Source organism: Lycium ferocissimum, chromosome 6 (genome assembly GCF_029784015.1).
Source record: "Lycium ferocissimum isolate CSIRO_LF1 chromosome 6, AGI_CSIRO_Lferr_CH_V1, whole genome shotgun sequence".
NCBI classification, from domain to species: domain Eukaryota; kingdom Viridiplantae; phylum Streptophyta; class Magnoliopsida; order Solanales; family Solanaceae; genus Lycium; species Lycium ferocissimum.
In genome coordinates this window covers 5,153,413-5,273,938 of record NC_081347.1, presented here as the reverse complement: position 1 = coordinate 5,273,938, position 120,526 = coordinate 5,153,413, and the positions used below count along the sequence as shown (strand labels likewise).

General features: G+C 33.9%; 10 protein-coding genes and 1 long non-coding RNA gene across 16 annotated transcripts; 4 read left to right on the top strand and 7 right to left on the bottom strand.

Annotated features, from left to right (window-relative positions):
- Positions 1-21,542: 21,542 nt before the first annotated feature.
- On the top strand, positions 21,543-30,065 carry LOC132059043 (beta-hexosaminidase 3). 2 transcript variants are annotated; one of them, XM_059451512.1, is made up of 15 exons: positions 21,543-21,861; positions 22,557-22,896; positions 23,552-23,626; positions 24,519-24,554; positions 24,657-24,768; positions 24,898-24,968; positions 25,753-25,875; positions 25,973-26,046; positions 26,439-26,539; positions 26,626-26,685; positions 27,106-27,139; positions 27,280-27,378; positions 27,453-27,512; positions 28,276-28,526; positions 29,688-30,065. In XM_059451512.1, the coding sequence occupies exons 2-15, from the start codon at positions 22,567-22,569 to the stop codon at positions 29,852-29,854; spliced, it is 1,593 nt and encodes a 530-aa protein (XP_059307495.1). In that variant the 5' UTR covers positions 21,543-21,861; positions 22,557-22,566; the 3' UTR covers positions 29,855-30,065. The 2 variants fall into 2 exon arrangements, with proteins under 2 accessions (XP_059307495.1, XP_059307496.1); XM_059451513.1 differs by lacking the exon at positions 21,543-21,861 and adding an exon at positions 22,120-22,227.
- Positions 30,066-30,844: 779 nt separating this feature from the next.
- LOC132059041 (endoglucanase 12) lies at positions 30,845-40,181 on the bottom strand. Of its 3 annotated transcripts, XM_059451509.1 has the most exons (8): positions 40,050-40,181; positions 39,444-39,525; positions 39,142-39,354; positions 38,237-38,461; positions 33,718-34,025; positions 32,535-33,132; positions 32,150-32,322; positions 30,845-31,385 (listed from the first exon to the last, which is right to left on the bottom strand). In XM_059451509.1, the coding sequence occupies exons 3-8, from the start codon at positions 39,314-39,316 to the stop codon at positions 30,984-30,986; spliced, it is 1,881 nt and encodes a 626-aa protein (XP_059307492.1). In that variant the 5' UTR covers positions 39,317-39,354; positions 39,444-39,525; positions 40,050-40,181; the 3' UTR covers positions 30,845-30,983. The 3 variants fall into 3 exon arrangements, with proteins under 3 accessions (XP_059307492.1, XP_059307493.1, XP_059307494.1); XM_059451510.1 differs by lacking the exon at positions 39,444-39,525 and having other exon boundaries at positions 40,050-40,126; XM_059451511.1 differs by lacking the exons at positions 39,444-39,525; positions 40,050-40,181 and adding an exon at positions 39,908-39,928.
- Positions 40,182-43,799: 3,618 nt separating this feature from the next.
- On the bottom strand, positions 43,800-47,639 carry LOC132060577 (uncharacterized). Its single transcript, XR_009415953.1, has 3 exons — positions 46,660-47,639; positions 45,205-45,252; positions 43,800-44,262 (listed from the first exon to the last, which is right to left on the bottom strand). It is a non-coding gene; the product is annotated as an uncharacterized LOC132060577 (long non-coding RNA).
- A 2,788-nt stretch (positions 47,640-50,427) lies between these two features.
- LOC132059040 (protein ASYMMETRIC LEAVES 2) lies at positions 50,428-54,770 on the top strand. 3 transcript variants are annotated; one of them, XM_059451507.1, is made up of 4 exons: positions 50,428-50,960; positions 52,292-52,435; positions 53,153-53,563; positions 54,227-54,770. In XM_059451507.1, the coding sequence occupies exons 3-4, from the start codon at positions 53,206-53,208 to the stop codon at positions 54,556-54,558; spliced, it is 690 nt and encodes a 229-aa protein (XP_059307490.1). In that variant the 5' UTR covers positions 50,428-50,960; positions 52,292-52,435; positions 53,153-53,205; the 3' UTR covers positions 54,559-54,770. The 3 variants fall into 3 exon arrangements, with proteins under 3 accessions (XP_059307490.1, XP_059307491.1, XP_059307489.1); XM_059451508.1 differs by having other exon boundaries at positions 50,429-50,960; positions 52,292-52,428; positions 53,121-53,563; XM_059451506.1 differs by having other exon boundaries at positions 50,432-50,960; positions 52,292-52,428; positions 53,136-53,563.
- An 8,406-nt stretch (positions 54,771-63,176) lies between these two features.
- Positions 63,177-67,654, bottom strand: LOC132060576 (uncharacterized). The gene is made up of 2 exons (XM_059453577.1): positions 66,694-67,654; positions 63,177-63,462 (listed from the first exon to the last, which is right to left on the bottom strand). Exons 1-2 carry the CDS (start codon positions 67,519-67,521, stop codon positions 63,367-63,369), a joined length of 924 nt encoding a protein of 307 aa, XP_059309560.1. The 5' UTR covers positions 67,522-67,654; the 3' UTR covers positions 63,177-63,366.
- Positions 67,655-67,783: 129 nt separating this feature from the next.
- LOC132060575 (uncharacterized) lies at positions 67,784-68,734 on the bottom strand. Its single transcript, XM_059453576.1, has 3 exons — positions 68,422-68,734; positions 68,153-68,249; positions 67,784-67,986 (listed from the first exon to the last, which is right to left on the bottom strand). The coding sequence occupies exons 1-3, from the start codon at positions 68,525-68,527 to the stop codon at positions 67,827-67,829; spliced, it is 363 nt and encodes a 120-aa protein (XP_059309559.1). The 5' UTR covers positions 68,528-68,734; the 3' UTR covers positions 67,784-67,826.
- A 1,131-nt stretch (positions 68,735-69,865) lies between these two features.
- On the top strand, positions 69,866-76,471 carry LOC132059039 (protease Do-like 10, mitochondrial). The gene is made up of 8 exons (XM_059451505.1): positions 69,866-70,415; positions 71,987-72,232; positions 73,192-73,387; positions 74,361-74,620; positions 75,229-75,356; positions 75,439-75,642; positions 75,900-75,950; positions 76,066-76,471. Exons 1-8 carry the CDS (start codon positions 70,013-70,015, stop codon positions 76,306-76,308), a joined length of 1,731 nt encoding a protein of 576 aa, XP_059307488.1. The 5' UTR covers positions 69,866-70,012; the 3' UTR covers positions 76,309-76,471.
- A 1,108-nt stretch (positions 76,472-77,579) lies between these two features.
- On the top strand, positions 77,580-80,245 carry LOC132059038 (L-ascorbate oxidase homolog). Its single transcript, XM_059451504.1, has 2 exons — positions 77,580-79,097; positions 79,668-80,245. The coding sequence occupies exons 1-2, from the start codon at positions 77,725-77,727 to the stop codon at positions 79,969-79,971; spliced, it is 1,677 nt and encodes a 558-aa protein (XP_059307487.1). The 5' UTR covers positions 77,580-77,724; the 3' UTR covers positions 79,972-80,245.
- Positions 80,246-82,066: 1,821 nt separating this feature from the next.
- On the bottom strand, positions 82,067-88,596 carry LOC132059037 (probable methylenetetrahydrofolate reductase (NADH)). The gene is made up of 11 exons (XM_059451503.1): positions 88,101-88,596; positions 86,703-86,763; positions 86,478-86,560; positions 86,203-86,376; positions 85,943-86,116; positions 85,756-85,856; positions 85,561-85,672; positions 84,794-84,874; positions 84,528-84,705; positions 82,804-83,138; positions 82,067-82,360 (listed from the first exon to the last, which is right to left on the bottom strand). The coding sequence occupies exons 1-11, from the start codon at positions 88,500-88,502 to the stop codon at positions 82,277-82,279; spliced, it is 1,785 nt and encodes a 594-aa protein (XP_059307486.1). The 5' UTR covers positions 88,503-88,596; the 3' UTR covers positions 82,067-82,276.
- Positions 88,597-103,924: 15,328 nt separating this feature from the next.
- LOC132060573 (CRIB domain-containing protein RIC4-like) lies at positions 103,925-106,932 on the bottom strand. The gene is made up of 3 exons (XM_059453574.1): positions 106,660-106,932; positions 105,882-106,022; positions 103,925-104,360 (listed from the first exon to the last, which is right to left on the bottom strand). Exons 1-3 carry the CDS (start codon positions 106,790-106,792, stop codon positions 104,086-104,088), a joined length of 549 nt encoding a protein of 182 aa, XP_059309557.1. The 5' UTR covers positions 106,793-106,932; the 3' UTR covers positions 103,925-104,085.
- A 3,424-nt stretch (positions 106,933-110,356) lies between these two features.
- Positions 110,357-115,926, bottom strand: LOC132059036 (GDT1-like protein 3). The gene is made up of 9 exons (XM_059451501.1): positions 115,355-115,926; positions 115,196-115,249; positions 113,596-113,733; positions 112,822-112,920; positions 112,617-112,689; positions 112,165-112,253; positions 111,938-112,021; positions 111,403-111,462; positions 110,357-110,734 (listed from the first exon to the last, which is right to left on the bottom strand). The coding sequence occupies exons 1-9, from the start codon at positions 115,427-115,429 to the stop codon at positions 110,546-110,548; spliced, it is 861 nt and encodes a 286-aa protein (XP_059307484.1). The 5' UTR covers positions 115,430-115,926; the 3' UTR covers positions 110,357-110,545.
- Positions 115,927-120,526: the final 4,600 nt, after the last annotated feature.

Sequence of the window (120,526 nt, the reverse complement as noted above, 5' to 3'; positions counted from 1 at the left end):
AATTAAACATTATCTTTTCTTTTTGTTCTTGGAAATTTACCTGGTATTGGATTGTGAATTGAATAGTATATGGAAGCAATAACATTTCTTAGTAAAACTTAATTGAAATTCTAGATAATTATGAATAGCAATATAATTGGATCTGTATCAAGACCATGCATATATATATATATATATATATGTTTTCCTTGTTCTTGATGCTACTGTAATTTTTTTTTATTTTTTTTTGTTGAAAAAGAATAGGAATGTTTCTATGTACTACTTTTATAAAACAAATTCTGATTTTACTTATGTTTATTTCAAATATAAGATTACCGTTGAAAAATAAGGGAAATGACTAATCACATTTAGTCCCTCAATAATTGGTAAATGCTAATTTTAGTCCTTGTATAATTTGACTACCCACATTTAATCTTGAATTACTTGAAATGTGCATTTTTGATGGCTTTGATAGCTTGAGAGTGTTCACAAATTTTGATAATTATTAACTATTTCATTATTTAATTACTCTTATGTTAATGTTGTATTGTTATATCATATTTTAGGATAATAAACTTTTGAAAATAGACCAAATATCATGCATAAAGTGATCTAAAGCACACGTCTTAATTAATTGAAGGTTGAATGTGTTGAAGCACTTAAGTGCTGAATTTTAGGCGGTGAAGTTTTTCTAAAGAAAAAAGTCATCAAAATTGTTACCAACGAGCCAAATTCTGACGGATTTTATCGAAAATTTCCATAGAAAACTAAAGATTTTCCGATAGTGATTATAAACTCGGAATGATTTCTCATTTAAGTATGTTGAAATGAAGATGAGTGCGTGAAAGAAATTTTCCGAAACAGTGAGCAGAATGAAGTTCAAGATCTTTCTCCACCTATAAGTATCAATTATTGAAATTGCTCAACAATATAAAATTTCTGTTATTCAAAAGAGATGTTGTAACTTGTTGGTACCTCAATAAGTTAGTTAGTGTGGTAACCATAGTAGTTGTCGTTTAACAATTGAAAGAAAATATATTCTAAGTGACCACTTTCTTTCTTCTTCTATTTTTGTGATGATGGAAATTTAATTAATGATCATGATGAAGATGGAAGAATCATGGAAATTTGGAGGATATCATAATTTAGAGAATACATCATGAATTTTAGAATAAGGTTTCCAAGTCAAACTCCATTTAATTTCCAAATATAGGTGAGAGGTCGGCAAAAAAAATATTCTATCATGAAGAAGAGTTTGCCTATTAAATTGCTACGTGGAACGTGTATTTTCAGATTCTGTATGTTAAAACAGGATCAATCTAATGGAATAAGTTAATTGACACAATTATTGTGGATGACGTGATACTTTTTAATAAATTTCAATTCATCCCTCCTTGCACATTTAAGTCATTCAAGCAAACAAAGAAGAATGTATTATTGGGTCAAAGTGGCGATCCAAATAAGAACAATCATCAAAATGAGTTGCAAATTTTTGTTTTGCTAAATTAGATAGGGTTGTATACGGCAAAATTTTAATGTAGATGCCAAGGGACCGGTCTTAAATGTATTATACCCTTCATTGGATGACATGTTACCTTTGGCAATGGTGATGAAGAGTGGTGGATCATGCACCCCATAGATTATATAAAGAGATGTGCTCAATTGTAAGGATCATACGAAAATATATCACAATTAACTTCTATTTTGTATGGATGAATAACAGACTCTAACCTCAAAAGTTTCTCAAGGCTCGTGAGCTTGCTTTAAATTCCTTTAATAATTTAAATTTTACAATCATCAAAATGAGTTGCAATTTTTGTTTTGCTAAATTAGATGGATTCATTTTTTTGGTTAACTTGATAGGTAATATTTGTATAAATATAGACAAAATCTACATGCTAATAGGGGAACTTATGTTCCGCGGTAATTCAAAAATTTCATCTACCAAAATTACTTTTATAACTCGGTATTTGACGTTCAAAAGTAATTTTTCTAATGTCTACTATACTATTTTATTGGGGTGTCAATAGTACAATTCAAGGGTTATTTTATAAAATTTATACAATACAAATTTTTCGGTTATTTTATTTTGTAAAATTAAAATTAGACTTTTCGAAACCACCCATCATCCCGGTTTTTCTTCAGTATCGGTACGGTTCGGTTAATTTTCGTTTTTTTTTTTAAATAAAAAAACACCATCATATCATAGTCACTACTAAAAGTTAAAGACATGATATCATGCATACTTTTATAGGACTTTGGCAAAAAACTCTCTAGACATTTTTACTTTTTAAAGGTGATGAATCAAGAAAACATGAAAGACGACAAGAATAAAGATTGATCTCACTTTTTACGGTAGTGTAAAATAATGTTAAGCAAAGACAAAAAATATAATTTAAATCGCACGAGGGGGCAAAAAGCAATCAAGATGGACCAAGAACTGAATCATATGAGAGAAATTATATACAATGCTTTGTAGCTTTCTATCCAAGATCGTTGGAATACCTTGTAGCTTACAAGCTAGTTACTACTCGAGATGCCAGAAATAACTTAATTTCAATAGGAGTCGTATAATATGTTTCAAAGTTGGAACTTTAGGTGTTAATTATGTTGCCCGCTTGTAGTCGTTTTCATCATCCCAACCCAAAACCAAAATTTTAATATTTTATTATATTTAAATCTAATATATAGAATATATTTTACACATATAAACTTATTCGGTACGGTTCGATTTTTTTCGGTTTATTTTTATAAAATTTAAAACCAACCTAATTATTCGGTATGGTTATTAATTTTTATAAAAACCGTCGGTTTTATTAAAAAAACCTAAAAATCGATTGGATACGATACATTTCGGTCGGTTAAGTCGGTGTTTTGAAAACCATTGACACGTATTTTATTTACAAATATTGAAGAAACTACTAAAAGTCTAATACGGTTAAATTTCTTTGTAACTCCTTCCTTAGCGAGTAAATCCAATACAACATTGTTTTTCTTCCGCTAACTATGTTTTGACTTGGGGTGACCTAACCATTACATCAATGACAACCTACACTCACAGATGATAATAATGTAAGGAGTATGTGCGTTCATTTTTATTATCTTGTTACCAGCTCTAAAAAAGAGTATAGCTTTCCAAAGGAGACGAGGTCATGTGTTCCTTTGAATAATTATTATTCCTAGCAAGTTAAATATGCCAAAAACAGAATGGGGTGAAGTTATTCTAGATGGTGATATTGTTAAACCGTTAATTTTTAATCTTATTGGTTTGATTATAGAAATAATGTTGCGTGAGAATATTTAAATTGTGTAATAATTATAAAGATGTATTGTGATTCGTATTGTTCCTATCAATCAACAAACTATACTGAAAGTGTTTCTGTGTATCCATATCGCTGAATGTCTGAACCTGAATATATCAAAATATATAAATTTTGAAGGTTAAAAGCAGACGTTATTTTTAAAGTAAAGGGGTAAAAATTTAATCTTTTCCCCGTAATTTTATGGATTTTTAATAGAATAAGATCTACAAGTATATAGCTTTAGCCAGTAATGTTTTTTTTTTTTTTTTTTAAATGAAGTGGTTATATAATCAATAAGACTTTTGCTAAAGCGGTAAATTTGATCACGCTCATTGTTGTTTTGGGCTTTAAAGTATTTAAGGTCGGTCCATCCAAAAAGTAGAGCAACTTTACTTGTACTTCACTCTTTATCCTCATGCAACTTTAGAAAAAAAAGGTCTGCATAAATTATGTCAAAATCTATTTGGGGAAAAGGATCTAGAATTGCAGGAGAATTCAACTATAGGGTATTTCATTTTTTGATAATTTTTTGGTTTTCTAATTGATGTTTGGTGCCTGAATTCATTAAATTTAAATTTGCGTCGAGGAGTCCTATATTTAGACCTGACTAAGTCCGAATTTGCATCAGGAAGTCTCACATATTGGAGGTTAAAGTGCTCTCTAACAAACACGACTTCATATCCAAGGTTCAAATTTGAAATCTTCGATTAAGGATGAAGAAACGTACTTGCAAATTCACCATAACACTTGTTGGTTTATTTCTTGATATTTTGTACTTATAATAATAATGTGAAGCACTTGGAAGTTTTCTTTCATTTACCACAATCGTAATTGGGAAGTACGTAATAGTCAAATTCAAATTCACTAATCTTAATTATATATGCATTGGGAGTATTTTAGTATGTTTCCAAATTAAAAAAAAAAAATGCTCTTCTTATAAATGAAACTTAACGAGATAATAATAACAAATACGCATTGTTTCCATCTCCAAATAAAAATAAATTAATAATCACTTTAATATAACGAGTATTCAAAGATGCCGAATATAAATCCATGATACCAAATCAGATCGACCATATTTACTAAAGTTAATAATGAGTTTGAAATAATTAATCGAAATGGATAGTGCCCTCTTTTTTTTTTCTTTTTTTAAAAAAAAAAAAAAAAACATATTTGAAAAGTCAAAGTAACAAGTAATATTACTTAAATATGTCGGTAACAGAACCTTCTTCAAAAAGGCCTTAAGGGTAAGTTACATAAGTAATATATTGATCTTTTTCTCCAACAACACGCTCGATGCAGTAGCATCGCCCTTTGTAATGATCAAGGCCTTGGTGGATTAACGTAAATAAGAAAAAAGTTACTGCATATTTTTGTTAAATATATTACAGCAAAAAGAGGAGAACTAAAAGAGAAAAAAGAAGGGACAGTAATAGGGAGATCTTTTGTCCATTGATTGTTTAGAGTAAGAAATAACCGTATAAGCTAAAAAAACAATTTCGGTGAAGTTGATGTGGCACAACTCTTGATTTATTGTTATAAACAAATAATTAATGTGTGTTCCACTAATTCGGTCGTGTTAGATCTAAGATTGGTCTAATATTTATTATGAATTGTCTGGCAAAGATGAATTAAAGTCAGATTCATTTGCATACGTGGCACTTATTAAGCCAAATGATCGAGAAAGAAAGTTCGAAGGGCTACCCGCTTGAACATTGATTATTTGATTGATTTAGTTTATTGTGATAGCAGCTGCATATTTTCGTATAGTGATAATGCTTTCTCTTTCTTAACATTTTGCCCCTTATATAGCTAATCGATTAATGAATCTTAGACAAATTCAATTTTAAAGTACGATATCTCAAGCTTTTCTTTTATTACTTCTTTCGCGACGAGAGAATATCGTTGGGCTCAGTCAAAGTGGTGGAAGGCTTGAGTCAAAGCGAGAGCTTATGCATCACTAATTAAGTTGGTAAAAATTGTGATGATGAATCTTCTAAATAAAATAATGTTTTTACAATCAATATTAGAATGTGAGATTTTGGCTTAATTAATCATGTAGATGTGAGGCCCATACAAATTAGGGAGTTTATTCTGATTTCTGATCACGATTTTCTTTATATTGTCTATCAGCCACTATGAACTTAATTGGCATTCTCATTGGCGCGTAGCGTATATATAAAATATAAATATATAATTTATAGCTTTTTGGTCTCATTCTTTGGATAAATTAATATTTGATTATAGAATGGGGTTGACAGAAAAGTGAAAACTGAAAAGGTAATGAATAAAGAACATGGGCCGGTGAACTAATAATTTGCATAAAATGACAAAATGAAAAAGAAACAAACCAACAAACGAAATGGATAAAGAAGCCAACATGCATAGTAGATGCATGCCGCTCCTGATTTATTCTACACAAATAAAAACTTATGCACCTTTAACAGTGGCGGACCCAGGGTTTAAGGGTCGTGAGTCTTTCCATTTTAAAAGCTAAAGATCCATATTTTATTGATTTCGGGCTTTTTAATATTTATAACCAAATTTCATATATTTCTTATATAACTATACCTAATCTACGTCGGGTTTAATGGGTGCTTGAGCACCACCAAAATGCACATAGGTCCGCCCCTGACCTTTAATATTTATATTAAATTATATTAATATATTATAATTCGTCCATAGTTCATGAACACCCGTGCTTTGCATTTTATGGGTTTTTAAATGTAAGATATGAACCATTATGCTTATTTTCATGAAATACATGCTTTCATGTTTTCATACAAGTTATATATATCATATATCTATATCCATGTTATATCACATTTACGAATCATGTTTACAATCATATTTATGTAATTCATGGGCTTCTAAGCCAATTATATGCATGTTCATATGTTTTGGGAGTTGCATAAATTACCGAAAAGGCTCAAACAGCCTAAAACTACCTATGTCAACGTAGGATAAGGATCTGCCTGCCCTGTTAGGACGATTCATTCATGTTTACCCATTGTGGGTTATTGGATCCATTCATGTCATGTTCATGTCTCGTACCCCGGCAAGGTATGAGATGGCTTAGGCGATCGAGGCGAGATCGGATGCTACGTCACTACTAAAAAACGTTTAGTGACGGACGTACTCCGTCGCTAATCAAGATATATCTCGTTGCTAAACATGTGTTGCGACGGATTAGCGACGGAATGGCGTACGTACGATTTTGCGCGTTGCTAACCTATTAGCGACGGAAAATTGAAATCCGTTGCAAACTTAGCGACGAGTAGCGACGTATGAGATCCGTTGCACATTATAGCAACGGATTATTTTTGTTGCTATTGTTATAAATTCGTGACTAATTTCATATTTCATTTCGTCGTTTTAGTAAATTAACGACGAAAACCATTATCGCTATTCCGTCGCAAAATATTGAATTATTTGTGCTACATTTAGCGACAATAGAATATTTGTCCCTCTAGCAACGACCAAAATCCGTCGCAAATCACAAATATTTTTCTTCTCGTTTTTTTTTAAATACGCTTTGTTGAAACATACTAAATACAAATTAATAAATACCCTTAAAAATAACCGACATTCACATAAAATAATATTTATAAAAAAAGTTCAAAATAGATAGCGAAATCTCAATCGTTAAGTCCAAAACACCGACAACACCAAGCTATCAACTACCAAAAGAACCCACACACATCCATCAAGTATTGTTAGTGCATAAGTTTGTTCTTTCCAACAAAAGCGGATAACATAAAAAACTAATGCATGGGTGAAGGACTACGATCACCATTAGAAACTAAAGGATCAACATCGTCAACGTTGGCAGTAGTAGGAGGAGGCACTATGGGTGTCCAACCGACGGTTTGTCGACGGGAGTATTTGGATGATGTGATGGTGAAGAAATCACTCCGCGTGCCTTCTCAATAAATAAAGGAAGCAAGCGATCGGTCGGTAGGAATCAATCGCATCACTAACTCCTCCATATTTTTTAGGTGGTCTTGATTGAGAAGTTGAAGGTCTTCTTGACGTCTTTGAAGCATTAAAGGCAAAATTGACGCAAAGATTTGGCCCATAATAACTTTGTGCTTGAGATCCAAGACCATATATTCTTCTCTTCCTTGTTCCCCAGCCTTCGTAATATGCTTCACATTGATCAATATCGACCGTAGACTGTGATTTTTTCCGTAATATTTCTTGATATCTTTCACCGTAATAATTAGTTAAATTAAAACATCAAGAATACTAACCATTCAATTTTACCAAATAAAAGAGAAATGAATTCCAAAGATAAAAAAGCGAGATATTTATCCATTTTTCGTTGGTGTACAAGTAATACGGACTAACGGGCACAAGGTTGCATAAATGCGGCCACTTGTTCTTCCATGAGTCACAGGGAACGACGAACATCAATTAACAGCACAATTATGCTAAACACGGTCTTTATGCTCATGGTTCATCGATCTTAACAACATCCTAAACGATTTCTATTCATTTATATCAGATTTCTTTCACAAGTTAAGCAAAGGATCATGCTTCATGGTTCACATGCTTCGGGTAAGAAAAAAGAAGTCAAAGCTTGCAAAAAGAAAAGGAGCATGCTAAGAAGTTTGGTAGCCATCGATGAGCTCAAGAAAAAGAGAGAAGAAATGAAAATTCAATTGGCAAATAAGGAATTTTCGGAGGAAAGGAAGAGACTTTCGAGAAAATTGACCGAGAAGTATCAAAGTGAAGTTGAGTTCGGTCCATTTTTCGGAACTACCAAGTACTTGGAAGAAGGCTTATCAACATGGATAAGTTTCATATTCCCAACCTTAGCCATATTCCCAACCAAGTAATCGCTATTGTATGGTTTTTAATGGGCGATATTAGCTATGCTCATTCCTATTGAAAACTTGCAATATGCGGCTAAGTTTGACACATATAGTAATACAAAACTACATAGCATTACAACTACGAGAGGAACAAGAAGCACTTACATATTGGTAGCTGGTTGATGACACTTTGGTTTGTGGTTAACGAAAACAAATGCATGGAAGCAAACCAAGTTCATATAGTGATAGGTCGGGCAATGATTCATAGCATAGAATTTGTTTATTGTTGTGCTTTTATTTTTGACGAAAGTTACTTGCAACTGATTGGTTTCGTTTGATATATAATAATAACCACTAAGCAACTTAGTCGTATATTTGACCGGAGAACACCGAGACTATCTAACGATTCATAATGTATGCTTCACATCTTAATATAGGATCCTACATTGCTTTACAAACATATCACAACCATCATACCGGTCTTTATGCTAAACACAAATTTAGTTATCATTAACCACACCTTTACGAGACGTCGGCAAAACACCGTCACTGATGTTTACGGCCTAGGTCCATTAATTCCGAAATTAAAATTAGTTTACCACACACTTTACGAGTCATTAGTTTAATTAAAATTATAAAATTTTGAACTTACATGGACAGCTCGGCACGCTCATCAACAAAAGATTCTCCATCATGATCATGTGTATGGACATGCAAATGTACCTCACTTTGGTGTTGGATCTCGACCCTTTGTAACAGCTTATGCAAAAGTTACTCATTTCGAAAATTACACCAAGAACAATAGCAGATATAACCGGAATAGAAAAATCTAAATAATTCAAGAAAGACAATAACATAGTAATCGAAAAATAGGGGCGAATTCGCGAATTGCCCTTCGTTAAATGGGGTGGTCTTTAAATTTTGCCCCTCATATTTGAAATCTTTAAATTTAGCCCTTCGGCTAAAACTCATGGGTTCTAGGTTCGAACCCACACGCGATCAAAAATTTGAAAAAAAATTCGCAAGGCGAGTTAAATTTCGCTATGCCCCACGGCATACACTTGTGAAGGAATTACCAAAGTTATGGGACCGGCATACTTATGCCTTATGGGCGAGACTTGGCATAAGTATGCGGGTCCCGTATAACTTTGATAATTCCTTCTGGGGTTATGCCGGTCCGATAAAAGTTTGCCCATTAAATTTTGCCTTATAAGGCAAACTTTTGTTATACCTTAAGGAAAACTTACGCCTTATGGGGCATACTTTTAGTTATGTTTTATGGGACACACTTTTAGCTAAGGCATTACTAAAAGTTTCCCTTGAAAAGTTAAAAAAAAATATATATATGCTTTGAGGGAAAGTCGCCCTCCGTGGGACTTTTAGTTGTGTTGACTAAAAGTACGCGGAGGGGCGAGACTTTTTTAGTTGTGTTTAAGTAAAAGTCTGCCGGAGGGCGGACTTTTAGTTGTGTTTAAGTAAAAAGTCTCTATCGGAGGGCGGACTTTTTAGTTGTGTTTAAGTAAAAGTCTGCCGGAGGGGGCAGACTTTGCCTTATATATATATATATATTTAAGTAAAAATCTGCAGCTTGTTACACAAGCAAACCTACAATTTATAGTTTCTATTATGAGAGGCGTAATAAACGGACACAGGCTTGAGCCGGTGGCGTACGTAAAGTTTGAACTTGGTTTATAGGATGCGGCCCACTATGGAACTCCTACCACCTTGTTGAGGACTACCTCGACCTTTGACGTAAGGAAATTAAAGCAACCATCAGTAAAGAGGTTTTTATACAAGCTGTTTGCAAGTCTACAAATATGACTAATCATGATTTACAAAATCTGCAGCTTGTTACACAAGCAAACCTACAATTTATAGTTTCTATTATGAGAGGTAATAAACGGACGATGCTTGAACCGGTGGCGTACGTAAAGTTTGAACTTGGTTTATAGGATACGGCCCACCTATGGAACTCCTACCACCTTGTTGAGGACTAAGCATGTGGTGGGAATGGGAATGGTAGGCATGTTTGCACGACCGGTAGAATCACGCCTTAATGAGGACTTTCTACACGACCTCCGCTACCTCGACCTCTCGCCTCGAGCCATATCTACAAAAAAAAAATGTGGACATGGTTAAATCAAAGCATATTTGTCAAAATATCCAAAGCGGATGTCACGATCCTGACGGTTTAGCATGCTTTGGGTGTTTTGCAAAATTTAAACAACGAATAAGGATGTTTCAAACAGTCATGATGAAACAGTCATCCTTAAATAAATCCGGACAGTCATGATGCTACCCACTCAAACAAGTCACTTGCATTGAGATCAATCTTCAAACAGACACGGAAAACACACACACCGTATATACCTATTATGCACACATTCGACAAACGAAGAAAAAATTTTAAATAGCCAAATAACAACACTAAGTTGCGGTTTAAATCACAATCTATAGAGATCAACTTTTGTGAATGTAGCACGATTACGAGAAAGCCTAATTTCGTACCAACTTCAACAAAGACAAGAACATAGATCCAAAGAATGACTTAACAAAGCGTAGCAAAAAAACTAACACCGGCTTACAAGACCGGCAAAATTGTTGCAAACTTGAGCACAATCAATTCAGGCTAGTGACATTAAATTCACGATTCTACTCGTATAGGACATGATGTGGTGCGGTTATTCAAAGTGAGAGATTTGGCACAAAGATCATGTACTGTTCTTTGGAAGCAGGATCAAGGGTATTATTGAAAACTTGGTGCAAAGGTGTTTGCTGCAGGTTTCTATTTGGTTTGCAGGCTAATTTTTGGGTTGAATGAAGCCTGTGGTACATGGAAACATAAGCATACCGGTAGTCTTGTTTGGTTCTTTGTGTTGCCTTGACATGCCTCAACAAGCGGACGGGATGTGATGCAAAAATGGTAAAGATCATCACTTCTAACATTAAGCAAGGTTTCGATTTTTCAATAGGTGTCGGCGAGAAGCCACGGTTCTCTACGGCCTAGAAATACCGGAAAACGACACAAGCTCACGGTGTAAGGCTATGCGGTAGGAGATGGCAGGACAAAGTCTGCCCCCTCGGCATAACTTCCATAAGAAAAACTAAAGTTATGCCGGAGGGGGCATAATTTAGTTTTGCCTTATGGGGCAAAACTTTTCCTTAAGGAATTATGCCTTATGGGGCAGACTTTTAATTAAGGCATAACCAAAAGTATGCCTTAACTAAAAGTTAAAAAAAAAAAAAAAAAAAAAAATGTCTCAAGGCAAAGTCTGCCCCCTCCGGCATAACTTCCTTAAGGAAAAACTAAAGTTATGCCGGAGGGGGCATAACTTTTCCTCAAGGTATAATTTAGTTTTGCCTTATGGGGCAAAATTTTCCTTAAGGAACTATGCCTTATGGGGCATACTTTTAATTAAGGCATAACCAAAAGTATGCCTTAACTAAAAGTGTGCCTTTAAAAGTTTTTTAAAAAAAAAAAAAAATGTCTCAAGGCAAAGTCTGCCCCCCTCCGCATAACTTCCTTAAGGAAAAACTAAAGTTATCTTGGAGGGGGCATAACTTTGCGGCAATGCACAATTGACATCGAATTCATGGAGAAATTCACCGAAGTTGTGGCTTAACACGATTAACATGATTTGGTGCATGCTTTTCGATTTGTTATTTGACTTTGGTGTGATGGCAAGGAGATTGCGAGGATTCCTTGGCATAACTCATGAAACTTAATTATGAAACAAGGAGATTGCGGGTTTGACTCAAAAGAACAAATCACAAGAACAAAATTCTTTGGGTGTGAATCGGAATCGGGGAGAAAAAAAAAAAAAAGGGAGAAATTTGCAATAAAATGTGCGGCAAAGCGCAGAATCAATGCGGTAGGGAGATACAACTTGCTTGCATATCCTTAGCCGCATACTAAGAGACCATGAAGGGAGTATCATTGCTCTAATGCAACTATAAGAATCGGCTATGGAGAGATGCGAGTTTCTTGCTACGATTTGGTTTGGGACTATGTTTATGCAAAGAAGGCCGATGTTTGGTCTTGGATTGGAAAGAATACATTATCATCATGTTCAAATCCTTTTGGAGGAGGAGAACATGGTGATATATTTTTTCACTAACATTTTTTCTTTTTTGCAGGGCTAAGGTCTGTATGGACATTCAATTTCTTCTGTAAAGTAGGAAATGATGTGGTACAGGCTGGAGCAGTCTCTCTTTCCATTGATCCTACATCTATAGGAAGGGATATGGGAAGTGATGTTATGATAGCACAAGGGGAACAAAGAGCTATGCGAGATGTCTTTCAACAAATAAGTCATAGGGGCACAAATTGTTAACTCGGGGCAAGCTTGAAACGAACAAATGTCACAATCTCAAAGGCTACGATTAGCAAATCTCTTGAAGAACCTGGGCTCACCGGTTTTTACTAATCTTGTTAAGCAAGTTTAAGACTAGTAGCCGCGGATGCGAGATTTTTCTACTACGAAGTCACATCGCAATTTGATACATTGATGAGAATCTAGAAGCCATTACGACTTCCAAGAAGATATTAACACCACAACGAGAATCATGACAACGAGAATCACATGGTATGACACACATGATGAGTTAACGGTTGCGAAATTTCGAGAAAATGCGAGAATACATGACAACACAAGCCGGTAGTTTTCATCAAATTCAATTTTGGCCATACTTGCTCATCGAGTTGTAGAAAAAATGTGCGCAGCTTTGTCATCAACAAGCTGCTATTTATCATTTTATACAAATCAATAGTCAAGTTCTTGTACGAGAGAGAGAGAGATAAATAAACTTAAGTGAGAAGAACTTCAATACGAGGCAACAATACCTCGACAACAACGGTAAAATGCGGAACCTTGATGAGTAGCACGTCGATGAATTCGACCGGTACATCCACTACGTATACGTAATATAAATAACATCAGGAGGATTCTATCAAATGTTGTGACATTTTTTACATGGACATCTAACCTTGTTACCGCTCATGTAATTTCGTTGAGAAAGTGCAAATTGGATAAAATTATCTACACCGGTTACAAAGCTAGAATTTATACCCCCTCGGCCATCCAACCTATTGTACATCCAATCACGCTCTAGATTATTCATGTTCCTATTAATGTTGACATAAACGAGCAATCAAATTAATGTTAAATCTTCATATCATTAATACAACCGAATGACCTCTAAATGGAAGAACAAATTTGAAATAACTTAGTGAAACGGACCATATCATTCACCTTTTAGTTAAAAAAAAAATGACAAACCGAAATTAACAAAGCTGGCGAAACAAAAAAAAATCGAGTAAGAAACCCGGTTCACTAACAACGATTTCAAATCACGGATTATATAAAGAATGTTGAGTTCTTCAAGCTTTTTCTCGACATGCAATAAATTAAAACAAACTTTAACCACCAAATAATATTATCCTACAAGATTTAGCACAAACAAAGGTCGAATTTCCATTTTCATCGATTTTCGCCCAAATAGAGATTCCCAATACTTAACCTCCAAATAAATTATAAACCCAACGTTTTTCAACACACCCAACTTCGATTTTAGCCAAAAAAAACACTTAAAACACTTTCTGTCATTTAGATAATAAGCAAGAAAACACAGATATCTTAATTTCGTTTTAGATTTAATGTCGAAGAAAACACAAAGAAGGAGGTAAAGAAGAAAAGCGCCCATAACACATACAAAAATCAAAACATACCTTTCCTTTAGATAAAAATTGCGGTAGAAGAAGAAAAAACACAATGTAAACCCTAGATTCACATTATTTTGATCTATGTTGTGCTCTCTCTCTCTATGTTACCAATTTCGCACAGTCTATCTCTCTATCCGTGTTGGCTACTGTGTTGGAAATGAAAGAATGCGTAACCTAGCTAGGAGATATCTTTTGTTTTTTACATTTAACGACGGAATAGCGACGGATTTTACAATCCGTCGCTAAATAATACATTGATTTCTTTTAATAGTTAATATTGCGACAAAATTTTCCGTTCTTTAAATATATATTTTTTTCTAGAAAAATTAAAGGCCTAGCGACGGATATTTCGTTGCGAATCCGTCGCTAATTAAAAATAAAATTTGTCGCGCCTCTTACATTGCTAAATGTAGTAAATTTAAGGCGCCAAAAATTCGCGCTAATTATTAGTAACGAAACTCATTTTTTTCGTTGCTAATCCGTCGCTATATAATGAGATAAAATTTTAGTTTCTTTTTTTGTGACAAAATGAGGTATCCGTAGCTAATCCGTCGTTAATTAGCGACAGAATATGGTCTGTCGCTAATATTCCGTCACTAAACGCTGATTTTTTAGTAGTGCGTGCTCATGTGATGGTTACGTATCGGTTATACTAAGACTCTCCCACTTAAAATATTTTACTCATGTTATATATACATTCATGTCAGATGATGCTCATGTTCGTGTTCAGCTTACAGTTTCAGTTTCAGTTCTATTATTTCATGTGCCATGTTTATTTCATTTAGTTGCTTTACATATTAATATAATTCAAATGTACTGACGTCCCCTTTTATTGCCTGGGGCTTACATTTCACGATGCAGGTATTGATTTACAGGATGACAGATCAGCTCGTTAGGACATTGGTCATATCAGCTTTTGATGAGCCCCATCTCATTCGGGGTGTTATCTTTATTTACTTCACGTCAGTTATGCAGTTAAGGTATGCTGGGGTCTTGTCCCAGTAAATAGTTTAGCAGTCAGAGTCATGTCAGAGGTTTCATAGACTAGTCAATTATGTTATGTCAAATGTTCAAATTTCCAATTGAGTTAGCCTCGTTGGCTACTTACTATATTTCCGCATTCATGACATAATGGTATTTTCAGAACTTATGATTATTCAATCCCATGTTTTACTCACACCGTGCATTTTTACATTATATTCCAAACCAGTTCATGTCCCATGTTGACTCAGCAAGGCTTGTGGTTCGCTCGGTCACATGTAGCAAGGCATCGAGTGCCATATTACGCTCAGGCCATGGTTCGAGGCGTGACAGTTCATTGAGTTGATATAAACATGAAAAATAATTTATTTTTTTTATCCTATCTCTCGTTGCTACAGAAAGGCCAATTGAAATGTTAGGGGCGGACCTAAACTAACCCTAGTTTTCTGTTGAAGCACTCATTATTTTATAGGGAAAAGGACACTATGTGGCAATTAGAAATTTTAATGGCCCAAGTTTTACCTTAATATCGCGAAATGGACTTTCGGCCCAAACTATTGAATCGAGATAGCCCAACGGCCCAATCACTATAAGAAATCAGACGTTTTTGTGGCGACCAAAGTTGCTGCAAAAGATCACAAAGTCACTGCTAAAGGTCACTGCATATACTGCTGCTGCTAAAGATTTTTTGTGATGATTCCAAACAGTCGCCACAAAAACTACATAGTTTATGGCGACTAAGCTTGCCACAAAAAGGAAACAAATATGCGACAAATTTTTTTTACAAACGAGGGAAATGAAGAAGAAAGAATAAGAAGTGGAGAAGGAAATTGAACCTTCAAGAAATATCTCAAAACATGTATAATATGTGCATAATATATGTATACTTAGTAAGTATATGTTGATTATACCATTATTGATTATTATACACAAATTATACAACAATCATATATTTTCTAAACACATACGGTTGGGATGCATATTCTATACAATCTCGATACACTTTTTATACATATGATACATTTTCTATACATATACAGTAGTGATAGATATTTTATACAATAATGATACAGTTCATACACATATGCTGGAATTAGTTGAAAAAAAAGGCTATGAAATGAAATTATTTTTAAAAAGGCTAAAAAAGATCTTTCAAGCTTCTTGGGCCATCCGGTTGTCAATAGTTTAGCCGGATGGCTACTTGTATCATTTTCCCTCTTTTGTATTCATACACAATATAGAAAATCAATTTCTTGCTGAGCACCCAATCTCATGAAATGATACCCCACCCATCACAATCTTTAGTGATATTTTTTTACGCAAAAATAATAATAATAATAATAATAATAATAATAATAATAATAATAATAATAACAATTCAACTATTAGAGGTAGTTGAAAACCTATTATATTAAAATGTAAAAATAACGTCAATTGATCATTTTTTGACTGGGTTAAAATAAGTTTAAGTAAAACATATTAATCATAATCCATTGTGATGTGGTTTCGGTCAATTATAAATTGAGTAAACTAGTCATAAACATAATCTAGTTCTGTACAATTTACAACTACTCCTCAAAATAAATCCTTTTGTGATTGATCAAAAGAATTCTTACCCATCAATAATTATGCTATTTTATTACGAACTGTCTGACAAAAATGAATTAAAGTCAGATTCATTTGCATTCACGTGGCACTTATTAAGACAAATGATCGAGAAAGAAAGGTTGAAGTGCTACGCGTTCGAACATTTGTTGATCTTAGCTTATCGTGATAGCAACCGCTTCGTTTCGTACAGTGATAATGCTTTTCCTTTTTTAATGTTTCGTCCCTTATATAAAAACAACAGCTAATCGATTAATGAGTCTTAGAAGAATTCAATTTTAAAGCACGATATCCTGAGTTTTTCTCTTATTACTTCTTTCACGGCGAGAGAATATTGTTATAAGAAAACGTGAAGCGTTCTCTTGCTTTTCTGGCCAACCTATTGTTTCTAAAGACTGCCCTCTCTCGGCTGGATATTAATATCCAATATTGGTCTAGCTAGTTGAAGCATGACAAAGGGAGAATATTTTGAATGAATGTTGAATTGGAACTAGAATAGAAATTGCTACTGGCGGATACTTGCCTAGAAGCGAAACGTTGCTATTACGGAACTTCCTTCTCATATCAACAAATTAAACCATCACCCGTTAATATAACGAAGAGTCATTCATGTTTTGTTCTATGCCATGCCACAAATTCCGCATACTAGTATTAGCGAATCAGATTCTTCCAAAGAAGAGGGCCTCAGCCAATGTGGTGGAAAGGCTTCAGAGTCAAAGGGAAAGCTTATGCATCAGTAACTAAGTTAGTAAAAATTATGACGATGAATCTACTAATAACGTTTTTATACAATCAATATTAAAATGTGAGATTTTGGCTCAATTTAATCATGTAAATATGAGGCCTATACGGCTATACAATTTATGGAGTTTATTCTGATTTCTGAACACGATATTCTTTATATTCACTATCAGCCAGTATGAACTTGGCATTCTCATTGGCACATAGACTATATAAACTATAAATATATATTTAATTTGAAACTTGTTGGTCTCATTCTTTGGATAAACTAATACTCCCTCCGGATAAAAAAAAGTGTTCACTTAGCCTTTTTTCTTGGGTCAAAAAGAGTGTTCACTTATTAAGAAAGAATTAATCTTATTTTTTCAGATTTGCTCCTATTAAGTGTTATGTGATCAAATCCCAATGCCTATTTAATTAGGGATAGTTTAGTAAAATTACTTATTTTTATCTAGGAGTTAGTATTTTCTTAAGGGTTAAATGGGCACTCTTTTTTATCACTTGATTATGGAATTGGGTTGACAGAAGAAAAGGTAATGAATAAAGAAGAACATGGGCCGGTGACCTAATAATTTGCATAAAATGACAAAATGAAAAAGAAACAAACCAACAAATGAAATGGATAAAGAAGCCAACATGCGTGGTAGATGCATGCCGCTCCTGGTTTATTCTACACAAAAAGAAACTTACGTACATTTATTATAATTGATGATAAAAGTGAGATGAAAATGTGTACCAATTAATTATGGTAATTAATACAATAACAATTTGTATAATGATAAATAGCATGTATTGATTGAGTTGATATAAATTATTAGGGGTGTACATGGGCCGGGTTAGTTCGGATTTTTTAAACACCAAACCAAACCAATTGCTTCGGGTTTTTAAATTTATACACCAAACCAAACCAATAAAATTCGGATTTTTCAACCTAGGGTTTTCTCGGGTCATTCGATTTTCTCGAGTTATTCGGGTTTTTTTATTCGGAATAGTTTTGATACAAAACATATAACTTTTACTTCAAATATTTCTTTAGTCCTAGTACGATACAACTAAGTAATTAAGGTGTTTCATAACAAAATAACACAAAATGTGAGAAGAGTGATGACATTGTATTAAAATATTCAACAAAAGATAATAAAATCGGTTAAAATAAATATTGCTAATTAATAAGCCATAAAGAAAATGACCATAATCTAAAAATACTAAGTCATGCTAAAATAAGTACGGCTAATAAGTATTAATTACATGACAAGAAAAAAAACTTAATTTATGTATTTTCACTCTCTAAACCAATTATGCAAAACTAAAGAATAGATATCCAACATTATTGTCATTTCTAGGGGTAGATTGAAATTCTTTTGTTAGTATTAGCGTTGAGTTGGTTTTGGTTTGGACTTTATATGAGTTACTAACATCCATAGGATATAAAACTTATTCACATTCAAAATCCTAAGTTCAAGCTTGAATAATATGATAATAGATGAAAAACTACGAAAAAAAATTAAGAAATATTTATAAATTACATTACAAATAAATATTTTTATGTATAAAATATTTTAAAGATTGAATACATGTAATGTCGGGTTGGTTTGGTTTGGTTTGACTTTTCTTAGCTAAAACCAAACCAAACCAATTATGGTCGGATTTTTTTTTTCCAACACCAAACCAAGTCAAACCAAACTACTAGTCGGGTTTTTTTCTCGATTTTACTCGGTTTATCGATTTGGTGCGTTTTGTCGGTTTACTTTGTACACCCCTATAAATCATTATATAGAAAGGCCAACTGAAATGTCTGGGACGGACCTAAACTAACACTAGTGACCGCTCAAGCACTCAATATTTTTGGCTTAGCACCTAATCTCATGAAATGATAATAGCAATTCCACTATTAAAGGGTAATTGAAAACCTATTATATTAAGGTTTTGGTCAAATATAAGTAGGCAAGTAATAGATATAATCTAATTATGTACAATTTACAACCACTCTTCAAAATATTTTCTTTTTGTGATTGGTCAAGAGAGTTATTACCCATCAACATTATTACCCATCAACAGTTATGCTATTTTACTAACATATCAAAGTTTAGACGAATTAAACATGTTATATAAACTCGCGCTTAATTTGATATTCCTAAATAAATTCATGTGTTCTGGTAAAAAACTAATTCCTATGAGTAAATTTACGTGTAAATTTGTTCGATTTAAAAAACCACCCGGTAAAGATTCAATGGACAAATGAATGATAGTTAGTAAATAAGGACAATATTAAAAAAAAAAGGAAAAATACATAAAAAAAAAAAAAAACCCCAACGTATCTTCGGATTAATTATATTTAATGCACCCAACCTTTGAGAAGCGACCTGCTTGCACGGCCTTATTTTTCTGTATTTTTGTACCTTTTTTGACTGACGTGGCACTAAAAAAAATTATAAGCGAGTGAAAGCAGTAAAAATAGTTTTGTATTTTAATAAAAATTAATTTTTAAAAATTTATTTATATTTTATCCTCTCACCCACCCCACCCTCCCTTTCTTCCACATTTCAATTGTTAAAGCTACTAATTGCAATTTATTTTTCTCTTTCTTTTTCTTTCTCCTTTTTCTCTTTCTTCTTCTTTCTCCTCAAACACCCCACTGCCACCGCCACACCGCCGCCGCCGCCATGATTGAACATAGCCCAGTTCGTGAAATCATGGGCAGTTCGTGCAATTTCTACATTGTTGTTAAATTTCATTCCCCATGGATTTCCATGAAATTTAACAAATGGTAAGAGGAGCGAGTTGGATAATTTCCATGAAATTTAACAAACAACAATTTCCATTGTTGTTAAATTCTAGTCCATGATTGAACATAGCCCAGAAAGGAAGAAATTGCATAGTTTATCCTTCAAATGGCAATTTCTTCAAATGGGTGGGGCAAGAGGAGCGGGTTGTTGGGGGGGGGGGGCGACGATTGATGATTAAATGAAGAAATTGTACAATCTCGAGTTTGGGGGGTGGGGGTGGGGGTATGGGGCCCGAAACGAAATGAAGAAGAAAAAGGCGGGTTTATGATGAAATTGAATGTGTATGTTAATGGAGGAAGAAAATGGGTTGAATGTTTTTCTTGAAAATAAGCTCTTTATGATTGATGATTAAATTGAATGTGTGTGTTAATGGAGGAAGAAAATGGGTTGAATGTGTGTGTGTTAATGGAGGGAGAAAATGGGTTGAATGTGTGTTGTTAATGAAGGAAGAAAATTGGTTGAATGTGTGTGTGTGTGTTAATGGAGGAAGAAAATAGGTTGAATGTGTGTGTGTTAATGGAGGAAGAAAATGGGTTGTTGGATTTCTTGAAATGAAGAAGAAGAAGAAGAAGAAGAAGGATTTAGTGATTAAGAAGACAAAATTAATGGTTTAATGGTTAATTAGAGGTTAATTAGTGTAAATATATTTAATAAAAGAAAAATCAAATGAAAAATAGAAAGGAAAAGTGGCAGTGACGTGGCACCAATGTGGCGGAGAGTGTGCAACACTCTCCACTGTGCAACTGGACATTAATTTTTTTTTTGGTGCCACGTCAGCCAAAAAAGGTACAAAAATACGAGAAAAATAAGCGGAGGGTAATAGGTCGTCCACAAAGGTTGGGTGCGTCATAATTAATCCGAGTATACGTTGGGGTTTTTTTTATGTATTTTCCCAAAAAAAAATGACAAATCGGATAATTTGTACTGATGTGGTTTGTTTTTTCCTTAAAAAGCTAAATAAAAGATCTATTTTCGCAATAAATCCTCCAATAGTATGATATTCACGTGTCGCACGTTTCTTTCCTTATTTTATTTCTCCAAAGAAAGCAAGTACTTTTGTATTTTCTCCAAAGCAGTAGTACTTTTTAATCATAAAAACAGCCCGTGAAGAGGGAATCGGATCTTTCAGAAAGGCTACTTTATTTCCTATTTTATCTTTAACGACAATATACTAATTTAAATGGATTAATAGTCCTTGTTTATGATAAATTAAAATAGTAATTTTTATAATATTTAGCTAAACATATTTAACTTTTTATTAATTGAAAAGTATATTTTTTATTTGTGATTGAATACTCACAAATTTACTATGGTTACTAATTCAACTACGTAATTGTCCATATGTCATGTTACTCCATATTTAACAGTAATAGTTGAAATAGATATTTCTTACATAAGGAGTCCATAAATACATATTTCAATTTTTAAAATCAAAATTATCAATAATCGAAGGACCAAAAGTGCTATTATTCCAATTTAGAATGTTTTGTAAGAAAAAGACGGCGACAAGACTTGTGCAGAACACAGAATCTCAAACGACCAATGTCTTTTTCTTACAGGACAAATGGTTACCATTTCATGCATTCATAATAATAATAATAATAATATTAATAATAATAATACCATTAAAATCTAATCAAGATTAATTAAAACTCATGTTCAAAGATTACCCATGAATGTGAAATAAATGATTAATAATTACCTACTCCATCTGTTTCCCACTTGCTCTCTTTAGTTGTTCAACTAATAAATGCACCTTTGTTTCTTATCCCATTTTTTGGTTCTTTAATATTTTTATTATTAGTTCTTGGATGATTTTTCATGCTAATCCAAGATTTGCAGACTTGGGGTTCCAAGATTTTTGATTTTGAAGCTATCTGAAGATCCACATTTCATATTTCTTGATATACATTTTGGTTTTAGTATCTGTAAGTATGTTAGATTGGTATAAAGATTGTTCTTTTTTTGCCTTGAAAGAATTGGTTACTTAGTTTAAGCTTGTTTTTTACTTTTATATGTGAAGGAAGTGTAAAGATTGTTCTTTTCTTTGATTTGAAAGAATGGGTTTTTTCTTTTGCTTCACTTTGTAATTAATGCTGAGTTTTTTTTAAATCAAAGTTTAGTAGATTTTCCCATTTGGGGTGGGACAGAAGCTGATAATTTGCATTTCCCTGATAGATATTTATTTCTTTTTCCATATAAATGTGGTGGGATTGGTGTTGGTCTGTTCTTAACTCATCGATTTTTATTCTTCTTGCATTTTATCAGTTTATTTATACAATGCTTTACTAAAGGTATGATAATTTTGGTTTATCTTGTAAGCTAAGGTTTTAATAGCCTGTTTGGCAAAAAGTGTTTTTTCTTTTTGAAAGTTGAGATGTTTGACCAAGCACCAATTACTGATCTAATATTTATAAAAGTGGTTTTCAAAACTGATTAGCCAAACACATACTGCTAGTCTCCAAAAACACTTTTCAAAACAAGCAGATTTTTGAAGCTTAACCAAACTGGCTATAAGTTTCAAATGTCTTCCCTTTTCCTTATAGCTAATATCACCATTTTTTTTTTAACCTTTGTTGTATAGTTGAATTTCTGAATTTGTTCATTCAACTTGTGTTGCTAGAGTATAAGTGATGGGGAAGTTAGGATTGCGGAGCGTATTATTCACGGTCGTTGTTCACATTCTAGTAATATCAGCTGCTGCTAACATTAAGAATTTGAAGATATGGCCAATGCCGTTATCGGTTAGCTATGGACATGGGATTCTCCAACTTAGTAATGAGTTTGTGCTCAAGACTGAAGGCAGCAAGTACCCTGATGCCTCTGGAATTTTAAAGGAAGGGTTTTCAAGGTTACTTGATGTTATTAAGGTATCTCATGTTGTTGACGCCAACTCTTCATATGTCGGCCCTTCTCCGGTGCTAAAGGGAATTCAAGTGGTTGTCCTTTCTCCAAGCGATGAGGTAATCTCCAGGATAAGCTCAAAAATAATCTCGTTGCATCTCATTTGCTTTAAGCTTTGTCGCGTCGTTGTTATACGATCATTTAACTGGTAATTGGTTCTGCATCTCATTGAACTATGGCTTTGTCAAAGGAAAAAAGAACTAGTACTTTGGGAAGAGCTTTGTGACTCTGCCCATGATAGACAAGCTTCTAATCATGTTTTGCTTATTCCATTAAAGATCCTCAGTAAAAGATAATTGTTTCTCTACTTCATGATAACTATTCTTCTTTGATACATAACTTAGCTTTTAGTTTTTGCCTTCTAAGAGCTATGGGAACATAGTTTCATGTAGACAGTTGAATCAAATTTTTGAGAAGGCATTTTCAAACAGGACTGATACTGATCAATTTCTTGGCGTTTGCTATACCAATAGAACCTTAAGCTTTCTGGTTAAAAAAGAAAGGATTGTATAATTATGCACATGGCTCCTGAAGAAGGAATAGTCTATTTCTTAAAATAGCTTATGAGACAGTTCTATCTATTTTTTGTGGTTCATTTTTGACTGGCTTATGGAGTTAATTTTGCTTTTATTCTGTTCAATTCTATTGATTGTAGATTTTTTTTCCTTGACTTGCATTTTCTAAACCACCTGAATAATACCTTGTGAAATGCAGCTGCAGTACGGTGTTGATGAGTCCTACAATTTAACCATACCAGAAAAAGGAAACCCAGCCTATGCATATCTAACGGTAGGTATTTTTCTGTGTTGATAATGTGATGATTCTCTTTTAAATGACATATTTGTCCAATCAAATGCATTTCCCTGTAGCTGTACTGCAGTATCCGTTTGCTCTACTCTATGATACCAGTTAAGTAATAGTCAATAATTATTCTTTCATAACTGAAACATTTTGAAAGCTAGACTTTGTTAGCTTTTAAGGCTTCAGCTAAAACACTCAAAAAAGCTATAAGCCAATCCAAACGGGCTTTGTTAGCTTTGCTACCTAGTATTATAGCGCATGACAATGTATGCATCCTATTCCTTCACACATTTTGTGTTTAGTCATTGAATTAGAAACTCATTTACTAACCAAACTAATTTAGGTTGCCACTTGGGGATTTTTTCATTTTTGGCCAGTCAGCCAAAAATAATTACGTGTGCTAGCCAAAATGTACAAAACCTATAAACTGATTATGTATATTACATGTATATTTATGTATATCATATGTATATTATATGTATATTTGTACTGTATATACAAAAAATATACATTTACCAGCTATTATGTTTTAGAGAGGTCCAAAATGTAATTATCCCTTTCATTAAATTCCATTTGTTATAAAATAATGAAGAGGCAGCTACTGTTAATATATTAATTTTTATATATTATATTTCTCTCCTTCGTTGCATGATCTGTTTAGAAGATGACTGTATATGAACTCTCTCTCCTTGCATCTGTGCTCATGTGATTCTATTTTCTTCTTCGACCTTTATTCTTCCTGAAGTCGCATGCAGTGTTTGAAAAACAGCTGCCGCTGCAATCTGTTTGCTTGCTTCTGTGCGTATATGGTTGAATAGTGAGAGATTTTTTTATGCTCGTCACACTCTTGGATCTTAATAGAAGTCACAATTGAATGCAGGCAAAAACAGTTTATGGGGCTTTGCATGGTTTGCAGGTTTGATGCTTCCACTCAAGCTAAATAGCTGCTAGTACTTAGTCAAGTATATTTTGCTTTAACTTAATTAGATATTTTTATGTTTGTTTTGGCATAAGGCAGACATTTAGTCAAGCATGCCATTTTAACTTTACAACCAGAACGATTGAAGTTCATCAAGTTCCATGGACCATTGTTGATAAACCAAGATTTTCTTATCGAGGGCTTTTAATTGGTGAGAAACTTCTCTAATAATTATAGGAGGGCTACGTTTACTTATTTAATCTTGCTTTTGCAGTTCAACACACCGAATACTATCCAAGTACGAAATTTTAATATGCTGATATCCTTAATTGTCTTACAGATACTTCCCGTCACTATCTGCCATTGCCTGTTATATTGAAGGTTATTGATTCGATGGCTTATGCAAAACTGGTATAGTAACTCCCCGGCTCAAAACTATGTACTACTTTCTAGACCGCTTAATACTTTTACTTAATGTCTACCTAAATCTTCCTGACGAAAAGCACCTATTATTTGATGTGGAGTTCTTTGCATCCTCACCTTGGGAACTTGCAAGTCCTGTGCACCCTGGGAAAAGTGGATAGAATTAAACCTTCTTAGACTTGTCTCATGATTATAACTTTCTGAAAGTTTTCTTTTTTATAAGCTTTTCAAGCAAGGCTGAGTAGCTTATAGAGCGCACGTATGAGTGAGGAAGGACCGATAATCTAACTGTTGGACAAGTTAAAATATTTACCACTTCTATTTACGAGTCAATTTTAGTTAATAAAAATTAATTTGGATACATTGTGCATTTGCTATTTTTTTTTCACAAGAAAAACACTTCTTTCACTTCAGAAAAGCTCTTATTTTATGCCTTGTGAAGTGACTGGTGCTTGCCCTAAATCTTGTTTGGAAGGTTACCCAGTAAAACTTACTAAAAATGAAGAAAGCTAATAATATGGATACATTTCAAAGTCAGTTATTTGAATAAGGTGTCTCGCTTAACTTTGTGAGGACTATGGAAGTTTCTTAGGCAAAGGACTTACATGATGTCTTTTCTGGTCGTTTATTCAAGTTCTTATTGAGTTAGCAATTTGATGATGTCACTAGAAGCATTCCAATGCCTGTCGTCAGCACTTTGTGGAATGAAATGCATACATCTTACTTCTTGTTGATTACGAATACTCTGATTCCCAAAATTTGCTGTATGCAGAATGTGCTGCACTGGCACATAGTAGATACACAATCATTCCCACTTGAGATACCTTCATATCCGAAACTGTGGAATGGTGCTTACTCAAGTTCAGAGCGGTATACTGTAGCTGATGCTTCTGAGGTTGTGAGGCAAGTTATTTCTTTCATGCTTCTTTATTCTTCTTTCCTTGGCTTTTGATGTGCAAATGACGTTTTCCTGATCCATGTAACATTTTAAGAGTTGCAGATATGCGGAAAGACGTGGAATTAATGTATTAGCTGAATTAGACGTTCCGGGAAATGCTCAATCTTGGTATGGGGTGATAAATAGCCTGTTTGGCCAAGCTTTTGGGAAGCCAAAAGTGCCTATTTTAGAAAGTTGACATGTTTGGCCAAGTTTTCAGGGAAAAAATAAGTGCTTTTGAGTAGTGGCAGAAGCTGGAAAAAGTAACTTTTCCCCAAAAGCACTTTTGGAACATTAGCCGAGCACAAAGTATTTTCAAATTGATTAGCCAAACACAAACTGCTCCTCGACTTTCTTGAAAAATGCTTTTGATAGAAAGCACTTTTTTGAAAATAAGCAGATTTTGGAAGCTTGGCCAACATGCTAGAAATCACATTCAATTTGTTTAGCTGTTGTGTGAAATTTCAACAAGAATTACTTTTCATTGCTATATGACCAATCTAATAATTGTTCAATTTCAGGGGTGTTGGTTATCCTTCTTTATGGCCGTCAAAAGATTGTCAACAACCCCTTGATGTAAGCAGTGATTTCACTTTCAAAGTAATAGACGGGATTCTCTCAGGTAATGCTCAGTTGCATATCACTTCATGACCCTCACGAGTCAAAATAATTAACCGATTCATGATATGTAAACTTTCTGTATTTCAGATTTTAGCAAGATATTTAAGTACAGATTTGTTCATCTAGGAGGTGATGAAGTGGATACAAGTAAGTTTCCCTGTTCAGATCACTGTCCTGACTATCATTTTTGTTCTGATTACAAAAGTACTACTATGTTGTTGAACATTTAATTTTGAAAGGATACTAGTCAGGAAACAGAATTTTAGTAGTCCAAATTCGGTAGCTGCACGAATTTGAGGTGTAAGATGCATAAGAAATTATTACAAAAGGTACCTGTCTACAAAAGTAATAATACGTGCATGTGCCTTTGTCAATTTTCAGACTTCCAGTTTCCTTTAAGTAATTGTTTCTTTGGACCTAAATAATACCTAGACACATATATTTGTATCAGTCAATCTATCTTACTCGGGTACTACTGATCTTTTTTGCTTGTACAGTTTCTGACCTTAACTTTCAGCAACTTCAAGGTAATATTTACTAAAACACGCCATTGGATGTTTCCTGCAGGTTGCTGGACGTTAACTCCTCGTATAAACAAGTGGTAAACAATATGCGATTTTATTTTCTTTGTTCTACTAGCAATATTGCATATCTTTCACAATCATTTTTTCAAGTTAATCATCCTTTGAAGCTTTATTAATTTACTTTCCTTTAAAATAATAAACATGTTCTATTTGACAGGTTAAAGAAACACCAGTTGAATGGAACCACTGCTTATGAGTACTTCGTGTTGCAAGCACAGAAGATAGCTTTATCCCATGGATATGAAATTATCAACTGGTATAGGAAGGCCTTTCATTATGAGATTTTCCAACAGTAATTGATTTTTAGCTTTTTCATATTCAAATTTGCAGGGAAGAGACGTTCAATAATTTTGGCAATAAGTTGAGCCCAAAAACTATAGTTCACAACTGGTACGTCTTCTTGTGGTGTGGTATAAGCTGGCAACTCCATATTGGTTCATATATTTGTTGTCTTTGTTTTTCATCTTTTTCATTCTTCTCCATGTTGAGTATGAAGATTAACCCAGGTGTTCCTCCATGGATGATTAAATTAAATTGTCGCTCATAGTATTGTGAAATTCATGATGTTTTAATAGACAAGGGAAGGATAGTCTATTGGGAAAGGCCCTCTACCTCCAATTTAGAGGCAGAGCTACGGTTTTGAGTTTATGCGTTCTGAATTCTAGAGAATGCAGCTTAGTGGGTTCGAGGTAGGGTAACTGGGTAAATTATTTGTCTATAATAAATGAAATGTTTAACACAAATACAAGGTACCAAAGTTACTGGGTTCTGCCAAACCCGTAACCGAAACCGTATTCCGCCCCTGTCCAATTATAGGATCGGGTTCGAGTCACCTAGGAAGTTAAGCGGGAAAATGCAATGTTGGGCACCTGGTTGGGGCCCGAGGGCTTTGGAAGGACATGGTTTACCATATAAAAAATTAAAAAATTAAAAATCATGATGTCCTATAATCAGCCAAAGCCAAGAAATTTTGGAGGTAACAAGATCTCCTAATTAACCTGCCTTGGATGTAGGATGTTATTGTATCTTGGACATTTAAAGAACATTCATAGGTGATACAAAAAGTGAGAAAGTAGGCATCACCAAGTCAGTTGGAGAACTTTTCATAAAACCGAGTGATGGATTGACCTTGTGGTTGTATTATATCTGGCAGGCTCGGGGGAGGTGTTGCTCAGCAAGTAACTGCAGCTGGATTGCGGTGCATCGTTAGCAACCAGGACAAGTGGTATTTGGACCATATAGATACCACATGGCAAGATTTCTATTCAAATGAGCCACTAACTAATATTACAAATTCCAAGCAACAACGGCTGGTTATTGGGGGTGAAGTATGTATGTGGGGTGAGCATATTGATGGATCAAACATCGAAACAACCATATGGCCTCGTGCAGCGGCAGCTGCAGGTAGTCTTTTCTCTCTCTTATTGAATATATCTTCCTGAAATCTAGATTCTGCCTTTTTATTCTTGCATCTTTTATTTGTTTGAAAAAGTATTTGTCTTTGATATGAAATGGTCCCAAATACAAGGTGTATACAAAAGGTAAGGAATGGGAAGTAACTAAAATAGCATTCTACAAAGAGCAACCAATCATCTATGTACTTATTTGAATCTCATAAGTGCTCCAAAATATTTATATATTAAAAATGTTCGTTTATGGTCCACTGAAGTGTCAGACGAGCCACTTCTGTGTATTCATGGCCACATATGAAACAATGAAATAGCCAAGCTAGATTTGTTTGAAATAGAAGTCAAATTTTTCTAGCATGTCGAGGGAAGGATCAAAATTTTAGTCGGACCAAAATTATGGTTAAGTGAACTGACAGAATACCACTTCCACGTCCTATTTACCTGGTCAATATTTTATCCTATCCAGTTTCACGTCAATCTCCATGTTATTTAAAGGGTGATTAGGAGACTAATCGCACTGCTTAGAGAAGATTAGTCTGATGTTAAATTACGTTGTATGTTCTTTTCTCCAGCTAGAAAAATCTTTTGTTTCTGCAATTGTCAACATCCCTCCACTTGCATATGGTTGTACATGAATATAAATCATAAGCGCACAAGGTGAAGACATCCTAATCTCTCGCAAAAACTATCCGAATTGTTGTCCATCACCAGCTTTAGGCATTCTTAGAAGGCACATGATATCCTAACTTACTGGCGGAGGCAAAAACACTAGGTGATTTCTTCCATCTGTCCTAGTCTTGGTGGGCAGAATTATCCAGTACATGTGCTGGTGGGAGATAGCAGGTGTCCCGTGGAATTAGTTGAGGTGTGCACGAGCTGGCCCTGACACCACAGTTGTCAAAAAAGAAAAAGATATCCCGATTTACTGGCTTTGATATACTATTAGCTGAAATGTCAAACATTGTTAAGTAGCCCATACGACCAGATTATTAGACGAACTAAAGCTTTTTTGTCTATCCGTACTTCTTTTTCTTCTAAGACTGACCATAGTTTCTTTCATGTGTATTATGACATCTGAGCTACATGTTATATCCTATCGTCTTTCTTGTTGTAACGTTTCTTCTTTTGTTATTGCTGTTCACTTGCTGCACAAAAGAGAGGCTATGGACCGCTTATGACAACATTGCCAAGAATCCAGATCAAATTGCTCGAAGGTTGGCGCATTTTAGGTGCCTATTGAATCAAAGAGGAGTGGCTTCTGGTCCATTAACCGGAGGCGGGCGAGCTGCCCCAGAAGAGCCAGGTTCTTGCTATCAGCAATAGTTACCTGAAGTGTTCTTTTTCCTCTCATTCTTTTATCAATCCCTGTAGAATCAATTAAAATCATATATGTAGTGCTCCTGATAGCAGGAAGCACAAGTCTTTATCCATTAAAAGTTGTCGCTATCATTGTAAGGCAACGCTCTCCGTTGTAATTCTTTCTAAGGAATATGGAAGAAATATCAGCCTTATATATGAGTTCACTTGCAGTCAATTGTTGTGTCACATACCTTATTCCATGTTCTTCATCAAGGCAAAACTATTAAATTCTATGAAACTGTACCTAAACTTAGGTCTTTTCATTTTGTAAAAAGTATACAAAAATTAACTTTTGTGCTTTACGAGACGAAAATTTTGATAAAGTAAACACAGTTTCAATCAGATTTCAAGTTACAACATTATTCTTAGAAATGCAGGAGTGATGAACCCTCTAACAGAAACCTTCTCCCTTAAGGCGTTAACGCGCTACAATTCATAAGAAATATTGATTTAAGAGAGATTGATTTATAAAGGTCCACTGATTGACTGCTACATCTAGGGATAGAACAAATCTCGAAAGTCTTTATGGTTATGAAAGTGTTTGATTGAAAGTACAAAATTCAGTCTCAATTCATCCCATTTCATCATATCTGGGATGTGATATGATTCTGAATGATGAACTGGACATGGACAATTCCAATAAGATTTCCTTATCAAAAAAAAAAAAAAAAAAAAAAAAAAAGATTAAAAAAAAAAAAAAAAAGCATTATTTTTACTTATCTCATCTATTCCATGACTGTAATAAGAGAGGATAAACGCTACACTATGATTTTGAATCGGAAGAGAGATTTTAAGAAATGGTAAACCTATTCCCTCTATCGATAACCGAGCCACATCCGGTGTCATAAGATATTGGCATTTTCTATAGAATCCTGCCGATTTGATAAAAACAATTCTCGAACGAGGCCAAGAATGAACCGCAACACAAGTCGATGATGCCAAAACTCCACAAACTAAATCAATGGAAGAAGTTTATTACCGATACCTCAGAAAGATAAATAGAGTTAAAACAACTCTTTAATCTCGAATTTTTGTACAAGGATAGCCCAATAACAGGCAAAATTTAAGCTGAAGTTTTCAAGATCTCTGCACATTATGGTTTCCATGGTGGAGGTGGGGGTGGGGTCATTGGATATAAAGGTGGTACAGCTGAGAAAATAATGTTCTTGTCAACACCATAGCCACCACTACCAGTTAAAGAAACCAATGCAGCAACAAGTCCTGCATTTCCTGCAAGTGTTGGTTCTGTATAGCTGAAATTCGTGCGCGAATCTTTAAACCTGTCAAACTTATCAGGTCCTCCTACCATGGCTCCTGTTATGTTGTGAGGATTGGGATTTTTGGTATCTCTAAATTTCCAACCTCCAGTGCATGAGTACTTTGTTTTACCAGTAGGTATTGATGCACCCCTATGATGAACATGCCTTGGGAATTTGTCTCCATGCCCCACAATGTAGCTCATCTTCATGGGATTTTCACCTAAAATATAGTTCATCTGTTTTTCAATGCAAAAATGACAAAATGTTAAAGTCATGTTGGTAAATTTATTGGAGATAATTAAAATATTAGAAGTTATCAGGGATCATGTAATTAATAATGTCTTTTTTTGGGTTCAACTATCCGGTATCCGAGGTTCACTGGCCCGACTAATCCGGATTCGCACCGCACAGTGGCATACGCCGAATTTTTCACTACATTTGGAAGAAATAAACTAATTACTTGAATGACTATCAAATTTACTTTTATCAATGTTACTAGCACATACTGCCTTGTCCCATTGGTTTAGTTTAATTGTATGCTTGAAGAGGTCAAGGATCCAATTCCACTCAACCGCTTATTTTAACCAAAGAGTAAGGCTAAAAAATTTATAAAAAAAGTGTTAAAGATGAGATTCGAACCTCCAATTCCCACAAGCTACATGGGGGCGCTTAACAAGCGAACCAAGGGGCTTTCTTTCTTGGTCAAGTGTGTCATTTTTATTTCAACTATCCAAGTTCGCATAGTAATTATATATGTTTAATAAAAAAATTCGACGAAGCAATGTCACGTGACTCTACTTAGTCCTAGGTGCATCCGCCCCTAGCCTACTAAAAGAGAAAGCGTCCTACGAGGAGTTTTTCCATTCTCAACCACGAGAGATTCCAACCTATCCCACCACACTTGGTGGGGGTATGCAAGAATGTTTTGGTTGTGGCTTTCTAAGAGTTTGCTGTCTACTGAATCTGATTAAATATTGAGAGGGATTCATGATGTGCAAACCTGGGAAGTGGCGAAACTGCGAAGATTATCCAAGGAGAAAAAGTAAGGGCCACAGTTCCATCCTGGAACACCAGTGGCATTCAAGTAATCAACAAAGAGTGATGCCAAAAAGGCTGCATTTGCCACATACTGCAACGGCTGTCCTTGCCCGTGGTTCAACTGGATTAGTCCACCTAAATATAAGAATTATCAGACAGGAAATTACGTTTAAATTTTAGATTCGCCTCTTGAGTGTCATGACCACTTCGTAGAACAATTGAACAGGACTTATCCTGAAGAACTTATAATTTTCATTGAACTTCTGCCTAATCTAGCAATTAGTCCTCGATTAGGATTGTATATGACAAGTTCTAGCAAGAGGATTATAATTATTAAGGGACAGTACCTTTGGTGAAGTTGAAGACATTGAACCTCTCTAGGTAGGAACACATGGTAAGGCTAGTGACATTGTGATAGCTACTCAACATTTCCTCGTAAGGGTAACCTGGATTCAAGAATATCCTCATCCTAGTTAACAGCAGCATAGCTGCAGGCAACTTGTTATCCCAGCTCAACACACTTAAATCCGGGATCATGAAGAAGGCCTTGGAATTCTTAGGCAATCCGGGATTAGTGGCCAACGATATATAAGTTTTATTACCAGTAGCATAATATAGCCAAGCTGATCCCCACATGAACTCGTCGAAGTAGTTTGTAGAGTTGTAGAAAGGTTCAATGTATGGATTTCCACGGCAATATGAAGTCCGTTTGCCAAAGTCCCGGGCGAAGTCAAAGAGGGTCTCTGCTCCTTTAACAAGCTTTTTTGAATATTGCGTGTCATCCCGGAATACTATGGAGGCTGCAGCCAATGCTGCTGCCATTTCACCGGCTAGATCAGGCCCTGAAGTAGCTGTTTGAACAGGGCGTTCATAATTCATGTCTTCTGGCCTTTGCCAGCAGTAGTGATCATCTGGGGTTTTTGAATTATTTAAAGCACCACCAACCTGATATCAATGAAAATTGGAACCATATATAACTTAATATGGACTTAATACAAAGAGTGATGCACAGTCAAACATTAGGCTTAAAGCTTCATTTCTGTTGAGTTAAGACTTTAGAGGCGAATCTAAAATTTGAACTCTATGGATTAAACTTTTATGGTTCATAGCGTTTAACCTATTGTAATTTTAAAGGTTCAAACTTACAATTTGTTGCAATTTAGGTGGATTTTACAGTTAAATTTATGATTCGTGTTGAAAGTATTGAGTTCAGATGAACCAAATGGCGCGATGCTGCATCAAACTCCGCACTTGAGTTTCCATTTGTTATTCCACTGAATATAATGTGACCTTTTTACTTGGTATCTGGTAGCAAGAACATACTTTCCCTATTTTCTCAGCATAAGGGGGAAGTGACATCTCTCACTTTTTAGCGAAAGTCATTTTCCTTTACCATTATCTCATATTACTGCTTTAAAGAACACATAGACAATATATAAATCTTTAATACTAAAAATTTCATCAAGCACCACTCTCCAAAGACATCCTATCATTGTGTTTTTTTAACTTGATGTTAAAAGACAATATTACCTGGCTGTAAATATGGTCAATTTTAGTTGCAGTGGAGTTGAAGGTACGGAGCAAGTAATCAGTGCCCCATTTGATGAGGTCTTTGATATGTTCATATTCACCAATGGCTCTGTACTTGTGTTCATATTCAATCACACTCCAACTCAACATGGTCATTGCAAATGACATGGGAAAGTGGAATTTTGTGTTGTCTCCAGCATCATAGTATCCTCCAACCAATCCCACTTTAACATCTGTCAGTTTTGATCCATCTTTTAAACCTGAGTTTCCTCTCCATGGGATCCCATTGTTCTTTGGCAATGTACCAGCTGCATGTAAACACCAACAAATTCAGATGAATACATAATGAGCTTAAGCTCTACGCATAGATGTTGTGAAAAGATATTTACACAATTAGATTTATTTATATGGTAAATTAAGGTAAAAAAAATCATAAGCATTAACTGATGATATCATTAAATATCATCCTACCACATGATAAAATTTATATACAGACAGGGGCGGACCTAGCATATGAGTTGAGGGTTCACGTAATAATCTGGAGATAAAATATGAATAGCTAGAATATGTATACACTGATTGTGTGATAATTTTTTATATTGTCGGTATAGATAACTTAAATCTAAATAAAAGTTGCTCCAATCAACATTGATGGAAAACATTGAGTGAAGCGAAAGCGTAAGAAGGAATTAAGTGTGTTAAACTAGCACCTTGGTAACGATATAGTACTTATTTTTTGTGTGCATGTAGGTCATATTACTAGTATTATATATTCATTAATGATTATGACTATATGTGCCAATTCATGTCGATAGAGTATAAAAAAAACAGGCGTTTACTTTGTGGGGAAATAGTTCGTCTAATTCGCAAAGTCAAAACATATATTTTTCAGATGTAACCAATAAAATAGAATATCATTGACGAAATCAAAGTATCAATGTTATGGCTTCCCACTAACTGACAATTTGAATATCATTTCCTAGATCAGCAGGCTAATTCATTAGGTAGGAAGTTAGGAACTGAAAATCAATTGGATCTCTTTAATTTCTGGTATTGAAGAATGCATCAAAATTTTAGGTATGATATCAAAATGTTCTTCTTTGTAATATAATCGTGGCAATCAAGTTAGCTTGCGCACATCTCGACTTAATTTAGGAGGTACGTGTTTCCATCCATTAGTACAATACCAAGTAACCAAAAAGAAATCATCTAATGTATTTTTGTATCGCGAGTTTAAGCGCAGAGGTATTACGTGATTACCGATCCACTTCATTGATCACTTTTTTAACACACTCTTGAGTGCAATCAAAATGTTAGTGCAGTACTCTTTAGTCTTTACTATTGAAAGAAATAAAGGGAAAAATAACATTAATTCTATCGGACATTGAGGGTCATCAGTGACGACATATTAGGGCCGAGTTACACGGGAAGAAGACTTTGGTTTACTATTATTTAAATAATTAATTACAATATTTTGCTAGCCAAGGAAAATAATAATAAAAATCTCCCCACCAAACTACGAGAAAGATTTTTCTGGACCCATTTTTAGTTTGTTGGCCAAGTGCTAAGGATGTTCCAAATTACAATTCAAAACCGTGTCTAGTTCTTCTGCTCAGATGGTTGTACGTTTTCTAAATTCTTTCTTAGAAAGTTTTCTCCACACGTGATATCTACACTTCTAAGCTAAATAATTATATACTCCAGGCTCGTTAAGCAAAGACAAATACAGAATTTAAAGATTACAGATTCCTATACTATTTTTGGGTTCACGGTTAAATATTTTACATATTTGATGGACTTCTTAAAATATAAACAGAGTTTGTGCAAAAATTACGAGGTTGATGTAAACACATAGGGGAGACTCTGTATCTGCCCCTATTTTTGCAAGGAGGATTTGTCATTATTAAATTACTTCAGATAATATTTAAGCTAAATCTTTTATTACTAGTTTATATATAATTTAAGTTTTGGATCTAAAATACGTACACACTCAATTTAGGTAAACACTTACCTGCACTAGGTGTTTACGCCAAAACAAGAAAAAATAATGACAAACAAGAAAAATGAAAAACAAGGAAAATTAGTAGAATCCCTTCTTCTTGACCAAAAAAAAAAAAGCAAAGAAGAATGTGGAAGTGTGTTATCTCTCATGATTGTCGCCTAACAAAAAATAATTTCATAGTACATTGGATACATTATGATCATTTACTAATTAAGTCTAAACAAGAGCTAGCATGTCACGAAAAATATTTAAAACACTTTGCACGTAGTCTAATTTGAAAACTCGTAACGTGTCTCTTTCAACAATGACTAATAACGTTAACAAACATCACAAAGAAATAATTATAGCGAGTATGGGCAAGTAGAAAACAATGTATTTCTAACGTAAGTTTTACCAAGTCCATATCCATGCGTGTACCAAAAGTCATGAACTTTGCTATAATTCTATGAAATTCCAATAATAAACAGCATGTTTGCAAAGAGCAATTCTAGCCTATAATTATTATTTTCCCAATGGACTAACTTTATTTTTTCCTCGTTTTATGCTACTCTTTTTACTATATATCCCTTTCACACATCACCTAAGGAAAAGGACAGAGTAGAATATTCAAAGTCTTGTTCATTTCATTTTTTTAATTAAACGTATTTTTCGGGTCAGATCAAGAGATATCTACTTTTTCCCTTTAGTACATGTATATCAGATAATTCTATCCACTAAAACTTGAACAAATAAACTTTGAACCTGAGTTCTCATGATTTTGAATCCATTTCTTATGCATTTCAATTTATATAGCACACTATCTCTTATTATATGTCACAAAATGTTGATGTTATTCTATAAACACTCAAATTTCAGACTTAAAGTTAACTTTATTTACATTTATTCTATTTTTAATTTATTTTATATATGTTGGATTGGGTTGAGATTTAATAAACTGCGATAGAACGACAGGAATAGTGAGAATTCATATAGTCAAACCACTAACCAACTCCAATTTCATTAGATATATAATTTCTGACTAGTGGCTGCCAAGTATATTTTACATTGAGACTAAATAATGCTAATTTTGATATTTCAAACCAAACAAGCCTGAAATACACGGTGATACGTTTTCTTTTAAATAACTATGTTTAGAAGCATAATCAATTGAGGTTAGCACGCCTCACTTAATATGATTCATCAAAACAAGGAAAATGGTAAATTATAATACGAAATATCTTAATATTCATTTGTTTTGTTTTGAATCCCTTCATATTTTTGCAGTTAGAAAATTGTTTTATACGCCTTTAACTTTAAGGGGATTTGTGAATTCTATGTGCCAAACTACTTCAGTTGTTATGTTTGTATCGATTCATATTTTTGTCGTTAGCAAAGCATTTTATATGCCTTTTAACTTTAATGGGATTCTAATGTGGATTTTGTGAATTCTATGTGCCAAAATACTTCAAGATAAAGATCTCAATTTTCATTTTTACCGGTGATTATTGTTTAAATTATTCTCCATTATACATTCAAATTAGAGATTCACTAAAATAAAAGGACAAATACAAGACAATTTGTCCACTACTTAAAAAACGTAAATTTTTAACGGACGTTCTCGTTGGGATGCCATTTCAGTTGGACTTTACGATCGGAAACATCTCCGACTACCAATGCAGTGGAAATTGCCAATTTTTAAGTTGTGTGTGTTACAAGTAGGGGTGTCAAATTTGGCCCAAGTATAACGGGTTTAATAAAATATTGGTGCCCAAAATAAAGTGATCAATATAGGGCCCATTTTTAAGATTTACTTAAATTTGGGTTTATTATGAGATTTAGTTTATTTGTTTAATATATACACTTTTCTCATGTATCTTATAAGTTTGTGGTGTGTTCAATATGAAGGGAAATATTTTCATGTTGTTTTTCTCGAAAAATAAAACAAAAATTTTTCTTAAAAAATATTTTTGCTCAAAATCCGTAAAAATAATTTTCGGAAAATATTTTTCGCGAAAAATGTATTTCTAGAAAATATTTTCCAAAAAATATTTTTTAGAAAATAGACCCTTCAAAAAATCTCATGACCCGTTTTTCATTTCTACTTTAACCTTGAAATAGCTTTTGGGCCAATGTTAGCCCAAATTTATTCCTAGATTTTTATTGGGTCGATTTACCAACCCGTATTTAGATTTTGCGGAAAGTAAAATTAAAATATTTCATAGGGGTCATTTTCTTACCTTTTCTCCGTCAAAATAAGGAATTTATGTTGAGATAAAACAAATTTCATTTCTCATTTGCTAGAAATTAAAATCATACTCCCTCGTTTTCTTACTGTCCTTTTCAATCCGTTTAAAAAAGAATGTTCCTTTTTGGTAAGTCTTTAATTCAAACTTTCCATATGAAATGTTTAAGACTACATAAGTAAATAACATCTTTAGTTAAACAACCACTAGATTCAAAGGTCTTATTTACTATTTTAAACTTCTAATCAAGTCAGAACCAGTCAAACAAATTAAAACGGAGGAGGAGAAAACGTACATTTTTGGGAATCGAAGAAAAGGAGAGCCTTGTGAAGGGCAATAGTGTAATTATCTGGAGGAGAAGGTCGTGGTTTATGCTTTGGCAAAGACTTTACGATGATTGTCGGAAGTGCGATCACGATGAAAGCAATAATGACTCCATAAATTGTATACTTTAATGCTTTTCTGCTACAAACAACACATCCTAAATCCACATATTTCTTCTTCTTCTTCTCCTGCGGACCTGGCGAAATCAGAAATTTCGTTAAGGGTGTTCAAGATACTCACATATAGGTATAAAAAGTGATTTTTGACCTATAGAAATAACAAGTTTTTCTATATATTTAGTATGATTTCTGAGAAAGGGTGTTCAAGAATTAATATATATGCGTATAAAAAATAATTTTTGACTAACAAACACAACAAGTGTTTTTCTCTCTCTCTCTATATATAGAGACTACAATACCATTTTCCGATGAAGGGTGTTCAAGATTTCATACATATATGTATAAAAAGTGATTTTTGACTTATAGACACGATAAGTTTTTCTATATATATATACAGTACCATTTTCCGATGATGGTAATTAAGATTTAACATATATATGCATAAAAAGTGATTTTTCACTATTGACACAACAAGTTTGTTCTTTATATACAAAATGATTTTCTGATAAAGGGCATTCAAGATTTCATACATATATGTATAGAAACTGATTTTTGACTTATCAACACAACAAAGTTTTCGTGTATATACAATATAATTTTCTGAAGAAGGGTGTTCAAAATTTCATACATATATTTATGAAAAATGATTTTTGACTTATAGACACAAATAAGTTTTTTCAACATATACAGTATAATTTTCCGAAGGAAGAGTGATCAACTGATAACCTTCGTCATTCTATGCAGCTATACCACTTACCTAATAACCAACTCTGTTGTGTTTCATCCAAATTCCGATGATCGTAATTGTCTTGTTGTTGTTGATGATTTACTGATGCTCTGTCCCAATCCAAATTCCGGCTACGATTATCGTCAGAATCGCCGTTGTTCGTAGCGAGTTCTAACGAACCTCCCCAATGATTCGCCGAGTGCATTGTTTGTTACTATTCAGAGGGAGAATAAATGATATTTTCTGCACGGACATTTAATGGAAAGATTGATTTAATTTTGATTTGAGAGAGTATAAATGGAAAATTTTGCCAGCTAAATTGAGAGTTGTACCTATGCTTAATTTGTGCTTAAAGACATTTGGTTGAAAGAGATTATGAACAGTAGCCTTGGTTTCCCTCTCACGTTATAAAGCCTATTCAAACAGTTTATATAGAGGACAAGAAAAAGAATTAACCATGGTATTGTAGATATTTTATTTTTGTTAACAAGAAAACACAGTTGACTAACAAAAAAGAGTGGAAAGAGTCCTAGAGAGAAATATCCAAATTTACCCTTCTACCATACGAAATATTTTAATTATATGGTTATAGTACTTTGGGATCATTCATGTTCTCATTTTTCCCAAACCTTCTTGTACTAGCCCATGTCTTTATATTAACAAAGCACCAACATGGACGAGGTGAATTGCAGTGTTAAATATTAACAAAAAAGGTTCAAATCTAATCCTCTCACTACTGAAAAAAAAGGCTGAAAATCGATCTCATGAGGAAGTAAGGTTTTTAAAAAAAACTGACCTCAACTTGGAGGTGGTAAAAAAAAATGGGCCTAGCCAGAGGTACGTTATGTTTCTGCACGGAGATTTAATGGAAAGACAGATTTTAATTTGATTGAGAGAGTATAAATGGAAAAAGTTGCCAGCTAAATTGAAAATGGTACCTGTGCTTAATTTGTGCTTAAAGCCAAATGGTTGAAAGAGATTATGAATACTAGCTTTGGTTTCCCTCTCCTGTTTGTCTCTTACATAAGTTTGAACATAAAGCAAATTCAAACAGTTTATATATATAGAGGACATAAAATAAAAAAAATAAAAAAAAAAAAAAATTAAACGAAGGCATTTAAGATTTTTTTTTTTTGGTTAAAAAGAAAAGAAAGTTGACTAAACAAATTAAAAAAGAGTCCTATGGGAAGTGTCCAAATTTACCCCTCTACCTAGAAAATCTTTTAATTATATCGTTATACTTTGTGATCATTCATGCTCTTATCTTTAGTAAATTGTCTCGTCCTAGCCTATTGCTCTACCGAAGCTCCAACATTGACGAAGTGGATTTTACGTGTTAAGATACTTTCCAAAACTGGTTGAAAAATTCAAATTTACTCTCCATCTTCTAACTATGATTTAAAATTACTACTTCAAGTTGGGACTCAATTACGGCAAATATGAGACGATATACCGACGACGTTACAAATGGTCTCAAAGTGTATAACGTCTGACTAAATAAACATATTTTAGTAAAAGAGTATTTTTAAAAGAATTTCGAAAAACAAAACGAACAATTTTTGAAAAGCTCGAGTGCTATTTATATTGTCAGTACATGTATATACAACTATCATAGAAAAAATAAGGGACTTTATATTGAATTTGATTAAGAGATGTATGATTTGACTTTGTTGTATATTATATAGAGTTGTGATGGTTCTAAGAAAGGGACTTTGAAAGCTGTATATGATAGTGAACCCAAATAAAACCAGCTGCTAGCATCTAATTTTGATCAATGGATTCATATATAGTAGAAAAGTACTCTATAAACACGAAAATTAAGGCCTTTATTAGGGACTTTTGAATTTTTCTTCGAAAGTTGAAACACGAAACTAATTCCAATAAACATTAAATAAGAGGAACGATTTGCAAAACCAATTGGATTCATTTGCATTAATGACATTCTCATCGTTTTGTGCAGCATATTAAGTAGGAGTATTTGGTTTCATAGCCATTATTAGTATTAAACAATCCTTGAAGGGATATTTGAGTTTGTTTGGGAACTCAAAAAAGAAAAATTTAGATAACTATATGTGTGTGTAATCTAGTCAGGTCTCGAATTCAAGTCTAGGTATGTATATTTTTTTTTTTTTTTTTTTGTTACGGAGCGCTTCCTCCTTAACTAGATCTCATATAGCGCTAATTCTGACCAGTCATGACTCAAAAACCCAATACGAATATCGAATACCGGGTGAAACCAAAAAAGAAAAAGAGTGTTTTTGTAATTAACATGAGCTGGAAATAGTCAAGAAATCCCTGTTGAAAATTATGTGATGGATACCATGTAACTAACTACATGTGTGTGTAATATGTATCTAGTCAGGCCCTAATTAAGGAAAGTTTCATTTGGGTTAGAATTATGCACATTAAATAACAACCGAAATTAACAATTAATCAGCACCTTGACGTGATGGAAAATTTTATTACTCGCATTCATGTGAAACTAATAAATAAATAAATAAATAAATAACACGTGTTATTTTTTTAAGTAAGATGTAGTTTGTATATTGCAATAGAGTAATAGACTATATATAGTCTTGTCAAGGAAACAATAAGTTAAAAAGAGAAGCAAAAGACACTGGAGTTTGCGTTTAAGTTGGAAATTTAGAGGTCATAATTTTAATTTACAGCAATATAATTTTGGTATCCAAACTTTTTTTTTTTTTGTAATTATACCGTATTTTCGTGTAATCACGTCTAATTCGAATTTACATTGTATTGAAGCCCATTAAATGGGAAGGTGTTTTCTATCAAAACTTTCTCCATTCCGACCCAAGATGTGAACCGAAAATATTTGATTATAGGAACTCATAATATCTCCTTCCCAGAGAACAGAAAATTGGCACGAATGTTTTATCATGAGAATTTTACATTGTATGACCTACAGACAACGCACTTCAACATTTGTTTGTTTTCACTTCCTCCTAGTAGCCACATTTACTTTTGTATCCATCTCTACGTTTTTAAATATCATAGTGGAACACTCTATAAGATGTCTATAATTATCCCAAAATTTCACATTTTAAGGGACGTAATAATTACCTTACCTCTCTCCCCAAATTTGTTATCACCGATTTTCTCCAATTACAAGAACCCACCTTCTTCCTCATTTATTAGCGAGCACCGCCGCTTTTCTACCAAAAAAGCACACCATCTGCGGTCGAGAGACTCATGTTATGTGTTAATTGTCCTTCATTACAACATTACAATTTAGGATTTTGAATGCTTGTTCTTGGACTTAAAATTTGAAAAGAAAAAAAAAAAAAAACACATATCGGACCGAACCTTTTATCATTCAGATCTATTGTTTCTGCAGCCCAATTGAAATTGGGCTTCTGTAGCCCATTAAGCTGGTGTTGAGGGGAGAAATGGGCCAAAAGAAAAAACTCTAGGAAAAAAAAAAAACGTGAAGTTTAAATTATAAAAAAAAATTCTAAAATCCGAGTTCACTTTTATATTTAAATGGAGTCCCTAAAGTTTCACTTATCAAAAAATATTTATTGTAAGAGTTGTTGGAACGCTTTGATAAAACTTTAAACTTTCTGGACATTATCCTAGAGCTTAAAGAGAGTCACGGGTAAAATAATTCTTTTCACGTTCTCATTTCACTCATGATATATATATATATATATATATATATATATATATATATATATATATATATATATCTATTTTAACACTTTATATAATTTATTATTAATTCACTCGAGAAACTTTGAACTTCATCATTACCACATATCTATTTTAACTTTTGAATTATAAGATTTTATTTTTGCCTTAAAGCGTGCTATAAAATTACATTTGAGACTATAGGAAAACTTTGATTGCCAGCTCAAAAAGTGACAATTCCACCTAGCTCTATTGACTTTCACTATCGCCCCCCCCCCCCCAACAACACACACACATATTCCCGCAACTAGGTAAACCTTGCATAATTTTTTAAGTTTTTCTAAAAAAAATCTTCATTTTTATAAAAATATTCTTCCAAGAAATGTTTTCCTCAGTAAACGTTTTTACCTTATAAAATTATTTTCATTTTCTAATATTTTGTGTGAAATATGATACTCGTATAATTAGATAAGGAAGTCTACTAATTATCAATAAAATAAATATCGTATGACTTGGTATTGCCCATATTTCTATGAGGGAGAAACAAAGCATATTTCATAAATGATTCAAAACAATCAATTTTCTAAAGTTTGAAGGGGGAAAAAATATACGGAGAATAATTGTTTTTGTCGACTGCAAACGTCAAAGTTTTTTCGAAAACTATATTAAAATTTAAAGGCATTCCACAACTACGTACCAATTGAAAACTTTAACGTGTCTTGTTACATTGATTCTGATTTAAATAAACTGAAATTATTTATCAGTGTTACTCAGCTTGCACGAATTCATCAGATTTTACATTGTTATTTTCTTCGTCAACCGATACCCTTAACATAAATTAAAAGAAAGAAAGTCCAATAAGCACGTCTGGTCTATATATATATTATACTAGTAATGTATGCCTGTACGATGCACGGGGCCAACATGGTTATTTGATTTTTCAATGGAGGACGGAATCAATTAGCACATATAGAAGGCAATCGGGGTCACGAGAAGTTTAGTAGAAACACACCTGCTAAACTTTCCAAGTTAAGAAAAAGCCAAGGATGATTCAGAAACAGTGTATTCAACTCTAAAGATGAGATTGTCATAACCATACACACGGATCTTGTATTGTCTTCTTATGACATATTTGTTGAGAATTTCACGAAACCAAATGACCTACTAATATTTTGTCTTTCAAACTACGGCTAGACTTGGCAAACATGATTTTCCTTGAGAAGACATTTTGATGTGCAACATCGACACTCTTGGCGCCATGCTTTAACTTTGTAGAAAGACAGTTCTCTGCATGCCACAATATTCCTTTGCAATCTAGTACCATATTGTTCTTCATCAAACTTGTAATACAATGACCAAGAATCATAAATACTTCACGCATACAACAGTATGTGCCAAAACAAGTTGAGATAAGTGATAACCAGCTTCAAAAGTTGTTCCCATCATATGATGTTCGAACCTTCTGCTGTGAAATCTTTAGCTTCCTTATATATATCACTACTCCTGCATAATTTACATAATCGTCATGAACAAATTGGTCAAATTATAGTAAGCCGGGATTAGTAACTTCAAAAATCAGATAAGTAATCGATTGTCCTCCCCCCCGTCTCAAGTTATCTGTCTTGATTTCTAAAAATAATTGTCTCAAATAATTTGTTGTTTTAGATGTTCAAGATAAAATTAATTGTTTTTTCCATTTTACCCTTAGTAGTTATTGTTCCTGAAGACTACAAACACCTAAATTGTGGGGTGATGTTATGATTGTTCAATTACCAATAACAGGTAAAACAGTTAAAACTCCCACCTAATTAATGTTGTTTAAGGGCGTATAAAAGAGAATCGCAACAAATAATTTGAGACGGCGGGAGTATTGGTAAAAGCCCTTAACATAATCAAACTACTTTAAAATCTAGTCATTAGCACCAGTGGAATCAAACAATTCCTGGCTTTTCCTACTTCAAGTAATTTCCTAATTTGATCTTCAAATTTTTTCCTAAAAACAGTGTAGCAAGATTGTTATGTTTTCTCCTAAGCAATGACAAATAAGACGACACACGCTCCAAATGACTCTCTTGTTTTCCTTAGAAATACTGAAATTATCTTTCTAATGAGGGCACATCGAGCATACAAAGAGTTTCATTTCCTTCACAAAAGCAACTTTTTACATATAACATTTTCCGATAAGTATTCATAGTGACAGGATATTGTACATCCTAGCAAAAGGAATGTGCATTATATGTTACCATCAACTTACAATTTCCACATGATGCTATACAGAATGATTTATTTAGATAAGAAAAGGCTAAGTTATTCACACTCTCTGCATGAGCATCCATTGTCAAACAGAAAAGTATAGCCCACAAATTGCAGGTACAACTTCAAAATATTTAAGTGCACCAAAACATACTGATATAGATTTTCCAAAATAATGAAAAGAGAACCTACCCCAAATGACGCCGCACATCATTTGTTCCGGTGGTGGCATACTTGCAACTGCATAACAAGATAAGAATATTTGAGGTCTTAGATTGGACAATTTAAAATTAAGAAATGGGATAAGGCACCGTTACCCCACTTACTATCTCGTCGGATGCAATTTTCTGCGACACCCACGCTTCTTTCGGCCGGCGGCCGGCCCCCGGCAGGGGTCCATTACCCCCTAAACTTATTTAAAACGAAATAATTACCCCCTAAAGAGCGCTTGATGCCCACTCTCATGTGGGGAGAGTGACATGTGTGCATACTCCTTGCCACGTGTGTATTTATTTGTTTTCTTCTTTTTTTTTTTTTTAAATTTTTTAAAACTTACGTGTCAATTTTTTTTAAAATAAAAATAAAAAACTGAATTTTCATTAAAAAAAATGAGTTTTAAAACCACGTCTTTTTTTTAATTTGAAAAATTTGATTTTTTTTAAACCCATTTAAAAAAAAAAAAAGGGAGAAGAGGGTAAAAACATGGATTAAAGAAGAGAATGAATTTTCTTTTAAAAAAAGGATTTTTAAAACCCTTTTAAAAAAAAAATTGAATAATTTGTTTTTTTTTTAAATATGGAAAAATGGATTTGTTAAAAATATGGAAAACTTGATTATTTTTTGTGCAAAATGTCTTAAAAATCTTGATTTTCATGATTTCATTTGTTCTTCATCAAACTTTTATTTTTCAAATAAAATCCACAACAAGTTGAGATAAGTGAAGTGTTTTTCTGATGTTCTAACCTTCTGCTGTGAGCTTCCTTATATATATCCAAAATGTACATAATCGTCATGAAAAATTGGTCAAATTATAGTAATTTTTTCATAAAATTTTGAAAAAAATTAATTATTTTCTTAACATGTGGAAAACCCGTTTTTAAAACTAAATGTGGAAGACTAATTATTTATTTTCAAATTTTTAAGAAAATGCGAGTTTTTAATCAAAAAAAATCTAGTCAAGTAGCACCAGTGGAATCAAACAATTCCTGTTTTCCTATGATTTCAAAAATTTTCTCAAGATTGTTATGAGAGTGAATGACAAATAAGACGACACACGCTCCCCTCTCTTGTTTTCCTTATGTTTCTTTCTCTCTCTCAAAGAGAGTGAAATTTCCTTCACACTCTCTTTACATATAACATTTTCCGATAAGTATTCATAGTGACATTTAGGGGTTATATGTACCATCAACTTTTAAATAAGTTTAGGGGGTAATAGGAGCATCCATTGTCAAACAGAAAGGCCCACAAATTGCAGGTACAACTTAAAATATTTAAGTGTCGTATAGATTTTCCAAAATAATGAAAAAGAGAACCTATAGTCATTTGTTCCGGTGGGTAATGCAACTGTGCAAGATAAGAAGGTTTGATCCCAATTTAAAAAATGGAACTGTAATAGATGGTTGCAGATTTTAATTGTGACTTACATACCTTGTCCATCATTGTCTATTTTTGCACATATAACTGCATTTGAGCCTGTTTAACAGAGAGAACTCATTAATATACCTGACGTAATATATACAAATATGAATTAACCAAAAAAAACAGAGCAATAAGGGGGAAAAAATGGAAGAAGATTTCAGGCGATGTTTTGTGAGAAAAGGAATTGATTGATAAGAATGGAAGGGGGAAAAACACAAGAAAAGAAAAGCTAAGTGGCATAGTAATCTGTGTTTCTCCAATTAAAGAGGTGTTATCCATTTTCCTTTTACAATGTCCTGGCTAATGTCTATGAATGGAAGGGTTACGATGCACATTTTACACACAAATGAACAATTAAAAAGCATTGCATAGTCACAATGTCAATATCCTCTCATAAAGTTTTGCCATGGTTAATCAGAGCAAAGAACGTGGTTCTGCTTTTGCCTTAGATGAAAAAGTTTTGATTTCCTTTTTCAGGGAATTCTTCTTCTAGATGTTCTCAACTTCTAGCTAAATTCATCGAGTGTTATAGAATTGCATTTGCTCAAAATTAGACTAATAGTAAATTCCTATGTATAAGAAAGTTATTGGTTAATCATCCTCTATGAATTATCCAAAAAATTAAAAGGATAAGCACCCTTCATCTACATCAGCTAAATCATATTAAATTAAAATTAATCACCATTCGCAAACACTAATATAGAGTCCAATTTATTTTCATGTTACAAGTCTTATTAGGACTTGAGTCAAGAACATACATCAAATTACCTTAAGAGGCGTTGAAATTCAGAATCGCCACTATAAAGTCCATTTTTTCAATTCACCTGTCCTGTTTTAGGACTTAACTCAAGAACATACATTCAAAAGCGCCAAAACTGCAATATATGCAAGCATAGAGCTACACTTTTCCTTTTAGTTATTAAAAAAAAATTTAATCTAACTCTCGAAAATGCTTGAAGGCATATGCCTGGGGCAAACTTTATTTTAAAGAATCTGCCATTAATAGTCATATTTGTTTGTCAAAACCCTTAACTTTTTCTTATATAGTTTTGGCTTCTACCAAATAATTATTCCTCTGGCTCCATAAGTGCATTCTAAGTCAACAATAATGGCATGCATCTCAAATCCTGCAAAAATGATGTACATAAAGATGATTCAATGTTACAAAAAATAATGAAACAAACTTCAAATTAATACTGAAGCTACGAATCGACCTCTCTCAAGAGTAACCCTAAATTCCATAGGAATGAAAAGAATAGAGACACTCAAACAAAGAAGACAAAAAGGCTCAGTAACACTGAATAGGAATAGCACAAATTCCAAAAGCAAGGGAAATGAAAGTGATTAGAATCCAGATGTTCTAGGTAAATAAAGAGGTAAACACGTGTAAGTCAAAATAGGGCAATTGAAAGGCACACGTGGTTAAAGGAGAAGCCAAATATAGGCCCAAGTTTATTGTATAACTTATGTTGTTTTTAGTACAATCATTTGCTGCTGTGTTCGTACTCCCTTCCCGTTTATATATAATAGAAATATGGATCCACAACTTGATGAATATGAACTCAAAATCTATGAATCTTTACCAACCCACCCTAACAATTGTTAGGGTGGTCTGAATGGTGGGATGAGGGATTATATTATGTTTAACAATGTTATAATATATTTTTCAAAACTACTTGAATATGATGTGTGCTCCAAGGTCTGAGAAGTCCTACATATGATGTAATGATTATTGGGTGCACCTCTACAAGTAAAGTTAGAGATCTCAATTCTCGTGTATGTGTTGTTACTATTTTTTTTCTAGTTCTTTTTCTACAATTGAGCTAGCGGTTTCAAATCTTATGTTTGTGGGCATGTCTAAGGACACATTGAACTCTCTTCTCCTTTTGTCGGTTATCAATGCAATATTTTTTTTTCTTATGACAAGGGAAACCCGCAATCGCTACCCTTTGCCTTTCGGGCGCACAGGGTAGACCCCGCTTCTATGCAATAGTTCGCAAACCACACAACAGAAATAACCTGCACTAGGCAAGCCCCGTATGATAAGCTCGACCCAGAAGACAAATTCCCTGCTGTCGTAGGCAGGGGGTTTCGAACCCAGGACCTCAAGATTTTATATAATCAAATTATGCAATGTCTATACTAAAATTAGTAGAGAATAATAGCAAATAGTCAATTGCTTAGACGGATGATCTTAATATCTTTTACACGAAATATATACAATGCGTTATTTATAAGCCATGTTCTTGAATTTTCCATCTCTCCAGCTTGCCTAGTGACGAACAAAGTGGATGGAAAATCATGAGATTTCAGGTTTAAATCTCAATGGAGTCAAAACATTAAGGGTCTGTTTGGAAAGCCACCAAGTAATTGGAATTGTATGTAATTACACAGTTTGACCTATTTATTTGACCAAATAATTACTTGGTTAGGTGGGAATTGAGTGTAATTGAGATGGTGTAATTACACTCTCCAGTTCTCAAGCCGCCGAGGGGGGGGGGCTGAGAATTGGGTGTAATTACACCCTGTAATTATAGGGATCCTTTTTTGTTTATTTAGTTATTATTTATTTTAATTTATTTTATTTTTTAATTCATTTTTATTTCTATTATTTAATTTCTTTTTTATTTTCACTTTTTAATGATTTTTATTTTTAAAATATATTTTTATTTTTATATAATTTATCTTTCCTTTCTTCTCATTCTCAACCTTTACTTCTTGTAGTTCCATGTAATTGCTCGTATTTTTTATTTTATTTTATTCTTTTAGCATAATTGTGTTATTATTCTAATTTTGTAAACTACACCTCTTAATATTAGAAAGAAGGAATCATTAAAAAACATGGCATAATGAGTGATGTTATTAAAGTAGAATTTCGTTGTGAATGAGGTTATAGACTTATATTTTTCCTTCCTTTTGAATTATATTTACTTAAGTTACATTAGAACTTACTTATGTTATGTTAGAATTTGACATAAGAGTATTATGTTAATTTTTTTCTTTTTCTTTTGAATTTTGAATTTAGGTTATATTTTCGATTTTAATTTATTTACTTTAGTATTATTGACTTGTTATTTCACATTCCATGCTGTTTATTTTTCACTTACAATTGATATATTTTTTTGGTCAAACATTTGAATAATGTTATGGCATTATATTTATAAATATTTTTTTCTGTCAAACATCCAATCCATGATGTTCTCACAAAAAAATCTGCTTTTAAAATATTATTAATTTAAAATATATATATCAATTATATTTTACAATATTATATATATATATATATATATATTAATTAATACATTTTCAAGAAACAATGTGTTGTTAAATACCTAATTTAATATCATTTATAAAGGCACATATTTTCTCAAATATTAATTTTTAATTTTTGATAATTAAATTTTATTTTTAAATTAAACTAACTGTGTAATTACACTTGTGCAACCAAACAACACGCTTGTAATTACACTGTAATTACATTACGACAAACAAATGCGTCGTTGTAATTACAATCTTTTGTGTAATTACTAGCTTGAGTGTAATTACTACGCTATTAATTACACCAATTCCAGTTACCAGGTGGCTTTCCAAACAGACTCTAACTGATTTGTTCTCATCTGTCTAGCTGGACCTTAATATCTAAAATTATCTAAAACATGCATGTGCTGGTGAAAGATATCTATAAAATTAGTCTATATGCGCGCAATCTGATGTAACACCCCCAACCCATTTATTAAAAAGTAGAAAAAGATGGAACATTTCAACTTGATAAAAATGTACTCTCGTAAGTGTACCACAGAACAAGCTAAGTCGTCAATTTTTTTTGAACAAAGTTCCAAACCAAAAACAAACAAACAAAAAAAAAAGGACAAGAGAGAGACTGTGTGAGTGTGTGTAGAGGCGACTTAAATGTGTGTAAGGGTGCAACAAATGGAATACAAGGACAGGAAAAAGGATAAGTCACATCAATGACACAAGACAAGTCTAGAAAACACCCTTTTCCTTTCATAATAATCCCTTTCTCTTTCTTTCTTTCCTCCCCTACTAAAACCCTAAAAACCATAATTCAAACACATCAAACTCCTATACCAGAAGAATAACAAAGATCCCTCCAAAAAACCAAATATAATAATCACAACAAGTCATAATAACTCTAAACAAAAAAACTTTTTGCTTTCTCTCCGTTTCCTTAGCCTCTTCTCTTGGGCGTTTTTTTCTCCCTTTGCTCAACAAAGATAAAGGCCAAAAATATTTCAAGTTCTCTCCTTTTTCTTGTGTCTCCCCTTATATATTGTCACCATCTTTCTATGGTAATTATATTTTGACAACTTTTTTTTTTCTCTCTGTCCTCTTCATATGGAAGCTTAAATATTGCCCAAATTTTAACTTTTCTACTACTTCCTTATATTTTGCATGATTTATATATCATTCTTGTGTATAAGAAAATTACTACTATGTCATTTCAGCTTGAACATCGAGTTTCTTCTTAGTTCTTTCTCTCTGTCCCTTTCTTCATATATATAGCAGATTTTCTTGAAGATCCTCAGTCAGAAAAAAAAAAAAAAGAGCAGGCTGTTTTTAGCAAAAGGGAAAAGGATAATCATTTCATATGTTGTTATATACTAGTAGTAGAGTATACTTTTTTCCTCTTCTTGTTTTCTGTATGAAAAAGAAAGCTTTTTGCTACACAAGATCCAAGCTTGACTTTTAAGCACTACGTGCTGAAAAATAGAATAAATAAATAAAAAATTGTTTGACCGAAGAGTTCTAGGAGATTATAGTGGCACGCAAACTTTCAAAAATAATAATTTAGGTGCTACTTTTATTTTTTCTTTAATTTCTTTCTTAGTTTGTTCATTTTATTCCACCGAGTTTTCGTTTATTTACTTATCTCAAGAAAGGGAACTTCAAAGTCTTAATTTTTCTTTAATCTAAGAGTTAAGTCATACATTGTCTTTGTAAAAAAAAATAAAAAAAATTACACCTTGTTTATGTCATTTTTATAGTAAGTAATGAGTCTTATATTCCCGATAATATAAAAAGTTATTATTCACTCTGATCTTTTTTTAACTTAAGCACTTTCTCTGATGAGTTTAAGTTGTATATAACATCAATATAGTATCAGATCATCTTTACCTGTGGTAACAACTAAACTATCTTATTTTTAAGATTACAAATATCATTTTTTAAGAAAATTTACTTATAGATATGTTTTAACCGACTTGATAATGTAAGAATTTATTGTGTACACGGAAGATGCATATAGTTTAAGCACTGTGTCTAATATGAGATTTGTAAATTCTGTAGAAGAGGAGGTTCATGAATTGTGTGAATGAGTTTCCAAGCAAGATCTAACTAAGGAGACTAGAATTATGACATCGTAAAGAGAGATAATTATAGTTTAAACAAATACGAAAGCTCTTACTTTCACACTTAATTTCACGGGATCCAATCCCAAAATAAAACTCCCCAAGAAAATCTTTCTGTACTTATATTATTTCTTTCCATTCTTAAGCTGTTCATATTACACGTACACAATTTTATTTTATTTTATTTTTCTAGCTTTTACTAACACTTGGTACAAAATATGTACTTAGGTTGGTTATACCATTCTTCTTCATAAATCTTCATCTTTTGTCAGGTGTAATAGTATTACTGCCAAGATTTTTGCTGGTCTTCAGTTGCAGCAAACAGATTAAAGCAGAGGGGCTTATTTCTATTTCCTTTGGTTAATTAAACACAGCATCAAAATCGTGCCAATATTCATAATAAAAACAGGTATGTAGTACTTATATTACTGTTTCTTCAAGACCAAAAAAAAAAAAATTACTATTTCTTCTGGTAGCTTGTACATTTTCCTTTTTTATTTTATATCCTTTTTGGCCTAAGTAAATACAAAAATTAAAAGATTTTTTTGGATCTGAATTTCGATTGCAATTTTAAGAGCTAGCATTCAAGAATACTGTTTTGGTCAAAAAAAAAAATCAGTCTGGGTATTAAAGAAGCTCTTTTAAGATGTTCACACTTCATAACGCAACTTCTTTCCACATCTTCGTAAAACTTTCCAAGAAATATATACTCACTATAGCATCCCAATTGTGAACTGTTAACCACTTATCGTTATTGTTATAAATTTAATTTATGTACTATACTGATACTTTAAAGATTCTTTTTTATTATCGATCAGTGAACTCTAATTTGTAATAGCATGTCAGTTACCATTTTCACTAGATTACCAATTATGTAAGAATTATCAAAAGATTTTCCTGTAATTACCTAACTAATCTGATTGTGTAAAGAGTATAAATTATATCAATCGTCGGTGTAAGAATTTTTTACAGTATCAGAAATATTTACCCGTTTATACCATGTAACTTGTCTTATTTTCAAGTTTACAAATTCAACATTATAAGAGGGTTTATCTATAAATATATATCCTTGCATATAACTTAAACTCTGATTGATTTCAGTACCATTTTTTCTAGGCCTCAAGTGAAGCAAGGAGAGAAAAACAAGACAAAGAAGTCTTCGTTGTTGTCATCGTCATCGTCGTCAATGTCATCTTCGTCTTCATTATCGTCGAATTCACCGTGCGCGGCGTGTAAATTCCTACGTCGGAAATGCCAGCCGGAATGTGTGTTCGCCCCTTATTTCCCGCCTGACCAACCGCAGAAATTCGCGAACGTTCACAAGGTGTTTGGGGCTAGTAACGTGACCAAATTGCTCAATGAGTTACAGCCTCACCAACGTGAAGATGCTGTAAATTCATTAGCATATGAAGCTGATATGAGACTACGTGACCCTGTATATGGATGTGTTGGTGTAATTTCACTTCTTCAACACCAACTTAGGCAACTACAAATGGACCTTAGCTGTGCAAAATCTGAGCTTTCCAAGTACCAAAACTTAGGAGGTAAACAATGCACTTTTTAATTACTCCTCCTTATATATCTTTGCACATTTTTTTATGGTTCAAATACGTGAATTTTTTCTTTTTTCTTTTTTGAGTAGTTGGATGATCTTTTTCTCTAAAAGGTTGAGTAGGTATCCGGAGATGATTTCGTGGAGATTTAAAAAAAGTTGTGCGTATTTGAAGTTGACGTTGTGTTTGGACAAGAAAAACACAGTTGAAGTGTCGTGAGTGACTTGAAAAAACTTCTAAAACCTATTTTTTAAAATTCAAATTTTATATTTCAAGTTTGAAGTTGAAATAATCGGTCAATTTAATAAACAAATATATATTTGAAATAATTTTCAAATATTATTTAAAATTTTGGAATCAAAATCTTTGACAGAACGGCCTTAAAGTTTGTAGATATATTACACTTTTTAATATTGTAGCACTTAATTTTATCAGGTTTAAGTTAAATATATTGGCAGTGTGAAAAAATAACATTTCTAACAGTGAATATTTTAACATGTGATATCAGGTTAATTATCATACTTATCATATTAACAGTCGATCCTTATCAAGAAATTTACGTATAATTGAATGAAAAGTGACCTGACTATGTAAATATTTTGCACGTCTTTAAATTATAGAACTAATTAAGTTCATTATATTATGTCTTGATAGGTATTGCTAGTACTGCTACTCATGGCCTCTTGGCAGCTGCAGCAGCTGCTGCTGCCACGACCGCCCATCACCACCAGCAGTTCAACTTTATGACTGGAGGAGGTGGTGGCGGCGGTGGTGGTGGTGGAAGGGACCATCACCACCACCTTTACCACCATCATCAGTTCTTCCCTAGAGATCAACCACAACAACAACAACACCAACACATGATTCGAGCTTTCGAAGGTCATGGGAGCAATAACTTTGATGCAAGTGGCCTTCTTATAGGTCAGTTGAGCCAGTTCCAGGCTGCTGGAGCTGATGGCCGGCGAACGCCGGTGGATCCATCTTAGTTCATTTAGGTTACATATGGCAAAAACAATACTACATTAAGCATGATGACTATGATGGCTAATACTGGTTTATTAGCCCATGCACCATAGTTAATTATCTACTATAACTATTTTTGAGAGACCAAATATTGCATGAAGTTTAATCAGCTCTGTAATGTTAATGATTTTGTGAGTGTTATTAATCTAATATTTTATATCACTATACTTCTTGATCCTGCGTTGATGTTTTAATTTGTTTCCCAAAAATCTTGAGGAAACAACAAATTAGAATAAGATATTCATGTAAACATATTTTTGTTAAACTATTTTGGAGATCAACAGCTTTTAGTATGATTAAATCTCATTTTCTTGTGGATATTGTCCATATATAGTCTTATATTTTTGGTCAAGGTAGGTTTCCTCACCCTCTCAAAATGTGTGTTCACGGGATTGATGGTATTTTTGAATACTTTTTTGTATTAATTATATGTCTATATATAATATCTAACGAACTGATATTACTCTCAAAGACAAATGAGACGTCCCAAATACTCAAATAGATTATAGATGTATTTTGTATAAGTATAATATTTCACCATTTCACAAGGAAAAAATGTACAATGGCCTTGTTATAGTATATAATTTCAAATTAATGTTCAAAACATTTTTCCATATTTACTTAATAAGTATGCTTTTTGTTAAACTGAAAATTTCCAAGATAAGGCGTTGAATTTTGATAACCCAAATAATTATGTTTCTCAAGGAAATAACAAGTACGGTATATATCTTTACCAAATCAGAAGTAATCCTATGTAGGACAGCTGTAAGTCAAAAGGTAGAGTAGTATTTTAGGCCAACGTACAGAAAACAATTGCATAGGGTAGTATTTTAGGCCAACGTACAGAAAACAATTGCATAGGGTAGTATTTTAGGCCAGCGTACAGAAAACAATTGCTCTACTACTATAAGGTAAAGTATATTATAGTTGCATTGCCTTATATAGTTGGTTTAGTCAGACGTGAGATTCATGTATAGAACAGTGACACTTCGATAATTAAAGAAAAAGATAGGTCACAACTCACAACCCTATATACTTTAGGGATTGCACTCATATGAATTTTTCATATCGCATCCGATCGTTATACTAAATTACATCAATTTATCATTGATCAAATCATATATTAAAATTCATATCGCATCCGATCTTTATACTAAATTACATCAATTTATCAGTGATCAAATCATATATTATAATATAAAAGTTTTTATTAATTGACTACAGTCATGTGATAAAAGCGTATGGAGAAGACGCATATCTACTTTAGTCTACCAAGTCTAAATAAATATTTTTCTAATTTTATATTGCACCTGCTCTTTCCTTTTGATTTCCGTATTTACTAATTTCTTTGCTGAAAAAATAGATAGCTATGGTCTCATTAATTGGTCTTCAACATGAGAAAACAGAATTCGACATAAAATTCTGTATTTATAATGTAATGTTTGTTTTTCACTTCACTTTGTTTTTCATAATTCTCGTACACCTTATACATGAATTTATATGAACTATACTAGTTTGTAACGAAACAAATAATGAAATTAATGATACATCTATATATTGCTGTTTTCTAGCTAAGAGCATCTAAAAATGCCACAAAACCCCTTTAATTAATAAAACTACTAATTTAGTACTCAATTGGTAAAACCAATTCTTGATTTAAATGTCATGGCAAAACCAATTCTTGATTTAAATGTCATATTTTCTATGCAACAATACATATAGATTACATCAAAGAGATTTAGGGAGTTTCCACGGTTTAACCCGTGACCTCCTGATCACATGACAATAATTTTATCAGTTATGCCGAGACTCCCATCAAAGAGATATATTGGATTTGACATTATTATTAGATTAATTATTTCCATCTTTTTAATACGCCTAAGGTGCATGCAAAATATAAAAAAGAAATTCTATGCCTCAATAAATACAAACAGTAAAGAGAAATGGGTAGGGGCAATGATGATATTCTAGTAGTTTGTAAAGTAATGATGAACTTTTGTCCTTTAGAAACTGGCAGAGATAGTAGTAATGTATAATGCAGTAATACGTCTCCCTGACACTTTATACAGCTCCATGCGTTTTGTCTTCTTTCCCATGTTTCCCTTCACCATTATTACTCTTATATATACTTGGACGTTCGATATTCGTTTCGGTGCTCGATAAATCTGAATTCGCATAAAAAAAATTACATTGTATTTTGGGTTAGAGTGTTTCTTATTAAAAATATTCAAGCAGACGGCTCAAACTCGAAACCTTTAATTAAGAATGGAGAAATACTTATCATTCCGACAAATCTTACTCCACCCATTTTACTATAGTGTTTTACTTTCATTTTTTTTTTGTATTTAAAACTAATGTTTATTTATATAGTATCTAATAAGTGTTTAATTTTAATATTCTCATTTTACATTCATGTCTCCCTTGTAAGAATGCCATGACGTGTTTACAACCATTGGATTTAAAACGTATTTTTGGTATGTCAAACACACGTTGATTTAAGATCATAAGATCTAATTTCTTTTCACCATTCAAAATTTTATTTCTTACATTCCGTCTTCCGCACGTCTAATCAAATTAAGATACATAAAATGATAAGGTGATTATATAAAATGAAATAGAGAGAGTAATACATGAGAAATGACACCGTCAATCCTATAAGTGGACAAAGTGTTTTTTAATGGATCTTATGCAACACGAGTTTAAATTAATCGAAATCCTACAACGGATATCAAACCCATGTGCAATTGGGTTGACTAGGGTAAGAGGTTTGGGTAGGGAGGGTGCTAGGGGGGTAGGATTGTATCATGCACTTTCTTAGGCGTAAATATTGTGGCCGCAATAGCTGTATAAGTGTCATGCATGCATGTTCTACGGGAGGGAAAAAGAGTGCCCTTTAAAAACCCACTGAATTTGACTAGCTCTCTTTTGGTTTTTAAGTCCTTCTAATTAATGAGGTATAAAACAAGTTTTTGTTTATATTGACTGACTCATTAAATTACTCCATAATTTGTGATCGCATTTGATTTTTTCCATTTTTCTTGTACTGCTAATTTTGTTATTTATTCGTTTCTGTTGATAACTGTTGAGGCACAGACTGAATCACGACGACAATGATACTTTGGGACAATTATTTCCAATTGCTGCTTAAAGCCCACCCAACAACAAAACTAGTATGGACAGCTAATTTCGTCTTGATCCTCTTTTTTTTTTTTTTTTTTTTTTTTTTGGTACTCCTAGTAAAAGTTTGAAGTAAATTAATTAAAATATATTTAACAAAATAAAATTGATTAAAAATGTATTGGGTTTTAAATCCCAACGAAAGCAAGTAGGTGATTTTTTTTATCTATCTAAATCATCTTAGTTTATATAGTTACCCAAACTTATGTTGATAGGTACCTAGGGACGAAATCAGGATTTTTGACAAGGAAATTTTAAAAAGTAAAAAAAAAGAAATGTCTTGCGGGAAGACATAAATCCGCAATAATGGGCTAAACATTATGCTCTTCAACCACTATATATAAAAGAGAAAAGTGTGTGCAAAATGTGGTGGTCAAAGAAAAAGATCCAACTAAATAGTACTCCGGATTTTCATGTTACAGTTTTGTTGTCAGTCATTCTAACTTTTCATTCATACTATTTGATTGAACTTGGTATAAATAATTGTTCTCCTCTGAGCCTATATATGCTATGAAAATAAATCCATATGAACGTAGTCCTACAAGGACATTTGAAGATATATATTTGAATGTTGTGCATACAAACATAGACATAAAAACAAAGTTTAAAATGTGAAGAAGTAAGAAGTGAATAAAAATTAGGGGGATATCTCGACAGAAGCGCAGCTTACGAAGCCTACAGGGAGGGATTGGTAAAATGCATTTATTTCGGGTTGTCCCTCTGACTCTGATACTGCCCCCCCCCCCCAAGCCCACCCCACCCTACGCCACCCCCAAAACACACACACCATCCTCTCCCAATAAATATTTGTAAGAAATACATTAAAATTATGATCACAATGTGTGTATGTGTGTGTGTTTATGTGTGTGTATATATGTGAGTGTGTATAAAACACTTAATTAGTAATCATATAATGATTAATATGGAGTAAACACTAGGTGTGATTTAGTTTTTACCTTGCTTGGCCGTAATCTCAAATAAGTTATCAATCGGCAGTATCAATTTTCATTCACCATATTATTCAATTTACATAGTGAGAATTCATCATAACTTAATTAGTTTTTATGTTGGTTCTCAGTCTACTATAATCCTCGTACTTTCGAGCTTGATATTAGTAATATCAACAAGTTTACACGAACATAAAATTGGCCAATTCTTCTATATATACGGGAGGAACTACTGATGAAGTTACGGGTTAGGCGAAGTAGCGTTTCAAAAATTTTTAGCTTTCGTACTCTATATTTATATAAAGAAATTACTTAATACTATATGTATAAATAATCTATGAAGAGCTCAACAACAACAACAACATACCCAGTGAAATCCCACAATGTAGGGTCTGGAATCTATCAAGAGCTCAATAAGCAAAAAAGATTCTGATTTAAAACCTGGTCACATACTTAAAATTTTAAATTTGTCTAGGTATTATATTGAACAAATATTTTCTATATCAACCCATGCAAATAACTATGCTCTATATTTAGTTTGAAGCAATTACTACTCATTTTCCATCCACCCCACCCCACACCCCCGCGCCCCACACACACACCCCACACATATCGTATCCCTACTTCTGAATTTGCATTAATTGGACAATGCCAACGCAAACGACTCTTCATGTACCCATCTCTCCTCTCAATTGTTATAGTCAGAATTGACTAATCCTATTCTCTGCAGAAACAAACAATGAATAAATCTTTCAGAGAAGGAGGGCTATAGCTACAACTTCGCTCTATACATTGACTATTCCATTCCCCTCTTAGCTTTAATTATTCCCCTTCTATTCTCCTTCTTGGAGTTTGGTATATATTTATATATGTATATATATATATATATATATATATGTAGTACATAAATAAAGCTTATACTCCCTCCGGATATATAAAAAAAAAAAAAAAAAAAAAGTGTCCACTAAGCCATTTACACACCCCTTAAGAAAATACTAATTTCTAGACAAAAATAGATATTTTGACTAAACTACCCCTAATTAAATAGGCATTCAAATTTGATCATATAACACTTAATAAGGATAAATTTGAAGAAACAATGTTAATTCTTTTTTTATTTGATCAGTGAACACTTTTTTTGACCCAATAAAAAAAGGCTAAGTGAACATTTTTTTTTTATCAGGAGGGAGTATTATCTGGTTATTTTCACCAGTTATACTCTGCCCGTTCCAAAATAAGTGTTATCTTAGCAACAAAAAAATTATCTCAAAATAAGTGTGATGACACTTATTTTGTGACGGAGGGATCGAGTAGTAGTTTGACCGCATTTCCTCTGTGTTAGTAAGGTTCTCAATTTTTCTTTCCTTTATGACTATAATATACCAGGGGTAGGTGAATGCTAACGAGCAAAAAAAACAAATATACGCTAAGCCGCTATAACTTTCACGCAATTATTACTGTTGCTTCTGGCCTTACTTTTCACTAAGAAACTAATCTAATTAAATATAGAAGTTATAATTTCTGAAAGTTAACTTTCTTCGTCCATATATTATTTTCAACTTTTCATATTGATATTTAAAAAAAATTTACATATAAATATCATTTGAATGACCTAATATATAAAATATAAACTCTTTGTATATGTGTAATATATGCACTTTCCTAAAGGCTAAACATATAGTATGTGGAGAAAAAAATCAGTCACTCACTCACTCTCCCAAAAGGGGCTTTTAATTTGTTTCTCTGTTTCTGTGTCCATTTATCTTTGTATCTGTGTGAGAAAACAACGTATCAATCAGGCTTTTCACAAGGAACATCTCTTACACATATTTACTTCTTTCTTCTCTCTCTCTTCCTTAAATTATCAATTACTCTACATGCCTTTTGCCCCCTTAGGAGTATTTGTTTTCTCTTTCCTGATTTCGTTCTTTGGAAGAATATCATGCACCAGGCATATGTGTACCCTAAATTCAAAAGTCACTGCCCTTTTTGAACAGGGTTTATAGTACATATGGACAGTGTAATAGCAATGTTGAATCCATCGGGATAACTTGTGGTCCGCAAGATCTTTCACTTGGACATTTCAAATATATTTTGTTCCAGTTAGACACGTAGGTGGACCCTGACAGTGCCACGTCAGCAAAAAGTGTTCAATAACACATTTTACTCAAGTTCAAGTGTCTAAACGAAACAAGGCATATTTGAGGTGTCTAAGTGAAAAATTTTGCGGTCCACAAGGGGCTCCCGAAGGGTTCAGCCTAAAAGAAATTTATAGTATTACCAATGTATTTGTGGGCATGGCTTAGTGATTGATAAAGTCGGTTGAGAATTATAAGGTTTTGGATTCAGATTATAGCGAAGTAAAAAACTAGGTGCTAATATTTTTCTCAGTCATCCAAGCTTTGGTAAACAAAATTATTAGTATTTGCGCTGGTGGAAGGGAGCACTGCAAATCCATATTCTTCAAATCTTAATAGGAGGTAGCATGGATATCGTGAAATTAGTCGAGGTGTGTGCAAATTGGTCCGAGTATCCCAATTATAAATTTTTTTTGTTTTTTTTTTTGCATTATCATTATAATCTAACATGTTATAACAAGTTAAGTATTTTATTTAGATAATTAGTTCACTTATTATCAATAATTACTTGTAGTTATCATTTAGATAATAGAATAAAAATTATTTTACACCGTCACACCGACGATGCATAAACGTTAAACTCTTTTAAAAGAATTTAAGTTTTATAATCTGACATTGTAAAAGAATTTTTTTACCTTTAATTATGTTACCAAGGTTACATGTTCATTACAAGTGCGTAGAATTGGTTACCTGAAAATAAAACAAGTAACTTAGTAAAAGAAATTAAATTGCATTGATAATAACAATACTACTATTAGTACCTCAATCTCAAATAAGTTAAGAGTCAATTGTGTATATAAATCCTCACTAATAATACTTCCACAGGTAAATTATATTAAGAAATATTACCAATATGTATAGTTCGGCTAATATTATTAACCAATATGGCCTGAATATACAAAATTTATACACTGATTATGTATATTATATGTATGATATATGTATATTATATGTATAAATATTCGAAATCTATACATTTGGTCATATTTTGTTAATTAGATCACCCAAAGGCATTGAGTTGTAATTTCCCCCCATATTTATATATTAAATAACAGAAATTATTTACATTGTCAATATATGAAATTAAATTCTTTTTTACTAGCTACAATGTGTGTCGTCCAATACTATACACAAGTACACAACATGGTTTGCTGACGATAATACGATACATCCATGTTGTTTTGGAACTTTTTGCTTTGACTTTCTTACTTTTTGACCAACACTGTTAACTCCTTTAACTGTTTGACACTTCTCATTCTTCAGCTTCTATTCCTTTTTTACTTATTCCTTTTTCAGCAACTTTATTTTTTTCTCCAATATTTTCAGGAACTACTTTAGTCGAAACTCTACAGTATATATGTAAAAGCAGTTTCCTCCTCGAATAAATTTTGAAGGTTGTTTCTACTGTGGTCTAAAGATTCACGAAAAAAGAGAAATATCACTGAAACAGAAAATAGAAAAGCTGTATAGCTTCTGTCGTTAAATAATGAAGGATAGTTGCTAACTCTATCTAATGACGAATTAGTGATAGATTAATAAAAAGGGAGAATACTGTTGTTGGTCCCTCAGCTATTGGTAAATTCTTGTTATGGTGCTTGTGATATATACATGACTTAATACACTTAACCTTCGATTAATTAATATGTGTGATTTTGGTCCCTTTATGCAGAAAATATATTGTATTTGCACTACTTTTAAAAGTATTTTACCTTCAAGTATGGAGTAACAATACAAAGTTAACGTAACACATGAGTAATTAAACGATGAGATGATTAATAATTCTGAAAGTTTGTGAATATTCATAAGCAAAGGGATAAAAGTGCAAACTTCAAGTAATTGAAGGTTAAATGTGCTTAGTTAGATATCATAAGGATTAAAATTAAAATTTACCAATAACCGAGAGGCCAAAAATACAATTAACCCTATTAAAAAATATTAATTAGCTATTTAGCGATAGATTAACAACTAATTTCATAGCTAATTATCTACAGCGACTTATGTGCCATTTTCCTTCTATTCTATTCGCTTCTTTCATTTTAGTTTATTTGTCTATCTTTTGTTCTTAAATTAATAGGACAGGACATTTGTAGGTATTAAACTAAAATGTTACATATTTATACAATACAAGGTAACAAATATTTCCCTCTACAAATTAAATCTCTTTCGAAGACATACACTGTTAGCTACAAAAAATGGTTTGTCAATGAATAAAAATCTCAGCAAAATTTTGGTATAACAAGTTAAATTACACTAAATATAAAAATATTTATACTATCAGTGCATATACCTTATATCTATTACTATCAAATATCACCCAAATGTACTTTGTTTGTTACCTGGCTTTTGCCAAAAGAGAATAAAGAAAATAGAGAGAGAAGAGAGCCCAAAATCAAATGAGAAAAGGCATTTATAATCAACATTAAATGATGCAAAAGGCAAAAACAAAAAAACAACACCATCTTATTGTGGTTTTTGGTTAAATTCATACAAAAATATTATATGAGTTGCTTTATGCACTAGAGATTCTGCTGCCTCTGATGTTTGAAGATTTTCTCCCTGTGGCTGTGCCATTTTTGCCAGAATTACCCGAGTCTTGATGAGTTTCCTGTCATTTGAATAAACAAAATAAGAGAAAATTTCACCTAAACATTGAAAATGGAAATGTAGTAGCAATACAAGTGTTGTGCAACTAGGCGAATGTTGCACCCTAGATGCCAAAAGTCCAGTAGCCAAAATACCGGCCCCCAGCTAAGGCTTTGTACTAATTAATGTACACATGAGCGTGTATAACAATTTTTTCGTTTAATCATGATTAAGTGATATATATATATATATATATTCTTACTTTTATTTGTAACTCTTGATGTTATAAAATTATTTTGTTTAGTATAAACACGGAGTGAAATTCTATACACTCACAAGTCAAACTAAACTAAAATAGGCTCATGGTTTACAATCTATAAAGCTAATTAGAGGTACATTTTCTAAAAACTTTCGTGACTTATAGCAAAAAATGATAAATAACTTCCTACAAACAGTTAAACCATAGATACTTATAATTTAAACCATTCTACACGGCAAAACCAATAACCAGCCCAGTCAATTTGGTGAATTAATATGGGCCATGGGGTAGGATATGGATATTAGTTGCACCTGAGTTTAACACCATAGCCCAGCCCAAGTTAGTTCCACATTTGAAGTTTCTATTGTCTTTTTTGGTTATTTGACATCACTATATAATCAGAGGCGGTGCTACTTACGAATTTGATATAACCAAATAGCTTTGGCCCATACCATGTTTTTAAGCTTAAGAATCAATTTTTTGCGCGGAGTGCCCTTCTTTTTAATTTTTGCCCTAAAATTTAAAAAAAAATCGCAAGACAAGGGTTGAATTAATCGGACATACTTTTGTTAAGGAATTACAAATTTTATGCCGAATTCATACCTTCTAACAAAGTTATGCCCATGTGGCATTTTAAAAACTTTCTTCATCACAACACTTGCACATAACACAAATTGGTTCTAATTTTACGATCCTAAAATAAAATTCACATATATATAAATTTTCGCACATATATACCTAATAATTGCAATATAGTATTTTTATATATTGCACTAAATGATTCTCCAAGAACCAATAATTTGTCTAACCATCCTTCCGATCGTTAAATCAAATCCTACTCTTTGACATAGTAGGCAATGATCCACTTTATCCATAAACTTTTAATATAATTTTAAGGAATTGTTTAGATACTTATACCAAGTATAAGGCATAAGTATGCAAGTCCCAAAATTATAATTCCTTCACAAAGTTATGCCGGTGGGGCATACTTTTAATAAACTTTCTTCATCACAACATTGCACATAACACAAATTGGTTCTACACTCAAGCCCCATGATCCTATTAGCATGTAAGCACAATCACATTGTGAAATATATTTTCGTCGAGTGGCATGTTGAAACACCATAAATTTTCGCCGACTCTTTCAGATTACCTAATAATTGCAAGAATTTAGTTCGAATCAAGCTTTTTCCAGGTTGAGAAGAAGTACGCATGTTCTCCAAGAACCAATAATTTGTCTAACCATCTAATATTCGCCAAGCCGCATCGTTAAATTGTCAAATCCTACTCTTTGACATAGTAGGCATGATCCACTTTATCCATAAACTTTTATAGCAAAAAATGATAATTTTGTGAAGGAATTATCAAAGTTATACCGCATACTTACGGCATAGCAAGGCATAAGTAAATTTAAACTTGCCTCCGATAGCAATGAATTTAAACTCTGCGAATTTTTTTTTAAAATTTTGACTACGCGCGGGTTCGAACCTGGAACCTATGGGTTTATGCGAAGGGCAAAATTTAAAGATTTCAAATATGAGGGCAAAATTTAAAGACCACCCCAAACGAAGGGCAATTCTGCGAATTGCCCGCTTAAGAATTCCAGGACTTTTTTTTTGCGCGGATTGCCCTTCTTTTGGAGTGGTCTTTAAATTTTGCCCCAAATATTTGTGGTCTTTAAATTATGCCCCTCATATTGCTGGTCTTTAATTTTTGCCCTTTGCGTTGCAACCCTGAGCGTTCACGCAAAAATCATGAGGTTCTGGGTTCGAACCCCCACTCAAGCATAAATTAAAAAAAAAATTGCAAGGCAAGATTTGGGTCGCGTGTATTACCGCATACATTTGTTAAGGAATTACTTAAAGGGAAAACTTGGCATTACGGGCGGACTTGGCATAAGTATCTTAGGTCCCAGATAACTTTGGTAATTCCTTAACAAGTTTATGCCGGTCCCATAACTTTGATAATTCTTTAACAAGTTTATCTTGGTCACCATATTTATGGACAAACTTTTAATGGGACCTCGTACTAGTAAATCATAACAAACCAATAAAGAATGTGATGTTCGTTCTACCTAAATGTATCTTAATGCATATTCAGTCTTAAAATGTTGCAAATGTATCTCGTCATTAGTATTTGCACTTACCAAGTTGTGCAAATTGACACATCCTACAATGTACCAAGAGATAAAATATAAAAACAATATCGGCCTTTTATGAGCATCCTTTGTTTCTGTATGATATGTTTCTTTCCCAAATACATCGCTTTGGATGTTAAGTTCAATTTGAATATGCAGTCAACTAACCAAATTTGGCTTATAAAACAAAGTCTATGTCTTAAGGAAAAGTTATGCCTTATGGGGCATACTTTTAGTTACGCCTTAACTAAAAGTTGGCATAACTAGGAAAAGACTTTTAGTTAAGGCTTAACTAAAAGTTTTCCCCATAAGTATGCCGGATCCTTAAACTTGTGAAGGAATTACCAAAGTTATACCATCCGTACTTATGTCAAGTCTAAGGCATAAGATGCTCGTCCGCATAACTTTGGTAATTCCTTAACAAGTTTACCCATACTTTTAAAAACTTTTATGCCGGCATAAACTTGTGAATGAATTACCAAAGTTATCCCAGTACTTATGCAAGTCCTCGTATGCCGTCCGGTAACTTTGGTAATTCCTTCATAAGTGTATCTTAGCGGGGGCATAGCGAAATTTAAACTCGCCTTATAATTTTTTTTTAAAATTTTGACTGTGTGGGGGTTTGAACCTGGAACCCATGGGTTTTAGCCGAAGGGCAAAATTTAAAGATTTCAAATATGAGGGGCAAAATTTAAAGACCACCTGCGAATTGCCCATTCCAGGACCCATAAACCCTAAATCCCAGTTCAGCCTCGATATGTATATAGTTTGATTAATTTATACTATAATGTAGCAAGTAAATTAATTTATGTGCGACATTAAATATCCCATGAATGAGTAAAATTAGATACACTTACCATGTGCTTTTGAGTCATATTTGCTGAAATTCTTGAAATGTGCCTCCCAAAACCACAGTTCTCATTTAGGGAACCATTCAACTTTGTCTTGTTAGTTTCTTTCTCTTCATGAGCTAACTTCCTAGCACTCAAGAACTTGTCCACCATTCTGCTGCCAAGAACTTGTGTTGTGCCATTCACTTGTTGAAATTTTGTACTACTTATACTAACCTCCTGCTTTCGACCACGTGTTACACTGGGAGAACAGGATTGTCGTCTTATTGGTTTTGTAATAGGCACTGACGATGAAGAAGAAGAAGACGACGATGACGATGATCCTGGCCTTTGGTTAGTTGATTGGTTAGGCCGGCCCCTGTTGGCTGACAGAGACCGGTCTGTCCTGAGATTAGACGGAGTTTCATCAGAAAATCCTGGGAACTGAGCTCCCAGTATTTTCGGCCTCCCAGCAGGGGACACTCCCCTGCTTTTAGGCTTGGTGGTACTTGAAGACAACGACGATGATGATCCTGGCCTTTGGTTAGTTGATTGGTTTTGATGAATTGGCCGGCCCCTGTTGGCTGAGAGGGACCGGTCTGTCTTGAGATTAGGCAGAGTTTCATCAGAAAATCCTGGGAACTGAGCTCCCAGGATTTTCGGTCTGCCAGCAGGGGATACTCCCCTGCTTTTAGGCCTGGTGGTACTCGAAGACGACTCCATGCCCAATGTTTTTGATAAATTGGAAGCTAGGAAATTAAGACTTGTATCTTTTTGCTTTGTTGTTCTTGTTGTAATTGATGGCAATGTGTTTGATCTCTCTTTATGATCATTGCTAGTGTTGGATTTGATCATTGTTGTTGTTGCTGCATATGTTGTGTTCTTCTCTATTGATGAAGCACTTTGTTTTCCAATTTGTGTCGAGTTGCTTGTGGCTATTTTTGGTTTTTGATTAGGTGATGCAAATTTTATAAGAGTACTTCTTGTTTTAGCAAAGACCTGTCTTGTTTGCAAACTGTTGTAACAAACTTTAATAATAACTGGAATTTCACACAACTAGCTGGCAAAATTCACTGTTTACTTTTCCTAACCGGTATACGTAGATTATGTACTGATTATGAAGAGATAAAATTAAGGAGAAGGAATGAATTAGTCCTATTTCAAAGAAAAAATTGAAAATAAGAAAAAGTTGAAGCACACACCCTTGACACAGTAATAACTGGTTGAATAATTGGGATCTCCTTCTGAATAACTAGTTCTGGAGCATTGGCTTCCATGTCAAGAGATGGAAATAAAGGCGTAGCCGGAGGCGTTTTCAACCTTCAATTAAAAATTCAAGAATGAGTATGGAAGAAAATAACTATATCCGATCCATATTATCTATCTTTTAAGATTTTTGCACACTGAAAGGCAATAGCCTCAACACGTGTTAATTACTTAGTGCTACAACAAATCAAACAATATGATCAAAGCAAATTGAATTTACCAGTCATAATCATTCTTTCCAGTTTCAGTACTCATCATAGAATCCAATCCCACTTGACCTTTCTTGCCCGAAGCCATTCTGTATAATGCATAATTCCCTGCAAGTTCCATAACTCTCAATCACGAAAAACCATTAAAAAAAAAAAAAAAATTACGTCTCAATCCCAAACAAGTTGGGATTTGCTATATGAAATCCTTACTTCTCCATAAAGACGCGTCGAATAATTGCAAAACAAAAACAACAAATAAACAGCTAAAAAGTCATACTACCATTTGCCTCAAATTCATCAGGGACAGGGAGAAGAAGGCTGGCAAGATCTTTCTTTTCGCGCTTATACATGTCCCTAAACAAAATAAGATCTTCATCTCTATTCATGTTTCTTGATTCTCAGCACACTCTTCTCTCAATTTTTTGTTGCTTGTTTCTTGATGTGATCTTGAAAGACAATTCCAAACAGTAAAATAGTAGTACTAGAATTACTAAATGGTGGGGTGTTGCTATTTGGCCGGCTGATTGTACAAGGAAATGTTCCAAATAGAGAATGATAAGAAGAGGAAATAGTAGTACTTGTTAAGAATGTTTTTGAACATTTGGCATCAGTTTGTTTGTTGCAGGCCTTGTTGAGTTCAATACTTGGACAACCCATATTTGACCATACCGAATATTTCATTATTTATTAATAATTAAAGTTTGTTAGGAGAACAACAATTAAACCTCACTCCAAAACAAATTACGATCAGCTATATTATTCGTCACCGACCATGTTAGTATTCTGTTTAAATTGACATTGTCGATCCAAGCCCAAGTAAAGGAGGAGAATCGACATAGGTTGACAACCAAACTTAAAACTAACTCATTTTATAATCTCAATAATTCATAGAGTTCAAACCCCATGAACGAATCATGGAGTTCAAACTAATATATGTTCAAACCCCAATAAAATTCTCCTCGAATTTTTTCCTGTTTTAACTAAGGGTATTTTTGTCAAAATTTTACTTCTGCATTAAAAAGTGACTTACCACTAAATAGTTTTGAGACATTGTCTAAATTTAATTATCGATCCAAAATTAGCTATTTGTCAATTTCTCCCAATTATTAAAGGATTATAATATTTACAAGTAGCTATTTTAATAATGAATATCATCTTGGGAAAGAAGAGAAAATGTGTATATTATCTTGGGAAAGAAGACAAAATGTGTACTTTTGGTACAATGTGCTATCATCTTTTTAGGGAAAATTTCAGCTAAATATCATTCTCATCTAGCTTACAAAATATGCACGTAGTGTACAAGCAATCTATAATTTATACTAAATATACATATACTATACATACCTATAATATACATACCTATATAATCAAAGTGTATAGACAGTGTATAATTCGGCCATATTTTATAAACTAGATAGCCGAATGGTACATACAATGTACTATCATCTTTTTAGGGGAAATCAGAGTTAACTATCATCCGACCATCTAGTTTATAAATTATGTACACAGCTTATAGATAGTGTATAGTTTATACTAAATATACATATAGTATACATACATATCAACTATACAACCGAAGTGTGTAAACAATGTATACTTCGATCATGTTTTGTAGACTAGATGGCAGAAGGTTACTTTTCAATAAGTTCCATCTGTTTATTTTTAGGCTTATTTTTAAAATCAAAAAACTCAAAGTGGTGGTTAATTTTTTCCTTTTTTTTTTTTTATGTCCTCCTTGTTGAAGGGTTTTAGAATATAGAATCTCAAATTAAGCCTAAAACCCTTTCCCCTTTACGCGCACTATAACAACACCGGCGTAAATAAGCCGTTAAAGCTAATTTGCGCTCCGGTGAACTGTCACCGGAAATACAATGTTACGAATAGGTTCAACTCTCCGTACAGCACGGAAGCTCATCCACTTTCAACGCCCCACCGTCGCCGGAGATTCCACCGTCGCCGGAGATTCTTCCATCGGCGGCATAGCGCGTGTACATCACCGGAGATTCAATACGCGTGGTTCGGCTTCATTATTTTCCACTTTGAGCAACAACAACAACAACAACAATAATAGCTCAATTACTTCTCCAGCTGAGGAAAATGATAGTGTTGAATCCAATATATTGGCGAGGCGATTATCGGATGGAATGCAGGATGCGGCGTATTTAGCAATAGAGTTAGCATTGGATTCTGTAGTTAAGATATTCACTGTTTCAACTAGTCCTAGTTACTTCCTTCCTTGGCAGAACAAGTCTCAGCGCGAAACTACTGGCTCTGGTATTCTTTCTCTATCTGTGTTATGCTTCCTTTTTTAGACTTGCCATTGTATAATGTGATCACAGGGTGTGGAGGTCGAGGATCAGGGTAGAACCAGTGGCGGATTCAGGATTTTCACTCAGGTTGTTCGAAAAAATAATTGAACCTAAATATACACTGTAATATATGTTCAGGGTGTTCAAAAGTTAATATATGTACATAACACATAAAATTTACCCTAGATATACACTGTAATGTGAACACCCTGGGCTCTTGGTACATCCGCCCCTGGGTAGAACCGTACAAGGCTATTAGTAGGATTAGAATTATTTTCGTCATTTTATTATTTTAGTGTTCTCATAATCTTATTCGTAGTAGGCGTTTGGCCATGAAAACCAAATATTTTTCACTTTATTTGGTATTTTGGAGTTGGAGTTGAAGATGGAGTTGTGTTTGGTTATAGTTTTTGCAACGAATATTTGGTTGTTTGAATGTATTGAAAGTGAAAACAAGTTTTTGGTTGTTTTCCAAATTCCAAATACAACTTCAAGTTGTATTTGGAATTTTTATGGCCAAACACCATAAAGTGAAAAAGGTGAAAAAATACTCTGGAAAGAAGTGAATAATTCTCATGGCCAAACGGGTCCTTAGTTTTCTGTACTACTTGTTGTCTCTTCTGAAGAGGCGAGGGTCTATTAGAAACAACCTCCTCTCTAACTCGACGAGGTAGGGGTAAGGTCAGGGTACATTCTACCCTTCCTAGACCCACTTGTGGATTACACTGTTATTATTGTTGTTGCCATTGTATATTGTGGGATCTTTACAGATTCCTGGAAGGAAAGTTCAATTCTTGGTGACAATATTGACACTTCACCAACTAAGGAAGCCTTGTTAAAAAGGCTATCTTTTATGAAGTTCTTAGTCGTTGACATAAATAGGATGCCAAGAACTGAGATTTGTTTGCTAAGAAGAGGCATTAGTCTAGTGAAATATGGGAGAAATGTGCATGGGAATCTGGTTATTGTTTGTGAAAGGACTGAAAGAGTTCAGGGGTGGCTCTATTAAAGCCTTTGCTTTTACTGATATGCTTATAGCACAATTTTCCCCCAACCCGGCAACTGTAGTTTTAGTCCCGAAAGCACCATATGTTTACGTACCTATCCAAATGAAAAAAGAGAGAACATATATTATTTCTCGCCCGATTAATTGAAGGCCTTTCAGAGAACAGTTTATTCTAAACAGATCAAATCTTGGGCTCTCAGTGAGCAAATATATTCTTGAGGGTTGACTATTTGTTGGCCTTCGAATTACTCAGGTTGTCTCTGTCTGTGACCACTTCTGTGTTGACTGATGGTACTAACTATCTAAGAGAATACAGAGATGGGGAATCATGGTAGCCCAGTTGGTTGCCTACATTAACTTCCACCCTTGTTATTGGGGGTTCGGTTCCCATCCCACACCCCCATGTATGATAACTTCTTTTTTTTCCTTTTTAAAAAGAGAATACAAAGCTCACATCAAGTGTGCTGATCTACTATAAAGTTAAGAGCATACAAAGCTTACTTTTGAATTTTGCATTCTTAATATTACAGGTTTTGTTATTCCGGGAAAGAGAATCCTGACAAATGCTCATGTTGTGGCTGATCATACATTTGTACTTGTAAGAAAGCATGGTTCTCCAACCAAGTATATAGCAACAGTTCAGGCCGTTGGTCATGAATGTGACTTGGCTATTCTGGTAGTAGAAAGTGAAGAATTCTGGGAGGGCATGAACTCTTTAGAGCTTGGTGATGTCCCATTTCTCCAAGAAGCTGTGGCTGTTGTTGGTTATCCTCAAGGTAATTTATTTTTTGTAACTGATTCTAATTTATTTTTTGTAACTGATTCAATGTGAAATTTAGACCTCACACTTGATCAGGGCTCATTTCATTTTGAAGTTTAAATAAATGCACATGACTTCTCCTTCTGCTGAGGAAATTGGGCTCCTTTTACCTTAGTTTTGTTTCAATTCGTTAACAATTTCCTTCCATTTATCAAATCCTATAAAAAATAGGAGCCTTAGTTTTGTTTCAATTCATTAACAATTTCCTTCCATTTATCAAATCCTATAAAAAATAGGAGCCTCTTTAGTTGTGGGCTTGTGGCAAAATAACAAAATTTCTACTTAATATACACAAGAAATGAGTTTACATCACAAAGGTTGCATCTATGGCGACAATAGGCAGTATATTATAATATTTGTTGTGTTTTGTCTGGTATAACATGCAATGGAGTAAAACTTGATTGGTCCCCTTGATCTCATATTGTCAAATGAGCAAATGAGGGAGGTAATGCTTTTGGAGGAAGTAGCTAGGGATAGATATATAAACTACTTATAATGGAATCTTGAGTAACAATCTGAAAAGTCATTTTCTTTTCAACTAAGTCATTTTCTTCTCAGCTAAGTTCTCATTTTCAAAGAGTGCACCATTTTCCCGGATTCTATATCCTTCTCGAGAGCTCATACGACCAGCGAACAAAGTAGATCCAGAAGAGAGAGGGAACTTATATGATGTATTTTTGTTCTCTCTGGTGTCAACTAGGTGCAATGCTAGTTATTTGTAGCTTGCATATACTAGATTTTCCTCTTCAAGAGTACATATCCTTCTGAATCTTTAGTTGACGTCTATTTATGTTTTTGATTCCTTCACAGTACTATGTTCTCTTTTTCTTTCTTTACTTAATAATTGTATGCTGTAAATACCTGCATCTGATTCTTTCTCTAATAAATATAATTATGATTTTCGCTTTTTGCTAGGGGGAGACAATATATCTGTCACAAAAGGTGTCGTCTCAAGGGTTGAACCTACGCAATATGTACATGGTGCTAGTCAACTATTGGCAATACAAATTGATGCAGCTATAAATCCAGGGAATAGTGGAGGACCAGCAATCATGGGTGACAAAGTTGCTGGAGTTGCTTTCCAAAACCTTTCGGGTGCAGAGAATATTGGGTAAATTAGAAATTTTTTGTCGCTTTGTGTCTCTGTAACTACTATAAAGATCTTGTTCCGCTGCCTCATTTGCTGCTCGGTCTACCATATATTATTTAGTTAAATATTGATGGGGAATATACGTTAATATCCACTCGCATTGTCACATATCAAAGTAACTCTTCTTTTGGTTAAAATTACACTCACCTCCTATTAGCAATCATGCTTTGACCTTTCCTTTTGTAATTGGAACTTCTTATGATGTGCAATCACAATTTTTCATATCAGCTGGCATGTTATACATATAATGAAAAAAAAAAAAGTGGGAACAACCTTTGGCTCCCCTCCTCCCTGCTGCCCTCCTATGGAGAAAAAGAGGAAGCTGGAAGTAATCCCAACTGGGTTCTGACTTTTCTTTCCTTTGCCTGAATCTGAGTGCATGTTATTCTTCCTTATCATGTATTCTCCTGCAAATCTTCTCTCCTTCGTTTTTCATTTTTCTCAGCCGCCTGTCCTAGTTTCTCTATCATCCTACTATTCTTCGTCTTCTGATTCACTTCTTTAATTGAAAAAAAAAATCTTTCTTCAATAGGCAATTTAAGTCATTTTAAAAATTCCTTAATTTTCTGAAATTTGCAGTCTTTGTTCATGCATTTACAAATTCGAAGCTTGACCTGTAGCCCTTTTGACTTTAGCTTCATGATATTATTCTTTTTTCATCCCAAAGGATTATAGAGAATGACAGATGTTAGAATGCCTTAAAGCTTTTAATTGAGACATGCAGTTGATATGAGATTTGCCTGATGACATTTAATAGTTTTAGTCTGCATTTGTTTAGCTTATAGGTTAGTAGCTTTCATTGCTGCAACAAGTCAATCTAAACTGATCCCTCTTGATTAAACAATCTACTTTGGAGAAAAAACTTTTGTAATTAGAAAGAAAAATTAGCTTCTAGGTTGACCTTACAAGTTCCATTTCTGGTTGGATTTTGCAGCTACATTATTCCTGTTCCTGTGATAAAGCATTTTATAGGCGGCGTAGAAGAACGTGGTGAATACGTTGGGTTTTGCTCTTTGGGCTTGTCATGCCAACCTACTGAAAATGCACAAATTCGAGAGTACTTCCAAATGCAGTCCAAGTTGACAGGTGTACTCGTTAGCCGAATCAACCCACTTTCTGATGCTGCTAGAGTATTAAAGAAAGACGATATAATCCTCTCATTTGATGGTGTACCCATAGCAAATGATGGAACAGGTAAACTTTCTCTCATTGCTCATGCTCCTTTCTTTGTTGTGATTCTTAAGTGCAATAGTTAAACTAGTCTCCACACTGGAGAGCTTTCTTCTTCTTCGCAGTTACTGTAAGTTACCAGACTGGAGAGTTCTTTCTTTTTCTCACATTTTATAGCACATGCTTTTTTTCTTGCTTTAAATGTTTTTTGAGGAAAAATGATGGATTTGGATGAAACGTTTATGTGGTTCTCGCCACTGGCTCTTTTAAGCAGGGTTGCACAACTTTAATAGCATTCATCTTCTCTTAGCTTGCAACTACGAGTAGGTACTCATAGTTGCAAGCCAAGAGAAGGTGAATGCTATTAGTGACCTCCCTTTGGAAGATGGAAAGTCTAGAGTCTAGGTTCTTTTCATTCTGAGTTTTCTCTCGCACGTTAGCTGGTAATTACCAGAAACTGCATAAGTGGTTTGTAGGATATAAGAATTGTTAAGGCTGGGATAGCTTATTTTGTGCCAAAAAAGTTCTCCTCTTCTGCATTTTGACTTCCATAGTTCCATGTATGCCTAAATTAGCAACCTTAGTTTCCATCATCTTAAGTTCTGACTTCTGAGATTGCTTATGATTTGCAGTTCCTTTCCGAAATAGAGAGCGAATCACATTTGACCATCTTGTATCTATGAAGAAACCAAAGGAAACTGCTGAACTTAAAGTCCTGAGGAATGGTGAAGTGCGTGACTTCAAGATCACAACTCATCCTGTAGGTTCACTTATATTTAACCTTCAATATTAATTGTTGTTTTCAAGACCTCTGTATCTAACAACTACTAAATATTATGCAGTTGCAACCACTTGTTCCAGTTCATCAATTTGACAAGCTTCCGAGTTATTTCATTTTTGCTGGTCTCGTCTTTATTCCATTAACTCAACCATTCCTTCACGAGTATGGAGAAGAGTGGTATAATACCTCACCCCGTCGGTTGTGTGAACGAGCACTTCGGGAACTACCTAAGAAACCTGGCGAACAATTTATCATCCTTTCACAGGTATCTAGAGTTTCTTGTCCTTCTGTCAAATGGATCTTGATGTTCCTCCATAATTTCACATGCTAAATACATGTTGAAACATAATAAACTGACCTTATTAGTAGAGACGAACTCTGTTTTTGGTGCTTTCTTTAACTTTTGCTCTACAACATAATAACCTAACTTTGTACATAGAGGCGAACTCTGTTTTTCATTAAGATTGTACTCACACATCAACACGCTATATGCTGCTAATATTCCCTTTTGCAACTCATTAGGTGTTGATGGATGATATTAATGCTGGTTATGAGCGCCTTGCCGAGTTACAGGTAAAAGGCTCGTTGCTTCTATTACTTCATTCTCTTCTTAAAAAAGACAGCATAATGGCGCCTTGTAATCATTTTCCTCTTTGTTTTCGGGTAAATTTTGGACCATCTTGTACAGGTGAAGAAGGTTAATGGTGTAGAAGTTTTGAATCTTAAACATTTACGTCAGCTTGTGGAAGATGGTAACCATAAGAATGTGAGATTTGATTTGGATGATGAGAGGGTGATCGTTTTGGATTTTGAATCGGCAAGAATAGCGACATCGCGTATATTGAAACGCCATAGAATACCTCAAGCCATGTCTAGCGACCTTACTGATGATCAAGATGCAGCTGAACTTCAGTCAGCTTGCTCAACCTAATTTTTATATTACAATCAAATCTCTCTATAACGATGTCATTTGTCGGAATATTTTTTGGTTGTCACAGAGAGGCTTATTGTACTTCTCTTCACTATTCTTTCCAAAATTTTGCTATTTGTATATCTTTGTGCTTTATCAAAATAATGTATTCTTATTTATTTAATCCGTACTTCTATTGAAGAAAAAACCTGTGAACTACTTTACTTGATTTGGAGAAAAGGGGGAGGAATAGAATCAAAAATTCAACTTTCGTTACTCCTCTTAGGGGTGTTCATGTTCGATTTGGGTCGGACTTTTCCTTTAAAAAAAATCAAATCAATTAAGTTTATCTTTTAAAATGTAATTAAACTAAACCAATTAAATCGGGATTTTCATTGGCTTGGAATTTGTTGATTTTTCTGTAGTATGTGATATACACTGCCGACACATTCTATCGACTATTCTTTGGCATAATATTACCAAGCTAATTACTTTTTAAGAAAAGAAGACACTACATATGTAATCGAGTTATATATGTAGCTTTAACTGGAAAACTGCATGGATTGTCCAAAAATTTAGCTATTTTCAAGGAACTTAATATGCTTCTTACAAAGCATTTTTTGTGCAAAAAAATTGAACAGCTATAATTTACAAGATATCTTGATAACAATTGAATTAAACAATGATGAATAATTAAAAGACTCAAAAACAAATTATTTTTAACATGAATTCTTCGACTTGTCAAAATAAAGACTACAAATCAAATTAGAAGGTAAAGGCAAAGACTAGATTACTAATCAAGAGTACAAAGAATTAATATGTACAGTAAAAAATTTAAAAAATTATATAAAAATATACATACATATTTGTAGTTATAAATTTTGAAATAGGTATTATATAATCGATTCGGATCAGTTTTCCGATTAGTTTTTGCTTAAAACCAAAACCAAACTAAATTATGTCGGTTCCCAAAATTTAAAACCAAAATTAAATCAAACTAAAAAATGATGATTTTTTTGGCATTTGATTTCGATTTGGTTCAATTTTTCTATTTCCCGTGAACTTCGCTATGTAACATATTCTATGTTTTCATAAAATAAGGTACTTTTTATTACGAGCTTTGTTCGGTATAACAGAATTCTGTTTCTACACAAATATTGAAGCAGAGAGAGATTAAAGGAGAACCAAACAAACAAGAGGAGAACGGTTTTTGCGGGCAACGAAGGAAAATTTGAATGGCTATCACCCTTTGTACTTACAATTTAAATAGACCAAAATTACTCTCAAAACATCAATATCCTTTCTATGTCCTTCAAATAAGCTTGTTTCCTTTTTTTCTCTGGTTCTCTTTTTGGTTTTTTCGATTCGATCAAAACAAAGTTTTAAAGGATCGAAAAACCATAAGAAACACGAGAGAATAAGAAAAAAGAAAAAAAAATGAATAACAGGTCGAGGTGTGTGCTAGCAATTTTGCTAGCAATTACCTGCAACGTCTTCGTGAATGGAGAGGATCCTTATCTGTTTCACGAGTGGAAAGTCACTTATGGCACCCTTTCTCCTCTTGGTGTGCCCCAAAAAGTCATTTTAATCAATGGCCAATTCCCCGGACCTAGAATTAATGGCACATCCAACAACAACGTTGTTGTCAATGTGTTCAACCAATTGGACGAGCCACTCCTTTTCACCTGGAGCGGCATCCAACAAAGGAAGAACTCGTGGCAAGAAGGAACCCTTGGTACCAATTGCCCGATCCCTCCAGGTAGCAATTTCACCTATCGTTTCCAGGTCAAGGATCAAATCGGTAGCTACTACTACTACCCCACCACTAGCTTGCACCGCGCTGCTGGTGGTTACGGTGGCATTAGTGTCCTGAGCCGTGCGTTGATCCCTGTCCCATTTGACACCCCTGAGGCTGATCACATGGTCCTTGTCGGCGATTGGTACACCAAGAGCCACACTGAATTGAAAAGCTTGTTGGATAGCGGACGCGCTCTAGGAAGGCCACAAGGTGTGATTATCAATGGTAAAAGTGGAAAAGGCGATGGTAAGGATGAGCCAATGTTCACTATGACCCCTGGAAAGACCTACAGGTTCAGGTTTTGCAACGTCGGAATGAAGGATTCCATCAATGTTAGGATCCAAGGCCACACTTTGAAGCTCGTCGAGATTGAGGGTTCTCACACCGTGCAAAATGTGTACGAATCTCTAGACGTGCATTTGGGACAATGCTTCTCTGTCTTGGTCACTGCTGATCAGGAGCCCAAGGACTACTTCCTTGTGGCTTCCACGAGGTTCACTAAGGAACCACATGTTGCCACTGCTACTATCCGTTATGCCAATGGAAAAGGCCCCGCCTCACCCGTGTTGCCTAAGGCACCTGAAGGGTGGGCATGGTCCCTTAACCAGTTCCGTTCATTCCGTTGGAATCTAACAGCAAGTGCAGCTAGACCTAACCCTCAGGGATCTTATCACTATGGACAAATCAACATCACCCGAACCATCAAGCTAGTCACTTCAGCTGGCAAAGTTGACGGTAAGCTCCGTTACGCCGTTAACGGTGTCTCCCACGTGGACCCCACAACTCCAATTAAGTTGGCTGAGTACTATAAAGTTGCGGACAAGGTGTTCAAGTATGACTTGATCAAGGATGAATATGAACCCAGTACAGGGAAAGAAGGACAAGACAAAATCACTCTTGCACCTAATGTGGTCAATGCCACTTACCGCAACTTTGTGGAGATCATCTTTGAGAACCCTGGAAAGAGTGTTCAATCTTGGCATTTGGCTGGACACTCCTTCTTTGCTGTTGCGTAAGTATCTCTAATTAACATTATTAATCTCCAAATCTTTGATCAAAATTCATGCTTTTACTATGAAGATATTTTACACTGTTATATAATCTAACTTCTTATAGCCAGTGGCGGAACTAGGAATTTGCACAAAGAGAATGTCTCATTGGGATTCCAACCTAAGACCTAAAACGTTTTCTGGACCCCCTTGTCTCCCTTCTATTAAGGGGATTCAAGAGCTTAAAAAATATTCTTTTTTCTCTATTTTCACACGTCCAGAATTTAAAGTTTATATGTTCTGAACTTTACTACATGTACATGTTTAGTGGATTCTTCAACAAAAATGCAGGAGTTGGACCGAAATTACCGGGCTCTACAAAACACGTACTTTCCATGCTAGCTCCGCCCCTGACAACGAGTATAATGTCCAACGAAATGAATCCCATTGAACCCCTTTCCCTTCAACCTAGCTCCGTCCCTATCGTGATACCAACTAGTGCCTTATTATATGTATCGTAATAACAAGCGATCTGATCTTTATAAATATTTTTTACACTGTCAGTGCGTAACGTTTTGTGGTTGCATATGCAGGATTGAACCAGGGAAGTGGACACCAGAGAAGAGGAGGAACTACAACTTGCTTGATGCAGTGAGCAGGAACACAATCCAAATTTACCCAAAATCATGGGCAGCAGTAATGACTACACTTGACAATGCTGGATTATGGAATTTGAGGTCTAATGCATTGGAGAGAAGTTATTTGGGACACCAATTATATTTCAGTGTCCTTTCTCCAAATTACTCACTTAAAGATGAGTACAACATGCCTGATAATGACCTTATGTGTGGTATCATCAAGGATATGCCTAAACCTACTCCATACAAAGCTAATTAAATTTTAATTCATTCTTGTGATTTTTGTATAAAAAGAAAATTTATTCTTTGAAGTGTAATTTTTTTTACATTTTGAGCAAAGAAAAAGCATGAGTGAGAGTATAAGCAGGAGGAGGACAAGTTTTGGGAAAAATTCTCTGCAGCAAAAAGGGCCAAGCTTTTCACCAAGTGGAACAGAAGTTTTTTTTTTTTTGTTTGTGTGTGTGTGTTTGTATTTATTTATTTTTGAAAATATAAAGTTAGTCTTGAAATGAATGTATTAAAGATTTTCTTAATGCGTTCATGTATTAATAAAAAATACAGAGAGTTTTGTCTCGGTATTCTTGGGTGCATTTTTCACTCTCTCTTCTTTGTTCTCTCTATTATTTATGTTTCTCGTTCTAAATACTAATATAAAAGATTATTCAAAGGTGAAAGTTACCTAAGTTCACCCGATGTACTAGTGAAATCACAAAAGAAAAAGAAAAAATTGTATCATTAAAGTCTTTGAACTTTGCCGGTTAGTAAAGTCAAGAAACTATTTTTTGTATCATTAAAGATAGTGAACTTCATCCATTGTATCATTAAAGTCACCTCTATAATTTTTCGGAGAAAATTTTACTTTTTCGTGAATTCTATTTTTAAAGAAATCAACACATACTTTAGTGATACGCATGAAGCTCTGGCCTTCCTTCAGTTTTGTTAGTTATGTTTTTATTTGGTTAAACAATTTTTATCATTAAAATTATTGAACTTTATTAGTTGTGTTGTGCCAGTAAAGCCATGAAACTATTTTTTGTATCATTAAAGTTACTGAACTTCACTTGTTGTATGAGTAAAGTCACAAGTATAATTTAGTTATATATCAAAAAAAATCAAGAGAAAATAGAATTTAATCTTCCTTCCAAGGTCGAGGAATTAATTTTTCTTTAGCATTTTATTTATTTAATCTTACACTGTATCTTTCTAATTTTCATATCATTACAATATTTCATTTGATACTTTGATGGATGATTTTGTCTGAATATTGGCATTATACACACTATTCTAACTTTCCAATGGTCACTTTTAAATGCTTATTCTTCTACTTTGCACAAAACTTTCTTATGCTTAATAATTTTGACCACAAAATTGTCATAATGTAAAAGAGCTCTTTCCATTATTTCAAACTATTACATACATATATTGGAAACACTTTACTTTAGTAATTTTTTTGCTTCGGTTGCTAATTTAATTTTAAGGAGGTAGTTATATTCCATAATTGAATCAATTACTTTGCTATATACCTTAATTCCTATATCTTTTCAGATTTTTCATTTTCCAATTACCACATGGAAGATGGATTGATTTAGAGTCTCAAGAGTTCCTTCTGGATACAATTTTATCCTTTTTAAATTTGTCATGGGAAGGAGTTTAAGTTTTTAAAATTATATTTATTTATAGATACATTGCCCCTGGTTATTTCTACATTATATTAATTTTATCATCTAGTCTGTAGGCATTTTTAGTATCACAAAGACGATCACCGAGGAAAATAGTTGGATGGATGAGACCCTTACACCCTTCACTTGAAGTTTTGCTCATTGAGCAAACAAGGTCAAAAGTTCAAGACCGTCCAATTTCAAGGTCATTCTTGTAAACCACCTGGTCAGGAGGGTTTTCTTGGGCCCTAGGCACATTGGAGAAACCACTAACCCTAACCAACGGATTCAAAAAGCACTACACTAAAAGTTTTCTTTATATAGAAGGAATTTAACAACATAAAAGAAATATTTCACTTATATATGCCGTACTTTCTGGCGAAGGGGATTCAATTACACCATACATTAGTTCTACCACTGCCAACACGTCTAGAATCCAAATTAGTCGAACCAATGGAATTGGTTCCGAGTACAATAGGTATACACTAATATACCAAGAAAAAGAAGAGTAGCATCACCAAAAAGAATAGTAGTATCACAAAATCGGATGAAACATAAGAAACATGCATTCGTGCTAACGTACATACTAGACAAAATAATAAATAAATCACGATATAAAAGAAAGGGGCGGATGCAATTTGACTATAAAGTAACAAAAATTGTGAAAAACAGAAAGTAGTTGCACTTAGAACAAGATGCATGGAAGCACTATTTGCTTATAAATTTGCAAATATTGAAGCCAGAAGGCAACGTATATCAGATTTGCAGAGGAAAAAAATGAAGGGGTTTTCCCTTTAAATTATTCCGATTACAAGACCATAGAACAACAATTATAATAATAACATGAAAAATTCTTGGGATTAAATGGGACTATAAAGGATGAGAAGCTGAGTTTTGTTGCTTAATTCAGATATCTTTGAATATGGAAAACAAATCGCCATTGATGTAGTCGTTATCGACAAGGCTGACCAAGAAGTAACTGCTTTGAACCTGTAAAGAAATAGCAAATGCATCACACACAGGCATTTTGAAAATATTTTAAGCTAAAGTTGAAAAAAGAATATGTGATATAAATTAAAAAAAAAAAAAAAAAAAAAAAGTTAAAAGCGTTGTGAGGTGAGAACCATGTTATCACTGGAAGTACTCCTCAAGCTAATTTTTCAATATTTTACGAGTGCTTCAGATACTAAAGTTCAGTATTTGCAAATGGCCAAACATCAACTTGTAAACGATGATTTCAATATTTACAAGTGAAGTCATGTCCAGCCGTCTGGCCATGAATATGGTTGAAACTTGAAAAAGCGAGCATTTGAAAGGGAAGAAAAAATCAAATACTTGAATAAAACATGGCCAAACGCCTTACGGGAAAAAAAATTGTTAAATCGAAGACTTAAGACACAAAGAAAGTTAAGTGTATGAAAAGAAATACATACTTGTTCAAGCAATTTTCTTGATGGATCAGTCTCTGGGTACAATTGAGCCCATCCTCTTGACCAGATTTCAAATGCCTCATCCTTCCATACCATGAAGCTGGAGGGGTCCACGACTGTCGGTTGTATAATTTCCTTAGCTGGGAAAACTCCCCATGTCACCGCGTTCACGTCGGTTTGGTTGACGTTGGAGATCCAGTTTCCTTCCTTGTTTACAGCCATGTAGGTTAGGTAAGGGAAAGACTTGCATTTTTCAACGAGGGTGTTCAACTTGTCCTTAGAGCAGAAGAACTCCAAGTAAGCCTTTTGATAAACATATCCACCAGGGCCACCCCATCCTGCAGAAAAAGGTCAATAAGCCGGTCAATGAAAAGGTTGCTATAACCGGTAACAGAAAAAAAAAAATGTTATTCATCCAGAACCCCTTCAAAGTCAGCCATACATGTGCAATACTTGTTTTTCTTAGCAATAGTTGAATCTCATTTCAAGAAACTATTTTTTTTTTTCTGGACAGTTTATGGACTAGTTTATTAAATTGGAGATTTTCTCAACAAAAATAAATTTCAAAAGACGAAGCCTAGGATTTAAGTGGAAAAGAGTAGAGTGGCGGTGAGAATTCCACAGAAACATTACATTTAAAGCAGGAAATGGAACTACATGCGTCCGTTTGTACAAGCATAATGCTTATGGAACTGCAGTAGTTGTCAAAATATGCAGAGTGCACGGAGATATTTATGAAACTTGAGTACCTAGAGATATCTACAGGACTCGGACAATAAGAATTTTTCCCCATTACTCAATATGGCATAGGGCATCGAGGAAAGTTCTATTCATATATTTATGTTTATTCATTTAACTAGCAACATGCGGTTCATTCTTGACTGCTGAGATTTTGAGAAAAATAAGGGAAATCCACATTAACTGGTGCTTTATTAGGGGTAATAGGAGAGTATTAGAGACTGATTCTTTATTTTTTTTTTCACACTTTTGGAGGACCTACAATATTTCAGTTAGTATTAGTGAGTAGATGCTCTTTTTCGAGAAACATATTTTTGTCTACAACTCTATTTTTCTTCTGTATGTCATCTGTTGCTAAGGCACTATTCGAGCCTTGTAATGAAGGACAATTGTATTTGTATTGATATGGAAAAGTGTAATCACATAGATTGATATCGGAGTTCATCACATTTCTTGCACTAAAACTTAGAAACAAAAGGAAAAATAAAGAAGGGAGGGAGGTTTCGGAAATACTCTAAATAACAATTAAGAAAAACACATTAACACACTTTAGACATCTATTATCCCCAAATAATAGCCTGTTTGGCCAAGCTTCAAAAATCAGCTTATTTTGAAAAGTGTTCAATTTGTGTTTGGCTAATCAATTGGAAAAGCACGTTTTAGCAGCAATTAGTGTTCGATCAAGCTTTTTAAAAGTGCTTCTAAAAGTGTATTTTCTCAATTGTGGGATTACACTAGGTATGTTGTTGCTTTTCAAAAAATAACTTTTGAGGAGTAGCTACTTTTTTCAGCTTCTCAAAAACAGTTTCTGCTTCCACTCAAAAACTTTTTCTTCTCCTAAAAGCTTGGCCAAACACCTCAACTTTGGAAAGAAAGGAAAAAAAAAGCGCCAAACAGGCTATTACACTTCTAGGTTCCTTCATTTGAAAGTAAAAGAAGACAAATGATTGCGATTGTGTGCAGCTGGAAGGCTTAGGAACCAAACTTACCAACAGAAGGAGAGTCGGACTTCTCAGCATTAACAGCTGGTTGGCTGTTAACAGTCAGGAAACCTTTCGTGTTGACATGACCTAACTTTTCGTTTATGATCTTCGTCTCTGGCTGAAGACCATCTAGTTCAGACCACGGGCAGCTCTTCAGCTTCCCGAGACAGTAGTCCTTAAATCTCTGATGTGAAACATTTGTAAGTACCAAGCCTTCGGAATCAGCCTTTGGTTTTGATAATAAATGAACTGTATTTGAAAGTCATATATACCTCGTAGATATCTTCCACGCTATTCAAAGCCACAGCCCATTCCTCTTGAAGCTTCTTGTCTCTTGAGCGTGCGCGCATGAACTGTTGAGGTCCAAAAAAATTGTTAATATAACAAATTACTAAAGCAACTCCTCAGATAAATGACAAAAAGGCTGATGGTATCTTCGTTATGTTTTATGTATTTTTCTTCAAGGCATAACTAGACATATCTAAATAATGCCATTGACCAGCCGAATGATGAAGAAAGGAACTACCCTACCATTAAAATGGAAGCATAATTTAGGAGGACAAGAAAGCTTATTCACACGCTTGGAAAATATAAATCAAGTGTCCAGACCCAGACAGTTCCCACAGTATTTCAAAAAGAATATTAGAAGTTCAAATGAATTTATTCATAAATGATTTATCTAATTATTCCCCAGAGTAGTGTGTTTGGCCAAGCTTCAAGAACTGCTTATTTTAAAAAGCACTTCTTGTCAAAATTGCTTTTCGAAAGAATACTTTTGGAGAAAAGCAGTTTGTGTCTGGCTAATCAATTTGAAAAAACACTTTTACTACTACTCAAAAGTAACAATTTGTGCTTGGCCAAAGATCCAAAAGAGCTTCTGGGAGAAGCTACCATTTTTAGCTTATACTACTTCTCAAAAGCACTTAACACCTTAACTCCTTAAAATGGGTTTTTTTTGTAAGAAAATAAGCACTTTTGGCTTCTAAGAAGTTTGGCCAAACAAGCTATATTACATACAAACAAAACAAGTTGCAATTACCTGATAGTCGGTAAGTGCTCCATATGATGGATTATGAGCATTGCCCCATCTACCATGTGGGTATTCATCCCAACCTAAGGTCCTTGAGATGTAGCTCTTTGGACGATTTGCCCTACCATCATTGACAACAACAGATCAGATTATCATCACAATATAATAGTTGTAATTCTGACATTAATTTACGTCTCTACGTACCAGAAAATAGGACGAACATCTTCCTTAACACGGAAAATATTTGTAGGACGTCTCCAAGGCAATGGCCTAGAAATTTTGGACTCTTCTATTAATCCAAGATTCTGCATATCCAAGACATCTCACAATTAGAAATCACGACTATTTCATTAATTTCAAAGTAGAAAGTTCAAAAAGTAAGAGAATAAACCATCATAATAGCCAATGCTGATTTCTCCATGTTCAATGTATAAAGATGCAAGGTCTTAATGCCAGTGGCTAAAATCTTTTTGCACATTTCAGTTCCAAGGTGAATTCCATAGGCTTTGACAGCCTCTTCGTTGTCCTTAATAGGTTCCAAGGCAGCCATTATCTCTTCTGGAATCTACAACATAATTAAGAAAAACTGAGTGACTAACATACAAATAAACACAGAGTTAAAGCTTGTACTCCAAAAAATGGGGATAATACCTTAGTCTTGCAAAATCCAGTCATGCGCAAGAAGCCCTTATAATTGTTAATGGGCATGATACCCGGAACGATGGGACAATTAATTCCAATTTGGCGGCAATCATTGACAAATTTGAGGAAAATATCAGTATCATAAAAGAGTTGAGTTACAATAAGATCAGCTCCAGCATCAACCTGTAGAACACAAGTTAATATAAGTACCTTCAACTCATAAATGAATCAAAAGCAATCTAAAATATTCCCCTTGAACAAACATAATGCTCGGAATAGACTACCTTTCTTTTGAGATAAGCAAGGTCATTCTCATATATCTCTTTTGTAGCTATTCCATTAGCAGGAATAACATCAGGATGTGCCTCTGAGAAAGAATCAAATTAGTATTCAGTAACAGCAGAAAAAAGAACTCATTTCTGCTTCAAAACTGTAGTGGAATAAGTAAATCATGGTCCATATTTGTCCAAATAAATAACTCAAAGCCCGAGATAGTAGTAGCCACCAACCTGGATAACCTGCAACAGTTATTCCAAAGTAATCCCCATACTTGGCACGCATATGCTTCACCTAAAAACAGAAAGAAAATCAATTAATACGAACACCAATAATACACCAACCATAACATAATCTCTAAAAGCTTAAACTTTTCGAGCGGTCACACAACTTAACATGGTATCAGACTGGTCCTGTGTTCGAATCTCATCACCACCCAAAAAGCAAAAATATTCCAATAAATTGGGTCAAGAATCAGGCCAAAATGTGAAAGAACATGTTTAAACATAACATAATTGAGTAATTAAAATGTGTGTTTTCTCTAACAGCTTGAAAGTTGGGACATGTCGAGGCATAATATAATTAGGGGTCGTTTGGTTGTAGGTTAAGAAGTGAATTATTCATGTATTAAACTAGTACCATGTTCGGTAGCATTTTAGTTGTTATGTATAAAATTCAGCACACCGAATACGATGTTTGGTTACCAGTTTACAATCCCACATAACTAATAAATATATAAGTTATGAAGGAATCTATGTATTATATTTTATGTAGAATAGAAGATGAAATAACTAATACATGAATCACTAAATCATGCATAACTACCACTTGCATTACTAATACCTACATAACTATAACGAGCAACCAAACCACCCTTTAAGGTTTAAATGAGATGGGTCACATAAATCAAACAATTACAATATCTTAATGAACAACTTTACTGCTGCTCCAAGGCTCCCCTTCTTTACACCGATACTTTTAAATTTATAATTCTTTGCAAAAAATTAAATGTATTTTAGTCGTTCTAACAAAAAAACATCTTACCAATATTTTTATTATCAACCGCAACAACTGCTTATTAACAGTTTGAGCACTTCTATCAAAACACGTAACTACTTATTTATAAAATCAGTTTCAGCACTTAAAAGTGTTTTACAACACATCAGTTATTTACAATCAGCTAATCCAATCAGGCACATAATATAAACAAGCAATTAAAAGAATGCCCTCTCTAACAGCTTAAACTTTTAGATAAGCTGGGATATGTCAGAGACATAATATAATTAAGGTTTAAAAGAGATGGGTCAGCATAACTAGCACCATGTTTGATTGCATTTCGCTATGTGTAAGATTCAGCACACCAAGTAAGTGTTTGATTGCCAAATTACAATCCCGCATAACTAATACATGTTTAAGTTATGAGGGAATTGAGAAGATGGAATAACTAATACATGAATAACTAAATCCAGCATAACTAATCCTACTGCATTACTAATACCTGCATTAACTCTATCCAACAATCAAACGACCCCTTAAGGTTTAAAGGAGATAGGTCACACAATTCAAACAATTAGAATATCATATTAGGCAACTAGATCCAAGATCAAATAAGAATTAAGTAGAGTAATTACCAGATCCAGGGCACAAGCAAAACCACCTTCAACCTGAACAAACTTATCTTGACCATGTGGTGGATCACCACGAAGAGCAAGAACATTTTGAATACCATTAGTCTTAATAGTATCAAGAGCATGATCAATCTTCTCAACAGGCATATTAGTACATGTCAAATGCATCATAGTTTCAACACACACCATATTTTGCATCCTTTTAGCAATCTCAAGTGTTAGATCTGCTGTAGAACCACCAGCACCCCATGTTATATCACAAAATGATGGGTTATGTGCAACCATTCTTTCCATTCTTTCAAACAGATTTTCAACACCATCTTCAGTTTTTGGTGGAAAGAATTCAAAAGAAAATACTACCCTGTCATCTTTGGCTGCTTCTTGAATTTTCTCAATTACCTTCATTTTTATTTTTATTTTTGAGAAAATGGGGTTCAAGATTTGGCAAGAATCTTGAAAAAGATTGAAGCTTTGGTACAGAAGGGCAAGTGAAGAAGGGAGGTTAGGAGGATATAAATAGAAAGATTGAGAAAAGTTGGTGAGTGGTGGGGTTGGTCTATAACCAATAACAAGTAGACCAGAAGAAGCAGCTATCCTGGCCGTGTAAGTATGGGATCCAAGATCCAACAACCCCACAATGTAGAAACTATAAATAGCAACTTTTCAATTTCTGTAAATAAAATACTCCCTCCGTCTCAAAATAAGTGTTTTTTTTTTAATTTTCATTTTGTTTCAAAATAAAGATATTTTAGGATAATTGATCTTATTCTTTTTAAAATTACTCTTATTTATATAATCAAGAATCATTAAGTAGCTCTTATTTTTAAGACATTTAATTAGAGGTAAGTTAGTAAAACCGTTCCTAATTTTCTAAGAGTAAACCCTTTCTTAAGGGGTGTGCATAAACAAAAAAAACCTTTATTATGAAGCGGATGGAGTAGATTGTACTCCTTCTGTCCCAATTCATGTGAAACACTTTCATTTTTTATCTATCTCAAAAGAATGATACATTTCTGTAATTAGAAATAATTTAACTTAAACCTTCTCTTTTTACCTTAATGAAATGATTTACACCTATGCAAAATATCTATGGCTTTAGACTATAAATTTTTTCTTAAACTTTATCCCTAGTCAAATTATATCGCATAAATTGGGATGGAAAGAGTACTATTTTCATCCCAATTTATATGAAGATATTTGAGCGAATTTAGAAGAAAAGAAAAATATCGAAGGCTATATATTATTTCATTAAGGTTAATATGAAAAATTTAAAGTTAAATCATTTTTTGGGGACAAGTTTATTTTTGTTATGGTGCGAAGCAATTTTACGATCCAATGAATTCCCTAGATTCGGAAGACACAAGATGAATTAGCATAGGTTATTGATCCAGGTGGCGACAGGCTCCAATCGAAAGGAACCGCACATCCACTAGAAAAATGCATAGACAAGCCTTTCTTTGTGATCGATCATATAGGTCAAAAAATTACTAAATATAAAAAGAGATTATTCTTTTGAAGATTGACTAATAATGAAAGAGTATCACGTAAAATTGGAACGAAAATAATAGTTATTACTATAGCATTTTAAATTTTTTGCCAAAAAATAAAAATAAAAAGATATTATTATGAAGTTTCAGCTATAAAAGTTAAAATACCGTAGAAATACGTATTATTTTTCAACAGCATGACCGAAGAATTATTTCTATGCAATGTTTTTCCTGTTAGCTTTTTCTAATAATTAATTCGGGACCTACTCAACAACCCAAGTTGCTCCAACCTCCATGTTGACTCTTTATTTTTATTTTGTCCAAATGGATGGATCAATAAACTTTGTCCACATGATTCAATAATTGGCTAAAAAAAATCCTGCATAATTAACAAATTGTTTCGTATCTGCCTTGAGCACAAAATGTGTGAACCCCTCGTGTCCAAGTCAGTAAAAAAAGTAAAATTTTCATTTCTTCCCTTAACCAAACAAAGCTCCAATCTAATAAAATATGTGAACCCCTCGTGTCCAAGTCAGTAAAAAAAGTAATCACACTTTAATATAACTTCTGATTACAGTTTAAGATTATTATTAGATTGGAGCTTTGTTTGGTTAACGGAAGAAATGAGATTTTTTTCTATCACGGATAATATTAAGATAAAAGTCTGAGAGAAAGTTGCTCAATTTCGAATAATACAGGAAAACACTTTATCATTCCCCTTTTTAATGAGTCTTTATACATTAATTCAACAATCGACTAAATTTCCTTCTCAGTACTAATATTTCATTTGAAATGATTCTAAATATTGTATATAATTTTAAATATTATTACTTGATGTCATGAATACTTATATTGGATTATCATATAAAATGACACTTACTTTGAACGAGAGAGGTAACTTTTGTACTATTTTGATGTGATATTTTTTCCCATTAAGTATTTAAGTTAAATAAATTCCAAAATTTCCCACGTAGTCAAATGTCATCATGTAGGATGAAAGCAAGAATAAAAAGTTAAGATGGGATAGTTTATCGACACTTTTTCAGGTGTCGGTAGCTCGAACCTTTCAATTTTGAGAAAGTAAATGCAGTGAGGGTTTTAGATCTCAGGGAACTTAGGGCTGGTACGAAGAGATAAAATCGTGATATAACTAATTTTGGGATTAGTTATTCAGAAATTGTAGTGTTATTTTATTTTATGGGAGGATGGAATAATTAATCCAGAGATAACTTATTCCGGTATAAGTAATCTCAGAGATAACTTATTCCGGGATAAGTAATCTCGAGATAACTTATTACCGACCAAACGACCCCTTAGTATTTTTAATTCGTCCAATATCGATATTGGTTATGTATGCATTAATCGTTTATTACTTACCATCAATGAGTAGTAAGTACTTCTTCATTCTTAATCAGATGTCTTGGTTAAAGCTCTTGGTATAAAGTAGTCATTGTAATGGAGCACTTTATCGTACAATGTGAAATTTTTCAGCGTGAATTCGAATTTAAGAGGGTCCTAATATAATTATAGGACACCGGATGGAACAAAAAAGATGACGGCATAAGATGATTTTTAAAGTGAGTAATAAACATATTTATAAATCGATTGGTTGCTCATTTATGCAATTTTGAATTTAGTTTCTTTCACGTTTTCTGTTTAAGAATTTCTTCTCCTTATTTACAATGAGAAATAGAAAATATAGAATATTTATTCCCCAAAGTTCCTTTTCTAAAATCTTCTATTCACTATCTAATAATTTTCGATAAGCTATTTTTGTCGGTGATGTATTTATATGCTAGCGATGATAGTTCTGGATCTCCCTCAAGGAAACAATATCCAATTTAATCTGAATATTTTTCACATTCAAATATGTCTAAGTCACAAATGATTGATGGATAGGATCCATTTTTGTCACTTCTCATTCTAAACTTGAAAATCATACGAGCACACATTGTAGTAAATCCATGATTATTATTTTTTTCCTTATATCGTATTCAATTTTTGTATTGAAATCTCGATTAATTTGAACCGGGCATTATAAGTCCCTGTAAAAAGAAAAGTACTCCCTATTAAGATTTCTTTTTACATCCAGGATTCAGACTCGAGATTTCTAATAGAGGTGGAGGATCTTATCTATCTTACCACAACCTTATGTAAATTGATAAAAGTTTCTCGCATAATTGTGTTAATTCAATTCTCACTATTTATATTCTTTTTTGAGTTAGTGACCAGAATGGTCATTCAACTTATGATAATTGATCATCATTGTCACTCAACTTGCGGGGTTTGAAACCAAACTCCTCCTCAGGAGGATAGATGGGGCGATTCGAGTGAGATCCAATGTAGATCCAACTTTCGATTCACTCGTGGGATCCGGGCGATCCGGGGGGGGGGGCCACCACGGCTCCTCTCTTCTCGAGAATCCAAGTGCGGCTGGTGTCTTTTACACATATGGATGAAGTGAGGGATCCTTCCTTGGTTATTTTTCACGAAAATACAATTTTCGATACCTATCTAATGACATGACGGCTATAAATTTTTCGGAAAAATATTTTAAAAAAATTAATTCTTATACTTATTTAGGACCGAACCTATTCTAAATCCGACCCAAATGTATCATAATTTATGTACATGCAGCAACATTATGCCATGCGTCAGTATATAACACCATTATGTACAGAGTCCGGAGCCAAAAGGGTATAAAAATACACGATTTTTACCAAAAGGGAACGTTCAAAAATTATTATACCAAAACGGGTATATCGTGGGCTGATCCACGATATACCTCAAAATTTTTTTTTTCACCTGTCAGACGTTGAAACGAAATTAAAAAAAAAAAACATATTTTAGTAAAACGTGGATCCCTCCACGTTTTACAAATATATAATTGCCATTTAGGGTTTTGTTTGACGTACCGCTATTTAAATCATATTCGGCTATGTTTTTAATAAAAAAAAATTATTGATTTTTTTAATTTTTAAAGCATATAGTTAATTTTAGTGAATAACTCCAATAAATATTTTAACACATATAATAATTAAATATGTGTTATATATGCAAACGTAAATAAAAAATAAATATAAGTTAAATAAACGTCACACATTAACTAAGTAATAAATGTTAAATTACATGATAACTATTAAACGGCACAAGACATGTTATATATTCTTGGAAGATTACATAAGGAAACAACAATCGTACAAGTTAAGAAAAAATATAAAAACTAACAAGCAACAATAACTACGGTTACGGTAGGCGTGATTCTTGTTATGGCTCGTTTGCTTGCACGTACTACACTTTCTAGCCATACGGCCGAGCTATATCCATTTCATTCCTCCTTCTAGTTGTAGTCGCGTTCACCGAAGTTCGCTCGTATTCGGTGTTTGCAATTAAACCGAAGGGAGAAGTGGCCAATATGCCTCATCACCCAACGGTGAAAAATTTCAACCGTACGTTTGCTTGTAAAACCCGCAACCGTAGTACTTGCTAATATAGTCCTTTGGTTGAATTCCGCGGATATCACAAAATTTAATTGCATGTGAACACTTAATATGGTAGTTTCTCCATTTCCCACACGAACACTTTTTCCCTTCGCAGAGACTTTATGGATATTTCCGCCCTTACCGTTGTATAAATGTCGAATCTCAAAGACCCCTTCGATTGCATTGTATTCTGTGCGCATGTCAAGTATGCTTTGAACCTCTCCCGCATTCATCAAACTTCTTTTCAACAGCGCGCGGCAAAACTTTTATCCGCAATCAACAAATCGGCAAGGGGCGCTTCTCTCAACAAACCGATCAACAAAATTTTTTAACGTATAACGGACCATGGCGAGAACGGCGGTCCACGAGCTTTCTTCAATAAACCGTTGTAAGACTCGGAGACATTCGTTGTCATAGCCCCCACCTATGACCGTTGTCCTTATGCAATGTCCATTTTCCTCCGGAAGAGATTTTAACCACGAGATACGTTCGGAGGTGATATTGTTTTGATTTGTTCCATCCTCATTTTATATTTCTTCTATCGGTGCTCCTCAGACGCCAACCACATTAGGTTCTCAAGGTCTTGTTGAGGAACTTTTTTATTGAAGTTGCTTTTCAAATGCCGAACGCAAAACCTATGGTGTGTGGATGGTGGTTGTAACCAATCATGTGTTTGGACACGTTGCAAGATGCCCGACGGTCGAGGTAAATAAGTCCAATTCCTTGTCTCTCACGAACAATATGTCTCCACAATAACACAAGGAACCACGTCCAAGACTCAAAGCTCTCACGTGCAACAATAGCATATGCAAGTGGAAAAATATTATTGTTCGCATCAATTCCAACAGCAATTAGCAGAGTTTCATCTCATACTTACCGTACGGATGAGTACGAGTCTATTGAGATGACAGGCCTGCAACTTTTGAATCCATCGATGCTTAGTTTATAAGCCCAGAAAAGAAACTTGAAGATGTGTTCACCTTGCATTGTAGTTGATTCGTGCTCCCACTCAACAACGGTCCCCGGATTGAAATATTTTAAGGCAGCATGTATCGGGGCAATGTCTTGAAAGAGGTTTCAAAATCACCAAATACCATTTCAATAGCTTTCTTACGCCCCTTTTGTGCTTTTCTATAACTAGGAGTAAACAAATGCAAGCCTTTTATTTTTCCCGAGCCGACTTAATACCGATGTATGAATCGACCATAATATATGGTATCAACGTAGTAGCAATTAGGTATTTGTTCAAATTGAAATGATCCTTTCTCCGTAATCATCCGTGAGACAGCGTGGTGGAGATCCGCTTTGCTCGCCTTCCACATACCACTTGAAATTTCTCTAAAACGGATCATCCACTCACATCCCAACATATGACGCTTGCAAATAACCCTCCAAAATTTACCTTTGACTTGATCACAAATGAACTCTTTCTTTTCTTTCAGACAATATTGTCTCACTGCGCCTTTCATTTCCTTCTTGTTCTGAAATAACATACCTAATTGCACAATACAAGGAAAATTATCAACCCCGTAAAAATGGGCCAACAAATAAAAAGAATATTCATTGTCACCATACTAACCTTTGATACGATAAATTCGGGTTTTTATAATCCCAAAGTGCGGTCGAATTGGACCGTCGTCTCTCGTGAAGGCAAAATCATCGGGCCTTCTTAAGTCGTGTTGTCCAAATATGGAATCGCATTAGAATGGTAGCTAACGTTACCATCACTCGGAGTAGTAATGTCTTCATAAGAATGACCATCACCATCGGATAGTGATCATCGTACGTTTGTGTGATCTAATGGGATATCACTATCGACTTATCGGAGTGATCATTAGCTACGTCGTTATTGCTCACAATTTGTGTGAGTGAGTCAATACGGGGTTTTCTTCAAAATCGTCACACCTAAATTAACCCCATGGACAAATTAAAAAATAAAAAATAATCAAAATAACATGCCGATTACAAAATGAAAAATTAAAAATAAAGTTATATTATAAAATTAGTACATGTGAACTAAATAACATGTTGTATTCTTTTTATTTTCCATGGATGAACAATGAAAAGGGTTAGTTAGAATTTCCGGTATATGAAAGAGGTTAGTTATCTGAAAGTTATATTATAAAAATGGTACATGAGAACTAAATAACATGTTATATTCTTGTGATGGTTAAACGCACAAAGACAGTGAATAGAACGAAAATGAGAAAGTTTTCATAAAACATCGTTATATTTACCTTTCTGTAAATGACTCTACTTGAGTAGGGTGATATCGAACTATACTCCCGCCACCTAATTCAGTTGTATCTGGAGCACTACTCGGTCCAGGAATATCACGGCTCTGCATAGTCCAACCAAAGTTATGTGACTGGCTACCAACTCCTACCATTATTTCTTGTTGAAGTGTACCTCTTTGAAGCCCAATATTCATAGCGGGAAGATACGTAGTACCCAATATCAAACTCATCGTCGGTGGGTGCTTCAACATTAGTAGAGCGTTCAACGGCTGCGTACATGTCAAGTGTGGCTATGCCGATATGATTGCTAAATATATCGGACTTCGAAGAAATAACGATAAGGAGTCGTCATCCGAAATAAGAGTTTCCCGAAAGTAAATGGGAAATCCCTAGCCGTAATTGATGTTGGATATCGTCCGGTGATAACCACCGAAAGGTTAGGATCGGATATGGCCATTTTGCTTCAAAACATGTTGTAGACGATCGTATTTGAGGGAAATTGGAAACCTTTGTACGGCTTCCGGATGACGGTTATATCTAACTGAACCTTCTTCGTACACAACTTCCCCACCCCAATATAAATTAACTCTTACATAATTTTCCGCCATATTATTTTCAACAGAATGCAAAAGTAAAAATTAATGGAGAGTGCGAGACAAAAGTTGAGAGTTCGTAAAAATGAAGTCTACAATAGAGAGTGTAGAATTCGGTGAGACATACAAATACGCGATTTTATATAAAACTAATGATTCACGGATTTTACTATTTCATTTTACGCAAAACACGCTTGATTTGACGATTGGATGGCGATTCGACGACTTCATGCATTATGCGATTTTACACAAAAATTTTTACAAATTATTGATCGTTTTTACTTTTACGGCATGCGTGATTTGACGCGTAACGATTCTGCGGCGTAAAAAATTTCGCGAATCAATTATTGCGTTGCGAATCAATATGATCGGAGGAACATTTGCAATTCATATTGTTGCAAAGCGTTGGTGGCTAACGTTGCAACAAAATAATTGGCTTTTGCAACAATATGAATTGGATATACGTTTTCCAAGCCAACGTTTTGCAAGAATATGAATTGCAAAGCGTTCTTTTGCAACAATATGAATTGCCAGTAACGTTTTCCAATTCAATTTTGATGAGAGTTTTACACACATTAAATATGCAGAAACGAGGTGAACCGAAATTGAATAAAAAAATGGAGACATTGTGCAAATAAAAACAAGTAACTTGTCCATCCTTTTCCGAATTCAATAAAGTTTACATACTAATACTTCACATGAAGTTACCCACTATACAATAAAAATTTAATTTTTACGGTGTCCTTTTTCCCCCCGTGCCACCGAGTTTGCCGACGCTCTCGTTTTGATCTACGTTGGGGAACCTCCTCTTGTATCACACCTTCATCCTGTAAATACCATAAAAAAAATAGAAGTTATTTTTGTTTGATAAATTTTCGTACCAATTATTTGATTGTCTACGTAAAATCGGGCAAAGATCTCCCCGTAACAAGGACTTCCTCCAATACCATATACCAACACAAACAACCAAAGCAATCAAGACAAAACACCACATAACAACCACAAGTCTCCAAAAACTTTGAATTAAAAGCTAACTTTGTGGCTGGTGTGTACATCGGCACACCGTGTGAGGATCCAACATCAAATGCCATGGGAGACTATGCAAAATAAATAATATAGACACATAAGGTAGCCATTACTTTAAACAAGATACAAGCTATTTGAGTGGTTAGAATACTCACGTCGGTAAAACTCAGTCTCCTCCCAATTGAAGAGCTCGTCCAGCCGAATGCGGTAATAAGAGTCGTCAGCTGTCATAGCTGCTAATAGGCCCGGACGATGCGAATGCCTCGAGGCCCTCACTTCTCGATTACGAGTTTGGTGATTGAACCTCGGGAGCGGACGTCGGTAAATGGACATAAAATCTATTATTGGAGTGATATCATCATCATCTGCCCAGGCATCGTTGAAGTACGCGGCATATCTTGATCAAACGAACCCTCTTCTCATCAACCAGCCCGTGATCCACGGGAACTCGACCCGTCTGTTACACGTTTGGCGTCCTCTACCACGCGCGCGGTCTTGGTACATTAGGACGTTGCACTTGCACGATGGCGGCTCATCATACTCTGCGCCGGTGGTGTATAATATGGAGCGAAACTCGAACATCGTCCCCGAGAGGCGGCGGCCATGGCCTACTATTAATGTGGCTAAACATCTCTCTATTTCCTTCACTTCGTCGACTTGGTTGGATCTTGGATGATGTCGAGCCAACCTTTTGTGCGATTGTTGATGTCCTAAAGCCTAAAAAAAAAAAATTTGCAACATTTGATAGTGGTCTAAGACACACATATAAAGACATCAAACATCTAATGGAATGTAATGTACGTACCAGTGCCTCATGCCTGCCTGCCATGTGTTGGTATCCTATATCCACATTATGCGCAGGATTTCCTATGAAAGTGCGCGAGTGACGTCGATACCAACTAAAATACGCTGATAGTGACTCTGGGTCTTGAGTTTCATACTCGGCCAGAATTAAACTTTCTCGACGATTTCCCCACAAAAAGTCTGTTTCTGTAAAATATTGTTGATCCGCCGCTTTTATAGCATACCGCTTGTCACGTTTGTAATGAACAGGATCAATCTCAGCACATGGACCCGGAATATGTTGCTTCCTACCAAACTTTATCGTTCGAGAAACGCGGTCTACCATGTGCCACTCTCGATAGATACCACAAATAAGGGGAACCTTCGCCGTCCAAATATCTCTAAGCCACGCACACCACTCCCGAGTCTATTGATGATGGCCTACGAATAAGGCTGCCACACAAACTACGATAGAAAGAACATAAAATTACATGATAATAAAATAAATAAATTACACATAAGCGTAGCTATTATATCAAAACGCCATTAACAACCATAATTATGATAAAATACACGACCATCGTATTAGGTTGTCCAATACATCCCCTTACATATGGGTAAAACATCACGTGCCTCATTTTCGTGGGATTTACGATGAGTCCACCTTCGTGCAAGAGCCGTGTGTGGCGGAAGGGCCCCGGATGGTGGGTTTGCACTCGGTATAATGCGCTCCCAAGCCCAAACCTATATTAAAAAATTAAAATAAATACATAAAAACCTTATAACTATCAAATAGGACAACCAAATAAAATTATATAATTTTAAAGGTCACGTACATAATAAGGAAATGAATCCACACACATCTTTGGCTTTCCTCGACGAAGCGCGGCATAAACAAGTATATAAATATGACGGTGCGGCGCTCCCCAAGCTTGTCCACTCATTGCTCTAAGGTCACGCATATCAAGCAAATAATCTAAATTAAGTAAGTCACCGGACTTATCCGGAAATATCGTGCCGCCACAAAGCCATAGCAAGTATAACCTAACCATTGTTGCACATCAATTTCTGGGGTCTGATCTGTAATGTCATCTAAGCCTCTAATATATTCAATTAATTTATGTACTTCTAACCTACTAACACCATTAAAACAATCCAGACCGGGTGCCCAACCAGTAAGCTCATGGATCAATTGTTGCCACCCACCAATATCTATATATCTAGCATTAAGATTATTCAAGGGATAACCATCAACAACCAAGCCAAACATGACCTCGATATCTTGTAATGTGATGGTCGCCTCACCCATGTACGCGGATGAAAGGTGTGCGTCTCGGACGCATCTTTCTATAAGTGCGGTGATGATCGCCCAATCATATGACACATCCTACCTCTATTACTCCCCTAAATCCACACAGGCCAAAGTAGTCAAGGATGCGAGGATGAAAAGGATGACGCCTCACATGCTTCCAAAATTCAGTATCCGCGCGCCGAGGAAACAGGCATGCGGTCGGTCCTGTCAAGGAACCATCCCACCAGCGACCTACGATCGATGCTTCTCTCGAGTGTTAACATCGTACACTTCTGGCCCGGATGTACGCATACCCGTGGAAACTCCATACCTTATATAAAAAAAAAAAAATGAAGTCCGAGATCAAGCTATTTAGAGTAACTCACTATTAAAAATATATATTCCAATTTTAGCGTAACAAATATGCCTTTACCAGATAAAGCCAACTTCCATACGCCTTATTTAGAAACCCAATAGTGGACCACATTAATACCTATAAGGTATAGACAAAATAATTATCTACCCACTTAGACTTAGGTCCCATATAATAAAGCATTATCATGACATTTTAAGTTTTTTTTTTTGGCCTACTGAGGCATCAATTAAGTTTCACTTTTCCGGCTATATAAATATCACATTAAAGGTACAATGAAATATATTGTATAACAATCCATAACAAAATATATTGTATAACAATCCATAACAAAATATATTGAATAACGTGGAGGCATCCACGTTTCACAATTATACCAAACTTAGAGAGCATAGGAAGAAATTACGGGTTACAGCTTATAAATTACTATGGTAATGCATAAATACATCAAACAAAGCAACATTCACAAAATGGGAGGAAAAAAATTCGATCCTTTATGACACATTTCACAATTCTTTTCTCCTGTACCGAAAATGTCATCATCGGTCCATTATTGGCAATATCCACGTTCCACAATGTTTTAAGATAGTGATCTATACTTGTAAAACGTGGACTGATCCACGTTATACAATATATTTTGTATAACGTGGATCCACGTTATACAAAATATATTGTATAACGTGGATCAGTCCACGTTTTACAAATATCCACAAAACTAACAAAAATAACAGCAACATAACAATCCATAGATCTTTTATAAAAGAATCCACAAAAATAACAGCAACATAACAACAAATTTTATTCAGATATTTTATATAACAATTCACAAAAATAACAGGAACATAACAATAAATTTCTTCAAAAGTGCTACTAAACAAATCGGACCTTTTATAATAATGCTTCTAACAATCATATTTTAAGTTTAAATTAAAATAACACAAATAACACAAACGTATTAAAATAACACAAATAAAAAATAACAATTAAGATATATAAGACAAACGTATCTACATCTACTATAAATATATAATATTATATGAGTTAGAAAAAATACCTTAATTTAAATAACAATAATAGATAAAGATGAAGAAGTTGCTCCAAAAATTAAGATCAGTATTGCGGGGGTTTAAAAAAAATAGAGGAGAAGAAAAAGGAGAAGGAGATGGAGGTTCTGCAAAATATTTGCAATGGAGGAGAATGGAAGAGAACGAAAGAGAATGGAATGAAGCGGCGGAAGAAATATTTTAGGGCAGAACGGTAGTTAACAAATATAACTTGTATAACGTGGGTTGATCCACGTTATACAATATATAATTGTATAACGTGGATCGGCCCACGTTATACAAGTTATAATGTATATCGTGGTCGATCCACGTTATACAATTATATTGTATAACGTGGATCACCACGTTATACAAGTAAATTTTTTTTTTTTTTTTTTTTTCTTCAATTGTCGGAAAGATTTTGGGGTATATCGTGGATCGGCCCACGATATACCCGTTTTGGTATAATAATTTTTGGACGTTCCCTTTTGGTAAAAATCGTGTATTTTTATACCCTTTTGGCTCACACTCATTATGTACACATCTTAAGGTCATCCTATTTTCGATTATACACCACAAGGTTTTGATGTGTACAATTTTAATGATGCCCACATCTTATGATATTTACACTTACTCGCTAGAAGGTTTGGATTAAAGAAAAATCGGACAATTTATCATGGGATAGGTGGACTAATAAAATGAGGTCAAACCCAGAAATTAAACATGACGGATAAGTTTAAAAAATAGATAACAAGAACATATCCAATATAATTTCACCCGTGCGGTTGGAGAGAATACCCGAGTGTACGGACCCTAAATGCGATGTACGTAGGATAAAGGGTCCGATAGACTCAGGAGAAACAAGAGAGATGAAAGAAGAGATGAAAAAGCATCAATAATTATAAAAAGTAATAGCAGCAAGATAATAAAATATCGAGTGAAGGAAATAATCGGATAGCAACAGATCTAATAATAAGCAGACGTAAGTTTAAAAAAAAAAAAAAAAGAGACCAACATAAAAAAGAGAAGTACTGGTTTGCAAAAGTGGATCTATTTTATGGAACTAGTGTAGAAATGGAAGAGATTTTGGAAAGTACTGGACTTGGGTATCTTCAGAATAAGAATTCTAGCATTGTTTGATCACGCTTTTAAAATTTGTTTATTTTAAAAAGTGTTTTTTTTTTAAAGTGCTTTAAAAAAAGTACTTGGCGAAAAACAATTTCGTTTGGCCAATTAATTTAATAAAACACTTTTGAACAGTAATTAATGTTTGACTAAGTTTTTAAAAAGTGCTCTTAAGTGTATTTTTCTCAAAAATGCTTTTTAAAGAAAAAGTGTTTTTGGGCAGAAACTATTTATATTACTCCCCAAAAACACTTATTTTCTCCCAAAAACTTAGTCAAACACATCACTTTTTAAAAAAAGCACTTATTGATAAAAATAAGTACTTTTCGAAAAAATAAGTTTGGCCAAACAGGCTATTAGTTTATGGCTAAGGGCTTATGCTAAGCTAATTAGCTAAGGAGCTCAGAAGGGATTGAAACTTGACTCTTTTTTTTTTTATTTTTTTTTTAAGCAATTCGTTTTTTGGGTTAATCGAGAATTATATTTTTTTCTAAAATTTACAGTTGCCACATCATTACATAAGTACCAAAAATTATATTTCCAGCTAAAATAATCATGAAAACTAACTAGGCAAAGTTGAACGATTTTTTAAAGACAAAACAAGGTTGGTTGTCTATAGTGGCCAATTTGTGTAACCATCCAGGCTACTAACTCACTTTTTTTTTCTTTGACCTCCGGTACAATAAAAGACCTTTTTTTTAAAAAAAAAAAAAAAAAAGTTATCCTTGCGAGTGGTTTATTAAGGTGGTATTTAAACCTAAATATACAATTTTAAGTTAATTAATTACCTTGAACTGGTAATCGTAAGTTAATAATGTGATTAGTTTTAATCGTTTTAAATGTGAAGTTCACTCGAGATCTTGAAGTGGTTGTATTGTTACGGAAATGCCGTTTAAAGCTACATAAACAGTTTTAGATCAGTTAATTAGATTAGTTAAGTTAACGATTATTATACATTTATACTTTCTGTTTACGTAACTTCAAAGAGTTGCTTTCCAAGAGGTTGAAAAGGGACACGATGTCACAACCATTCACCAACCATTCTATGACCATTTTTTTGAAGGGAAAACAAAAGGTTTTAGAGAAATTCTTGAGCTAAATTAACATATAAAAAATTTTCAAAACAAAATTAACAACTGATTAAAAAAACAAAGGATTTAATGATCTGGAAAAATCAGTTTATTTGCAATCTAAAATTTTCTCAAAATGGTTAAATCATTGAAAAGAAGATTAAAAAAAAAAAAATTAACCCCAATGTTAGGTAATTTGCAGTAGGATAACAACGATTTAGGAGGAAAGTTTTAAGAAAATATTAAATAAGTAAAAGAGAAACAATAAAACTTTGATAATTGTCTGATTTCTTATTTTCTAATTACGAATATTAATTTGTTCTCGTTATTCATTTAAGATTATTTTTCTCCTCTTCATTGCATTTAGGAACCGTTGAAGAATTTTCCCAACCACTTTATACATCTTTCTTTCCACATTGAATTATTTTGCCCAAATGATTTATCGTGATTGGACACTTCTTCGTCAAAAGTTTCACTTTCGACTTTTGAGAATAGAGTCGTCTTTGATAGGAAATGATTTTCTTGAATATGGAGCTTCTCGACGTGAATCTAAATTAATCAAGCTTCGAAGAAAATATAAAATAACTTTATTATGTATATTTGATAAATATCTTAAGCCGTCACTTTCTATCAACAACAATATAATAAACTCACATGTAAATTAAATTAGTATTATAGTCACTATCCTACATCTAAGTACTTGTAAGGTTTTGAACTTTTGACGCATCAAGAGTAACCAACCAACTCATAGACCAAACTTCACCAACTAATTCATCCATGTCAAAAAAATCGTCAAATAACTGTCTATTTTTTTGGATGGATTTCTTATCTTTTTCACCCATAAATCATTTCGATGAGCTAATTCCAACAGCACTGTTGCCCGTGAAAAATTCGGACGACATTTCAATGACAACTATTCTTCTGATAAAAAAATTTCAATAAATGTTGTAGTTCACTTTCTTTTCCTTCATTATCTAGACGTCCATATACAGAGAGACGAATTCAGAATTTTAAATTTGTGAATTTTAGATCATAACTCGACTTGTTGGTTCTTAATTGACTATTGATTATTTTACACAACATGCCGATTTAGGAGCACTAATTTCATTTTAATAGATTTATATATTAAGTGACTTTCTTAATACTAATGCAGAGTTTGAGCTAAAGCTATGCAATTCAGCCGAACTTGTAGTAGCTTCTATGGTGGATCCGCCCGTGCATACATTGCACAAACGATGATGATGATAATTGACGGACTCATTTGTTTTCAATAAAGTTAAAAAAAAAAAATTAAAAAAAAAAAAGATGAAATATACATTTGATATTTTTCCCACACCCAACAAACTATATAAGCAAGTAATCATCACAGTACAATACTTTTGGCAAGAACCAAAAGCTAGCATTGATACAAATTTTCATTTTAGTCCCAATGGTTTATATAGTTTGGCACAAATTGATCTCTTAGAATTTAATTTTAATTAAAAGGAGGAAGCCATGGGTGTGTTATTAGGGGAGTGACTAGCCATATTGGCAAAAGGAGACAAAGGGAAATTAGAAGGGAATTTAGTGAGTAAATCATGATTAGGAGATTTGAGATTAAGATGATAATCCCAATTAGTCCTTGTTGAATTAAGGATTGAAGTAGCAGCACCACCATCCATTCCAATGTGTGTTACATGCTTCACATCTGTTGGTAATCCTATTTCCATCCCCATTTCATCTTCTTCTTCTTCTTCCATTTCATCTTTGTCCACTGAGAAATTAAAGAAAAAAAAATTATATATTTCGAGCAAGGTAGAAAACGCATAAGAACTCTTGAATGGAAAAGAGATATAACTCCAATTTCGTCGGAATCGATAGTCAATTACTATTGAACTTTATACATTTTAATGTTAAAAGTTATAAAATTCACTATTAGAAACACTTGTTTTCTCCGATGAACTGTTTGATAAAAGTTCATCGGGTAAAGACGTGTTTCTAGTAGTGACTAAAATTTGTCGCATTATAGTAACTTAACTCTACCCACTATAATAGTAAAATCACTAAAATTTGTTCAATATAACTATAAATTCTTCAAATGTGTGTCTTAGTGTTTCTAGTAGTGACTAGTTTTTTGTTGCATTAAAGTAGCTTAACTTTACCTATTATAACAGTAAAATCACTAAAATTTGCTCAATATAACAACAATTTCTTCAAAAGTGTTTCTTGTCACGTTAAAGTAACTGAACTTTACAGACTATAAAAGTAAGATCATAAAGTTATAGTGGGTAAAACGTCAATTACTTTAATGCGAAAAAAATAGCTTATGATCTTACAGTTATAATGGCCAGTGGCAGATGTAGAGTACGCGTACTATTCATTTGAACCCAGTATTTTAGACATAGTATATAAATTTATATGTGAAAAATAACTAAAGTTGTACGAAAAAAACAGATTTTGAATGCATAATCTTTAAAGTTTAGTTGCAAGAAACTCAAGGTAAATCCATCAAATTAAAATTCTAAATCTATCTTTGACGGAAATAGTTTTGTGATCTTATTGTTATAGTGAATAAATTCAGTAACATTATGTGAAATTAACTCGTGTGCTGATAAAACTTATTAGTGGTAAGGGCTTAGCACCAAATGTGACAAATGAATAGCTTTTCTCTTAATCTACATACAAACAAATAGTTTTTTATTGGTAATACATTTTGTTGATATTAAAAAATTTAGATATGGTTTTCAGTGTACGGGATAAATATGTAATTTATTGAATAAAAAGAAAGGTTACAAGCATCCAACTCTATTTTCAGATTGAATTTCACGTCTTTAACTCTGATTGTGTGGAAAGAAACTCTAATGCTTCAACATAATAGAGAACTATACTTCACGATTAAAATACAATGCTATAATTTCTAGTTTACTTGAAGTGATTAAGCTCCACTCTTTCATATCACGTCTTTCAAATGATTGTTGGTGAAAAATTACAATATAAGTTAAATTTAAGGTTTAAGGTAGTTATAAAAAAGCATGACTCATACATGTAAGTGAGGGAAGTCATTTTCATTTTAATGAAAAATATTTTATCTGGTAAACCACAAAATGAGAAAAATATTTTTCTAAGAAAACAAATTCCGAAATATACTAAATAATATATATATTTTTTTTTAATTTGTGGCTCAATTAAATTATCCAGATTTGGTATAATAAACATCTTATAAGCACATTTCATGCAGTTGGTATTATACTAAGTTTTTTTTTTTTTTTTTAAAAGTATTCTAAGGAAAACTAACCAAATAGCTGAGAAAAGTTCTTGAAATTCTTAAAAAGCCTCTGAAATTTGGGAAGGGCCATAAGGCCCAATGGGCTCTTCATTTCACCCTCCAAGCTTTTCTCATCATCTTCCTCTTCTTCTTTCCCTTCTTTTTGGCTTCCTGCATTATAGCAAACCTTAAAAATCACAATCAAACTTCTTATGTCAAATTTTTTTTTTTTTGGTGGGGGTGGTGGAGGGGGGGGGGGGGTTGGTTTTTGTTGAAGACATAATTAAGAAAATAAAAGTTTGTTATTTCTAACAGTCTAAGCTTTTAGATGAGATGATCACACAATCTAACATGATATCAAAGTAGACATATATCATTTGTTTGAGTCTCATTGCCACTCGTTATCAAAAAAAAAAATTCATATGTTTGACTAACGCAAATGAATCAAGCTAGCATGTGAGGGAGCTAGTGTATTGAAAACACGTACATAATTTTAAGAAAATAAAAGATAGTTCTCCCTAAGATTCTAACGCTTTAAACTTTTAGATGAGATGATCGCACAATTTAATATGACATCAAAGCAGAAAGGTCTTCGAGTCTCAACACCACCCATTATTAAAAGAAATTTCCACGTGTTTGGCTCATTAAAGAGAAAAGAAATGCAGAACAACACATGAATAGCTAACGTATTAAAAACATAATTAAGAAAATAAAAGTGTACCACTATCTCTTACTATAACAGTTTAGACTTTTAGATGAGACTATCATATAATTCAACAATGTTAAAGAGGGAGAAAGAGAGACAAACTTGTGGGAGTTAATATGGGTTCAGGGCATGAACTTTTATGGTTCTGCTGCTGATGACCAATTGCAACACTTGATTCAGAGATGCAACCAACAGAAAATGGAAGAAGCACAAATCTTTCCATTCTATACCTCATTGTGGTCAAAGAAACACACACACACAACAAAACAAAACTTGTCTAAGAGTTTTTCTTTTTTCTTCTTTTTCTTGAGAGTTGATGAAGGAAGAAGATGGTTGGTGAAAGACAATAGTTTGTTATATAATGTAAATTGCTAGTGCTCCCTTTGTTGTTAAGTCAGAATAATTGTCCAGTATTTAAAAGTTCATGAAAAAATATTTAGCTGATGGAAAAAGAAAAATTAAAAAAAGAACGTAGGATGTCCAACTCAAAACATACACTAAAGAAGAAATCTCAACTGTACATTCTTTATGCCTTGCCTTTGTCTTTCTTTCTTTACGTAAGTTAGCTAGAGATCACACTAACAATGAGACCACTAAAAATGTAAAAGATTTTCTCATTATCGAGTCACATAAAAAGATGAAAGAATTAACTTAAATAGTCATACACTTGACCGCTTAAATTAAAATTAGCTGGCAGGTGCGAAGGTAGAAACCAACGTACGGATTCGGCCGAACACATCCACCTTAGTCCAATGTATATTTGTCTTAAAAAAAAATCATTTAATAGGTACAAGTTACTAATTTTTGGAACCCAATAACTTAAAAGGGGTAGAATTCTCAGTCCATAAACTTTAAATTATGGCACAACCTCTATCAGTGGATGTATAATATATATATATATATATATATATATACACACACATATATATGTATACACATTTATATATATACACACATATACACACACACATATATATATATGTGTGTGTGTGTGTGTGTGTATAACATGTGTAAAACTGTGTATAATCAGTGTATTGCCAATGTATACCGGTTAGGAACAGTAAGCTATGAATCCGACGGATTATAGGTGTAAAGATTAACAATTCACAATATGTGAGATTAATATATAAATTAACATAGGTAATCTGTTACAATAGATTATTTCGATGCACTGGTAGTGTATAAGTTGTTTATACGGACGGTATATAATTTTATTTGTTAGAGGGTAATGGGGTAATGCATGGTGGGGTCTTATCTTTTTACTTGCAACTCTTAGAGGAGAAGTCACCCTTTGTTTTTGTTGGAAAGATCATACCAAACAGTAGTGATGATCAGTCCAATGACACTAAGTTCTCTTTTCCTTTTCTTTCATTTCATTTCTAGTGGAATATTGTTTTTTTCTTCATATACTTAGATTGGACTCCACCTTTATGGAGTGTATTACAAGCAAATGTAGGATATTAATGTAACTAAATCTGGGTCCAAATCATGTCTTGCATTGAATTATTCATGTATGGGTTACTTTATTTAATTTCATATCCACTGATAGTACGTAAATGATTCTATACAATCAATGCAGTTTAATTTACTGTAGAGCACTTATAAATTAATCATGGATATTCATTATCAGCTCGTTAAACCACTTAACTATAGTAAGTTTAAATGATTTGGTGTAAATACCTTGTATAAATAAGTATTATCAAATTAAACTCTTGACATTGCACAATTTTAATCGAAATATAATTTCTTTGTAATATTTATTAGGAAATTGTGAAAGTAGAACTTAATACTATTTCTTTTATAATGATCAGTGTCGGTTTGTTCGCACATTGATAATTTATCGAATATCTTCTCTCTCACTAGTATAAATATCAAATAATTTTACTTACCAAGGCTTAACTAAAGCTTTACATTATACATCTTAGATAACTTTATGATTGAACTTAGCTAGAAGTCTAGAACATCCTCACAATATCAACTCTTTAGATAAGACATTTAGGCCAACATATATTCATAGAGTTATACCCAAGAAAACTAAGTACAACAAGAAAACTAAGTCCAACTACCAAGAATTATGGCGGGATAGATAGGATCCCTCCACCCTTAATCGTATATTGAGCCGAGTCTAGTCCCTGAAAAAAAATACGGTAAAGAATATTTCCTCCTTAACCTTAAAAGAAAGTACACTGCGCGAATCCTGATTGGTCGGCCTCAATACGAATACGGAACACCGGATGAGAAACCCAAAAAACAAGTAAATACAAAATCAGACTTTTTTTAACGGAGAAACAAAACATTCCTAAAGGTCATGCATATGCTTTGAAGTGGACATTTACCCAAGTTTAGGCATAGAGGTAGACAAGTGCCTATACATTTGTGGGGACTGAAAAAATGACAAACCTAACGAATGGTTACATTATCCATTAAATAGTGATGATAAGTAGGAAGGAAGTAAAAGAGATCATTCTTTTCGCTGAAACTTACATTAAATGTTTTAGGTTTTTTCATTTTCTTTTTCTAATAATGAAACAAAGATAGAAGACCTAACTACTTGTCAGTCAAAATTGTCTGAAAATAATCATTAGAATAAAGAAGATACCAATTTAATTAAGTATCATATTGGAGGAAGGTGAACATCATTGAAACAACAATGGCAAGAAAATTCGAATTTTAAGCATGGAGATAATATTACGTTTTTTATTCAATTTAGAGAAAAGGCAAATTAGCTCGTATACTATCCAAAATTGTTCAATGTTCCTAATATTACTGCTGTTGTTAGATAAAGGTCTTATTTTTATCAGACCCCTGATGGAGCTTTAATCCAAGGGTAATTTTTAACCATAAGTAAAACTTGCAGGGGTAAATTTGAACCTTTTTTTCTTGACGAATATGGACACGTGGAGTCTGCCTATGTCACGCGAGAGCTTCATTGTTGACAAGGGTAAATACGCAACGATTTGCTAACAACAAAACAAAAAATGTTGCGGATGGCTCAATTGAGCAATTCCGAATAGTACGTAGGTAAATATTTTTTCCTTCGTTAAACAGGAAAAATGATTTAAAAGTTCAAATTTTTGAAATTCAATAATCAGAAAAGATTATTAATGGCATCATAGCTTCCCTTCACAAAGGGATAAACAATCGGGTTCATTTTTATTACTCTAATAAATCCATATTCAAACTAATTACTTTTCTCCAAAATACAATCAGTAATTTTTTTCCTCATATTTGTTGACCTCCGTTGGCCATTGGCAAATGTACTTCGATTCAGTGGAAACTTCCTTCAAATATTGTTAAGTTAATGTAACATCGAGGGGTCATTTTGTTCACGTATTAGTTACGCATATATTATAATGCATGAATTAATTACGATGAACAATAATACATAGATTATCACTTGGTGAATAATCATGTGGAAATAAATTGTCATGTAGTGAATAGAATTGTGCAAAGAGTACCGATTTATAGAGCATTTTTGCCCTCAAATACCTTATCCATATATTGCTAACATTTCACATTCTATGTTGTATAAATAAGACTGATTCTCATGAATGTTGTGCTAATATTAACGATGCAAATCTCAACACCGCTAACCAAACATTGAATTAGTTTTGCGAAGATAATTATTCTTATGCAGCCAACCAAACGTTTGCATTAATCCCTCCTTGTTTCCAATTATTTTAACTTTGTAAAAGAGCTCTTAACACTAGGCATTTGATTGAATCAACTGACATGAGAATGAATTTAAAGGATAATATTCCTAGTGAAGTTTCTCAATTTAAAAATAGACAACTGCCAATTTTTCAGCAATGTTTCTGATTCAAGTAAACATATCCAATGTGTTTGCATTTACACAAAAATAATAAGGTGAAAGTTCTCTAGTACAAAAAATAACTCGTTTTCCTCTAAAGCCTACTGAAATAACAGAAAAAAGATTCAATAAGTAAAGCCATTCCTGAAGAATTTAGGTCAATTTGTTAAGCCAAAATCATAGAGGTGGGTAGAAATACGATGACAAGGAAAAACCGAGGAAAAGTAGGCCTCCGATTGTAGCTACTGTTCGCTGTGAGATCTTGGATGCAAGCATGCTTCCACCTACCACTGCTACTGAAGTACATATCGTGTGTCCTATTGTTGCCCCAACAGCAACTCCGATTGCGTTTTTGTGTGTAGCTAGCTGCAGAGTGAAATATCAATCAATTAAAGACGTCGCTTGGAACTTAAACGACACATGTGAAGCTATGAGCATGGTATATTTCTGCATAGCCATAGTCTGGCATCGAATCAGGGATAATGCTACACATTCTACTTATCAGTTAATCTCGACAGATAATAAGTCCGCCCCTCTATCCTTCTCCCACGGTTGATCTTCTTTACTACTTTTTAAAAGACACCGGGATTTCTGTTGGTATCCTAGCATTATGCACTAGCTTATTAATAACCTGTGTGGCCAAGCTTCCAAAATCTACTTATTTTAAAAAGTACTTTTGGATAAAAGTAGTTTGTGTTTGACCAATCAATTTGAAAAGCACTTTTGCCAATATTAGAGTAGAATTTGTACTTGGCCAAGGTCCCAAAAGTGCTTCGGGAGAAAAGCTATTTTTTTTTCAGCTCCTGAAAAGAGCTTTTGCTACTCTACTCAAAACACTTGCTTTTTTTCTCTCTCTAAAATCTTGGTCAAACACTCCACGCTCTAAAATAAGCACTTCTGGTCAACTTCGCAAGTCGGTCAGAGGTTAAACTAACTGCCAGCTCCGATAAACAAGACATTAATGAGCACATGATAATAAAAGTAGCAGCCAGCTTTTTACGAGGCACAATCAAAAGGGAATAAGAATATCTTACAGCAATTGTTGCTATCTGGCTACGGTCCCCCCACTCTGCCAGAAAGGTCAAGATAAAGGCCTGCAGATAACAACAAACAACATCAAGTTTTTTTAAAAAAAATAAAAATTGCTAACCACCCATAGTGAGTGTGTTACATTCATCTTAGTTATTTTATAAATTTTATAGATTCTAGGATTGTAATCAAGTACTAAACTGATATTGCCATACCAACAGAATACAACTTTCGACACAATTTGCAGGAAGCAAAATAATGGGTAATCAATGGGAGAAAATGTACTGTTCTCCACGAAATTAAAAGGAAATCTGATTACTTAGGCCTCTATAATCACAATTTTCTGGTACACTCATTGGACATACCCTTGGGAAATTCCCTTTTTCTTGACTATTTAAAGCAATTCAATGAATCTTGCTTCTTATTCGCACTACTCATTCAAAAAATACAAAGGAAAAGAGCATAAACTCCCTCATCAATGTATTTCATATTTCCAACCCTCAATGATTGCATTTGAACCATTGAAGTACACAGACATACCTCCAAAAATATGGGTGTAAGGAATCTAGAAAAGAATCGCCTGAAGGCTGCTTTCCCTTGTCCAGCTTCAAGTTTTTCTTCCACCTGAGAATATTTAATATTCACCAAGGGGTCAATTTAGTGGCATCTCTGGACAAAAAGAAAATTAAAAGTAGTACTCCAGAGTTTAAAGCAAGAACATATAGCAATATAAAACATCTAAACAACAGAAAGGGGGAAGAACATACTTCCTCTATCTCCTTTTTCTGGGAAGCCTTTGAGTCTGATGATCTCCATGCAATATAGAGCAGCCGTAGCCCGAAAAAGAGATAAAGAACTGCAAAAGACATAGGAAAAATGGGACTTTGTAACTATCTAATCGAACGAAATAAGGATGGGAAACATAGAATCAGCCCTATCCCACAAAATATGGGGAAATCTAAAGAAGAAAAGGAATATAAAGGGGAAAATAAGATATCGAGAAGGAAAAACAGAAAAATGTAGTGGTATCACAACTAGGGGTGTCAAATGGGCGATTGGAAAGTCTGGCAAGAAACTGGAATAAGAACACTGGAAAAATACTGTCAGGTTTCTTGTCGAAGATCTTAGAGACAGCTAAAAATTCCAAAATCAACATAAAGGTAACACATTGTTAAGTAAACCAAGACAATTACATAACAGCAATTTGTAAAACACCAACCTGTAGCTGCACTATTTGTATGCTTCCTCGATATCAAATTTGGCACTATTCTGCCAAGCCCAGTAGAAAGTATCTAGTTATATGAAGAGGAGACCTAGAGTTAGTACTAACATATTTGTGTAGGAGAAATAATTGAACATAACGAAGGGGAGAGAATGCTGCATGTGTGAACTAACAAAGTATGGCAGGAAATTCAATTACTCACAGTCATAACAAACAAGGCGCTGAGTGCACCAGATAAAACGATTGATTTGGGGTGACGCATTGCCATCAGAGCTGCTATTATAAATGTCTCATCACCTATCTAGAAGCATAGCCATCCATAAAAAACTTATTAAACGAGAGTGAGGCAATATCTCAAGGAGGCCACTGCCAAAATGAATAGTTCATCGTTGTTGAGAATATAATTAAGTAATAAAGTAGGTGTTTTGCCATAGATTTCAAATATTTTTCACTTTATTTGGAATTTATGAAGTTGGGAGTAGAAAATGGAGTTGTGTTTGGTTATACTTTTTGCAAAGGAGAGAAGAGAGCATTTTATTTGAAATTTATGAAGATGGAGTTGCAAAACAAGTTTGGACCACTTTTCCAAAGCTGGAAATCCAACTCCAAGTTGGATTTAGAAATTTTATCACCAAACACTGATTTTGAAAAGGGGCAGCCCGGTGTACTAAGCTCCCGCTAGTTGGATTTAGAAATTTTATAACCAAACACTGATTTTGAAATAAAGTGAAAAATCATTTCGGAAAAAAGTGAATAATTCTCATGGCCAAACGGGTCCTAAAAGTGTGATCTCTCTAACCGCTTAAGCTTTTAGAATTTTCAACAGATAACCTCATTGTCATCATTACTAATATCGTACAAACAGAAAATCACAAATTAGAATACAAGCTTGGTCATGAAGATAGTAAAACTAACCAGAAATTAACTGCAACGAAAAACAGCAGTAGCTAAAGAATAGAGTGGCGGAGTTACTGACCTCGCTGACAAGGATCATAGACAAACTAGCAAATACGGCATCAAGGGTCCCAAGATTAGAGTCCAAGTCCAGACCAACATCAAAAGAATCTGAATCATCATCCCTCACAACACGAGTCTTAATTTTCTCGACTATAATCTGCACAGTGAATAAATGCAAACTCAACAAACTGATTAAGAAATCCATGTGGTAGAAATGCCAAGCAAGATCATTTAAGCTAACTGATAAGTATTGTTACCCTCATCCCAGTCAAATGACAAGTTCCTTTTATTTTCAGGCACACCAAAATGTGTGACACACTTTACCAGTTTCAAAAAAAAAAAAAAAAAAAAAAATGTGACACCATTCAATTATTTTATATTACTATTATGATTTTTACAAGTCTCAAAATCAACATTCATATAAAGAAACAAGTTTAAACTTTATATGATGATTTTTCTATAAAGTATAGCAACACGGTGTTGCCAACACCTAAGCAACATGTGTTTTTGTATGAAGTATTATTCTTTTTACTCGGGAAATTTCAGTGATATCTAGAAAAGCACTAGCAACACCTAAGAAACATGTGTTTTTGTAAAGTCCACTTATATGATCTCAAAGGGGCGAAGAGCCATCAGTTAATTATAGCACCAGTTGGACGTTTAATCTTATTCAGCATCTTGCTCTCAGAAACGTTTTCTACAAAAGAATAATAGTGTAATAACAAAGCCAAATATTTGATGAACTTGACCATGCTATTTACAGCCCCAAGGTTTTACATGTTCCTGCAACATTCGGACTTTTCAAGTTAGGACACAAACATTAGACAAATAAGTAGCTGCCTGCCTGCCTCTTCACTCTCCTTCAGCCTATTCAGACAGCGAATCATATCTCTTGGAGAGAAGTGCAGAAGAATCTTTAATTTATTGATCTTTCACACATTTTGTTACGAGAAAAATATTACGACAAATTCACCTGACTCAACGATACACAAAACTGAATAGTTGATTCCTAGTACTGTTGCTGAGACAAAAGCTTATCAATCTAAATTGGATCTCTCTGATGGATGCTCACGCAATGCATATAACATGTCACCCTACAGACCTGGTAAACCACGTGCTTGCACTCATCTTAGCTCCATCCAACATTTTACTCTATAGCAAGACAAGTATTCCACCGCTACACCTTTGGCTTTGTAAACAGGGTCTCTATACGGGTATGCCTTTAGTTCTGCATGCATTATATCTCTTCACATTGATAAGATAAGAAATTAAGATTTTACTTCGGCATTTGACACCAAGTTTCAACAGCTTTGAACTAAACGACCAAAAACTAATCACGAGATCTTTTATCCCCACACACTTTGTGTAATCCTAAGACATACTACTCTAGCACCGGGGGCGAACTTAGTGTAAGATACAGTTTCAAACCTACTAACTCTAAATTCTGGATCCACCTCTATCTAGCACTACTATAAGTAAAAACAGTAAGGTAAACATATATACATACATCAAGATTCAAGCTAATGATGTAACAGTTCTATGCATAAAAATTACACACATTCTGCAAATTTTCGGAAAACTCAACAAATAAAACTGCAATTGCAAAGAGTAATACTCACTTTACTACGCCTACCCAGATCTTTGAACCGTCCACCTGACTCATTTTCAGCATCCTAAGTAAAACCCAACACAAGCAAAAAAAAATCAAGATTCAAGAAAACAGCATACATCACTACAAATGTTATAAAAATGTTTAAAAATCTGAGTTTTTACACTACCTGAGCAGAAATAAAAGGGGTAGTAATGAGAAGTAACAAGATCCATATATATTTTGGGTTTAAATGCAAACCCATATTGTTTTTCTTTCTGTGTAATTGAATACAAAGCTCAGTTCTTGAAAAAACTTCAAGAAAAAGAGCACATAAGCAAATTTAATGGGGAAAAGTGGATGTTTTCTTAAAGAAAATGAAAAGGGTATCAATGGATCAAGAAAAGGGAAAATGGGATTTGGTCTTTTTGGGTAATTAAGTACAAAGCTCAGTTCTTGAAAAAATTTCAAGAAAAAAAGCAAATAAGAGAAACTAAGGGGGGGAAAGTGGAGTTTTTCTTAAAGGAAATGAAAAGGGTATCAAATGGATCAAGAAAGGGAAATGGGATTTGGTCTTTCTTGGTAATTGAATACAAAGCTCAGTTCTTGAATTTTTCAAGAAAAAGAGCAAATAAGCGAATTTAAAGAGGAAAAAGTGTCAATTGGGATTTGAGATCAACGCGCAAATTCCCATTTTATTCATTATATTATACAAAAGGAAAGAGAGAAGAAGAGGAGATCTTGAGGATCCACAAAGAGAGTAAATTGTCAGCAAGATCTTCCCCAAACAGGGCCTTAGCAAGTGGGATCTTCTTTAATGCTAATGAAACAGTAAAGTTGTCAATGGACCTTGTGTTTTATTTGAGTTGCTGATTTCACCCCCCTTTTCTCACATTTCTCTTATTTGGTCACTCACCGACAAGACAACAAATTACAAGATGTTAAGTTGGAGAAGTGCGGGGTATTCGGGTCAGCTTGCGCTCGTACTAGCTTCATTGATTTCATACCCCTTTTTCTCGCATTTCTCTTATTTGGTCACTCACCAACAAGGTAACAAATTACATTGATAGCCTATTTGGCCAAACTTATTTTTTTTCCAAAAATACTTATTTTTTCAATAAGTGCTTATTTTAAAAAAAGTGAGGTGTTTGGTCAAACTTTTAGGAGAAAATAAGTGCTTTTGGGGAGTAACAGAAGTAATTTTTCAGAAGCTAAAAAAATAGTTTTTGCCCAAAAATACTTTTTTGAAAAGTACTTTTGAGAAAAATACACATAGAAACACTTTTTAAAAACTTGACCAAACACTAATTGCTATTCAAAAGTACTTTTTAAATTAATTGGCCAAACACAAATTACTTTTAGTCAAAAGTACTGGCCAAACACAAATTGAAAAGTACTTTTGAAAAAAGTACTATTTAAAATAAGTTGTTTTTAGAAGCTTGGCCAAACAGGCTATAAGTTGGAGAAGTGTAGTATTTGGGATAGCTTGCGCTTGTAGTAGCTCCACGAGGTATCTGCTAAATATGTCTATCTAACAGCCTGTTTGGCCAATTTTTATTTTTATTTTCCAAATATGCTTACTTTTTTTTTCAATAAGTGCTTATTTTAAAAAAGTGAGGTATTTGACCAGACTTTTGGGAGAAAATGATAGTTGGCACAAATATCATGTTTTGTGTCATTTTACATCCTACTCTTATGACTTTTGTCGCTTAATTCATGATGCAATCGTCATATTTGAACTTATGTCGTTATAGTTCATGTGTATAGGTACGATGAAGACAAACGATGGAAAACCGGGCTAAAAGTGATTGATTTTGGAGCATATGATGATTACACGAGGTGACGAGTCGAAGACCACAAGTGATGAATTAAAAGGAAAAAAATTAAACTGAAGGTTCCGCTTTTCATCCGCATAGCGGAAGAAAATCGAAACTAGGCTTGCGCTATCCTTCCGCATCGCGGAAGGAAAGCGGGGTTCTGCGCAGCTTTCCCGGTTCGACTAGGATTAGGTTTACTTATTTTTTGTTTTTACCCTAGACTATATATAGACGTTTTATTAGCTGAAAACGGTGTGCTGGGATTTATTCAAGGATTTGTAAGCCGCCGTTCTCTTTTCTCTCTCTAGGTTTCTTTTATTTTTCATCTTTTTCAACCCTAGGTTATTCATGAATTCTTTTGTCTATGATCGAATCATGAGTAGCTAAACTTCTTAATTCTAGGGTTGTGGCGAAAGACTTGAAAGTTGATTTGATGACAATTATTATCTATTGATGTTCCATATTTTGGGTTGCTTATTTATTCTTGATCTTAATTGTTTGATTATACGCCAATAGTTAGACACTATATGTGGTGCGTGAATTGAACTTGAGAAAGGGAATTCACGTACGTAATAAGAATAAATAGAGTTTGTTCGATTTAATCGATTCGCTGCGGGGATAGAGGTATACCTTTAGCCTACTTAGTTGAATACAGAGAAATAAATGTGTTCTTGTTACCTCTGATGACCATAGAGATATAAGCGTTATAGTAACATCTACAGGCTTGTGAGTAATTCGAGAGAATATCATAAAGCATAATTAACCCGTCAACTAGTAACCCAGGAAATAAAATAGGTGAAATTGTCCGAAGATCAACTAGATTGTCGAAAGCCATGACCCTAGATCTCTCTCATCTGATAATTCTTACAATCTTTGTCAAGATATTCCCAGTTACAAAAACACCCATCACAAATTGTTTCTTGTTCGGTTTAGTTTAGTTCAACAACCATCTTGATTTTCACTTTTTTGAATAGTTTCATCCGAATTTAAATTAGCTTAACAGTAGAATCTAAGTCTCTGTGGGATCGATATCTGGACTTAACAGTCTATATTACTTGTACGACCGCGTATACTTGCGTGTGCGTTAGGGAGCAACAAGTTTTTGGCGCCGTTGCCGGGGACTTAGCAATATTACTGTTTTTCTAATTTGGATTTTTGAATTTCTATTCAAGTTTTTATTTATTTATTATTATTTTATTTTATTTTTAATTTAATATTTTGGTTAGTTTGCTTGATATGGCATCTTGGAGTAAAAATGGGTCGAATATTGGTTGTTCTATTTTGGTGATCCTTGTTTGATTTGTGGAGGACCCCACTTGTGACAACAACTTGTCAAAATATTTCAGGGAATGGGTTGTGTACACCTTCCCAATCTTTTGAGTGGAATATTTGTAATATATGTGGTGGTCGAGACGGTCGTTGGAATGGTTGTCCTAACTACTGCATCCCCGTCCAGGAGCCCGTATTATGATTCTCCTATTATTTGTGATGTTGACAGTAGTAACGAAGTGGGGGATGCGGAAAGTCTTGCTCGGGTTAGCGATATGATGAAGCAAATAGGGGAGCAAATGATAGAGCATGATGCATTAATGAGAGAGCAAAACGCAGAAATGTGGAAAGCCATAGAGAGGATTCGTGCCAAACTCACGGAGATGCGGGCGGGCGAAACTTGTAATGATCTACAAGTTACGAGGCTTAGCCAATACTCGAGACGAACCTCGAAACGAAGAAGAGAACGAGTTCCCACAAGTAGATAGCTTTGAAGAAGCGAGAGATAGTGAGCGATCTTGGCTAACGAGAACAAAACTCGACAAATGAAATTTCATGGGTTTCTCCGTGATGGTCTTACAAACATGGCTACCTGTTGATAGAAGGTAGGCGAGCTCGGACAAGAGATAGACCAATTTGGCTCAGATATCCATGGCTTGTAGGCACAAATGAATAAAAAGGTTGAGGCGTCGATGCCCGACTACATATTACCTTGGATAGTGACCCGCGTGTAGAACGGATAGAGGAACTCCGACCATTCGATCGGATCTTTGTTGATGATGTCATTGTTGAGGAGGTATACAAAAGTGAGGATGTCAGAAATAATGCAGTTTTAGAGTTAGGGCGTGTTGGTCCTCGTTCTAAATATTTTTCTACATTATGCGTAGTTGGCGACATGAAAATCGAGCCTTCCACGCTAATGAAGAAGTGTATAGATGAGAAACAAGAGCCTTACATCCTGAAATTTATCACACCGAAAAGACAAAGCGACATTCCTCACTTAAGGGCCAAGATATTCAAGAAACGATATCTATTGCTTGGTTCCTTTATTTTTACACCATCGCCCCAGAAGCGTGATAGAAAATTGGATGCAAAATTAGGGGTGAAATTCATAAGTTCGAGGTGGAGGAAAAAGTTGATTCATGTCGTGCCACGACGATTAGGGAAGTACGAGTACCCGAAGTTGAAAATTTGAGGAGCATGCCAGAGTTTTAAGTGTGGGGTCATTCGCCCCTTGATGATGAGAGCATGTTGCTAGCTAGGCCCTAGTGGGCCCCAGGGAGTATTTCTTACCTTGCTTGCGCTTTGTTTTTTTTTTCAAATATATATGCATTGAGGGCATTGCATAATTTTAAGTGTGGGGTGGGAAAATACGTCCCTGGTTTGTAACAACATGTTTTGAGGTTGCGGATGATGATTAGTATGCCTTAGGATTATTTTTTTTTAGTAGTTTTGCATCTTAGTGTCGAAAAAAAAAATAGAAAAAGTTGAAAAAAATTCAAAAAGATTTTATTTTCCTTATTTTTCTTTGATAACTTTTTAAGCCCCTCATTAGTAGGCATTCATCATCCACCCCTTTGGGTTTTCTTATGGCCTCGGTTCTTCCCGAGGGGGGGGCCTTTGAACCGGGCATAGGTAGATTTTTTCTTTAGTCATATAAAGGGTTTTTTCTGATGACCGGTGGATGACAACCTGCTTGAGGGAAAATTAGTCCTTAGGATAGGTGTATTCAAATGCTAGGTGCACGGGTTAGGTGAAGTATTGGCATATGAGTGATCTTGAAATTTTTTGTGAAAACATGCCGTGAAATTGTACCACTTTTCTTGAAAGCACTTGAAAATGGTTTTTGTTTGACTCATATGACCCACTTGGCATTGTTGATTTTCATTGTTGTTTGATTCGAGGGACATGGGATCCTCTTGCGTTGATTATGTGCCATGTGTGAGTAAGGTTTTGCATTTGAATCCATGTTTGGTATTGACGTCTAGAACTTGCCCTGTGTGTTCATAAAGCGAAATGAAGTTCGGCTGAGCCTAGAAAATGATAGAGGCGTTTCTTTGATTAGTCACTAAAAAGCCTAAAAAGTTATCCCACCAACTTGCAAATAGCACCCTAGTTAATCCTTTTGAGCCTTTAGCCTTTTCTTTGATGGCAGTTAATTATCCTTTACCCCTTCGTTCTATAAAACTTGATTTTTGATCCAAATACTCTATGAGCACTTTAATCATTTACATGTATAATGGGAGTTGGGATGTGAAATAAAAAGGGAAAATGGT

Coding starts and splice junctions, on each gene's coding strand:
- LOC132059038 (XM_059451504.1), top strand. CDS start 77,725: ATGAATAACAGGTCGAGGTGTGTGCTAGCAATTTTGCTAGCAATTACC. Junction 79,098..79,667: donor CACTCCTTCTTTGCTGTTGC/GTAAGTATCTCT, acceptor TTGCATATGCAG/GATTGAACCAGGGAAGTGGA.
- LOC132060573 (XM_059453574.1), bottom strand. CDS start 106,792: ATGAGGTATAGAATGGAAAGATTTGTGCTTCTTCCATTTTCTGTTGGT. Junction 106,023..106,659: donor ACCCATATTAACTCCCACAA/GTTTGTCTCTCT, acceptor GCTATAATGCAG/GAAGCCAAAAAGAAGGGAAA. Junction 104,361..105,881: donor GAACTTTTCTCAGCTATTTG/GTTAGTTTTCCT, acceptor TTAATTTCTCAG/TGGACAAAGATGAAATGGAA.
- LOC132060575 (XM_059453576.1), bottom strand. CDS start 68,527: ATGAATAGAGATGAAGATCTTATTTTGTTTAGGGACATGTATAAGCGC. Junction 68,250..68,421: donor TGATGAATTTGAGGCAAATG/GTAGTATGACTT, acceptor TGGAACTTGCAG/GGAATTATGCATTATACAGA. Junction 67,987..68,152: donor GGAAAGAATGATTATGACTG/GTAAATTCAATT, acceptor TTTTAATTGAAG/GTTGAAAACGCCTCCGGCTA.
- LOC132059039 (XM_059451505.1), top strand. CDS start 70,013: ATGTTACGAATAGGTTCAACTCTCCGTACAGCACGGAAGCTCATCCAC. Junction 74,621..75,228: donor CATAGCAAATGATGGAACAG/GTAAACTTTCTC, acceptor TATGATTTGCAG/TTCCTTTCCGAAATAGAGAG. Junction 75,357..75,438: donor TCAAGATCACAACTCATCCT/GTAGGTTCACTT, acceptor AATATTATGCAG/TTGCAACCACTTGTTCCAGT.
- LOC132059036 (XM_059451501.1), bottom strand. CDS start 115,429: ATGGGTTTGCATTTAAACCCAAAATATATATGGATCTTGTTACTTCTC. Junction 115,250..115,354: donor CCCCTTTTATTTCTGCTCAG/GTAGTGTAAAAA, acceptor GGTTTTACTTAG/GATGCTGAAAATGAGTCAGG. Junction 112,022..112,164: donor AGAAAAAGGAGATAGAGGAA/GTATGTTCTTCC, acceptor AAATATTCTCAG/GTGGAAGAAAAACTTGAAGC.
- LOC132059040 (XM_059451507.1), top strand. CDS start 53,206: ATGTCATCTTCGTCTTCATTATCGTCGAATTCACCGTGCGCGGCGTGT. Junction 53,564..54,226: donor CAAGTACCAAAACTTAGGAG/GTAAACAATGCA, acceptor ATGTCTTGATAG/GTATTGCTAGTACTGCTACT.
- LOC132059043 (XM_059451512.1), top strand. CDS start 22,567: ATGGGGAAGTTAGGATTGCGGAGCGTATTATTCACGGTCGTTGTTCAC. Junction 24,769..24,897: donor TTATCGAGGGCTTTTAATTG/GTGAGAAACTTC, acceptor ATTGTCTTACAG/ATACTTCCCGTCACTATCTG. Junction 26,540..26,625: donor AATAGACGGGATTCTCTCAG/GTAATGCTCAGT, acceptor TCTGTATTTCAG/ATTTTAGCAAGATATTTAAG.
- LOC132059037 (XM_059451503.1), bottom strand. CDS start 88,502: ATGAAGGTAATTGAGAAAATTCAAGAAGCAGCCAAAGATGACAGGGTA. Junction 84,875..85,560: donor GAGCACTTACCGACTATCAG/GTAATTGCAACT, acceptor GGACCTCAACAG/TTCATGCGCGCACGCTCAAG. Junction 83,139..84,527: donor GTCCGACTCTCCTTCTGTTG/GTAAGTTTGGTT, acceptor CTTTTTCTGCAG/GATGGGGTGGCCCTGGTGGA.
- LOC132060576 (XM_059453577.1), bottom strand. CDS start 67,521: ATGATCAAATCCAACACTAGCAATGATCATAAAGAGAGATCAAACACA. Junction 63,463..66,693: donor ATATGACTCAAAAGCACATG/GTAAGTGTATCT, acceptor TTCAAATGACAG/GAAACTCATCAAGACTCGGG.
- LOC132059041 (XM_059451509.1), bottom strand. CDS start 39,316: ATGCACTCGGCGAATCATTGGGGAGGTTCGTTAGAACTCGCTACGAAC. Junction 34,026..38,236: donor TTTCTTCGATTCCCAAAAAT/GTACGTTTTCTC, acceptor GTTTACATGCAG/CTGGTACATTGCCAAAGAAC. Junction 33,133..33,717: donor TTGACCATATTTACAGCCAG/GTAATATTGTCT, acceptor CATTGATATCAG/GTTGGTGGTGCTTTAAATAA.